We start from the raw sequence: 108,826 nt of genomic DNA on the forward strand, positions 1-108,826 counted from the left end.
TTCTCACGGCACATGTTTGTAAAGAGCACAAAAAAGAGCTTGTTTTGGCAGTATTGCACCACCAGAAGAAATGAAAACCCTGTATCACTAAATAATGACTAAAATGCTGGGGTCTAAGGGTTACTTTCCTTTATTGTTTTTTACAGTGAAGTGATTCGTACTCCCTTTATAGAATCATTGAATGTTTCAACACTGACATAGCATGATCGCAAAGGATGTGATTTATTTAGCCAGGAACTTCTCTCATTAGAGCAGTGTAGTACCGACTAAATATCCAAGACCACATTTTGTGTAAGATCTTTACCAAACATAGTAGTCAAACTGTCCTATTACATGAGCATACTGTTAATATTAAACTTGCATTTGATTGGAAAATGATTTAGTCAACTGATGTAATATCAACGAGAAGTGCACAATCGTAAAATCTGCATTTATGTTCTCAACTTGTCATTTATGAGTTTTGAATCTTGACTGACAAAAATATCAAGCTCCTTACAACATGGTGATGTGTGGTTTGTTTGGACTTTAGCCTATAAATGATGGTTGGGACATTGGCAGATGAACACTTGAAGGCGCATTTCAAAAATATTCATTTTCTTTAGAGGTACAGCGTGGAAACAGTCTCTTTGGTCCACCGAGTCTATGCCCACCAATGATCACCCCGTTCACTAACGCTATCCTACACACGAGGGACAATATTTGTTTACAACCTACCAAAGTCAATTAACCTACAAACCTATATGTCTTTGGGGCATGGTAGAAACCAGAGCACTGGGAGAAACCCTACGCAGATACAGGGAGAACAAACAACCTCCATCTAGACAGCACCCATAATCAGGATTGATCCTGGGTCTCTGGCGCTGTATGGCAGCAACTCTGCCACTGCGCCACCCTTTCACATCCACTTAATTTCTGCATTTCACATCTGAAAATCTGCTGACCAATAGTTGAGATTTCCCTTGAGGAGGTAGTGGTGATGAGCTGCCTTCTTAAGACATGACAAACTATGCAGGTGATGGTAAGCCCATAGTGCAGCAAGATAACAAGTGCCCACATTTTAATCAAGGGGGATAATGAAGGAACAATATACATTTCCAAGATGGTGTATGATTTGGAGGGGCTTTAGAATGGTGTGTTCCCTTGCATCAGTAATCTTTGCCCTTCTATGTCATAGTTTGGAAAGTGCTGTCAAAGATACCATGGTGTGATTCCACGTGCATTTTGCAGATGCCATACATTCTAGTCACTATGTGGGTAGAGGTCTGGTGGTTAATAATCTGTGTGGTATATTGGGTGGTAGTTATGTGAACTGCTTTATCATGGATAGCGCGGTTTGTGTGATTTTGGAGCGTATTCATCCACGTAAATTGTAAATTTCCACGAGAAGCCTTACATATACCTCATACACAGTAGAAAGTTGCATGTGGTCCCTGGACTCAGCTATTTACAGTTTGCTCAGGTGTTTCTTGAACTCACATGGAGTGAATTAAATTGCTGCAGTCTAGTTTCTGCAAAAGTAGAGATTTAGATTTAGTTTCAATTTAAAGAAACCGTGCAGAAACATGCCCTTTGGTCCCCGAGTCCACGCCGACCAGCGATCTCTACACACTAACATTATCCTACACACAATAGGGACAATTTACAATTTACCAAGCCAATTAACCTACAAACCTGTACATCTTTGGAGTGTGGAAGGAAACCGAAGCACACAGAGAAAACCCACGTACATGGTCATGGGGAGAACGTGCAAACTTCGTACAGACGGCACACGTTCAAACCCGGATCTCTGATGCTGTAAGGCAGCAACTCTTCCATTGTGCCACCATGCCACCCTCATTCACTCAGCACTTCTGGCTAAATTCACCTGGTGGGTCCTGCTATCAGTGAGAAAATTGATATTCATTGAGCTTCCATCTCTGTTATTTAATTGCCAACCATCATTCACAAGTGAATGTGCAGAAACACTGAGCCATGTGTTGATTGGTTCTTTGTCGGTCTACACAGCTGTGTCAGCATGCATCTTGCCGTTGTATTGAACAGTACTTGGATATCACCTCACTTCTCCACTCACCTTGTGCTGCGCTTGACATGCTAACTCTTCTTCAACCAAGGTTGGTATCCTGGCTTGATAGTAAAAAGTCACATGTAGAATATGTAGGGCATGAGGTTACAAATCCTGCAGTTGGTAGATCTATTCTGAACATTTCTAGCTCAATACAATGTTCATTGCAACTGGCATTTAAGAGGCTTTTGGATGGGCACATGAATGAGTGAATGAATTATACATGTACAGTATATGCAGGGAATGGAGGAATAAATAGATACATATATACATAGACAATAGGTGCAGGAGTAGGCCATTTGGCCCTTTGAGCCAGTGCCACCATTCAATGTGATCATGGCTGATCATCCACAATCAGTACCCCATTCCTGCCTTCTCCCCATATCCCTTGATTCCGCAAGCCCTAAGAGCTCTATCTAACTCTCCTTTGAATGCATCCAGTGAATCGGCCTCCACTGCCTTCTGAAACAGAGAATTCCACAAATTCACAACTCTCTGTGTGAAAATGTGTTTCCTCATCTCAATCCTAAATGGCCTACCCCTTATTCTTACACTGTGACCCCTGATTCTGGACTCCCCCAACATCAGGGAAATGTTTCCTGCATCCAGCGTGTCCAATCCCTTCATAATTATATATGTTTCTATAAGATACCCTCTCATCCTTCTAAATTCCAGTGAATACAAGCTCAGTCGTTCCATTCTTTCATCATATGACAGTCCTGCCATCCCAGGAATTACCCTCGTGAACTTATGCTACACTCCCTCAATAGCAAATGTCCTTCCTCAAATTAGGAGACCAAAACTGCACACAATACTCCAGGTGTGGTCTCACTAGGGCCCTGTACAACTGCAGAATGACCTCTTTGCTCCTATACTCAACTCCTCTTGTTATGAAGGCCAACATGCCATTAGTTTTCTTCACTGCCTGCTGTACCTGTATGCTTACTGCCTGCTGTACCTGTATGCTTACTGCCTGCTGTACCTGTATGCTTACTGCCTGCTGTACCTGTATGCTTACTAGGACACCCAGGTTTCGTTGTACGTCCCCTTTTCCTAACCTGACACCATTCAGATAATCATAATAATAATAATAATAATAGAATATCAGTCTGAAGGATCTCGACCCGAAATGTCGCCCATTCCTTTTTTCCAGATATGCTGCCTCACCCGCTGAGCTACTCCAGCATTTTGTGTCTACCAGTCAGATAATAATCTGCCTTCCCGTTCTTGCCTCCGAAGTGGATAACCTCACATTTATCCACATTATACTGCATCTGTCATGCTTCTGCCCACTCACCCAACCTGTCCAAGTCACTCTGCATCCTCATGGCATCCTCTTCACAATTCACACTGCCACCCAGCTTTGTGTCATCTGCAAATTTGCCAATGTTACTTTTAATTCCTTCATCTAAATGACTAATGTATATTCTAAATAGCTGCTATCCCAGCACCGAGCCTTGCGGTACCCTACTAGTCACTGCCTGCCATTCTGACAGGGACCCGCTAGTCCCTACTCTTTGTTTCCTGTCTGCCAAACAATTTTCTATCCATCAATACCCTACCCCCAATACCATGTGCTCTAATTTTGCCCATAATCTGCTGTTTGGGACCTTATCAAAGGCTTTTTGAAAGTCCAGATACATTACATCCACTGGCTCCCCCTTGTCCATTTTACTTGTTACATCCTCAACAAAATTCCAGAAGATTAGTCAAGCATGATTGCCCCTTCGTAAATCCATGCTGACTTGGACCGATCCTGTTACTGCTATCCAAATGCACTGCTATTACATCTTTGATAATCAACTCCAGCATCTTCCCCACCACTGATGTCAGGCTAACTGGTCTATAATTCCCTGCTTTCTCTCTCCCTCCTTTCTTGAAAAGTGGGATAACATTAGCTACCCTCCAATCCACAGGAACTGCTCCAGAACTTATACAACATTGGAAAATGATCACCAATGCATCCACAATTTCTCAAGCCACCTCCTTGAGTATCCTGGGATGCAGACCATCAGGCCCTGGGGATTTATCAGTCTTCAGTCCCATCAGTCCACCCAACACCATTTCCTTACTAATGTGAATTTCCTTCCATTCCACTGTCACCCTAGGTCCTCTGGCCACTAGTACATCTGGGAGATTGTTTGTGTCTTCCTTAGTGAAGATGGAACCAAACTTCCTGGTCAACTCGTCTGCCATTTCCTTGTTCCCCATTCACCTGTTTCTGTCTTCAAGGGACCCACATTTGTCTTAACTAATTTTTTCCTCTTCACATACCTAAAGAAGCTTTTACTATCCTCCTTTATATTCTTGGCCAGCTTACCTTCATAACTCATCTTTTCTATATATATATAGGCAGAGGAGATGATGGCATCATGAGGAGATCACGGCAACATGTTCGGCACGGATATTGTGAGCCAAAGGGCCTGTTGTTGTGCTATACTGTTCAAAGTCCTATGTGAGCATGTTGGTGTCCTGGCCCCATAGCAGAAGCATCCACGTCACGGGGCTGGAACTAGAAGTATCCTGAGCTAATTCTGCTACCACCATGATCTATTGCAACAAGTGATGACTCCCACTGATTGTCGCCGGAAGCTTGTGTCCTTTTCAGGACGGATGATGACAGCGATGTCAACATTTGAAACGTGGAATATGGACATGAAAGATGAAGATGATGGTGCCCTCAACCTGAAGTGAGTTTCTGTCTAAAATGAAGTGTGGCAGCCACACAAATTAATGCTATCACAGAGTTATGTACACATCTGCAACAGACTGGTTGGAAGATCAAGGTCCGGTATGTTTCTCCTTCTTGGAGTTATATCCTTCATTGTTTAACCATTTAATTTACAGGCAATGCGACTGATCCAGAGTTGGAGATAGATATTGAAGTCTATGTCCTTACTACTCACAATGTAGAAGTACTGGTACATGAACAATGTGAGGATAAAGCTCATCAGCTTGTCAAGATGTCAGACTCCATGAGACCTGGAGTCAATGTAGAATACTCTCAGGGTCTCTTTTTCCCATCATTTTATTTAGTTTGACTTGTCACTGGGGTAGGATGCACTTAGAATTGCACTGGGGGTGTCAGGGACATTAACTAAAAGGTTTTATTCGATTAGTATGACTATGTCAATCATTATTTCATTTGTCTATGAGAGTTGTAGTTTAGACAAATGTCAAGATTTTGTTTTCAGTGTTTTCAGGGCGGGAGATTTAAAAGCTAATCAGGGACAGCCTGAAACACTTAACTTCAAGGTCGGCAGAGGAGCAGCAGTTCGCGGAGCGAGAGCGGGGATTGGCTGGGACATCTAAATTAGTTGGTAGACAAAAGTGCTGGAGAAACTCAGCGGGTGCAGCAGCATCTATGGAGCGAAGGAAATAGGCAACTTTTCGGAAAGCCTTTCTTCTCCCCGCCTGTGCAATGTGGGAAATCAGGGAAGCTTCTTTCCAGTGTCCCTGATGACTATGTGTGCGGAAAATGTGTCCAGCTGCAGCTCCTTCAAGCCGCATGGCGGCGCTGCAGCTTTGCATGGATACACTTTGGAGCATCAGCGATGCTGAGGGTGTCGTGCATAGCAAGTTAAGTCCATTGGTCACAACGCAGATTGCTCAGGCAGAGAGGGAATAGGTGGCCACCAGTCTGTCCAAGAGAAGGCAGGTAGTGCAGGAGTCCCATGCGACAATCTCCCCCCAAAACAGATATACCCTTTTGGATACTGTTGGGGGAGATGGCTTATCAGGGGGCGGAAGCAGCAGCCAAGTTCATGGCACCATGGAGGGCTCTGCTGCACTGGTGAGCAGAAAAATAGTGGGAAAGCTGTAGTGATAGGGGATTCCATTGTAAAGGGAATTGAGAGGCGTTTCTGCGATCGCAGAAAGAGACTCAAGATTGGTATGTTGTCTCCCTGGTGCAAGGGTCAAGGATGCCTCTGTGCGGCTGCAGGGCATTCTGGAGGGGGAGCCAGTTGTTGTGTGGTTGGCTGTTGTGGTAGTTGTTGTGGTGCACGTAGGTACCAACGACATAGGTAGAAAATGGGATGAGGTCCTACAAAGCGAATATAGGGAGTTAGATGGCAAATTAAAAAGTAGGACCTCAAAGGTAATAATCTTTGGATTACTACCAGTGCCACGCGCTAGTAAGAGTAGAAATGACAGGATATTTTCAATGGATACGTGGCTTGAGAGATGGTGCAAGGGGGAGGGGTTCATATTCTTGGGGCATTGGAACTGGTTCTGGGAGAGGTGGGACCAGTAACCAGAAGGTCTTCCCCTGGACTGGACTGGAACCGATGTCCGCGGGGGAATGTTTGTTAGTACTGTTGGGAAGAATTTAAACTAACATGGCAGGGAGTGGGAACCAATACAGGGAGACAGAGAGCTGTAAAATGAGGGCAAAAGCAAAAGGGAGAGAAGTAAATGTGGAAGGCAGAGAGATCAGTGGCAACAATCAAAAAGGCCCAAATTACAACATTCTATAAGGGCTCAGAATGTTAAAACAAACCTGAAAGCTTTGTGCCTTAATGCAAGGAGCTTTCGTAATAAGGTGGATGAATTGAATACGCAGTTAGTAGTTAAGGGATATGTTATAGTTGGGATTACGGAGACATGGCCCAGGGGGGGAGCTAAACATGCAATATTCAGGAAGAATAGATAGAAAGGAAGAGGTGGTGGGTGGCATTTCAAGTTCAAGTTCAAGTGAGTTTATTGTCATGTGTCCCTGTATAGGACAATGAAACTCTTGCTTTGCTTAAGCACACAGAAAATAGTAGGCATTTACTACAAAACAGATAAATGTGTCCATATACCATGAAGTGGCGGCGCTGTTAACAGCTGCGGCTCGCCTGCAGTCCGTCTGTCTTTACTTTTTTCTGTTGTTTTTTTTGTCTTGTTTTGGTTAAGTTTTAGTTTGTTGGGTTGTGTTAGAGGGGGGGGGTGGGGGGGAAACATGTTATCTGTCTCTTCCTTCGGGGGAATGCGACTTTTTCGTGTCGTATCCCCCCTTCTCTGCCTCCGTCTGCGCTGAGGCCTATTGGCGGAGCTGGCGGCCTCCAGCCTGCGACTGACCCCGAGGCTCCGGAGGCAGAGTCAGCCAGGACTTACCATCGCGAGGCTGGCCGTCTTCGGGGCTGAGGCAGCGGTGGCCCGACTTGTTGGTGCGGCGTTCTGGCTTTCGGCGGTGGCCTGGAGCTGATGTGGCGGGGCTCGGAGCTGAGACTGCAGGACCCGGAGCTGGGGCATCGGCCCGGAGCGGAGACTGCGGGACCCGGAGCTGGGGCGGCTGCCCGGAGCTGGTGCGGCGGCTCGGAGCGGAGACTGCGGGACCCAGAGCTGGGGCGGAGGCCCGGAGCGGAGACTGCGGGACCCGGAGCTGGGGCGGCTGCCCGGAGCTGGGGCGGCGGCTCGGAGCGGAGACTGCGGGACCCGGAGCTGGGGCGGCTGCCCGGAGCTGATGCTGTGGCGGGCCGTCTCGGAGCGGAGACGGCGTTCCGGCTTTCGGCGGCGGCGACATCACCACGGAGGTCCGCTGGACTGGAGGGCGGCATCTCCGTCTTGGATCGATCGCCTCAGCGCAGAGGGAGAACAAGGAGGGAAGAGACGGAGACTAAGACTTTGCCTCCATCACAGTGAGGATGTGCTTGGTGAACTCACTGTGGTGGATGTTTAATTTGTGTTTATTGTATGTTTTGTCTTTATTGGTTCTGTGTATGACTGCAGGCAACATAATTTCGTTCAGACCGAAAGGTCTGAATGACAATAAATGAATCTAATTCTAAATATATACACACATGAATAAATAACATTTTTGGTTAAAGAGGAGATTAATGCAATGGTAAGAAGAGACATTAGCTTAGATGCTGTAGAATTTGTATCGGTAGAACTGCGAAATAGCCAACGGCAGAAAACGCTTGTTGGAGTGGTATACAGACCAACAAACAGCAGTAGTGAGGTTGGGGATAGCATCAAACAGGAAATTGGGGATGCGTGTAGCAAAAGTACAGCAGTTATCATGCGACTTTAATCTACATATAGATCGGGGTAACCAAATTGATAACAACACTGAGGAGGAGAATTTCCTGGAGTGCATACGGGATGGTTATCTAAGCCAATATGTAGAGGAACGAACTAGAGAGCAGGCCATCCTAGACTGGGTATTATGTAATGTGGAAGGATTAGTTAAGGGGCTGTCCCACTTGGGCGACCTAATTGGCGAGTTTAGAAGAGTTTGAAAAAATGACATGTTGAAGACCTCCTTTGACTATGCAGAAGACCTCCTTCGACCTCCTTCTACTATATTGAAGACCAGCTTCGACTAGCTACGACTAACTTCGAGAAAATTGGACACCGAATAGTGTAGAGTGAAGACGACCTCCTTCGATCTCCTTCGACCTCCCTTTGACTATGAAGAAGATTATCTATGACTACCTTCGACTGACTACCCTCGATTACCTACGACTAACATGCTGACCTACTATGACCTACTATGACTAAACCTACGAGTAAAAAAAGTATCTATTTTTTCCATGGCATTTTTAACATATTGAAAAAAACGCCGCGACCTCTGACCTTGTGTCGACCATGCTGTGAGTATGAGTCGAGGGCAAACTCGCCAGAACTCGCGGATTAGGTCGCCCAAGTGGAACAGGCCCATTAGCAATCTTGTTGTGCAAAGCCCCTTGGACAACAGTGTAGAATTCTGCATTAAGATGGAGAGTGACACGGTTAATTCAGAGACTACGGTGCTGAACTTAAAGAAAAGTAACTTTGATGGCATGACGGGAATTGACTAGGATAGAGACTGGCAAATGATACTTGAAGGGTTGATGTTGGATATGCAATGGCAAAGATTTAAAGATCACATGGATGAATTACAACAATTGTTCATCCCTGTCTGACGTAAAAATAAAACAGGGAAGGTGGCTCTACCCTGGGTAACGACGGAAATTAGAAATAGTGTTAAAACCAAGGAAGAGGCAAAACAATTGACCAGAGGAAATAGCTTTCCGGAGGACTGGGAGAAATTTAGAATCCAACAGAGGAGGACCAAGGCTTTAATTAAGAGGGGAAAATAGAGTATGAAACAAAGCTTGTGGGGAATATAAAAACGGACTTTAAATGTTTCTATCGATCTGTGAAGAGGAACAGATTAGTAAAGACAAATGTAGGTAGGTCCCTTACATTCAGAAACCGGTGAATTTATAATGGAGAAACAAGGAAATGGCAGACCAGTACTTTGGTTCTGTCTTCACCAAGGAAGACACAAATAATTTCCCAGAAATACGAGGGAATGAAGATCTAGTGGGAGATCCCTAGGGCCTGATGGTCGGCATCCCAGAGTACTCAAGGAGGTGGTCCTAGAAATCGTGGATGCATAGATGACCGTTTTCCAATGTTCTATAGACTCTGGATTAGTTCCTGTGGACTGGTGGGTAGCAAATGTAACCCCACTTTTTAAGAAAGGAGGGAGAGAGAAAACAGAGAATTATAGACCAGTTATCCTGACATCGGTAGTGGGGAAGATGCTTGAGTCGATTATTAAAGATGTAATAGCAGCGCATTTGGAAAGCAATGACAGGATCAGTCAAAGTCAGCATGGATTCAAGAAGGGGAATTCCTGCTTGACTAATCTTCTGGAATTTTTTGAGTATGCAACAAGTAGAATGGATAAGGGAGAGTAGTGGATGTGGTGTATCTGGAATTTCAAAAAGCCTTTGACAAGATCCCATGCAAGAGATTAGTGTGTAAAATTAGAGCACATGGTATTGTACCATGTGTGTTGATATGGATAGAGAACTGTTTGGCGGACAGGAAACAAAGAGTAGGAATTGCTGTGAGGCTCAGTGCTGGAATTTACAATATATATTAACAATTTAGACAAAGGAATTAAATGTAACATCTCCAAGTTTGCGTATAACACAAAGCTGGGTGGCAGTGTGAGTTGCGTGGAGGATGCTATGAGGATGATGGGTGACTTGGATAGGTTGGGTGAGTGGGCAGATACATGGCAGATGCAGTATAATGTGAATAAATGTGACGTTATTTACTTTGCTGGCAAGAACAGGAAGGCAAGAATTATCAAGTAATTTTATTGTTTGCAGTGTAACATTGCAAAGGCATCTGATGAATTAAGGTTGGGTGAAATATCAGAGGTGCATACCATTAAAATGCCAGTTGCTTTCAGCAACTAATCTGGGCAAGGTGGAGGGTGGGAGTGGGGATGGGTGGTGAAATATCTTGAGAAGAAGATTTCAAGAAAGGATCTCCAAAATACTTAAGAAATTGTAATGAAGGTATGGACAGAGAAGCAGTCTACTGGATGCTAGTTCAGTCCCATAGAGTCATAGAATCATATAGCATGGTAGCAAGCCTTTCGGCCCAACTTGCCCATGCCAATCAAGATGCCAAGATGACTAGTGTAGATATCTATACAAATCCTACCTGTCCGTGTTTGGCACATATCCCTCTAAACCTTTCCTATCCATGTACCATGTCCATGGGCGGCATGGCTGCATAGCGGTCGAGTTGCTGCCTTACAGTGCCAGAGACCTGGTTTGTTCCTGACTATGGGGAGACTCTGTACGGACTTTGTAGGTTCTCCCCGTAACCTGCGCGGGTTTTCCCCAGGATCCCTGCCCATATGTCTTTTAAATATTGCTGTAGTTCTTGCCTAAACTACCTCCTCTGTCAGCTCATTGAATATACCCACCACCCTCTATTTTTCCACCAATGGAGTGTAATGCAGGAGAGACATTGGCGCAAGATCACACGCTTGGGAATGTTGACTGCTGCAAATTGTAGATTAGAATGAGGAGCGTTAAATGCCAATGTAACAATCGCATTAAACATTCATTGAAAAATTAGCCTGCTGCTGACAGGATGGCTAATGAGCACTCATGGCATTGTTTCCACAATGAATATAATATTTGAATCCTCTAATGTAAAATTAAACAGCATTAAATCAAATGACGTGGGTTTACTGTCAATTTTATGACCTGTAGCTTCTGGCTTATGACCCATAGCTTCAACAGCTGAAAGAGGAGGAAGGTCATGCAGCCACATTCCTCTCAGTATATTATTGACATAAATGTAAAGATTATTTCAGATTCTATTTTGACATTACAGTAAAGCTCAATATTCTGGCTGCCTTGGGACTTTGGTGATGTCGTATTAGCAGATTTTCTAGACTATCACATGTTTTTCCTAATTAATGCCAAAAGCATTTCAGTTCTCCATTTTTTAACTGTGGGGTGATAGATGTGCCTAAATTACTAAGTGCATGAAAAAGACTCTGTGATCGTTTCGCTGAAAAGGCTCGACGATCATTTTACTGAAAAGGCTCCGCGATCATTTCGTTGAACACCTCGGTCCGCCTAAACCTACCTGATCTCCTGGTTGCTCAACACTTTAACTCCCCCCCCATTCCCACACTGACCTTTCTGTCCTGGGCCTCCTCCATTGTCAGAGGAGGCCCAGGAAAATTTCCAGCGTAAATTGGAGGAACAGCACCTCATATTTTGCTTGGGTAGCTTACACCCCAGCGGTATGAACATTGACCTCTAACTTCAAGTAGCCCTTGCTATCCCACTCTCTCTCCATCCCCTCCCCCTTCCCAGTTCTGTGACCCGTCTTCCCATCTCTGACTACATTTTATCTCTGTACTCCTCCCCCCCGACATCAGTCTGAAGAAGGGTCTCAACCCGATATGTCACCCATTCCTTCTCTCCAGAGATGCTGCCTGTCCCACTGAGTTACTCCAGCATTTTGTGTCTATCAGGCCTAAATTACTACTGTCTTGACATCCAGCATCATGAAATGCTTTGAGAGGCAAGTTAAGGAATACATTACATCCAGTCTACCAAGCAGCCTTGACCCACGATGGTTCGCCTACTGCCATAACAGGTCCATGGACGATGCCATCTACACTCATCCCTGCAACACCAAGATAAGAGAGACACCGACACCGGACTCCTATTCGTAAATGACAGCTCTGCCTTTGACACCATTATTCTAACTGAGCTCATCACCAAACTCATGAAGTCAGCACTCATCTCTGCAACTGGATCCTCAAATTCCTGACCAACAGACCCTAATCAGTGAGGATAGGGGACAAATCATCCTCTACGATAATCCTCAATACTGGCACTTCACAAGGATACATGCGTTCTCAGCCCCTTTCTTTACTCCTCGTACTCCCATGTACAAATCTAATTCAATTAAAAAAATTCACAGAAGACACCACCATTGTGGAAACGAGGCCGCAACGACAATAAACTGAAAGAGCCCAAAGACGAAACGCCTATTAACCGAAAGGATGGGACACTTAACTGCAAACTAACCGAAAGGGCGGGACGCAAACATCACAAGGAACCAAAAAGCTGCATCGCCTAAAAGCAAACTTACTGAATGGCCGCTCTGTCGAAACACCACCTACCCAAAAGGCGGCGTCGCCTACAGGCCAAAGGACCGACTGCCGCTCAACAGAAACGTCCAATAACGGACATGACGTTGCCGGTGGACGGGACTTGTCAGCGATTGGTCCAGACCCCCGCGTCCATCACATCACTGTGAAGGCATGAACATTGTCCCAAACCTCCGCTCCACCCGACCCGCAGCCCGCGGAGGGTGGCCGTGGGAGAGTGGCGGCTGTCCCGAGTGATGCGCACCTTCGGCCGCTTTCAACTTGGTGCTTGGGTTCAGATTGCCCAGTCACCTATGGCTTGTGTGGGAAAATGATCCCCACGCTCCCATCTCCCCCCTTCTCTCTCCCCTCTTCTCTCTTTCCCCCTCTCACTCCCTTCTCTCTCTCCCTTCTCTCCCCTCTTCTCTCTCTCCTCTCTCTCCACATTTCTCCCTCTTCTCCTCTCTCTTCCCCTCTTTGCTTCGGCCTCTTGTCTGTCGACGCCACGTCCGCACACGCTTGACACCATTACTAAACAAGAACCTATCAATCTCCACCTTAAAAATATCCATGGATGGTCTCCACAGCCTTTAGTGGCAATGAATTCCACAATTTCACCACGTTCTGACTAAAGAAATTCCTTATCATCTCCTTTAGAAACATAGAAAATAGGTGCAGGAGGAGGCCATTCGGCCCTTCAAGCCAGCATCGCCATTCATTGTGATCATGGCTGATCGTCCCCTGTCAATAACCCGTGCCTGCCTTCTCCCCATGTCCCTTGACTCCACTAACCCCTAGAGCTCTATCTAACTCTCTCTTAAACTCTCTTTCTCCAGGTACGTCTTTTTATTCTGAGGTTATGGCCTCTGATCCTAGAATCTCCCGCCCCCAATGTGACCACTTCAGAATTGAATAAATCTTCTGAAACAGGCTTAACAATCTGATTGTTGACTAAAACATACGCACAGTATTTGCTTTTCTAACCAGCCAATCTACTCATAGTTAGTTCATTACCAGGATCTGACTGGTATCAAATAACCTCGCATCAGGAAAAGGGTTTCAGGTTGGGACCTGTCTGAAGAAGGGTCCCGACCTGAAATATCATCTATACTTTGCTGCCAGACTCACTGATTATTCACTGATGACTCACTGTGTATCTTTTTGTAAACTAGCAACTGCAGTTCCTTGTTTGGACATGAGGGAATGGGATATGCTGGATGGGCAGGTAGCAGGAAACTTCCCAGTGCCATCTGCTGGTAAGTTTGACTAATTAAAATAAATATACCAGACTCCAATTTCATTTCAGGAGAAAGTTTATGTCAAACTATGCCTAAATTGCCCAAATTAAAGTGACCGAATAGAAAAGAAAGTGCTCGCTCCACATCTGGCAAAGAAAAATGTGACCACTTCAGATTTTGTTTTGAGATACAACATGGAAACAGGGCGTTTATTCCCTCTGAAACTGCACCAACCAGCCGTCCCCGTACACTAGCACTATCCAAACACACATTAGGGTCAATTAATGATTTTTACCGAATCGAATCCTGCAAACTTGTATGTCTTTGGAGGGTGAGAGGAAACTGGAGCACCCGGAGAATATCCATGCGGTCACGGGAAGAACGTACAAACTCCTTGCATACAGCACATGTAGTCAGGAACAAACCTGTGACCCAGGCACTGTAAGGCAGCAACTCTACCGCTGTGCCACCATGCCACCCTCTTCTTGTACAGTGTTGTGGAAATCATTAATGATGAGTGTAAGTTCATGTAAAAGTTCGTAAAATATAAATCACAATACACAACAGTTAAATCTGACTAATCTTTTATTGTTTATTGCATCCTAAAATTATAAAGAAAAATGTAAGCTCCAATGAAAATAAATTTAAGATGCACATTTAATGTTGCAAGCAAAGACTTAGAAAATTGTCAGAAGTGTAAAGATCCCGAAGAGTAAGGCACAAGGATAAGCGACAAGAAGCTGTTGTCCTTCCATTGCCAAAGTAGAAGTGAACATTTTTGAGGCTGACAGACTGCACCATCCAATGACAATCAAAGCGAGCAGAACTCCAAACACTCCCCTAGGATTGACAAAACAAAATACATTATCCTGGCAAAGATTACCAGCAATGAAATGTCAGACACAAAGTGCGGTGTAACTCAGTGGGTCAGGCAAGTACCCGCCGAGTTATTCCAGCACTTTGTGTCTACCTTTGGTATAAACCAGCATCTGAAATTCTTTGTTTCTACAATGCAATGTCAGATATTTAAAAAAATATTTGTGATTTCCTTGAAGTTTATCTACAGTTCATCTGAAAGGGATTTGCAGACTAGTATCAAAATTATATGGGAGGGATGACCAAGATAGTGAGTCTTGTTTTTAGTCTTTAGTCTATAGTGTAGAGATTAGAAAATAAGTTAACTCAATAGGAGTGTTTTGTCAATTGATAACACTTGATTAGGAGTTTCATCTTGAAACTGAAGAGATGTTAACATCTATCACAATAGATAGAAACAACAATTTCCTTGTTATACATTTCTGAACACCTCTATTAAAATTATATATATTAGCATTAATATAGCAAGATGACAGAGAATGATTTGGAGGCAGATGACTTATTCAAATCATTGAAGCTTATTCATCGTTATCCTCAAATAACATAGTTATGGGCCTGTCCCACTTAGGCTACTGTTTAGGCGACTGCAGAAGACTTTGCAGCTGCCACATAGAAACATAGAAACATAGAAAATAGGTGCAGGAGTAGGTCATTCGGCCCTTCGAGCCTGCATTGCCATTCAATATGATCATGTCTGATCATCCAACTCAGTATCCTGTACCTGCCTTCTCTCCATACCCCCTGATCCCTTTAGCCACAAGGGCCACATCTAACTCCCTCTTAAATATGGCCAATGAACTGGCCTCAACTACATTCTGTGGCAGAGAATTCCAGAAGGTAGTTGAGGCTAGTTAATTGGCTATATTTAAGAGGTAGTTAGATGTGGCCCTTGTGGCTAAAGGGATGTTCATGGGTGGATGCCGGGGAGTCGCCTTCATGGTCGTGAGGAGTTCCCACATTTTGGGAACTAGTCGCGGCCTCATTATGGTTGCCAAGAATTTTCCAACATGTTGAAAAATTAGCGGCGACTAGAATGAAGTCGCCATGGAGAGTAGCGAGAATTCCCGAGCCGTAGGTGGGTCGCAAGTGGGTTGCTAGGAGGTTGAAGCTTCTCGTAGGTTGGAGCCGGTGCTGACAGGTGAATTTCATTGGCTCATTGGGGGGAAAAAAGGTAAGTAGTAGATTTCAGAACCAAGGAACCGACCGGTAACGTTAAAATGTCCGCTGAACTTCACAGCCGTGTATCTCTGGCTTCTTAACAGTTGTCTCCGCTCCTTCTCCCCCACTCTCCCCCATCTTTTAAAGGACTTAAACTGTAGTGGCCTTTTGGCCTGTTTTGCATGTCATTGATGATGGCATGTGCCTTTAAATTTTGGACTGCCCGTTATATTGTGGGTGGGATTTATGACGTGTTTTTGGGTGTGTTTGGAGCTGAGATGCTGGCGCAGAAGTTTAGTTTTTAGATTAGTTTGGAGAGACGATGGGGAAGGTTAACCCTTCTACCATGCGGGATCGTGCGGCTCATGCGGGCCACATGCGGGCCACATGCGGGATCATGCGGGATCATGCAGGATCATGCTGGGCCACATGCGGGATCATGCAGGATCATGCGGGCCACATGCGGGATCATGCAGGATCATGCGGGCCACATGCGGGATCATGCGGGATCATGCAGGATCATGCAGGATCATGCGGGCCACATGCGGGATCATGCAGGATCATGCAGGATCATGCGGGCCACATGCGGGATCATGCAGGATCATGCGGGATCATGCGGGCCACATGCGGGATCATGCAGGATCATGCGGGCCACATGCGGGATCATGCGGGATCATGCGACTCATGCAGGATCATGCGGGATCATGCGGGCCACATGCAGGATCATGCGGGCCACATGCGGGATCATACGGATCATGCGGGCCACATGCGGGATCATGCGGCTCATGCGGGCCACATGCGGGATCATGCCAGAAGAAAGTGGTTCAAGGAGGAACTGAAGATAAAGTTCTCGGCCAGATAGAGGCCTTGAGGTCTATTGACAGCATCGAGACTTATCTGAAGACGTATCACTGGATTTGTGAGTACAAATCGATTATTACTCTTTGAATTTGAAATTACAGCTTTATTTTAAAAGACTTCTGTAACAGAGCCACCAGAAGGTGTTTTCTCCAGCTTGTCTGGGGAAAGCAGACCGACCATGGATTGTTTTGAATCGCTTGTGATAAGCACATTCCATTTGAATTAGAATCATCTTTTTGCGCCTGGAGTTAGAGAGATGTTTTCTACATTATCAGTATGTTTGGTTTTGAAAAAAAATGTTAACAAAACAGAGCCACAGCTACTAGCAGAGACTTTTGTTCGATTAATTTAAAGACTTGGCAATCTGCCAACTCTTTAAAATCATGGAATCAGAAGAAGAAGAAGAAAGAGCTACGCCAGATGAACCATGTGGTGGCGAAGAAAGACCCGGACAACTTAAAGAGACCCAAAGAAAGGATAACTCGATATGGGAAGAAGTTAACGAATCCATTGATAGCTACTGAGAACTCATGTATCGAGAAGAAACAGGTAATGCACATACTGCCTGCTTGAGATAAACCGAGAGAGAGAGAAACAAATTGTGGATACAGGTTAACAGATTAATTAATACACAGAAAAAATGAATGGAATCAGAACAGAACGAGATCAAGGTGATATCTAATATGAGCCACCTATGGAACCTCTGCCAGGAGGTTGGCAAGAAACAAGATCTACTGCTGTGTTCACAGCCGTTTCGGGAAGAAGCCAGAAGACACACCCAGTGGTGAGAAGACAAGTGGAAGATATTTAATGGTTTCATGGATAAGGCAGAGATGTGGTTATCTGAAATTATATCACAACTTACGAGCTTAGTAGCTGGAAGTGCGAAGCAACAAGGTGCCAGAATGGAAGATGAAAATTCAAGCAGTGAAGAGTCTGACAGTTCAGATGATGAGTCTCTTGCGAAAGTCAAAGCATAACAAGGTTTGTACAGTGCTGTACCACCTCCCAAAGTTCAGAATGGAAAAGCAGGCGTGACCGAGAAGAAACTAGCTGCAGGTGTGAGTAAAATGGAAATCAGTGACTTGTCAGATGACAACTCAGACAGTAGTGATGAAGAGGCAACCCTAAAACCTGCCACAACAATTGCACAGAGGAAAGCTGACCCCACGCTGGCCAAGGCAGCTGCTGCCACTCAGAAGCCTGCGGCCAAGAAGGACAGTGCCAGCTCGGACAGCGAGTCCGATTCTGAAAGTACCGAAGAATCTTCAAGCGATGAAGAGCTCAGTTGAAGACCCCCGTAGCCCAAATACGAATGGAAAAGGCCAAGCCTTCATTACTGCCTGCAAAGTCTGTGGCCAAAAAAGGTGACAGCAGCAGCAGCAGAGGCTGCAGTAACAGCTCAGATAGTTCAGGATATAAATCTGGTTCTTCAGCCAGTTCAGTTTCGAGAGCTTCTGCTCGATTGGGAGTTAAAGCTGAGCTAGCTGCGCTCTCAATAGAAGCGAATGCATGAAGAAGAAACATGAGATCGAGCGGGATCAATAAGCCATGAGGCGACATCAGGAAGAGATGATGCGACAGATGACACAAAGGCAACAAGAGATGATGCGACAAGAAGATGAGATGAGGTGACAAAAGGAACAACTGGAATTAGATACAAAGATGGTGGTGGTCAAACCAAAGAAGGAGATACTGGAATGTGAGGGGTCAAGACATAGCTCAAGATCGTCGAGGACGATGAGCTCTGGACCAAGAAGAAAAACTGTTCGAGGTGAATCAGCAGTTGGATCAATTCTACAATCGAGGTCCACCAGATTTCTAGGCTTGGAAAACCCATTGGAACAAAGGAAGATGGGTGAAATTTCATCTCAGCTAATGAGTGCTAGATTGAAACAAACCAGTATTGGAGCGTCTATCGATGCTCGAGACAAACCAATAGCTGACCACGCTTTTTCGAGGCCTGGTGCACAGGCTTGAGCAAGTAAGTTTGAATCACAAAGGCCTGTTTATGAACAGGTGGAGCCAAAACAGAGTTATCAGGATTGATTATTGGCACTGTTGAATAGGCAATCTGAACTCAACGAGATCATAGCTCGACAAAATACCTCTCTCATTCTACCACCAGTAGAAATTCCTACGTATGGTGGAGATCCTTTGCAGTATGAAACTTTCGTAAAGGCATTAGAAGAAATATTAGAAACAAATGTTAAGAATGAGAAGGAGCGCTTACGATTTCTAGCGAAGTACACGTGGAAGTGTGAAGGTACTTGTTAAAAGTTGTCAGAAGGAGCCAGGCGACCAGGGCTATAAAAAGGCGAGAAGATTACTTGAGGAACATTTTGATGATGAACAGAGGATTGCGAACGCATACATGGAGAAGGCCCATGCTTGGAAAGGAATCAAACCGGTAGATGGGGAGGCATTGAGTGATTATGCAATATTTCTGAGAGATTGTTGCAGCTCGATGAGAAATCTAGGCCACATAGAATAAATTAATCTTGTGAGTAACACTTGAATTATCTTGAGCAAGTCGCCCAGAAGACTGAGAGAAAAGTGGAGAGATGAAGCAGGCAAAATTAGAGATGAATGGAGACAAGTAGCCAGGCTACCAGACCTGGTGGAATTCTTGGACAGGGAAGTACGGTACATGTTAGAGCCACACTACGGGAATATTGAAGATTACAAACCGATGGCAACGAACAAAGGTTCTACTTTTTCCAAAACTGAAGAAAGTTCTGAATCTAAGAAGTAATTTTGCTATCACGACCGTACCTGTGGGAAAGACAGATGGAAGAAAAAGAAATGTGTCTACCAGCAAGCAAATAGCATTTTGTTTATTATGCGATGAAGTTGGTCACACCATAAGATGGTGTCGAAGATTCAAGATGAATGAATATGAAGACAAGATGGATTTCTTGAAAGAGAAGGGAATCTTTGGATGTTTGAAAAAGGGACATATGGTGAGAGACTGTAAGAGTCCTATAATTTGTTATAAGTGCAATCAATATCATCCTGAAGCACTTCACACTGAAGAAGAGCAACCAGAGCATTGGGAAGAAGAAGAAGAACTGGAACAAATGGATGATGAGTTACCAGAGCAAATAGAAGAAGATGAACCGGAGCAAATAGAACAGGGCGAGAAGCCAACTACTAGAAATGCTATCACCTCGCCTCTAGTAACTGCTCATATTGGGGCCGGGGTAGAAGCTTGTAATTTTTCCATCTTACCAGTACAGGTAAGGAACAGCAAGACAAATACAGCGTTGCAAACATATGCTTTCCTGGATCACGGTAGTTCGACTACCTTTTGCACAGAAAGCCTGACAAGAAGGCTGAATATCAGAGGAGAAGAGACTAAGATTCGATTACGTACCATTACTAATGATAATGAGAGCATGAGTCATTGCATTACGAGTATGGAGATATCCAGTTTGGATGAAGATAATTTCATATCGATATCTGAAGTGTTTACGCATGGAACTATGCCTGTTGGTCATCAAAATATACCAAGACATGAAGACGTAAACCAATGGTCTTACCTGAAGGATGTCAAGATATCTGAAATAAATTCTAGTGTTGATCTACATATCGGAATGAATGTTTTGAAGGCTTTGGAACCTATACAGATTGTTAGGAGCCAAGGCGATGGACCGTATGCTACGAAAACCCGACTTGGATGGATTATCTATGGCTCCTTGAAAAGGAACCACAAAATCGGAAATCAGAAGAACTGTCCTGCCATTGCTGTTAATCAAATGTCTACGGATGAATTAGAAAAGCCGGTGATGAAGCCATACAATCATGACTCTAATTAAAGTACCAGCAAGGAATCTGAAGAGATGTCGAAAGAAGAGTTCAAGTTCATGGATGTTATGAGCTACTCAGTGAAAACTGATGAACACTGCTGTGGGGACTTATCTTTCAAACAAGAAAGTGTGAATGTGCCGAATAATCGTTGTATGGCAGAGCAACGCACCCAGAATTTGAAACCCAAGTGTGGCGAGAATAGTAAATTTCATGAATTCAGAATCTCTTTGAAGAATAATTTCTACAAGGAAGATTGCTTAAAATCTATGTCTACTGAGCAGGAAGCAATTCTACCAGTAGAACATCTGACTTCTCTTTGCAATAATGGTGAATTTATACTTTCGAAGTGGAACAGCAACAATTGTGAAAGCATTCCACTAGATGACAGAGCCAAAGAAACCAGAGAGTTGGATTTGGACAAAGACGATCTACCAATGGAAAGAGCATTGGGAGTGACTATTGTGGTACAACTGAAATATGTTGACACAGAAGAAAATTCTGCGAATGAAGTTTCCAGAGAACTGACAGTGAACCGTTTCTTAAGCGAGAAGAAATGGATCAATGAACTAAAATCTCTCTGCAAGCCAGACAGAGAATGGCCAAAGCTTGAGCTGGGAATTGAAATTTCTGCTAATGACATTAAATCAAACTTAACGGTGAACTTTATTGTTAAAGATCCTGTTATTCTTTTGAAGGATTTTCATACTTCAACATTACTGTTACCACACATCCATGAGTTGATCGGACATGGAGGAAGACGTTTCATGCTATCAAAGCTTTGGACTATTATCTTTTGGATTATATACTGGGTATCATGCCTGATTTTAACTGTTGTACTGTTGTAATAAGATTAATAAGCAAGTTGTGCTTGCTTCTAGAAGGGGAAAGTGAAGATGGAAGAGTCGATGATGAATTTGGATTGCAGATATGTAGTGCATGCTATTTTTTCCTCGTTAGTATAGTGATTAGTATCCCTGCCTGTCACGCGGTAAACCGGGGTTCAATTTCCCGATTTTATTCCCTGACCTTTTGCTTTTGATATATATTAAGCCTTTATGGCCACTTTTTTAATGTTTATTAGTAATTGCCTCGTAATATACTCGGAACAATTAGGGGCGGGTATGTAGTGGCCATTTGGCCTGTTTTGCATGTCATTGATGATGGCATGTGTCTTTAAATTTTAGACTGCCCGTTATATTGTGGGTGGGATTTATGACGTGTTTTTGACCATGTTTGGAGCTTAGATGCTTGCGCAGTAGTTTAGTTTTTAGATTAGTTTGAAGAGACGATGGGGAAGGTTAACCCTTCTACCATGCGGATCATGCGGCTCATGCGGGATCATGCGGATCATGCGGGATCACGCGGATCATGCGGGCCACATGCGGGATCATGCGGGATCATGCGGGCCACATGCGGGATCATGCGGGATCATGCGGGCCACATGCAGGATCACGCGGGATCATGCGGCTCAAGCGGGATCATGCGGGATCATGCGGGATCATGCGGGATCATGCGGATCATGCGGGATCATGCGGATCATGCGGGATCATGCGGGCCACATGCCAGATCTTGCCAGTGTTACGGAGACACGAGGAGTTTTCTAATGTCTAAAGTAATGTTGGAGTTCGAAGAAAATTGTAGTAATGAGTCGGAAGAAATTTGGATGTATCTCACTGTTTTCTATCACCAATAAAGCATTTATTCATTAAAAGACTATTTTGAAGCCATATCTGTGAAGAAGCTCTAGAAGGTGTCTGTGAGTGAGCTCGCATGCGTTTGGAAGACACTCCCTTCAACCATTCTCATCCAAATAGCAGCTAGGGTGCTAATTACCTGAAAGATATGAAAATCTGCTGCTACATAAACTACACTGTGCTTTAGCCGTCTTAATTACAGCGCCAACCTTCCTGTTCATCGCAGTGTGTGTCTGTATCACCTTGGCTTTGCACCGTGGGAATTTTTTAGACAGCGCTCCCCCGCTTGCCCTGGCCCCCGTCTTTACGATGTGTGTGTGTGTATTCCACTCTGACAGTCGCCGTCCCAGTTCCCGGTGTTTCAGGCGACTGCCAGCAACCTGACAGTCGCCGGCCGTCCGCTGAAAAATCGCCTAAGTGGGACAGGCCCATTACTTGTTTTATTTTATGACTTTAAAAAAATATCATCATTACCCTGGTTATTAATTTCCCAAAAGGAGTATGTTGCCAACTTTTATTCTGTGCACGTTTTCACCCAGAGGGTTGAGAATCTGTGGAATTCTCTGCGACAGAAGGCAGTTGTGGCTAATTCACTGGATGTTTTCAAGAGAGAGTTCGATTTAGTTCTTAGGGCTAGCGGAATCTAGGGATATGGGGAGAAAGCAGGAACGGGGTACTGATTTTGGATGATCAGCCTTGATCATATTGAATGGCGGTGTTGGTTCGAAGGGTCGAATGACCTACTCCTGCATCTATTTTCTATGTTTCTATGCAAATATCGAAGGAGAGTTGGCATTGTGATAATTTTTTGCAGAAGTGTAACATTTTTCTTCTCTGGCTTCACACTCTTCATACCTACACCCTCCTATTTCACTGGGGACTTTTTGCATTCAGCAGTGAGCGGAGGCATTTGTTTATTGTTTCAATCAAACGCCTTGAGATGAATAGAAAGTGCGCCGATCCATTGCATTAACCCATCACTCCAAAATAATGCAGTTTTCAGGCCTTACCTGCGTCATATAGTATATTAGTAAAACATATTGCTGTCATCCAGCTCCTTCCTGCAGGGGTCACTGATCTTACATGTAAAATTACTTGAGTAATCATTAATAATTACATGACCTATGGATAATAGAAAAGGAACTAAGAAAATATCCACGGATGGAAATCCATTAGCCAAGAGAGGTGACAGCAAATATGTCATGTTTGGTTAGTGCTGTTGTGTAGGGTGACTGTGCAAATGCAGATAATGAAACAGAATCAATCTAATCACAAATATAATTTTCTGGTCATGTTTTTGGAATTAGACCTTCAGTCATGGCTGAATGTGCTCGAATGATGCCAGAAAATGAGGTTAACATGCCTTAAATTATATTAATTTTTTTTTATTTATCTTGAAGCTTGTCAAACAGAGGGAGACTAAAATTTTAATATCAGGTTTCTTGAATTATTTTGTTCTAATATTTCATTGTGGTGCTAGGTGGCACTACTTTATGCAAATAGTGATTTGGCACTGGTACCTACTCATAATTCTGCACGTGAGCTTAAATAAATGTCCTGAGCATCTTTAAAATATATATTTTTAAATAAGCACTTAAAATCAGCACTTTTTATGCCTTTCAGATATCCCAGAGAGCTTTACCTTGTTATAAAGTGGGCATCGTTTCACTATAAGGCTTCACAAACAAGGATTTTGTAACAACCTAGTTATCTGTTTCAGGGAACGGGGATTCCCCTCCGCCACCATAGATGAGGCTCGCACCAGGGTCTCATCCATACCCCGCAACACTGCTCTCTCTCCCCATCCCCGCACTCGCAATAAGGGCAGAGTCCCCCTAGTCCTCACCATTCACCCCACCAGCCGGCAAATACAACAAATAATCCTCCGCCATTTCCGCCACCTCCAACGTGTCCCCACCACTCGCCACATCTTCCCATCTCCCCCTATGTCTGCCTTCCGCAAAGACCGCTCCCTCCGCAACTCCCTTGTCAATTCTTCCCTTCCCTCCCGTACCACCCCCTCCCCAGGCACTTTCTGTTGCAACCGCAAGAAATGCAACACCTGTCCCTTCACCTCCCCCCTCGACTCCATTCAAGGACCCAAGCAGTCGTTCCAGGTGCGACAAAGGTTCACCTGTATCTCCTCCAACCTCATCTACTGCATCCGCTGCTCTAGATGTCAGCTGATTTACATCGGGGAGACTAAGCGGAGGTTGGGCGATCGGTTCGCCGAACACCTCCGCTCAGTCCGCAATAACCTACCTGAACTCCCGGTGGCTCAGCACTTCAACTCCCCCTCCCATTCCCAATCCGACCTCTCTGTCCTGGGTCTCCTCCATTGCCAGAGTGAGCAACACTGGAAATTGGAGGAACAGCACCTCATATCCCGCCTGGGTTGCTTGCATCCGGATGGCATGAACGTTGAATTCTCCCAGTTTTGCTAGCCCTTGCTGTCTCCTCCCCTTCCTTAACCCTCGAGCTGTCTCCTCCCATCCCCCCGCCCTCGGGCTCCTCCTCCTCCCTTTTTCCTTCCTTCTCCCCCCCCCACCCCCCCATCAGTCTGAAGAAGGATTTTGGCCCGAAACGTCGCTTATTTCCTTCGCTCCATAGATGCTGCTGCACCCGCTGAGTTTCTCCACCATTTTTGTGTACCTTCGATCTTCCAGCATCTGCAGTTCCTTCTTGAACACAACTATCTGTTTTTATGGTTCATGCAAGAAGATTTAAAGAGGATAAAATACATCAAGGAGACTATACAAATGTACGTTGAATTCAATTACAATTACAAGCTACACATATCACTGCTTTAACTGTAAAGACGGTTCAGACCTTGGACGAACAAAAAGGGAGGCACTAACAAGACAGGCAATTTGTTCCTCCTGCATTTGCAAATGAAAGTGTCATTGGAATGGGACAAACTGGATGTTCAGTATAGAATTGTTCCTTCAGAATGTTGAAAGGGACGGGGAAAGAGGGATGTTTTGGGTGGTGGTACAACATTGCAAGTATCAGAAATGATAAACAGTGATTCATTGAATAAACAAGCTGATGATGTGGAAGGAAAGAACAAGGGTAATCATATGGTACACAAAAAAGCTGGAGAAACTCAGTGGGTGCAGCAGCATCTATGGAGCGAAGGAAATAGGCAAAGTTTTGGGCTGAAACCCTTCTTCAGACTGATGGGGGGTGGGGGGTGCGGGGAGAATAAAGGAAAAAGGAGGAGGAGCCCGAAGGCTGGGGGATGGGAGGAGACAGCAGGAGGGCTGATGAAGGGAAGGAGACAGCAAGGACTAACAAAATTGGGAGAATTCAATGCTCATGCCCCCAGGATGCAGACTCCCCAAGCGGAATATGAGGTGCTGTTCCTCCAATTTCCGGTGTTGCTCGCTCTGGCCATGGAGGAGACCCAGGACAGAGAGGTCGGATACGGAGTGGGAGGGGGAGTAATCATATATTTCTTCTTGTAAACTGTTAATTTCCTCCATGCTTTCTGCAATTTACTAGGACATACTTGAAACTGATCAGCATTGAAACTGATCTTCATTGGCAGTCCTAGGCCACGAATTTGACCACTTCAGCAGATAAACTGGAAAGCTTTCTGAGATTCATTAGATTAGTCACACTGAGCCTAGGTTTCAGAAAGTAGCAGCAAGTATTGACTGCTATCCATTAAAGTTACTATGGAGAATTCTGAATATTTTGGCAAATGTTTTTCAAGTATTGACAGGGATAAATCGGAATACACTTTCATCTCTGAGATTGTAAGTACATACAGTAAGTAGAAGCAGTAGGCCATATCAAGCGTGGTAAGTGTGCTCTACCACTCAATATACTGTAGAAGTCTGAAAACTAAAAACTGTAACATCTAGATTCAGCAACAACTTCTTCCCAACAGTAGCCTGGACATAGGGTGCAAGTTGAATCAGGAGTTAAAATTGGCATGTCAGAAATGTAATGCTACGGTTGTTGTGGGAGATTTCAACATGCAGGTACATTGGGAAAATCAGGTTGGTACTGGACCCCAAGAAAGGGGCTTCATGATGGATTCTTAGAACAGCTTGTATTGGAGCCTACCAAGAAGAAGGCAATTCTGGATTTAGTGTTGTGTAATGAACCGGATTTGATAAAGGACCTCGAGGTTAATGAGCCATTAGTGGTAGTGACCGTAACATGGTCGGGTTTAATCTACAATTGGAGAGGGAGAAGGGTAGATCGGAGGTGTCAGTGTTGCAGTTGAATAAAGGGAACTATGGGGTCATGAGGGAGGAGCTGGCCAAAGTTGACTGGAAAGATACACTAGCAGGGATGACAGTGGAACAAAAATAGCAGGTATTTCTAGGAATAATACAGAAGGTGCAGGATCAGTTCATTCCTAGGAGGAAGAAAGATTCCAAGGGGAGAAAGGGGTGACCATGGCTGACAAGGGACGTCAGGGACAGTATAAAAATTAAAGCGAAGAAGTACAATGCAGCAAAGATGAGCGGGAAGCAAGAGGATTGGGTAATGTTTAAAGAACAACAGAAGATAACCAAAAAGACAATATGGGGAGAAAAGATGAGGTACGAAGGTAAGCTAACCAAGAATATAAAGCAGGATAGTAAAAGCTTCTTTAGGTATGTGAAAAGGAAAAAATTCAGAAAGACCAAAGTTGGACCCTTGAAGACTGAAAAAGATGAATTTATTATGGGGAACAAGGAAATGGCAGATGAGTTGAACAGGTACTTTGGATCCGTCTTCACTAAGGAGGACACAAACAATCTTCCTGATATAGTAGTGGCCAGAGGATCTGGGGTGACGGAGTAACTGAAGGAAATCCACATTAGGCAGGAAATGATGTTGGATAGACTGATGGGACTGAAGACTGAGAAATCCCCAGGGCCTGATGGTCTGCATCCCAGCGTACTTAAGGAAATGGCTCCAGAAATCGTGGACGCATTGGTGATAATTTTCCAATGTTCTATAGATTCAGGATCAGTTCCTGTGGATTGGAGGGTAACTAATGTTATCCCACTTTTTTAGAAAGGCGGGAGAGAGAAAGCAGGGAATTATAGACCAGTTAGCCTGACATCAGTGGTGGGGAAGATGCTGGAGTCAATCATAAAAGATGAAATAGAGGCACATTTGGATAGCAATAACAGGATCGGTCCGAGTCAGCATGGATTTATGAAGGGGAAATCAGCTTGACTAATCTTTTGGAATTTTTTGAGGATGTAACTAGGAAAATGGACATGGGAGAGCCAGTGGATGTAGTGTACTTGGACTTTCAGAAAGCATTTGATAAGGTCCCACATAGGAGATTAGTAGGCAAAATTAGGGCACATGGTATTGGGGATAGAGTGCTGACATGTATAGAAAATTGATTGCCAGATAGGAAACAAAGAGTAGGGATTAACGTGTCCCTTTCAGAATGGCAGGCAGTGACTTGTGGGGTACCGCAAGGCTCGATGTAAGGACTGCAGTTATTTACACTATACATCAATGATTTAGATGAAGGGATTCAAAGTAACATTAGCAAATTTGCAGATGACACAAAGCTGGGTGGCAGTGTGAACTGTGAGGAGGATGCTATGAGAATGCAGGGTGAATTGGACGGTGGATGAGTGGGCAGATACAGTACATGACAGATACAGTTTAATGTGGATAAATGTGAGGTTATCCACTTTGGTAGCAAAAACAGGATGGAAGATTATTACCTAAATAGTGTCAAGTTGGGAAAAGGGGAAGTACAACGGGATCTGGGGGTCCTTGTTCATCTGTCAATGAAAGTAAGCATGCAGGTACAGAAGGCAGTGAAGAGAGTGAATGGCATGTTGGCCTTCATTTGAAGAGGAGTATAGTAGTAACGAGGTCCTTCTGCAGTTGTACAGAGCCCTATTGAGACCACACCTGGAGTATTGGGTGCAGTTTAATTTAGAATGTGGGAACTCCTCGCAACCATGAAGGAGACTCACCAGAGACCACCAGCGAACATGTGGCGAGCACAGAGTCTCCTGAATTCTCGTAAAAAGTTGCCTAAGTGGGACAGGCCCTTTATCTTTATTGGATGAGGCATTGAATACAAAAGCAAGGTGATAATGTTGGAACACTTAAGGACGGCACAGTGATGCAGCGATCGAGTTGCTGCCATACAGCGCCAAAGACGCGATTTTATCCTGACTGCGGGTGCTGTCTTTACAGAGATTGTACATTCTTCCTGTGACCACGTGGGTTTTCTCCAGGTACCCTGGTTTCCTCCCATATTCCAAAGATGTGTAGGTTTGTAGGTTAATTGGCTTCGGTAAAATTGCCCGTAGTCTAGGAGAGAACGATTGTGAACAGATCGGTGTGGACTCGGTGGCCGAAGGGTCGGTTTCCATTTGTTGGCAGTTTGGCAGAGTTTCCATGCTCTATCTCTAAACTAGTTAGGCTATTCCAGAGTACTGAGTATGTGTCAGGTCAGAGTGCTACATGAGATAGCAACTGAGAAAGTGCAGATGAGATTTACTGGAATGTTGCAAGGATGGGAGAATTACAGTTATGGATAGATTGTATAAGCTGACATTATTTTCTTTGGCTTAAATAAAATTGGGGGTAGATTTGTTTAGGTTGTCACAAAATCATGAGAGGTTAAGGAAGAGTAAACGGAAAGGGCTTAACTCCCTGCTGAGAACCCACGACTAAGGGGCATAAACTTGATGTCATAGGTAGGTAGAAGGCAAGCTGAAGAGTTGATAACAAAGGAATCATTTCATCAAGTGAGTAGTGGGCAAAAAGACTATGAAACCAGAACGTCACCACATTTTTAAGGGCCTCTATGGATACTTCAGGAACTGTACCTTGCAAGACCAAAAGTAGAGAAGTTGAATTATGTCCATCCATTCCCACAACAGACACGATGAACCAAATGGTCTTCTTCTACACTATGTATTTTAGCAATTATCTGAGATTTTGTGTTAATTTGGAGAATTGAACATTTTTTAAATTATTTTCCTCAAAGTGCCGAGAAAACATACTTGAGTATTATTTTGATTAAGAACGCTAAATGCCCCTGTCCCACTTAGGAAACCTGAACGGAAACCTCTGGTTACCTTGAGCCCCAACCAAGGTTTCCATGAGTCGCCAGAGGTTTTGGTCACTTGCCTGGAAAGCCTCGACCGAAGCGTGAGTTGCATCTACTGATCAAAGATCCTACAGGATCTTTGCTACTGACCACACACACACACACACAGACACAGACACAGACACAGACACAGACACAGACACAGACACAGACAGACACAGACACAGACACAGACACAGACACAGACACACACACACACACACACACACACACACACACACACACAGACACACACACACACACCGCGAAGGTGGGGGCCAGGGACAGCTGAGGAGCGCTGTCTGCGCGATGAAGAGGAAGGTAAACGCCTGCCACAGAACACGGTAAGTCCTTTAGAGAGCGCGGGAGGGAGGAGAGAAGGGGAGAGAGAAGGGGGGAGAGAAGGGGGGAGAGAAGGAGGGAGAGAAGGGGGGAGAAGGAGTTGAGACAGTTTTAAGAAGTTTAATAAAGTTAGTGGGCATTTTACCTTCCAGTGGATCTTCTAGGTCCTGAAAACCAAAGATCCTATAGGATCTTTGCTGAAAACTCCAATGAGCCAATCAAAATGGCCGATCAGCGAAGGAGATTGCCTTCGACTGCCTGTAAGTAAATAGCAACCCCACTCCACTGGCTTCAACCAAATGGCAACCTATTTTTAGTCGAGGCCGGTTTTGTTTTTTTTTAAATAATCGCAGGAACATAGAAGAAGCCTCAACTATGCGGAAACCACTTTCCACCATTAGGGAGAGAGACCAAAACCTCCGGGAACCTCACAGAAACCTTGGGTGGGGCGCAAGGTCTCCAGAGGTTTCCTTTCAGGTTTCCTAAGTGGGACAGAGGCATTAGTCTTTAGGCACACAAGGTAATTGGAGAATATGGGTGAGTGGGCAAGAAATTGACCCTGAGGCACAAGATCAAACGAGATATTATTCGAGGAGTCAACTCGTGTTTTTTTGTCATATGTACCTGAATGGAACAACAACGTTCTTACTTGCAACAGCAGCACAACAGGTTTGTAAGCACAGTACGCAATAGCTAATATAATAAACAGCAAACAAAAAGTTCAAAAATCTTTACTGCAGCCCAGAAAGTTCGTAGTTTGAAGTTTAGTTGGAGTTTATTGTGTTCAATAGACTGATGGTTGTTAGACAATAGACAATAAGTGCAGGCGTAGCCCATTCGGCCCTTCGAGCCAGCATCGCCATTCAATGTGATCATGGCTGATCAACCCCAATCAGTATCCCGTTCCTGCCTTCTCCCCATATCTCCTGACTCCGCTATCTTCAAGAGCCCTATTTAGCTCTCTCTTGAAAGTATCCAGAGAACCAGCCTCCATCGCCCTCTGAGGCAGAGAATTCCACAGACTCACAATTCTCTGTGTGAAAAAGTGTTTCCACATCTCCGTTCTAAATGGCTTACCCCTTATTCTTAAACTGTGGCCCCTGGTTCTGGACTCCCCCAAAATCAGGTACATGTTTCCTACCTCTAGCGTGTCCAAACCCTTAATAATCTTATATATCTCTCTCATCCTTCTAAATTCCAGAGTATACAAGCCCAGCCGCTCCATTCTCTCAGCATATGACAGTCCCGCCATCCTGGGAATTAACCTTGTAAACCTACGCTGCACTCCCTCAATAGCAAGAATGTCCTTCCACAAACTAAACTAAACGACCAAACCCTAATCCCAGGACAATGTACCTTTGTTCGTATTTTCCAGCCAGAGAAAACAGTCTCTTATCTTCCACCCTGCCAATTCCTTCATAAGATCTTGTGTGTTAAATGTGACCACTTCTTATTCTTCCAAACCATTGTGTATCAGGTACTTTACTTATTCTACCTTCATCACATAATACTCTTATTTCCCAAATCAGATTAAAAAATCTATATTGCATTGTGATTCCGAGACAGTATTTTCGCAGTATCTCTCTCTCATCCTGGAAAACAGCCAGCAATTTGAACCAACAAAGTGCTTTCTTACACAAATGAATTTATGGGAGACATACTGTACATCAATTATCTGCTGTATGGCTCATACACATAGTCACGCTGGCAGCTTCTCTAACAGGCTGATAGATGTGGTGCAAGCTTCTTTCTAAATATTGTTGCGAAAATTATTCTTTGATACAAATTTAAAGATATTTTAACCATGTGGCCTCACGGTGAAGATTTTCACTCGTTTGGAAAGATCTGGAGTATATGATGGTTAGGCTGTAACATTTCCAAGTCATTACTGGATTGAAGCTATTCCTCGTGTATGCATGGGAAGTAACTTGAATAATGAAATATGTTAAAGCTGGAATGTAAAAATAAGCTTTGCAGGAAAAGCCTGCCAGACCTTGCACAGTAATGGCATAATTGAACATCCGAGAAGCCTGGGGAATTATACACAGTTCATCGTCATGTCCTAGGACGGGGGTGGGGGGGGTTCTTTAGCCACTGTAGTTCAGTCACTGGAAACCTGACATCAAGCTAATTCCATTGTTAAAATTGTCTAAACTTTCCTTGATTCCCTCTCTCCCCCACCCCCCTCGACACCTCCAAGTGAATAGTATGGATTCTACACCCCCCCATCTCCCCACAAGTAAATGGTGTATATTCACTGAGGTGATGTCCACATTGGAAATTTACAGCTACATAGAGATAATGTATATATTGCGGTGGTCTCCGCTGAAGTACACAAGGCTGAAGGAAGATATTACTGCCTTACGTTTTTTTCAAATGGATCAGGATAAATTGCAGCATATCTTATATCTTCTGGTAGGAGCACAGAAATGAGGAGTCATTGATTTAAAATTGGAACAGGGAGAATGACAAGAAAAATTATGAGAAATTACTTTCCAGCTAACTGGTCGTTGGGAGCATTGAAAACGTTACCACAGAGAAAACTGAAAAATACAAGACATAGAGATGGTCAGTAAGATTGGTTGTGGGTTACTCCAGCACACCGTGGGCCGAATGGTCTCATGTGATGCTAGTATATGCTTCTGTGGTTCCTCAAAATCACTAAATGTACTGGTATTAAACCAAGAGAGCTCTATTATTTTCATTTGCACACCTCAGTATGCGGACAAAAGAAGAGACAAATTAAATACCAAAGGACACAAAGTGCTGCAGTAACTCAGCAGGTCAAGGAGCATCTATGGAGAGCATGGATAGGTGGCGTTTCTGGTTGGGACCCTTCTTCAGACTGAGTTCCCCTCCCCCACCCCACGACAATGTCTGAAGGTTCCCGACCCGAAAGTTCACCTATCCATGTTCTCCAGAGATGCTGCCTGACCCACTGAGGTATTCCAGCATTTAGTGTCCATTTGTGTAAGCCAGCATCTGCAGTTCCATGTTTCTACAATGTAAGTGCAAGTTCTTTTCTGCTTCATTAGACTTCAAAAGACTGCCACATTTTACTGCTATTCTCTGAGTAATGAGCTATGTAATTAGCATGACGGTGCACTAAAGACCACAAGATAGTTTCAAAGTAGAATACTTAATTCTTCTTTAGCACCTACAGGGAGCAATGCTCATATCACTTTCAAACATGCAGCAACAAATCTCATTCATTTTTTCTCACATTTTTTTCTCAGCACATTGGCTCATTGATGGACTTATCTTATGTTTTGTTAGGTTATGTTTAGAGAAATAAATAATTCTATAGCATTCAGAGAAGTGCCATTACATGATGTTTTCAAGAGAGAGTTAGATTTAGCTCTTAGGGCTAAGGGAATCAAGGGATATGGAGAAAAAGCCGGAATGAGGTACGGATTTTGGATGATCAGCCATGATCATATTGAATGGCGATGCTGGCTCGATGGGCCAAATGGCCTACTCCTGCACCTATTTTCTATGTTTCTAACAAGATTAGCTTAATTTATACTATGAAGGAAACCTGGCCGAGACTTTGTCGGAAAACTTGGTTTCTCACCCTGCTATCTTGATGATAAATATACAAAAAAAAAGTAATAAAATAAAACGGAATGTATTCAGTAGGAGTTCTCTTGACGATTGAACACAGTATGCAACACATTCCACTGTGAGAAGCAATCAAGTATTTTCAGATCCATTACCTGAAGTACAAAATAGGCCAACTCTACAACAGACCAGGGCAAGTTTAATTTTCAATAGCACAGACTATACAAACTATATTATGTATGCGGGAAGGGAGATATCTGACCGCTTTATCTTGACTCCGATGTAAACTGCTTACTCTCTTATGTAAACCAGCAAAGGTGTCAAAAGTCCTGAATAGTTTTCAACACTTGAAGCAGCATTCATTTTTAACAGAAACATTGTGCAAAATGATGAGTAATGGGATCCCAGGCTGCAACCTTCATTGTTAAGTTAATTTGATATCAAAAAAAACATTTGTAATAACGTTGGGAGTAGATCATACAGTCCCTCAAGATCAAGACCAAATTATGCAAATTGTAAGGCCCACCTTAGTTAAGTGACAAACAGTTTTCATGTGTAGGAAGGAACTGCAGATGCTGTTTTATACCAAAGGTAGACACAAAATGCCAGAATAACTCAGCAGGTCAGGCAGCATCTCTGGAGAAAGGGAATATGTGACATTTCAGGATGGAACCCTTCTTCGGACTAATAACATTCATGCCAAACAAAGAAAACTTTTCATTCACTGCCCTCCCAAACAGATTCTCTTAATTCTGACCAAGATCCAAAGACATAATACACTCTAAGTATGTTCTGATATTCACACATTCCCTTTTTAATCTATAAAAGGGAAACCTTGAAAAGTACAACTGAATTTCTTTCAAGGTTTCAAAGTCAATTTATCATCACATGTACCAATTAAGGCACAGTGAAATTCAGATTATCATTAAGCTATACTCTAAAAAGCAACAAGACACACAACTACACAAAAGTTAACATAAACATCCACCACAGCGGATTCCCTACGTTCCTTACTGTGATGGAAGGCAATAAAATCCAATCTCCTTCCTCTTTATTCCGCCGTCAGGGCAGTCGAACCATCCGCAGTCGGGGCAATCAAAACTCCCGCGTCGGGGCGATCGAAACTTGCGTGCCCGAGCAGTCGAAACTCCTGCAGGCTTGGAGTCCCCGATGTCGGTCTCTACCAGAGACCGCGGGCTGCACGATCTTAAAGTCTCACAGGCTCCCACGGTTGGGGCCCCATAGATGACCCCCGACAGGGATCGCGAACTCCGTGATGGTAAGTCCGCAGGCTCCCACGGTGGAGCTCCCGGTCGATCTCCAGCAAAGGCCGCCAACTCCACGATGTTAGGCTGCAGTGCGGACGGAGATACGATATGGAAAAGAATCATATCTCCGTCGAGGTAAGTGATTCGAAGATGTTTCTCCCAACTCCCCCCCACACCTCCCCCACAGAGCAAGTTAAAGAACACTAAAACATACATTTAACACATACAAAAAAGACACAAAGAAGGAAGGGACAGACAGACTGTTGGCGAGGCATCCATTGCTGGCGCCACCCGGTGGATTTGTGTCACCTGCATTGAATATTTTCTATTCAGTCCGAAGAGGGATCTCAACCCGAAACGTCGCCCATTCCTTCTCTCCAGAGATGCTGCCTGTCGCACTGAGTTATTCCAGCTTATTGTGTCCATCTTTTGCATATTTTCTACCTTTCCTTTACGCAATAAGTTTACAAGTTGCACAGAACAGTTAGAAGCACCACCTAGGGCCACTGCAGGATAATGTCACCACCATGGCTTTTGATTTCTAGATCAATAACATTTTATAACAGCTTTACCTTAATTAGTCTCAGATATATATCCACAACTTCTACCTTGACATACTTACTGGAGTGAAAAGAGAACGGCAATGCCAGCGAGAATGACCATTGGCAGGAGACAGTATCCCAGGACGCTGGCCACGCAGCCAATCGAGACCTCTGTGCAACTCATCAGGTTCAGCAGTGTGTATATTGCCAGACACCCAAAGACACTGATTCCATAAACATAGCCAAATTGTACCTTACCGGCCTGCAATAGAGAGTAGAAATACAGTATTCATCAAGCTAACCTGAGGTCTACTTTTGTTGACCTATCGAACTAAAGGATGTTAATTTGAATTGAATTGTGACAAACAGAAAATACGTTAAAAACGGCACAAAGGGATTGCATAGCCCAGGAAGTTAGAAACTTACTCTTGTGTATCCAGGTCAAATTGATGCTATAAACTCTCTTGTATTCGTCCAACAAACTAAGCAAATGAATAGAACAGTTACAGATGAACCAGTATAAGAACACAAAACTGGGTACTTGTCTGGTCCCAAATAATAAATGAAATAAGAGATTTCCTAGATTGATAATAGGAGTAATTTAAACAGTTATCTCCAATCCAAAGAAACGGAAGCTGAGAATTTGATCTCTTTTGTTCTGTTCCCAATTTTATTTTCCTTTCATCTGCTTTTTGCCGAAGGAAGAGAATTAGAAATGCTCTATTTGTTACAGAGCACAGACTCTTTCAACTCTATGTGACTGTCGTGCAGGAGCTATTCAATTTATTCCACTCCCCTGCTACTTCCTCATTGCCTTGAAATTGATTTATAATTTCAACTTTGTGTGCAATTCTTTAAAGTTACCGATTAATCTGTTTCTACAACTTTTTCAGATAATGCATTCCTCATCACAACAATTATAGTGGAACAGTGAACAGCGAATGCTAACTGACCTGAACAATGGTAAATAAATCACCAAAAGCCGCACATCGATGACTATCGTAGTCGTCGGCAGAAGATCTAGTCTCATCTGTGTGGATATATCTTTTCTAATCCCATCACACTGTTCTGTAATCTTTATGATCTATCAAATCAGTCATTTCTTTTCCATGGACAAATCCCCCATCTTGTTCCATTTTCCTGGTAGCTTAATGGTACAGGAATCAATTTCATTAACATGTTTAGAAATCTTCATGTTAGTCTGAGGATAACCTAACTAAGCTGTCAATCGGGTTTAACATTACCAACACCTTTTAATTCTACACAATGTTTATTTGCAATGTTTCTGCCTCAACTATCTTCTCCAGCAGCTCATTTCATATATCACCACCCTTTGTGTAGAAAAAGTTGCCCCTCAGATTCCTATTAAATCTTTCCCCCCTCACCTTAAACTCATGTCCAGTACAACTTCCAAATAAGCTCTGAACTACATAGACTTGGGTGCTGGAGTAACTCAGTGGGACAGGCAGCATTTCTGGAGAGAAGGAATGGGTGACGTTTCGGGTCGAGATCCTTCTTCAGTGATCAGAATGTTATTGTTCTGTCTTGTACATATGACAATAACACACTCTGGGTAAACAACTGTGCATCCACCTTGTCTATTCCCCTCATGATCTTATACACATCTATAATATCACCTCTCATCCTTCTGTGCTCCAATGAATACAGTCCTAGCCTGCCCAACCTCTCCTTCCATCTCAGGCTCTCAAGTACTGGCAGCATCCTCGTAAATCTTCTCTGCACCCTTTCCAGCTTAACAACATTATTCCTATAGCAATGAGAACAAAAGGGCACACAATTCCAACTGTGACCTCACCAGCACCATGTACAGCTGTACATAACATCTCAATTTATACTCAATAAGCTAACTGATGAAGGCCAATGTGCCGAAAGACTTCTTGACCACCTTATCTATCTATGATGCCACTTTCAAGCAACTATGTGCCTGCACTCCTAGATCGTTCTACACTACAACACTCCTGGAAGCCCTGCCATTTACTGTGATGGTGAGACTTCCCAATATGCAACACCTCACATTTATCTCCATTAAACACCATTAATCTTTCCTCTGCCCACTTGTCCAACTGATAAAGATCCTCCTGTAATATTTGGTAACCATCTTCGCTATCTACAATACTACCATGTCAGCTGCAACATTACTAATCATACTCTGTGCGTTCTCATCCAAATCGTTGATATGAGTCATGAACGGCAATGGTCCTATTAGGGGTACACCATTTGTCACAAGCCTCCAATCAAAACAACAACCATAGAAACATAGAAACATAGAAATTAGGCGCAGGAGTAGGCCATTCGGCCCTTCGAGCCTGCACCGCCATTCAATATGATCATGGCTGATCATCCAACTCAGTATCCCGTACCTGCCTTCTCTCCATACCCTCTGATCCCCTTAGCCACAAGGGCCACATCTAACTCCCTCTTAAATATAGCCAATGAACTGGCCTCGACTACCCTCTGTGGCAGGGAGTTCCATAGATTCACCACTCTCTGTGTGAAAAAAGTTCTTCTCATCTCGGTTTTAAAGGATTTCCCCCTTATCCTTAAGCTGTGACCCCTTGTCCTGGACTTCCCCAACATCGGGAGCAATCTTCCTGCATCTAGCCTGTCCAACCCCTTAAGACCATCTACTAGGGCATCGGAAATGTCCTCGTTCTTCAGGAAATGGGGATTCCCCTCCGCCACCATAGATGAGGCTCACACCAGGGTCTCATCCATACCCCGCAACACTGCTCTCTCTCCCCATCCCCGCACTCACAACAAGGGCAGAGTCCCCCAAGTCCTCACCTTCCACCCCACCAGCCGGCAAATACAACAAATAATCCTCCGCCATTTCCGCCACCTCCAACGTGACCCCACCACTCGCCACATCTTCCCATCTCCCCCTATGTCTGCCTTCCGCAAAGACCGCTCCCTCCGCAACTCCCTTGTCAATTCTTCCCTTCCCTCCCGTACCACCCCCTCCCCGGGCACTTTCTGTTGCAACCGCAAGAAATGCATCACCTGTCCCTTCACCTCCCCCCTCGACTCCATTCAAGGACCCAAGCAGTCGTTCCAGGTGCGACAAAGGTTCACCTGTATCTCCTCCAACCTCATCTACTGCATCCGCTGCTCTAGATGTCAGCTGATTTACATCGGGGAGACTACGCGGAGGTTGGGCGATCGTTTCGCCGAACACCTCCGCTCAGTCCGCAATAACCTACCTGACCTCCCGGTGGCTCAGCACTTCAACTCCCCCTCCCATTCCCAATCCGACCTCTCTGTCCTGGGTCTCCTCCATTGCCAGAGTGAGCAACACTGGAAATTGGAGGAACAGCACCTCATATTCCGCCTGGGTTGCTTGCGTCCGGATGGCATGAACATTGAATTCTCCCAGTTTTGCTAGCCCTTGCTGTCTCCTCCCCTTCCTTAACCCTCGAGCTGTCTCCTCCCATCTCCCCGCCCTCGGGCTCCTCCTCCTCCCTTTTTCCTTCCTTCTCCCCCCCACCCCCCCATCAGTCTGAAGAAGGATTTCGGCCCGAAATGTCGCTTATTTCCTTTGCTCCATAGATGCTGCTGCACCCGCTGAGTTTCTCCAGCATTTTTGTGTACCACTATCACTATGCTTCCTTTCAAGGAATCAATTGTCTATCCATTCAGCTAGCTCACCCTGAAAGGAAGTACAAATCTGTTGCTTCAAATTTCCTTTGAACTCCTGAAAAACAATCTTCACAAATACCATCAAGCAGTAAAATCTGTAGGAACAAAATACTTTTCCGCCCTTGTTTCCAAAAACGCTCATAACTCCAAGGTTCTTTTTAGTACCATCACCTCTATCATATGTCCTGCCCCCAGCACCAGCTTAACTGGGTCCCCTGCTAAGTGCGAGGAATTTACTATATTTTTCACCAGCAAAGTTAAGAACATCAGAACGAATATTCCCCTCCCATCTGTGACCTGGCTGTCTCATTGGTCTGTTCTTCAAAATTACACTGTTTCCAACCCGTTACTCTACCCTCCCTTGTAAAACTGGTCACCACCATGAAACCTACTACCTGCCCCCTCGACGTTGTCCCCTCTGCCCTTCTGAAGGATGTCATTACAACAGCTGGTCCCAGCATCCTCGCCATCTTCAACAGTTCTCTGGCCACTGGCACTGTTCCTACCTGCGTCAAGCATGCGGTGGTCCAGCCCCTCCTGAAAAAGCCTAACCTCGACCCCACCTTGCCAAGCAACTACAGACCTATTTCAAAACTGCCTTTCCTTTCAAAAGCCCTTGAAAAGGTAATTTTAAGTCAACTTATGCCTTACATTCACCAAAATACTATCTTGGAAACTTTCCAATCAGGTTTCAGGGCCCACCACAGCACAGAGTCTGCCTTGTTGAAGGTACATAATGACCTACTGCTCACCGTTGACTCCGGTGACTGTGCAATCCTGCCCCTTCTTGACCTCAGTGCAACATTTGTTACAGTCGACCACAACATCCTAATTGACCATCTCCGGTATGGGGTTGGTATTGATGGCACTGCCCTGAGCTGGTTCATCTCCAACCTCAAAGGTAGGAGTTTCTCTACTAACATAGGCAATTCTTTCTCCTCCCCAGCTAGCCTCTGCTGTGGGATTCCACAAGGTTCCATCCTTGGCCCCATTCTCATCTCCCTGTATATGCTCCCCTTTAGGCCAAGTCATTCAAAGGCACAGCATTTCCTTCCATTGCTATACAGATGATACACAACTCTATCTCCCCCTGAAGCCCAAAAACCAATCAAATGTATTTAACCTTATCCACTGCCTCGAGGATATAAAGTGTTGGATGGCCCAGAACTTCCTCCAACTAAATGAGGGTAAGTCTGAGGTCATCCTTCTCGGCCCCTCGGACTCAATCAAAATAATAGCAGGCAGCCTTGGAAGCCTTACCCCATTTCTCAAACCTCACATCAAAAACCTTGGCGTGATATTTGACTCAGCATTGAAATTTGACAAATAAGTCAATGCCGTGGTAAAAGCTAGCTTCTTTCAGCTTTGGACGTTAGCTAAAATGAAACAATTCCTCCACTTTGATGACCTCGAAAAGATCATCCACACATTTATCTCCTACCGCCTCGATTTCTGAAACTCCCTTTACACTGGCATCAGCCAATCTTCCCTGTCCCGCCTGCAACTGGTCCAAAACGCCGCAGCGAGATTCCTGACGGGCACCCGAAAAAGGGACCACATCACCCCGATCCTGGCCTCTCTCCACTGGCTCCCTGTGCGGTTCCGAATAAATTTCAAGATCCTTCTTTATGTTTACAAAGCCCTAAACGGGCTTGCACCCACCTACATTAAAAGTCTGCTTACCCACCACACCACCTCCAGGTCCCTCAGATCGGCCGACTTGGGGTTACTGAACATCCCGTGGTCTAGGCATAAGCTCAGGGGCGACTGCGCCTTTGCGGTTGCAGCTCTTAGACTGTGGAACAGCATCCCCTTTCCCATCAGAACTGCCCCCTCCATTGACTCTTTTAAGTGGAGACTTAAAACTCATCTTTACTCTCAAGCCTTTGTTGACGTCCTCTGAGGGAGGGTTATATGTATGTATTTATGTATGTACTTAATCTATGAATCAATGTTGTATAACATTAGTACCTCCACCAATGTAAAGCACTTTGGTCAACAAGAGTTGTTTTTTAAATGTGCTATAGAAATAAAAGTGACTTGACTTGACTTGATTTGAGAGCTATCTCCTGTCCCCTTTTTGCCCTACTGATTTATTTCTTTTGTGTGATCCTCAGTTCCTGAAACAAGGTTTCAAGGTCAGTTTAGTGTTCTGAGGGATAAGATATACATGCATTTAGATAGGTGGATTAAAGCCCTGTCCCACAGTACGAGTTCATTCCAAGAGCTCTCCCGAGTTTAAAAAAAATCTAACTTGTGGTAAGCATGGAGAATGAACGTAGCGGGTACGTCGGAGCTCGGGGACATCCCTTAGCGGCTCGTAACGCTAACGGCAGGTACTCGGGAAGACTCGCTAACTGCAGGTAAGCACGGGAAGATGCGTGAAGATTTTTCAACATGTTGAAAAATGTCCACGAGAGCCCAGAGTACCGACGAGTGGCCATTACCGTAAATCTCCGAGTTCGAATTAGGGCAAACTCTGGAGTGTTCTTGGAACAAACTCGTACTGTGGGACAGGGCTTTTAGGGACATTTTTTATGTGGGAGTTCTCCAGGGATACACTTGATCCTAGGTACACAAAAAAGTTGGAGAAACTCAGCGGGTGCAGCAGCATCAGACTGAAGAAGGGTTTCGGCCCGAAACGTTGCCTATTTCCTTCGCTCCATAGATGCTGCTGCACCCGCTGAGTTTCTCCAGCTTTTTTGTGTACCTTCGATTTTCCAGCATCTGCAGTTCCTTCTTAAACACGTCTTATACACTTGATCCTGGCTATCTCTAGCTGTATCATGCCTCCTTCTTATTCTTGACCAGAGCCTCAATTTCTCTTGTCACCTGCCTTATCCTTCACTCTAACTGAACTCTTGTCACCACACTTTTAAAAGCATCCCACTTTCCGGATGTTCCTATTCCTGCAAAAAACCTGCTCTAATCAACTTCAGCGAGTTCCTGTCTAATACCATCAAAGTTGGTCTTACCCCAATTTAGAATTTTAACTCGCAGGCCCGCCCTGTCTTTATCCATAACTATGGATAATTATATTTAAAATATTATAAGATTAATATACACACACTGTCAAAGTAATTATTTCAATTTGCACTCAAGTCCACAGGCAAATCATAAACATAATCTTTCAATACAAACACTGAAAATAAAATCAGTGCTAATTTCATGCATGCTTCTACTGGAATATAGCCTTGCCCACCTACTTAATATTTCAGGAATTGCCTTTGCTTTGCTGACAATTTTATATCGATCAATTATACTCAATAGAAAGTTGTGAGCACACGAGTCAGCATGGATTTACAAAGGGGAAATCATGTTTGACTAGTCTTCTGGAATTTTTTGAGGATGTAACTAGGAAAATGGACAAGGGAGAGCCAGTGTACCTGGACTTTCAGAAAACTTTTGATTAGGTCCCACATAGGAGATTAGTGGGCAGAATTAGGGCACATGGTATGAGGGTAGAGTGCTGACATGGATAGAGAAGTGGTTGGCAGACAGGAAACAAAGAGTAGGTATTAACGAGTCCCTTTCAGAATGGCAGGCAGTGACTAGTGGGGTACCGCAAGGCTCGGTGCTGGGACCACAGCTATTTACAATATACATCAATGATTTAGATGAAGAATTTAAAAGTAACATTAGCAAATTTGCAGATGACATAAAGTTGGGTGGCAGTGTGAACTGTGAGAAGGATGCTATGAAGATGCAGGGTGACCTGGACAGGATGGGTGCATGGCAGATGCAGTTTAATGTGGATAAATGTGACGTTATCCACTTTGGTGGCAAAAAGAGGAAGGAAGATTATTATCTGAATGGTGTCATGTTAGGAAAAGGGGAAGTACAACGGGATCTGGGGGTCCTTGTTCATCAGTCAATGAAAGTAAGCATGCAGGTACAGCAGGCAGTGAAGAAAGCTAATGGCATGTTGGCCTTCATAACTGGAGGAGTTGAGTATAGGAACAAAGAGGTCCTTCTGCAGTTGTACAGGGCCCTAGTGAGACAACACCTGGAGTATTGTGTGCAATTTTGGTCTCCAAATTTGAGGAAGGAAATTCTTGCAATTGAGGGATTGCAGCATAGGTTCACAAAGGTCAATTCCCGGGATGGCGGGACTGTCATATGTTGATAGAATGGAGCGGCTGAGTTTGTATACTCTGGAACTTAGAAGGATGAGAGGAGATCTTATTGAAACATATAAGATTATTAAGGGATTGGACATGCTAGAGGCAGGAAACATGTTCCCGATGTTGGGAGAATCCAGAACCAGGGGCCACAGTTTAAGAATAAGGGGTAGGCCATTTAGAACAGAGATGATGAAAAACCTATTCACCCAGAAAGGTGTGAATCTGTGGAATTCTCTGCATCAGAAGGCATGGAGGCCAATTATCTGGATGCTTTCAAGAAAGAGTTAAAGCCCTGTCCCACGGTACGAGTTCATTCAAGTGCTCTCATGAGTTTAAAAATCAAACAAACTCGTGGTAAGCACGTAGAATGAACGTAGCGGTTACGTTGGAGGTCGGGGACATCTCTTAGCGGCTCATAACGTCAATGGCAGGTACCCGGGAAATGCGGTAAACTCGGGAAGACTCGTGAAGATTTTTCAACATGTTGCAAAATGTCCACGAGAGTCCCGAGTACTTACGAGCGGCCATTACCGTAAATCTCCGAGTTCGAATAAGAGCAAACTCAGGAGAACTCTTGAATGAACTCGTACAGTGGAACAGGGTTTTTAGATAGAGGTCTTAAAGATAGCAGAGTCAGGGGATATGGTGAGAAGGCAGGAACGGGGTACTGAATGTGAATGATCAGCCATGAATGGCTGGAAGGGCCGAAAGGTCCACTCCTGAACCTATTGTCTATTGACCCTCACAATTTTATGATAAGTACTTGCAATGTTGCTTCTATTTATTGCTTATGGTAAATGCTCCCTTTGTCCTCTATTTAACTATTCCTAAGCCTGATCTCATATAATTTGAAGATAGACACAAAATGCTGGATTAACTCAGCAGGGTGGGCAGCACAGCTGGAGAGAATGGATGGGTGACGTTTTGGGTCGAGGCCCTTCTTCAGACTCATATAATTTGACATTATGCAAGGCATTAGTGTGGAAAAGTTGTTGCATCTCATATGTCGAACACAATTATTGACAAACACATTTTGAAGATGTGGTTTCATCAGAATATACATAAATATAATAAAATTGCTTTTTTTCACAATGTGTATCAGCAGATTAACTAGCATCTTATTAAAATACAAATACCTTTTTCTATGCCCTCTTTTAAAAAGGCAAAGCAAATCAGGTCAAAACTTGTTTTACGCAATTTATGTTAAAAAATTTGCTTGTTATTGTGAATAACATTGGCATCGGTCAATTATCTTTTCTGAGAGAAACAGCCTCAGGCATACGGTGACATTCCTGCAAAAATAAAATTATTTCTTCTGATTTTCACGGTGTGGTAAATGAAATACATAATATACAAGAAAAATATTTGAAAGGAAGGAAATGCCTGAGGTAAATTAAATATTTCCATGTTATATCCTTTATGCTGTCATTTTAACATACCAGCAACAATGTGGCTCCAAATGTCAAACAGAAGACTATTGGTCCTGCCAGATCAGTCTCATTCATAATGCTGCCATCTGCTGGTTTCATCGGATTCAGAACTGTTAACGTTTTTTGCCAGAAGTGATCAAAATTGATCCCAATCTCTGTGAATAGGATAAAAGTGTGATTTAGGATTCACAAAAATAGTTTGATTCTCTGTTTCTCACTTATCCTCCTTTGTTGAAGACTCTGCCTATTGGAAATATCTCAACATCTACCTTATATGCCCAACCTCAACCCCTTAGGATCGCGTGTAATGGAACCAAATCTGTGCAGTGTTCCTAGTATGGCCAAGCTTTGGTAATAGCTATTGTCAGCTGTGGTAAAGCTGTAGCATTACTTCCCTTTCTAAACTTCAGCCCCCTTGCAATAACAGCCAATATGCCATTTGCTTTCCTAACAGGTCACTAAACGTTTTGTGTTTCCTGCACAAGAATACACAGATCTACCCGCGCTTCATCAAGTTATCAATGTGCTGAAGGAGGCTCTATGTTCAAAATGTTAAGCTGTGAAGGTTATGTGAAGTGACCTGATATGTCAGTCAATTATGCCGCGGTCACTGTAAAAATCACCGTGGGACAGGCCCTTTAGTATTTAGCTTCTGAGGCAAAAGCCTAAGAAGGAGGATGCAGATCAATCACTATTGCTGATTTGATCCATGTCTGGTTTTACTATTGCCAACCCGATCCATAATCCATGCCGGGCTTCCACTATGCTGTCCTGATGGTGTGCGATAAACTAAGACCTCAGTTTAATCTAAGATGCTGTACCTTGCAGATACCTTGCAGATGCCAATGCCATGGTCTCTGTACTGGATTGGATTGGATTCAATTTTATTGTCATTGCACTTTTCAGTGCAATGAAATGGTTTAGCCTGCAGTCATAACATAGAATAAATAACAAACAAACACTCAAAGTTTAAAGTCCCAAAGTCATTGTCTCTTCCCTCCTTGCTCTCCCTCTGTGCTGAGGCAATCCAGGCCTCCAATGTTGTGACCCCGCCGGGTGATGGTGAGCAACTCCCGCGGCTGAATCCGAGCTCCGCAAACTGGCCGGTTCAAACTCTGCGGCCCGGGGCTGTCGAAGCTGCCAAAGCTGCCACCCTCCAGTCCAGCGGACGCAGCTGTAGTTGCGGGAGCTCCAGAAAAACAGGTCATCAACCTGTGACCTGCGAGCTCCCGACGATGTCGTCTACTGGCCCGCGGCCGAGCCTCCGAGGCTCCAAAGTCGGGTCGGAAGTTGGGTCGCACCGCAACCACAGCCCCAAAGTCGGCTAGACTCGCGTATGTATTCTTAATAAATTACCTTTTATGAAGTTAGCCGACTTAGTTTTACTTATACTTCTTACATAGAGGGTCTGAGCTATAGGGAGAGGTTAAGCAGGCTGGGACTATTCCCTAGAGTGCAGGAGGATGAGGAATGATCTTATAGAGGTGTATAAAATCATGAGAGGAATAGATCAGGTAGTTGCACAGAGTCTCTTACCCAGAGTAAGTGAATCAAGGACCAGATTTAGGTTTAAGGTGAAGGGGAAAATATTTAATAGGTATCTGAGGGGTAAAACCTTCACACAACGAGTGGTGGGTGTATGGAACAAGCTGCCAAAGGAGGTAGTTGAGGTAAGGACTATCCCAACGTTTAAGAAGCAGTTAGACAGGTACATGGGATATGGGCCAAATGCAGGCAGGTGGGACAAGTGTAGCTGGGACATGTTGGCTAGTGTGGGAAAGTTGGGCCAAAGGGTCTGTTTCCACACTGTATCACTCTATGACTTTAAAACAGGTGTTTCATATATATGTAATAAAATGGAATCTTTTGTTTTATCTCAAGAGTATGCTTTATTAAATTTCTCTTCATTTTGTGTTCTCAGCATAAATGCTTGTCTTATTTAATGAAAATAATATTTACTGACCCAGACATTTAATTATTTGGGAAATGCTGCACATTTTTCCAGTTGGCAAATTTCTGCCATGTTGCACTAAATGGAATTGGATAATTTGATTTGTTTTGGTGATTCCTCAAGGGATGAATCTTGGTCAAGAAACAGAGAGATTTCTGGTCAGCTTTAAACAGTCGAACAACCTGTCACATCTGTTTAACAGTTCACCTGACTCTTAGGACCCCTATCAATATATCACTCCCAGCTTAGAAACATAGAAACATAGAAACATAGAAATTAGGTGCAGGAGTAGGCCATTCGGCCCTTCGAGCCTGCACCGCCATTCAATATGATCATGGCTGATCATCCAACTCAGTATCCCGTACCTGCCTTCTCTCCATACCCTCTGATCCCCTTAGCCACAAGGGCCACATCTAACTCCCTCTTAAATATAGCCAATGAACTGGCCTCGACTACCCTCTGTGGCAGAGAGTTCCAGAGATTCACCACTCTCTGTGTGAAAAAAGTTCTTCTCATCTCGGTTTTAAAGGATTTCCCCCTTATCCTTAAGCTGTGACCCCTTGTCCTGGACTTCCCCAACATCGGGAGCAATCTTCCTGCATCTAGCCTGTCCAACCCCTTAAGAATTTTATAAGTTTCTATAAGATCCCCTCTCAATCTCCTAAATTCTAGAGAGTGTAAACCAAGTCTATCCAGTCTTTCTTCATAAGACAGTCCTGACATCCCAGGAATCAGTCTGGTGAACCTTCTCTGCACTTAGATTATTCATTACGGTTTTGGTGTTGGATTAAATGCTATAAACCCAGCCAAGCAATGTCGTCTCTCACAGTATGTGAGTCTATTACACCAAGGTTTCAAAATAAAGTTTAAAATACCATGGTAATCAGATACATTTCAATTAATAGTTCCTCAGCTTTAATTATGTAATATTCATGTAGAATTTACAACATATATTTTCAAACCACGTTAATCTATCGTTGTCTGACATGACATGTTGTTCTCAATTTTCAGAATGTGCCATATCTGTCTCCAAGTTTATGGATCCTTGAGGAAATGTCTCACCTAATAGTATATGTGTTGATGTGTTTTAATCTCATTCTGAATTAAAATAGAGCAGCCATTGGTGATTTGTCTATTTGTAACCAGGCATGTTATAGTGGTGAGTGAAGCAGTGCAATATCCTCAATCACAAAGTTTTTAAGAAACATGTATTTCAAAGTACAGGGAACCCTCTGTCAGAGATAAAAAGATAAATCATAATGGAGCTACCACCCATATCAATATTTAATTGGAGCCCTGAGTGGTGACTTTAAATTTATGATGCATTTTTTTCCAGTATGTTCTTGGTGAAATCAGTCATGATATAGGGACCATGGCTATGCCAGGTCCATGATTTAATTTAAAATATATGTGAGCGCTCCTTGTAGGTAAGGTTATCATTCATGAAAGGTTGTTCAGATCAACTATTCTATTCATGAAAAGCAGTTTGATCTATAATAGTAAGATTAAACGCGAACTTACCAGTTTGAAGTTTTATGAGGAGTTACAATGAGGGACTACATGAAGAAGACCCCGTCCAGCCGCACACGCGTCAATCTTCAAAGCAGCGGTGTGAAATCACAGATAATAGTGACTGAAGTATAATAGTAAGATAAGTGAGGACTAGAACTTCCAGATTACCTTTATGAGGGGTGGGAGCGGAGGGCACGTAGTCCCTCATCGTAACTCCTCATAAAATAAAGATCAAACTTCAAACTGGTAAGTTCTCGTTTAATCTTACTATTTTACTTCGGAGTCACGTAAGTGACTACATGAAGATTTCAAAGCTATGTGATTTCATGCCGTAGATTCAAATCCAGGCGTCTCACTGCATTGATTGACTCTGAATGAATAAAGTAATCAGCAATGCATAACCATAACATTGATGCAATCGGTTAATGGTTTATTTATCACAACAATAGTAACCCCTCTATCCCAGGGGGAAACTTAACACTGAATTCAAAACAGCACCACCAAATACCCCAGGTTCTGCAATCTCCTTATGGTAATACTTGTGAAACATCCGTTCACTTGCCCATCCTGCTGCCGCGAGGATATGGTCTATTGTGACGTCCAAATTCTTGGCTGCCGATGTTGATGCCGCCCGGGTGGTATGAGATTTAAATTTGTCAGTATCAATATCTGCATCAACCAGCACCTGCTTCAGCCACCTTGAGATAGTCTGCACCAACACTTTCTTATGCGTTTTTTTATGGCTGATAAAGAATGCTGATTCTGCACCTCTTAAGGTTCTGGTGGTTTCAATGTAACATCGTAAATGTGACACTACACATAGGCATGGATCCGTATGCTGAAATTTGTCACGATTCAACATCCATTCTGTATTGTCATTGAATTTACGTGACCTGATGTCTGCAATTATGTTGAATCCACCTGGTAGGTAGATGGCCGAAAGCCAAATGTTTCTGGTAATACACCAGCTCCAGATCATGTTTGCCAATCTATCACAAGATTCTGACTTGATTCCACCCATATGATTAACATACGCTACTGCCGTAGTGTTGTCAATCTGTACCTGAACATGCAAGTTTTGCATATTAGAGCAATAAGCTTTAAGCCCATAAAATGTTCCTAAAAGCTCTAGGTAATTGATCCCTTGTACATGGAGCAAAGGTTCTTCCTCCACATTCCATCTACCTCCACAGCTGGAAATAGTATTAGTAGTGCCCCAACCTAGAGGACTTACATCAGTCTATAGAATAGTGGAAGGTGTTTCAACCAGAATTTCCCTGGAAGCATTTGAGACACTCCTGATCCACCATTGTATTTCAGTAATAGCTGCAACTGGCAATTGCATGGGCCTGTCAAAATGCCCTGAATGTATCCTCAATGCCTGTACCTTTGCTCGCTGTAATTGCTGATAATGCAGTGGTCCAAACTGCAAAGCTGGAAATGAAGCGATTAGTTTGCTAAGCAAGCTTGCCACCTGCCTAATTGAGGGTTGATGCTGTGTAATGAGCTTGATACCACCTTCAATTAACTGCAGCCTTTTATCCTTGGGCAGAGTCACTATCATGTGCTCTGAATTAATAGTGAAACCCAAGTAATCAATTACTGTGCTTGGTGACAATTTGAACTTATCTGGAAGGATAATAAACCCCAGCCTCTCGAATGTGAGCTTGACTATTGACACCGATGCTTGACTATTGACACCGCCGAGTGTCCCCCACATTCAAAATATCATCCAAATAGGCCATTACCAAATGGCCCTGAGCTCTTAGTAGTGCTAAGACTGGCTTTAACAATTTGGTAAATAGTCTAGGAGCTGAGGTTAAATCATAGGCAATGCTTTAAATTGCCATTATTGACTCATCCAGCTAAATTTTAAATATCTCTGACCATTACCATGCACAGCCACAGAGTAATATGCACCTTGAAGATCTATGCTAACCATGTAGCATTTTCTTGAAATTAGCTGTATAGCATTGGCAAATGTCTCCATTTTAAAATGTTTATACTGTATAAAGGGGTTAAGACTCGTCAGATCGAGAATAATTCTACACCCACCATCTTTTTTTGCTCTAGAAAAAATACTTGACACAAATTGGTGGTGTTGGTGAACTGACATCTCAATGACCCCTTTTTTACACAATATTTCAAGTACTGCCTGAATCTCAATATTCTCTTCTTTTGAGAAAATACGTGTCCGGCTTGAAACATGTTGAGTAGGGGGATCCAAATATGGGTAGAATTCAATTCTAAACCCCATAATACTGCACAGTATAAATGCATCAGATGTTATTTCTTACCATTCTTTTAGGAAGAATTGTAATCTTCCCCCAACTTGTAAGTCTCTTTCAGGACCAGACCCACCTACCTCGGGGTTTGCTGGTGACAATTGTTGTCCCCTGCTCTTAGTGGGAACACTGTAACCTCCACGTGCCCCAGGAGCAGTGCGCCAATAACGCGTATATGGGAAGGGCCGACTTGTTCCTTCACCGGCCCCAGTCACCGCACGTCAGTAGGGAAACTGCCTTCGAACTGATTTGCCAAGCACCGGTGGTTTCATCATCCCCACGGTTTTTGCTTCTTCATTCAGGTCTTTTACCCTTTTGGCTAGATCCTCTCCAAAAAGCAGATTAGGTAATTGAATATTAGTTGGTTTACAGAGCCCCGCAAATTTAGGATGTATGTTAGGCCTTATAGCACTTTTACGAATACGGTTTATTTCAAAGTGTGCACTGCACATGAGTGCTAAGGCATCCTGTTGTGATACAGACACGTGTTCTTCATCCAAGCCTCTGGCGAAAGCCGTAATGCCTGACCCCAGCAACTTCAACACCCGCTGTAATTTCATTTCTTGTGCACGTACTGCAATGCCCAAATTGCCCCATATTACATTATTCACTGCTGGGACTGCTAGCAGTGCGCAATTCTGCGGGGTTTCATATTTTTTGACAATCTCATCCATAGTCAGTTCCTGGAGCTGATGGGAGAGCAAGTAGTTTATTGTCATTGCTAATTCGTCTCCCAATGGTTCCCCTTTCAGTCTGGGGACGGCAAATTTTTGGGCCAGACCTGGTATTTTAGGCTCTGTTATTGGGCTTTGGTCCTCATATGATTCGTCATCCGAATCTTGCTGCCCCGTAAAATAATCCTCCTCATGATGGAGGCGATCTGGTATCCCTGCTTCAGGTGCTTCCAGCGCTGGCTCTCCCGTAGGCCCACGCATAGCAAACCCTTTTACCGGTGCTCTCCGCGTGGGCTCTCCCGTAGGCCCGTGCTTAGGCAGCCCTCTTTCAGGTGATGCTGGCACTGGCTCTCCTGTAGACCAACGCATAAACTGTCTTTCCTCAGATATTGCTGGCACTGGCTCTCCTGTAGGCCAACGCATAAACTGTCTTTCCTCAGATATTGCTGGCACTGGCTCTCCTGTAGGCCAATGCTGAGCCGGACCTTTTCCAGGCACTCCCTGCACTGGCTCTCCCATAGGCCAACGCGGGCTGTACTCCTCCTGGAGTGGGTCCTGATAAATCATTTTCCCCATGAGGAATTCTAGATTTGCGACCCGAGTAGACATAATCTCTGTCTGAGAAGGGGAAAACTCCGGGTCTGACTCCTCAGAGTCTACTGGCCGAACAGACTTTTCTTGGCCTTGCGCCCTAATGGCGCAGCAACGGTACTTTGTATGACCGCTTCTGTAGTCGACTCCTCAAGCGGGTGCCCGCTACTCGCAGACCCGCGGTCTTCTCGAGTTTTACCTGCGGTACGCCTCCTCTTTCCTTTACGCACTTTCTCCATTCTAACGTATAGCACACAGCAGTCTCTTGGAAGAAAGCGACCTGAAAGCGAAAGTGAAACCACTTCAGGCTTTTTAAACTTACCGCTTGGACAACCGGTCGCTGCGCTATGCGTCTGATGATATGACGCGTGTGGGGCTGGACGGGGTCTTCTTCACGTAGTCACTCACGTGACTCCGAAGTAAAATGTCCATTCCTTTAGCAGTAAAGGGGTATATCATGGATATGATTTATGTTTCAAAAGGACAGAACAGGTACAATAAAAAGGCAATAATTATATTTGAACAGTACCACCTGCAGCATCTATACATAACTAAAACGCTGATCTTGTTATCTTCCGGTTTGGCGGTCATTATATTTTTTTGCGCAAGAACGGTTTACGATAGGGCTACAATTTGTTGCCAGTTCACTCAGGGTTCTCCAATGCTGTGATTGCACCAAGTTTAATTCCAATAGGTTGAATGTCGTAAAAGTTTGCAAGGTTTAAAAATCTTTAAAACCGCGCGATCGCAGATCGATCTCTTCTCCTGCCTTCCAGCGTCTTGCGGATTAGTCTCTTCCCCTGTCACTCCCCGGGTCAGTCTGCCCCTTCCTGCTCCATTGCGCCGTTAGTGGAGCTGAGGATGGCCCGCGGAGGTTTCCAACCGGACTTTCGGGGGGACCAGAAGCAGCCCTGCCCCAAGCAGCAGCCCTGCCCCAAGCAGCAGCCCAGCATCGAAGACCCGACCCAGCCCAGCCCAGAGTGGGCGATCCAGCCCAGCCCAGCCCAGAATCGGAGATATCGCCGATGTTGCCAAACGGAAAGCAGAAACTCTGATCCCGGCAGAGGAAAACGGCCAGCGACCAGCGCCCGCTGTGAGTTCCCATCGCACCGTCAATTCCAGCCACTACCCCTCTGGTCCCCCTCGCTGGCTCCTCCCCCCTCCCCCATAATTCCCCCCTCTTTTCTCCCATCTTTTCTCCGAGGTCACTTGGCCCACACAACCCACCCCTCCTCCACACACCTAGCTCCCCACACACACCCCCACCACACACACAGCCATCCACAAACCCCGCCACCGACACCCCCTCTCACCCACAAACCCTCCTCTCCCACAACCCCTCCTCTCCCACAACACCCCATCCCCACAACCCCCCCTCCCCCACATCCCACTAACCTCCACAAACCCCCCACAAGCCACCCGCCCCCACAACCCCCCCCTCACACACACCCACCCACACAGACCCAACCACATACATCCTCCCAGACACACCCCCCCCCCGCCCACACACACCCCCCTCCCACACACACACCCCACACATCCCTCCTTCCCCTCCCACAACTCTTCCGCCCATACACACCTCCCCCTACCACACACACCCCCACCCCCCCTCCCCCCACACCGCCCTCTCACCCCCGTCCACACACACCCCACCTCCCCTCACTCCCACCCCACACCCCCCCACCACACACCCCACTTCCCTCCTCCCCACCCACACATGAAGAGGAGGGGGAGGGAGTGCTGGGGATGAGGGGAAATGAGCCGTGCTTGCGCAGTTAGAGGCTATAGGTGAGTGGTGGAATATTGCGTTGGGGGAACGGGTCCCAATTAGTCTAGCATCTATATTATTAAAAGTCTGATCTTGACCACTTCCTGTTGTTCTGTATATTGATTTTAGAAAAAACGCTGCCACTTACGGCTGTGATTTTTGGCCATCTTGCTCGGAGTCCCGGAGGGAGACAAGAGGATTTTTCCCATCGATGAAAAATAAAAGTTATTAGTGTTTAAAAAATGTTGAGATTCTAACTCCTGAAGGCCACGCCCCTTCCAGAGGGACTATAAAACCCAGAAGTGTTGAGTGCCTCAGTCAGTCTCTGCAAGATGGGGGAGCGAGAGGGTCACATCTCTGAGCTGTGAATAACTCTGAACACATGTCTACTAAACTGTGAGTGGTTTTATTGACCTGTCAGTGCCCTTAATGTGGTTTGAAAATATAGTTTGGAAATGCTAAAGCTGTGTTGCCTTTGGTTTGGAAATGCTAAAGCTGTGTTGCCTTTGGTTTGGAAATGCTAAAGCTGTGTTGCCTTTGGTTTGGAAATGCTAAAGCTGTGTTGCCTTTGGTTTGGAAATGCTAAAGCTGCCTAATTAAAGTTACCTTGCATAATTAAAGTTGCCTTGCCTTCTATATATAATTAAAAGTCTCATCTTGACCACTTCCTGTTTGCGTTTTATATTGATTTTAGAAAGAAAACGCTACCACGTACGGCTGTGATTTTTGGCCATCTTACTCAGAGGCCCCCTTCGCTCATCAGGTGCCAAGGATTATTCCCATCGATGAAAAATAAAAGTTATTAGTGTTTAAAAAATGTTGAGAATCTCTCTCCTGTCAATCATGCCAAGAAGGCCACGCACCTTCTGTTGGGAGGGGGGAGGGACTATAAAACCCAGAAGTGTGGGCGTGGCTCAGTCTCTGCAAGATGGAGAGGTCACGACTCGCTGTCTTTAGTGGCCTTGCTCCCTGCTTGAAATGGTATGAAACTGCATTTGAATTTGGTGGCCTAGCACCCTGCTTGAAGTGGTAAGAAACTGCACTTGAATTTGGTGGCCTCGCACCCTCAAGAAATAGCCGTCAACTGCCAGCTGACCAGCCGTGTGTGAGTGAGCTGCCAGCACAACCGGCTTGAGTGACTGAGCCGCCAGCCCTTCCCCCCACCCCCCCCCCCCCCCCGGCAACCAATATTGGAATTGGTGGAGCGGTGGAATATTTAATTAGGGGACCAGCCCTCCCGTGTGATGCTGGGACCCAACGGGTCCCACTTAGTCTAGTATATAATATACCTGTGAGGCTTGTAAAGTAATTTGCTTGTGCCATCCCTTGAAAATTGATCTGATTGAACATTGAGGACTGTAGAATTAGGCACACTTAATCAGGTGCAAATGTAAACTAGATTGCTTTATTTTTCACTCTACTCCTTCATGGCCTGGGTCAGGTTATTGCTCTTGTGTACATAAAATGAAAAAAAATACACAAAATGACTCCAAATGGGTCCTTTTCAGAATGACAGGCAGTGACTAGTGGGGTGCCGCAAGGCTCGGTGTTGGGACCCCAGTTATTTACAATATATATTAACGATTTAGACGAGGGAATTAACTGTGGCATCTCCAGATTTGCGGATGACTCAAAGCTCGGTGGCAGTATGAGCTGCGATGAGGATGCTATGAGGCTGCAGGGTGACTCGGATAGGTTGGATGAGTGGGCAGATGCATGGCAGATGCAGTATAATGTGGACAAATGTGAGGTTATCCACTTTGATGGGAAGAACATGAAGGCAGATTATTATCTGAATGGTGTCAGATTAGGAAAAGTGGAGGTGCAACGAGACCTGGGTGTGCTTGTACATCAGTAACTGAAAGTAAGCATGCAGGTACAGCAGGCAGTGAAGAAGGCTAATGGCATGTTGGCCTTCCTTGCGAGAGGATTTGAGTTTAGGAGCAAGGAGGCCCTACTGCAGTTGTACAGGGCCCTGATGAGACCGCACCTGGAGTATTGTGTGCAATTTTGGTCTCCTAATTTGAGGAAGGATATTATTGCTATTGAGGGGGTGCAGCGTACGTTCACCAGGGTAATTTACGGGATGGCGGGACTGACATATGAGAAAGAATGGGTCGACTGGGCTTGTATTCCCACGAATTTAGAAGGATGAGAGGCAATCTTATAGAAACATATAAAATTCTTAAAGAATTGGTTAGACTAGATGCAGGAAAAATGTTCCCGATGTTGGGGGAGTCCAGAAACAGCAGCCAGAGTTTAAGAATAAGGGATTGGGATTGAGATTGACACTGAGACAGTTGTATCGGGCTTTGGTAAAACCACATCTGGAGTATTGTGTTCAGTTTTGGTCTCCTAATTTGGGGAAGGACATCCTTGTGATTGAAGCAGTGCAGCGTAGGTTCACGAGATTGATCCCTGGGATGTCGGGACTGTCATATGAGGAAAGATTGAAAAGACTAGGCTTGTATTCACTGGAGTTTAGAAGGATGTGGGGGGATCTTATAGAAACATGTAAAATTATTAAAGGACTGAACAAGCTAGATGCAGAAAAAATGTTCCCAATGTTGGGCGAGTCCAGAACCGGGGCCACAGTCTTGGAATAAAGGAGAGGCCATTTAAGACTGTGGTGAGAAATAACTTTTTCACCCAGAGAGTTGTGAATTTATGGAATTCCCTGCCACAGAGGGCAGTGGAGGCCAAATCACTGGATGGATTTAAGAGAGAGTTGGAAAGAGTTCTAGGGGCTAGTGGTATCAAGGGATATGGGAAGAAGGCAGGCACGGGTTATTGATTTGGGACGATCAGCCATGATCACGATGAAGGGCCGAATGGCCTCCTCATACACATATTTTCTATGTTTCTATAAGGAAAAAGTTCTTCACCCAGAGAGTTGTGAATCTGTGGAATTATCTGCCACAGAAGGCAATGGAGGCCAATTCATTGGATGTTTTCAAGAGAGTTAGATTTAGCTCTTAGGGCTAAAGGAATCAAGGGAAATGGGGAAAAAGCAGGAACGGGGTACTGATTTTAAATGATCAGCCATGATCATATTGAATGGTGATGCTGAAGCGAAGGGCAGAATGGCCTATTCCTGCACCTATTTTCCTATGTTTCTATTTTCCTATTCGTCTCCTCCAGAGTCTGAAGAAGGGCCTCGATTCAAAATGTCGCCTATCCATGTTCTCCAGAGATGATGGTTGACCTGCTGAGTTACTCCAGCACTTTGTGTTCTTTCCTGCTCTGGTATAATCTAGAATATTTAGACTTTGATGATCCTTAATGATTAACACCATGAAAACTAAGACTGTGCAATTTAGCAGAGGTTAAGACAAGGAGGGTGCCTGGTCATCAAACTTCTGAAATTCATTTAGGAGAGGAAGAACTATATCAAGTCTCTATCACACCAATAATTCTGGTGGAGAGCTGTTTACTGACTTTCACCAAGGCCATTGCACAGCTAAGGGAGGAATGCTAATTTCTAATTTGACCATAATTCCTTTGATCAATGTGTGGAGTTGGTGGAGATGGAGACAACACAACGTGTGAAATCTGTAACCGTGTGTGTGGAAATACACCAGCAACCTTGCATCACTTGTACAGAGTGCGGTGAACCAATTCCAAATGCAAAAATCTTGCAGAATTACCTTCTAAAAGTGGTGGCTCATCATCAGTGCCTCCATATATGGTGGATGTTGGGCCGAATGGAGTGTAGACCTCAGATGGTTGTAAGAAATGTCCTGCATAGAGTTCTGAAGTCTGTGTCGTTGCTGAAGGAACAAATACTTTGGGCTCAAACCCACTGTAAGAAAAACATGAGAGAAGCAGTCTATTTAATAACACAACTTCAAACGCTTGAAATAATTTATGTGGAAGGTAAATAGTTTTAAAAGGAGATAACAATTTTTATTTTTTATTTTTTATTTTTTTAATATTTTTATTAGCAATTGCACAAGGATAAAACATTCGGCATCTAAAATTATACAATTATTGTACAGTTTCATTTTTAACCTTATAACCTGAAAATGAGAGAAAAGAAAAGAAAGAGAACAAGAGAGGGAAAAAGTGAAAAGTGAAAAGACAGCTCGAAAAAGCACAAAGAAAAGACCCCTAGACTACCAAGTTAGTGTGGCCGAAAAGTGAGTAGAGATAAAAGAGAAAAAAATGATAAAAGGAAAGTGGAGATATACCTGGAGAAATTCAGCAGATGCAGCAGCATCTATGGATGTTATCCATATCTTCACAGTAGGGACTGATGTTTCCAAAATTTAAGTATTAGTTTTTTCGCCGTTATCAGGCCTTAGTTAAGGAAACGTCTTTGAAATAATGTTAGTTCAGAACAGGTTTCTGACGTACCTAATGTGATCTATTCTATGTCGGGGCCCAATTTTATTTTAAGTATTTTAGAAAAAATATCAAAAATGCCCCTCCAGAAATTGTGTAACTTTATACAGAAGGCAAAGGAGCGGGTTATGGTTGCTTCTTGAAGGAGACACTTATCACAAATAGGGGAGACATTTGGGAAGATCTTATTCAGTTTAGACTTTGAGTAATAAAGTCTATGCAGTATTTTAAATTGTATTAGTGAAGGCTTTCCTCCCAACTATCTTTTAAAATTGTTAGGCCCAGTTCATCTTCTCAAGCTCGCCTAATTATTTCCGACGATGGAGTTTGTATATTTCAAAGGGTATTATAAAGGTATGATATTAACTTATTTGAATCAGACTTTCTATTCATGCATTCATCTAGTATGTCTGGAACCATATATTGACAGTCTTGTGTGAGTGATTTCACATAGTCTCGTATTTGAAGGTATCTAAAATATTGGCTACCTTTCAAATGATATTTCGATAGTAATTCTTGAAATGAGAGGAGAGTCCCCATCTCATAAAGGTCTCCCAGCTTTTTAATTCCTAAGCGTTCCCATTGTATAAACGCCATATCTAAAGTAGACGGTTTAAACAAGGGATTATTGGTGATTGGTAAGAGAAGAGATAAATTTCTCAATTTAAGCGTTGACTTCACCTGTTTCCAGATTTGTAAGGTGCTATGGATTATCGGATGTTTCTCATATGCTGATTTCTTCAGATTTATTGGACAGAGCTATATTAAAAGGCAAACAATCTTCGCTCTCCAGTATTAGCCAGTTTACCTGTTGGCATGTATCATCCATCCAATAGATTCAATTTTTAATAACCGTTGCCCAATAATAGTAAAACAAATTAGGGAGAGCCAGTCCGCCGATTTCTTTAGGTTTACATAAATGTCGTTTATGAATTCTGTGAGTTTTGTAATCCCAAATAAAGTTTGTGATCACAGAATCGAGTTTTTTTTTTATTTTAGGGAGAAAAATCGGCATTGATTGAAATAGGTACAGGATTTGTGGAAGGAAGATCATCTTTATGGCATTTATCTATATTACTAAAAGAAAGATCTTGACTGCTTTTGACACTGCGATGTGATTTCCGTGAGAACGCCACCACTTACGGCAGTCATCTTTGGCCACCTTGCTCAGAGCCCCCCTCCGCCAGACTGGACTGGAGGATTTTTCCCATCGATGAAAAATCAGAGAGATATTAATGTTTTAAAAAATGTTGCCATTCTCTCTGCTGCCCCTGCTGGTGGGAGGGGGAGGGACTATATAACCCGGAAGTGGTGTGCCTCACTCAGTCTCTGCAAGATGGAGGAAGCGAGAGGATCACGTCTATCTGAGCTCTGAATACCACTGAACACATGTCTACTCAACTGTGAATGCCCTTAATGTGGTTTGGAAATGAAAATATGGTTGCTTTGAAATGCTGCACTGCAACAAAAAAAATGGCTGTTGTTGGTGATGGTAACTTCTTTGAAAGGCTGCACTGCAAAAAAAAATGGCTGTTGTTGGTGGTGGTAACTGCTTTGAAAGGCTGCGCTGCAAAAAAACAAATGGCTGTTGTTGATGGTGGTAACTGCTTTGAAAGGCTGCACCACAAAGAAATGGCTGTTGTTGGTGGTGGTAACTGCTTTGAAAGGCTGTGCAAAAAAAAAATGGCTGTTGTTGGTGGTGGTAACTGCTTTTAAATGGCTGCACTGCAAAAAAAAAAGGCTGTTGTTGGTGGTGGTAACTGCTTCGAAAGGCTGCACTGCAAAAAAAAATGGCTGTTGTTGTTGGTGGTAACTGCTTTGAAAGGCTGCACTGCAAAAAAAATGGTTGTTGTTGGTGGTGGTAACTGCTTTGAAAGGCTGCACGGCAAAAAATTTGGCTGATGTTGGTGGAAACTTGATAACTTCCTGTTTGCACTGAATATTGATTTTAGATAAAACGCTACCACTTACGGCTATGATTTTTGGCCATCTTACTCAGTTCCTCGACACTCATCAGGTACAGAGGATTCTTCCCATCAATGAAAAATAAAAATGTTATTAGTGTTTAAAAGAATATTGAGAATCTCTCTCCTGTCAATCATGCCATGAAGGCCACGCCCCTTCCAGTTGGAGGGGGAGAGATTATAAAACCTGTAACTGTGGGTGTGGCTGCTCAGTCTCTGCAAGATTGGGGGGAGAGGAATCTGAGTTGTGAATCAACTGAACACACAGGTGGAACATTGCGTTGGGGGACCATCCCTCCCGTGTGGACATGGGACCCAACGGGTCCCACTTAGTCTAGTTCTACCTATGAGGGAGTTCGGAAGTGTTTTCCAAAATTGAATCAGGGCATTTAGTTTGGTAATTAATGGTGGAAAATTTGCTTGAAATAAAGAAGGGTATTTTCTAGTTACGTAAACTCCAAGATATTTAAATGTTTCCGTAGCAATTCTAAAAGGAAATTTTAGAAGGTGTGTCGGGTCTTGAGGTTTTATTGACATATTTTCACTTTTGTTCCAGTTTATTCTACACCCTGAAAAGGAACCAAATTCTTCTATAAGATTTAGTGTGTTTGAAATACTAACTTGGGAGTTGGTAATATATAATAGTACGTCATCTGCATACAGCGATATCTTATTATAAGAATATTTAGTATTATAGCCATGAATGTTCGGATGTATTCTTATGCATGTGATAATGCACACCCTTGTCTATTGCCCCTGGATAATTGAAATTTAGGTGAAAGTGTTTGATTAGTCAGTATTCTGGCAGTCGGCTTGTTATATAACAACTTTATCAATGAAAGAAATAACAAATTAAGATGCAACCAATTGGTGAATTGCCAGGATGATGCTTTGGAAAACTGGATAGAAAATATAAGCCTGCAATGTGAGAAATTAACTTTCTGTATTGAATTGAATTGATAGAATTGATAGAATTTATTGCCACACAACCAGGGTCGGTGGAATTTTGGGTTGTCAGCAGCGGTACAATAATAAAGAACACACAACCACAATAAAAATGTAACACAAACATCCACCACAGCATTCATCACTGTGGTGGAAGGCACAGAACTTGGCCAGACCTCCTCCATTTTCCCCCGTGGTCGGGACCTCCACCCTCCGCAGCCGTTGCTGCGGGCGTCCAGATGGTAAGGGACAAAGTCAAAGGCAAGGTAAGTCCAGGATCGGCTCTTCCCCACCGGAGACCGCGGCTTCAGGCTGGTGTAGGCCGCAGGCCGGCGATCGAGGATTTAAAGTCCCCGCAGCCAGAAGCACCGCAGACCGCAGGGCCGGTGGTCGAAGCTCCCCTCCAGGGGTGATGGTAAGTCCATGCCGGACCCGCGGTAGAAGTTGGCCACGGGCCGGCAGTGGTGGCTTCTTCTTCCCTCGGGTCCCCCATGAGGGATCCCGGGCTGTAGACGCCGCGCCAGCTGGAGCTGTGCAGACCGCGGCTTCAGGCTGCCAGCGAAACGGAGCGCTTCCCTCCAGCGAGCCCCAGCGAGGGCTCACCCGCTCCACGCCGAGAGTCCACGCTGCGCCCGCCGCTGAAGCCCCGGGCGCGTCTCCGGGAAAGGCCGCGCCGATCCTTGCTGTTAGGCCACGGGGGAGGCGACCTGGAAAAAGTCGCCTCTCCGTGGAGGAGGCGGCCGAAACGGTTTCCCCCTTACCCCCCCACACCACCCCCCACACAAAACACACCGAGAAACATCAAAAACACACTTTAAAACATGCTAAAACAAATAAAAGAAGTTGAAAAAGCTAACGCGCTGCTGACAGGCTGCTGCCACTGCAGCGCCCCCTACATACACTCCTGTAGGAGCGTGACTGACATTGTGGTATACTGTAAAGGTTTGATGGGTTGTAAAGGTCTCTTTATCCTGCTAAATAAAAATATGAAAAACCTAGAAATGCTGGAAGAACTTAGCACAACATTGAGGATCAGTAGAGAGAGGACAACAACTCAACAGCTGTGAAATAAGCTCCTGCAGTCCCATTGTACTAACTATGATTATTAATTGGGCCATTCTTAGACTTTCCGTGGAGCTGCATACTTTGAGACAATGAGGAAAAATGGTATGGGCTGATCAACATGGTGTGAGGCTGGGTCTCTATTCCATGTAGTGCAGGAGGATGAGGAGTATTCTTATTGAGGTGTACAAAATCATGAGAGGAATGATCTTCTTAGATCTAATTCTATCCACAATTTCCTGTGTCAGCCATTGTTGGGCCACTCTTGCTTTTTGTACTTTTGAACCACTGATCTTAATCCCATCACAGGTACAATTAAGCCATAAAAATACAGACTGCATCTTACTATATTGTGTTTAAGAAAGAACTGCAGATGCCAGTAAAATCAAATGTAGACACAAAATGCTGGAGAAACTCAGCGGGTGAATATTGTGCATTGAGTATTGTTTTCTGCCACTTTTTAAACCCTTTGCTCAACATTCTGTTCTGTTCAGTCCAATAGACAGCCGAGCCCACAAAGCGGGAAGTCACATAGGTTTATGTGTATTATTGTCTTGTGTACTGAGGCACAGTGAAACGTTTTGTTTTGCATTCTATCCAATCAAATTAGATAATACTATACATAAATACAATTAAGTCATACTGCAGTACATATATAAAGCAAAGGGGAAATACAGAGTACAGAATATAGTTCTCAGCCTTTTAACACAACGATTCCTGGTGGCAATAGCGGAAAGGTCGGTGCGGCGGTCAATGAGGGCGGCGACCGATGGACAAAGACGGACCACGTGGAGTGAGGACGCCACTGCCGGGCTCATTAAAGACCATTGTAAAGTTACACGTGTGTAATGACTTAATTACACAAACCAAGCTGTAATGCATCCTGACATTATGCTTTCTATGGTGCATCTGTAGGTTTGTAAGAGTAATTGGAGACATGTCAAAATTCCGCAGTCTCTGATGGAAGCAGAGGCATTAATGTGCCTTCTCGGCTGTCACATCAATGTGGTTGGCCAATGACACATTGGAGATAGTATTAATCTGAAGCAACTTGAAGCTCTCGACCATTTCCACTCATTAACGCAGATTGGGGCATGTAGTCCACCATATTTCCTGAAGTCAATAACTAAAACTCCTTCATTTTGCTGACATTGAGGAATAAGATTTTGTGCTGACATCATGCCACACTAAGTTATCTATCTCCTTCCTATACCCGGTCTCATCATTGTTTGTGATGGGGCCCACTACAATTTATTCATCTGCAAATTTGTAGATGGAGTTAGAGCCAAATTTGGTTGTGGACATTAGTGTATAGAGAATATAGTATGGTACTGAGAACGCATCCTTGCGGGGCACCAGTATTGAGAATTATTCTAGAGGAGGTGTTGTTACCTATCCTCATTGATGATGGTGTATTATCGATACATAATCAACAAAGTGTGAAGATTTCTTTCCGGCTGATTCACAAATTGCATTTCACTTTTGCAATGTAGATGGATTAAACAACCTCATAATATTGCAAAGCATTGATGAGTTTAACAGAAGATCTACCATAAGAAAATAAGTTCTTCTCAGTGATGACATGGCTGATTGCATTCTTTACACAAGAGGAAATATAACACGATTTAATTATTCCTGGGTGAAAAAAAACTGAAAACTCAGCTGGAATTTACTGTTCATGAATTATTCAAAGATTGATTTTTGAATGCTTCAAAGCAAACTTTGGCACTAATTTTATTGGCTTAATAACCAAGAAATTATTAGGTGTCAGCTGCCTAGTCAATAGCTGTGTCACGTATATTACCATTCAGCAGTATTTCCCAAGTACAATTGCCATCCACAGAAAACCAGCATGGCAGTTTTTGTACTGCATTGCAGGTTTCTAATCAAGGTGAGTAAAGTTCACCAATCCATAAAAAATAAATCAAGGCTCTGGTGTTAATCTCATAAAACTGAAAATGGTGGGGTTATCTTAATATTGCATTATAATTTGGGTTACACCATGTGGAGTGCCTGCACACATTTGCAGAGGCACAAGGGAGTAGAAAATAGAAGCCTGAATGTGAACTGACTCCTTGAAGGGTCTTGACCCGAAACATCACTCATTCCTTCTCTCCAGAAATGCTGCCTGTCCCGCTGAGTTACTCCAGCTTTTCGTGTCTATCTTTGTTTTAAACCAGCATCTGCAGTTCCATCTTACACAGGATATAGGTCAGCCACAGAAATGGATGGAGAAATGGCAGATGGAGTTTAATCTGAAGTGAGAGGTGAGGGGAAATATATATAATTAAAGGCAAGACTCTTAAAATCTTAAAAGACAGAGGGTGGTGAGCGCCTGGAACATGCAGCCAGAATAGGTGATGGGCAGATAGGATAGTGGCATTTAAGAGACTGTTAGATAGGCATATGGATATGCAGAAAATGTAGGGATATGCATTGTGTACAAGCAGATATGGGTTTGGCACAGACATGGGCCAAAGAGCCTGTTTCTGTGTTGTACTGATCCATGTTCTAATTTCACCACAGTATCCCATACTCAGTTTGTGACCAAAAACAAACATTGCCACTATTTTTTCCACTTAAATTAGTGGGCAGACTAGAACCATGAAGTTACGTTAGTCTGTATAAATTAGCTTACCCACTTGATGCAGGGTTACTGTTGCTTCCATGGTCATTGGACGTGTCCTCTTGGTCGTTAATGTCATAATTTGATTGATAAAAGTCTGGATTAAATTGCTCAAAGGCTGACATTCTGAAAAAAATGATGGAAAATAATGATAATATAATTAATCTCCCGTGGCAAAATCAAGAATCAACTGCAAATTCTCTTGATCAGATAAAATACCAAATTCTTGGTGGATGTAGCATCTTCAATGCTTGATATGTAAAATGCTGTTACCGCCTTCGATACATTCCTAAAACCTTTAAAGCCATCTTCCATCAGCATGACTTCATAGAATGTGAACTGAAACAACCTTATGCACTAAAAGTATTGGGTAGTAATTTACAGGACTAATGATCTACCCTTATCATCTTAATCTACACCCCATTAATGTTTGATGTTTGGGGTTGGTGCATCTAATATCTGATAGGCGCTAAAACAGGGTTGCACTAGTATGCACTATTCTTATAGACAAGCGATTAGTAGGCCCCCCTCGGTCATGACTGACCATGAGTGATGCATTCTAGTTTGCAGGTGATGTGTGGTCGAATGAAGCCTGGGCGATGTCATATGGAGGACAGGCTGTTGCCATGCAGCACGTCCCCCCTCTCCATGTCGCTGATCGATTCAAAGGAACAGCAGGGCCGTTACAGTTTGGCACCAGCGCCGTTGCAGGAGCTGCCAGAGCGAGGTTGTAGACAACGACAAACTACCTTAGGGGCTCCAACTCCAGATTTTCTTGTGGTTTACTCCAGGAGCCTTTTCCATGAATGGATATGGCCACAAGGCAGTGGAGGTTTTAAATCAGAGTTTTCTCTCTCCTAGATGGACTGCCTTCCCAGGCTGATGAGCCCCATCTGCCCGAGACTCATGGGGGCGAGAGCGTCTACCTTCCCGTGCAGGTCTATAGCACCTGCCCAAGCTATTAAGATAGGATATAATCCTATTTCTGATAGAGACTGGGAAAATAGGGCCCTAGGGTGTAGGAGGGCGAATTTGTCCAATACTATACTTATGCTGTTCAATTTCACTTCAATCACAAACTGTGATCAATGGTAAAAACAAAAAAAGACACCATCTGTAGAAAGAGAAAATATACACGTTAGCAATCTGTAATCCCCTCTTAGATAGATAAATTGGATGTTGTTGATTGAGGCATTCATCTGGTGGACAAAATGGAAATGGGCAGCACAGTTGCGTAGCTGGTCGAGCTGCTGCCTCACACCCGGTTCGATCCTAACCTTGGGTGCTGTCTGTGTGGAGTTTGCACATTCTCCCTGTGAGCAAGTGGGTTACCACTGGATACTGTAGTTCTCTCTCACATCCCAAAGATGTGTGGGTTTGTAGGTTAATTGTTCTCTGTAAATTGCTCCTATTGTGGATGCAAGAGTGGGACAACATAAACTAATGTGAACGGGTTAGTGTGGACTCAGCAGGCCGAAGTGCCTGTTTCCATGTTGTATCTCTAAACTAAACTAAATAGGTTCATATTTGTAAGTCTCCTTCAAGTTGCCCTTTCACATTCTAAATTCCTATGAATACAGCACTGCACAATATAAGCAATGATTGTCCAATAAATCATATCTGATTTCTTGGAAATTATTCATAATAATACTAAAAAAAATCAGGCTACAAACTTTCATAACCTATAATGTCATATTTTAGAACCTACTTGCTCAATGACTTTAACATGGGTTTTTTTGCAAGAAATTACATTTCTCTCACTTACATTCTTTTATCTGGACTATTCTACCCATAAATTTATGAAGCGAAAATAAAACATTTGGAAATACGAGAGAAACACAGACAACACGATGAATGTTGCAGATGATCAGAATGTTGCCTCAAGTCTGTTTCGTAATTCACTGATCATGACTAAATAAAATAAGTTACAGCACACAATAAAGCCATTCAGCCAGTCCATCCCTTATGGGCTCTTTGGCAAGAGCAATCCCGCTAACGACACCTTCCTGCCCTCTCCCCATAGTCCTGAAACATCTTTCATTTTGATAATTATCAAACTCCCTTCTGAATACTGAATCCATTTTAAAGTGTTCAGTAGGTTCCAGCTGAACTGTGTAAGCAAAATACTTGTCATTTTTTTTTAACCTCCATTCTATCTTTCCTAGTCATTGATACTCTGCCAATGAGGATCATTTCCTGTTAAATTATCTACCCTTCATAATTTCAACTGCCTCTATCAGATCTCCTCGCAACCTCTTATGTCCAATAACAAATCCATTTTTTCCAATTTAATTATGACCCCTCATCCCAGAAACATTTGGTAAATATTTTCTGTGATCATTATTGTGTGCTTGCCTTGTCCCATAGCCCTTACTACCTTAGTTAACAACACTTTATCAACCTCTGATTTAAAATTCACAATTAACCAGATATCAAAGACTTCTACCCCTATTTCTGTGCAGGAATACACCGTGATAGGATTCATCCTAATCTTTAGACTATGCCCCTAGTTCTACACTCTCCAAACCATGCCAATCATTTCCCGTTATCTACCTTATCGGTTCTTGTTAATATTTTGTACACTTTGATCAGATCAGCCTTTAACCTCCTAAACCCTTGTGAATACAACTCTAGTGTGTGTAATTGCTAAGTGCTATTTAACCTTTGAATTCCAACTATCACTCACTCCAAGGCTAATATATCCTAATTGCTCTCAGTACTGCACCTTATATCTTGCTTGGTTGCATTGTAGCCCTGTAGATAAAGGGCAGGAGTCCACTGGCCTTTTTGAAGACGTTTTACATTTGACCATAGTTTTAATGACCATGTGCATGCATGATCATTAAAACATACTCACATGCTTCTTTGATCCTGTTCTATTTCTGGACAAACTCAACCAAACAAATTCCAACAATATCCCAACAACAGATGTTCAGATGTTGAGAAGCTCACAAGTAGTTAAGCTACTGACCTACATGGTAAAATCATATGTCCAGCACTGCTGAGTGGCAAATATGGGCACATCTGTCACTCTGCTCCATCTTATATTTATGATATAGAAGGAGGCCATTCAGCCTTTGGGGTCCATACTAGCTCCCAGAAGAACAACCTTATCCCCCTCCCCCTCTCATTCTCAATGCCCCATAACATATTCTCCCTCACATATGGCCAATAATTACCCTTTGGGCCAGGATCAAATCCAGGTCCCCATATTCATCCCCCCCCCCCCCCCCGATGTCAGAGTCAAAGTCAAAACCCCCGGCTGGCGATGGCGATTGTCCCGCGGCCATTAAAGCCATGCCGGGTGATGCAAGGTCGCGCACCGGGTCTTGTTGTTGGAGCCCCCGGCGTGCGCTCGCAGAGACCCGCTGCCATTCCAAGCCGCGCGGGGCGGTGCTGTAAGGCCCCGCTCCAGGTGCTCTTCAACCCCGCAACTCGGGCGGGAGAAGTCGCTGTTGCGGAAGCCCGAAAAGCGGTCTCCCAGCAGGGGCCCGCGGGCTCCCGGTGCCGCCGTCCGCCAAACCCGCAGTTGCAGCCTCCAAAACTCCGGAGGTCGGGTGGCAGCAGCGCTCCACCACAGCTCCACCCACTCCGGACTCGGCCAGCCCCGTGACGGTGAGTAGTCGGCAGCTCCGCAGCTGGAACCCCAGGTCGTTCCTGTTGGAGGCCGCTCCACGTTGCAGCCCCAACGACAACGGAGACCCGACAAAGAAAGGTCGGGTCTCCCGTGCAGGGGAGAGATTTTAAAGTTACCCCCTCCCCCCCCCACACACACATACCCCAACAAAAAAAATAACAAAAACTACATAAAAACGAGACAAAAAAATAATAAAACACAGACGGACTGCAGAGGCCGCTGCTGACGAGAGTCGCGCCGCCCACCTGGAGCTGTCGGGCAACTGTCAGGCAATTGTTGCACCAATGTGCTGTGATGTGACATTTTCAGGATTGCGCAGCAGAATGCATTTGTGTTGAGCAGCAACACCAACATCTGATTTTTGGCCCTTTAGGTTAAGTAGGAAAAGATAAGTGAAGCAAGTTCATTGAATATATTTGTATTTGTTATTTTTGATTCAAAGCTTTTAATGATTTCTAAATGAATTTTTAATACAATTCAAAGATTTTATTCTTTACATTTTTAACGTTTCAGGAATTTTTATTTTATAATCATAAATTTTTTGACATTATTGCATTGCATAGATGCATTGCTGCCTTACAGCACCTGAGATCCAGGTTTGATCCTGACGACGGGTGCTGTCTGTACGGAGTTTGTACGTTCTCCCCGTGACCTGTGTGGAACAGGGTTGCAGGTTAATTGGCTTGGTAAAAATTTGTAAATTATCCCTAGTGTGTAGGATAGTTTTAATGGCAGGAATCGCTGGTCAAGCGCGGATTTGGTGGGCCGAAGGGCCTGTTTCCGCGCAGTATCTCTAATCTAAACTAAACATTGAAAAACTGTTGCTAAGCATCGCAGACCTTCATCCAAGAAAAAGCTCCATCCTTTGGCTGATGTCTGTCGATGTCCTCTGCAGACATTACTTCATCAGTATGGTGCCCGAGGTATACTTGGCTGCTGAGGGCCAATTCACACACTGCTGGATGTCCTTTGGGGGGAAGGGGATGGAGTCGGCTCACTTTGCATCAGCAAGTGGCAAGTCTGTGCAGCAGGCTGAATGCCGTTCGATTCATTCTGATCATTTTCCGGATCCCCTTTCTAATATTTTATGTTGTAAATCGACAAACAGGAATGTTCAATCAAAATTAATTATTTTTAAGTCAAGGAAATGTCAGCTCTGTTTGAACATTAGGTTCCTGCAATATTGTTAGCCAACTTCTTTACACTGCTGGAATGGAAGCTGTCTAGTTCTAGGGATCTGTTCCTATTTTGCGCCATTAGTTTCTTCATTACTGTCACTGTGCTCAGTTTTCCGGTTGGCGGCGCGACCGACGTTGCAACCTGTATGTCTTTTTTTATTTTTTTTGTCTAGTTAAATGTAGTTGTTGTGTTCTTTTAAACTGTTTTGGCTGTGTATATGTGGGGGGCGGGGGGGGGGGGGGGGGGACTTTTAAAATCTCTTCCCTGCACGGGAGATCCAACCTTTTTCCTGTCAGGTCTCCGTTGTCTTTGGGGCCTAGCACCGTGGAGCGGCCTCCAACCGGAACGACCTGGGGGCTCCAGTCGCGGAGCCTGCGGACTCACCATCGTTGGGCTAGCCGGCCTCGGAGCGTAGGGAGTGGTGGTGGCTCGCTGCTGCGGCCCGACTCCGGAGCTTGGAGGCTCCAGCCGCAGGCCCGGTGGACAGGAACATCGGGAGCTCGCGGTTCCAGGTGGGAGACCGCTTTTCGGAGCTCCTGCAACGCAACTTCTCCCGCCCATGTCGCGGGATTGGAACAACCCGGAACGGGGCCTTACATCGCCCGGCGCAGTTTTAACCATCGCGGGACATGCCAACGCCTGCTGGGGGCTCCCATATTGAGACATTAAGACCTGGAGCGGGGCCGTACATTGCCCTGCGCGGCCTTAACAGCCGTGGGACTTACCATCGCCTGCCTGGGGCTTTAGCATCGGGAGAAAAATGGAACACAGGGGAGAGAAAATACTTCGCCTTCCATCACAGTGAGGAGGAGATTCACTGTGATGGATGTTTGTGTGAATTGAATTGTTTGTGTGTCGTAGAAATTTGTTTCTGTATGTATGGCTGTAGAAACAGAGTTTCATTTGAGGTTCAGATGACAATGAATAAATATTGTATTGTATTGTTAAACTAGGTGAGATGATATTTGAAATAGTTCTTGTTTTAAAATGAAGTTTATCTTTGTCAACATCTGACAATTTCAGTTGTGGGGAAACAGATTTACACATAGAATAGTAACTCCTCTTTCTGCCAACAAAACCAGCATTGACCATAAGCCAAATCAGTGCAAGAACACGACTTTGAAGATACATCATGTAAACAAGTACTTAGAAAAAGTATTCTATCACTAGACTTGAGACATGTGTCAACTGCTTCACAAATAATAAAAATCTTGATGGCTAAACATCTCTTAAAAACTGCTCTCCAGCCACTAATGCATCTCCTACTTTTAAGCTTTAAATCTTCACAAATACTGTGTTGTAGTAAAATTCAGAAGCAGGCATTTGACAACCAACTTGCTCTGTTTAAATAGAGACTGGTAGTAACTTTGATATTTTCTATTAATAATAACCTTGCCCACTTTAGCTGTTAATGTTAGATTAGCAACTAAATAACACAACTTTATTTCCAAAGTTAGTTGTGAAATTGTTAATTCTACAAACCTTAAGCAAAAGGTTACACCAAATCAGGAATGAATCCTTTTCTTGACGGTATGAAGGAAGGTTAGTGAACCAACAGAGTTTAAACTCAGCGAATGATCGAGTGCAAACCAAACCTACAGGCTATATATAATGTTCTAATTTTAGACTGTAGACAAATGGGCATCCAAATTTAACACACTATGTTACTTGTAATTTAGTGCCATTACTATATAGATTTTTTTGTCTACATATGTTATGTCAGCCACTTGCTATTATTTTTTGTATGACTTATTATAGAGTTAACAAATTATCTTATTAAGTGGAAGAGCTGGCTTAAAGGGCCATGCAGTTTACTTCTGCTTAATTTGATGTAAATTGAAAAGAGTGAGGCAATACAAGGAAAATATGAGACAAAAGTACAAAAGAAATGACATCCAAAAAAAACAATGGATGTCTCAAGTTCCAAACATGTTGTTTTAATGAAATCGAGCAGGTGGATCATGTAGATTGACTACTTAAATAAAGGAATAAAAATTATTCACAATCCATATCAATGATTTGGATGAAGGGACCATGTAATATACATGAACAAGTTTGCAAATACCATTAACCCAAGTGGCAGTGTAGGTTGTAGGGAGTACACAGAAAGGTTTCAGGATACATGAGCTAATGTAAGTGAATGTCCGGAGACTTATCAGAAGGAATATAATGGAGATAGTTCAGCAGAACAGAATGGAATATATTATTTAATGGTGTGATTAAAAGGTGTTAGTGATCACTGTAAATTAATGTTCAGAAACAACAAGCAATTAGTAAAGCATATGGTATGTTGGCCTTTTTGGTAGGAGGATTTGATTACATGAGTAAAGATGTTGTACTGTAATTAATCAGGTCTTTGGTGAGACAACACCTTGAATATTGTGTACAGGTCTAGTCTCCATACTTATGATTATGATAAATAGAATGCAATAAAGGCTCATGAAATTGATTTCAGATAATTGCGCATTTTCACCTTTTTCAAGTTTTTTGTTTGCATTTCCACTGCTTTTTTCATTTGACCTCTCAAGGTCTATCCTAGATAGAATTTCACTATGTAATGTTTAATTGCATTTGTGATAATAAATATCCATTGGACCATTAAACCTATCAAAACCTTGGGCAAAAGCAAAGTGCTGGAGAAACTTGGCGGGCCAGGAATCATCTATGGAGGGAAATGGATAGTTGATGATTCAGGTTTGGACCCATCTTCAGTCTGAAATGTTGTCTGTCCATTTCCCTCCATAGATATTGCACAATCCGCTAAGTTCCTCCGGCACTTTGTTATTTGTACAAAGTTAAAGCATCTGCAGATTATTTTGTCTATAATTAATGTTGCCTACTGTTTTTTCCTGCAACTCCCGACCCCCTTTTTATTTATCTCCCGTTATTCCCAATTCTGACAAAAGGTAATTGACATGAAATGGTAACTCTGTTCAACTCTGAAGATCCTGCAAAACTTGGCAAGAAAATTCAGCATTTTCTGGTCTTTTTTCCAGATTGTCAACATCTGTTGTACTTTGCTTGTGCAGTTTCAGGGGGAAATTATATGGTAAAATTCCCTAGATAATTAAAATTTATCTTGGCAATCACTAAATTCAGTGAAGTGCAGATCCTTGCACAAAATGATATCCACTCGAAACAGAAGTCAGTCCAGCGTGTACTCGATGGAAATGTTCTTGTTCCAGAGTCTAAACAGCAGGTATGATGGCAAACACGCCTGATTTCATTGGAAGCACAGCGTACACACACTGCCCGGTTCAGTAAATGTACAGCACTCATGTGAGTGGAATACTCCAGCGCTTAGTTCTTCGCCCCAAATTCTTTAATATTTTTGCCTTGATCATGCAAGTCCTCCCAAGATTACTGCAGAGTTCCATTCAACAGATCTACTTGTAATCTGAATAATTTGTATTTAAGAAGGAACTGCAGATGCTGGAAAATCGAAGATACACAAAAGTGCTGGAGAAACTCAGCGGGTGCAGCAGCATCGATGGAGCGAAGGAAATAGGCAACGTTTCGTGCCGAAACCCTTCTTCAGAATAGTTTGTAAGTAGGTAATGTATCTGCCCAGCACCATATATTCAACTAAAACCACCGGCCAAGCAAGGTCAACATGTAATTCAAGAAACTGATCAAGAAGCAATGATATTGGCATGAACCGAGTTCCTACACGGCAGAGGATGCCTACAGCCCCACAGCAGCCGTCAAATGCATCCCAAAAGCTTGTTTGGATGTACAGGCCACACATAATTCAGGTGTTCGTAACCTATGGAGAACCCGTATCGTATGGTGTTTAAGAAGGAACTGCAGACGCTGGAAAATCGAAGGTACACAAAAATGCTGGAGAAACTCAGTGGGTGCAGCCGTATCGTATGGTTCTCTGTTCCTAGATTATTGTAGATCTCGAGATACAACAAATGATCTAAGAGTCTCACCACAAACCTTCATTCTCAAAGAGCTTTCAGCCTAAGGAAGAATTGCGGTCCGAACTGTCGCCTGTTCATGTCCTCCGGATATGCTGCCTGACCCACTGAGTTACTCCAATGTTGATACTCTCTTGAACCACAGAAGAGGTGCTGACCTCCCCTTTCTTCTTCCTGCCCCACCCCCACATCAGTCTGAAGGGTCTCGACCCGAAATGTTGCTTGTTTCCTTTGCTACATAGATGCTGCCTCACCCGCTGAGTTTCTCCAGCATTTTTGTCGATCCCCAACATCGAAGGTACCTATAAAAGGCCGTCTCATGCTGTCATTTCACTTCTGCCATCAGGAAGAATATAGGGAGGTTGCACGGCAGTCAGGTCACGACCCATGACCCGTACTGTTGCTCCGCTACACCAACTGGAGTACACGCGATGAACTGCAGGTAAGCACTGACCATTGTTTCCAGCGTCAATGGTCAATTTTTGCGCTGTAAATAATTATGGAAATCGGGATAAGCGTGAGAGACATTTAGCCTACTTCAGAATTCCATAAGTGAGGAGAAATTACGTTAGATAGAAGCGAGAGCTGAAGGGACAACAACAGCCAAAGTGCTTGGCGAACATTGGCCGTTTGCTCACTGCATTTCATCAACAGTAAGGCATTATTTGGGTTTTTTCTTGATTCCTTTGGCATCTAAAAAGTTTCAGAAGTGATAAATCTGGCTGGTATTGGCTGGTATGTCCTGCAAAATTACGTGCAAGATTTCCACAGATCTTAATGTCCAACTTGTTTCATTTTTATGCAGTTATACTTGCTAATAACTTTTGTTGTAAAATGTTGTGCTATTTGTTCGCTACTTTGCTTAATGGCGTTAAAGCCTTTTTATATTCTGGTACAAACGCGTTAAGGGTTCTGCAATTGAGATCTGAGATGACCGTTCCCGTTCAGACACCAGCATAAATTTCAGACCTCCAGTGTAAACTTTGGAAACTTTACCATTAACTTATAGGTCTACGACCTACCTTATCGAGATAGGAAACTCTATTTAAACCAAAAAAAATCAAAGACCCAATTTCCTGTGCCGTCTCAGAATTAGTGAGTTTGGGGATTTGACGATGAGTTGGCAAGTTGGCAAGTATTGTTCTGCACAATATAGAAGATAAAATGGGTAGGAAGCAAAAACAGGAAAGCAGACTATTATCTAAATGGTGGCCGACTAGGAAAAGGGGAGATGCAGCGAGACCTGGGTGTCATGGTACACCAGTCATTGAACGTGGGCATGCAGGTGCAGCAGGCAGTGAAGAAAGCGAATGGTATGTTAGCTTTCATAGCAAAAGGATTTGAGTATAGGAGCAGGGAGGTTCTACTGCAGTTGTACAGGGTCTTGGTGAGACCACACCTGGAGTATTGCGTACAGTTTTGGTCTCCAAATCTGAGGAAGGACATTATTGCCATAGAGGGAGTGCAGAGAAGGTTCACCAGACTGATCCCTGGGATGTCAGGACTGTCTTATGAAGAAAGACTGGATAGACTTGGTTTATACTCTCTAGAATTTAGGAGATTGAGAGGGGATCTTATAGAAACTTATAAAATTCTTAAGGGGTTGGACAGGCTAGATGCAGGAAGATTGCTCCCGATGTTGGGGAAGTCCAGGACAAGGGGTCACAGCTTAAGGATAAGGGGGAAATCCTTTAAAACCGAGATGAGAAGAACTTTTTTCACACAGAGAGTGGTGAATCTCTGGAACTCCCTGCCACAGAGGGTAGTCGAGGCCAGTTCATTGGCTATATTTAAGAGGGAGTTAGATGTGGCCCTTGTGGCTAAGGGGATCAGAGGGTATGGAGAGAAGGCAGGTACGGGATACTGAGTTGGATGATCAGCCATGATCATATTGAATGGCGGTGCAGGCTCGAAGGGCCGAATGGCCTACTCCTGCACCTAATTTCTATGTTTCTATGTTTCTATGAAGGAACTGCAGATGCCGGTTTACACCGAAGGTAGACACAAAATGCAGGAGTCACTCAGCGGGACAGGCAGCGGGACAGGACAGAAAATGAATAGGCGACGTTTCAGGTCGAGATCCTTCTTCAGACTGAGTGTCAGGGGAAAGGGAGACGCGAGGTATGAATAGGTACAAAGAACAAATGAATGAAAAGTATGAAAATAGCAAATCCAAGCCAGCAACGATGATCAGGGAAACGTGGAGCCCACAATGGTCCACTTTAGTCCTTTCATACGGTCTAAAATGTATTTACAATGCTGAACGTAAATTCAATAAGATGGACGCAAATGAGTCGCACCATCTGTAGACGAGTTTGGGACCAGACTAGATTATCTGAGAATTAGAAGGGTGGCGACACGGTTTCTCACAAACAGCAGCACAAACCTGTAATTCCCTCTACAAACATTCATAGTCGTTAGGCCAATGTGATCTGTCTAGACAGTGAGTGGTAGAATTGTGCTAGTCTGAAGAAGCGTCTCGACCCGAAACGTCACCAATCCTTCATCTCGTGATGCTGCCTGACCCGCTGCCTGAGTTACTCTAGCACGTTGTGTCTATAGTCGGTATAAACCAGCATCTGCTATCCCTTTCTACACAGTACACAGTTGGAATTCCCTCCGCAAACATTCATGGACGTTAGGGCAACTTATTCTATCTAGACAGGGAATGGTAGTATTGTGCTGGAAAGAGATACCAAGGGATACGGAGCTGTCGTGGTAAATGGTGGAAATCAGCCTTGATCTATTGGGATGGCGGGGCAGGGTTTGTGGCTGACCCATTAACGCCTTTGTCTTTTCGCAGCTTTACTGCATTGCCATTGAATGTGACTTTGCCTCCTTAACCTGGGAGAGAGCCAATGTCACATTGAAAGTCAACTTTAGCGAGAACCAATCTAGAGTTGGTTCAAGTGCTCTGGAAAGCGTTAACTGCTCGTTTTTTTGGCGAAGCTTGAAATTCTGGAAAGTCATTCATTACTTTAAAAGAACCAGTGGCTAGGCCAGCCGTTTACTGAAGTGTATTGGCTCCTAGTCTAACAATAAATATTCACCGCAGCGTGAAGAAGGCAAAGACATAAATGCATTTTATTACGATGACTCGAGTCAACATACAATAGACAATAGGTGCAGGAGTAAGCCATTCTGCCCCTTCGGGCCAGCTGTGATCATTCACTGTGATCATCCACATTCAGTACCCCGTTCCTGCCCTCTCCCCATATCCCCTGACTCCGCTATCTTTACGAGCTCCATTTAACTCTCTCTTGAAAGCAGATAGAGCTCTTAAAGATAGCGGAGTCAGAGGATATGGTGAGAAGGCAGGAACAGGGTACAACTCAGCGGGCAGGCAGCATCTCTGGACCGGTGGCGGGCTCCATGCACAGCTGTTTATCCTGACCCCCCCCCCCCCCAAGTTGATTGTCGCTCCCTTCAGTTTCCCAGGGGTTCGGGAGGGGACTGGAGTTGGGAGGGAAAGGTGGGGGAGGAGGGGGGTTGGGGTGACTTAGTACAGGGGACAAGCTTACTGACTGTGTGAGCACACACCAAGTTAAATTAATCTCCTTTGCCTACATGTCATCCGTATCCCTCCACGCCCTGCATATTCATGTCCTACCTAAAAAGCCTCTTAAATGCTGCTGTAATTTGATCTGTCTACAAAGCGTTGCTTATTAAAACACCTTAATTCAGGGTTGGCTCAAGAGTAACTCGGGAGACGAACTTGGAACATCGCAGAAATGACAAGTAAACGGCAAACTTGTCATATCCGTGGGAACTCGGTTAAACTCTAGATCATACACTTGGAATCTCGTACACAACCACGAGTCTTTCACTCGGGGTACCTCGTGGGTCAGCTTGCACCGTGAGACAGGGGGTTTAACTCAGCAGGACAGGCAGCGCAGCGACTCTGGAGAGAAGACCCTTCTTCTGACTGAACTGAACTCTCGTCGGTGAGAGTACTTGTGATTGTCTGCAGAAGGGTCTCGACCAGAAACGCAACCCTCTCCCCAGAGCCGCTGCCCGTCCCGCTGAGCCCCGCTGCCCGTCCCGCTGAGCCACCTTCAACTTCAGAGCCAAACAAAAATCACAGAGTGCTGGTGGAACTCAGCGGGCAAGGCGGCTGCCTCACCCGCTGAGTTTCTCCAGCATTTGTGTCTACCGCTAAACGTCAATGATTCCGGGAATGCTGAGGCGGCAGGGTGAGAGAGGGGGAGTGGGAGAGCTAGAGAGAGACAAGATGGGGAGAGGGAGGGAGGGAGGGAGGGAGAGAGCGAAAGACAGAGAGACACAACGTGGGTCGGTAGGTGAATGACTAACCTGCACACCAAGAAGAAGCCCCTTCTCGCGGTCCGGGGCCCTCACTCATGATGATGAGTTTAAAGAAATTCTCAATGTGTCATCAATGCATCGGTCTACGTTCCTCAGTAAATGTAATTGTGTTTTAAACACGTATTAATGACACCGCGTGAATTTTATTCAAAGGAACACGGTGTCATTAACACCAGTCTGAAGAAGGGTTTCGGCCCGAAACGTCGCCTATTTCCTTCGCTCCATAGATGCTGCTGCACCCGCTGAGTTTCCCCAGCAATTTTGTGTACCTACGGTGTCATTAATACTTGTTCAAAACACAATAACATTTATTGAGGAATGTGGATGGGATGCATTGATGACTTTGTATAACAACGTGTTAACTACTTGATGTTACGAAGTGCTAACAGTACTAGTTAACAAATCGTTTGTGTCTGATGGCCGTGCAGCGGTTGTTATACGTGTTCGTTTAAAAAAAATCCGGATTGCGAATTAAAAAAAAATTCTTTATTTAATAAAGAGAATTCGTATTTCCGTACGAAAAACGGAACATTAGTGCGGGGCCCCCCTTAGGCGCGGGGCCCAATTGGGAGCAATCGGTCAAATCGGCTTAAGGCCGGCGCTGGTGGGTAGGTACGCGTTTCGTGCATTAACCGGAAGCTGCGGTGTCCTCCAGATGGATTGAGCGGCCCCGTGCGTCAAGCCTTATGACCCAGTGACCTTACGTGCAACCCCCCTATACAAGAATCTGAAAACTGTAACACAGAGGTTGAGGAACAGCTTCTTCCCAAAACCGTCGGGCTATTGAACACTACCAACTCGAACTAAACTCTGAAATGCCTGAGTTTCATTAGGGAGTTTGTTTTTGTTTTGCACTACTTTGGGTCTTCTTATTTATTGAACTTCCTTTTTTGATGATTCATTATATTATCTGTTGAGTATTGTATTTGCAAGCCTGTCATGCTGCTGCTGCTGTTGGCTCCTCGAGTATCTCTGCTCCTGACCCAATGCTCAATGACCATCAGCAGCAAAGATCCTATAGCGGAGCCGCCTATACAATCTTGCATCAGCATCAGCAGCCAAGCCGGTTTCAAACCAAACATTCTAGAGCTTTGTTTCAAACCGCCCGCGTTGAGCGACCGGAGGTGACGTGACCCCGGGTCCGCGCTCCTCGTCGGCGGGAGGTCACGTGACTCGCGACGTCCCGTGATCCAGGTGCGGCCGCGGGTGGACGGAGTCAGACAGACGGACAGACAGACAGAGAGACAGACAGAGACAGACAGAGACAGACAGACAGGTGCGTCAGCGGGGGAGAGGGACACGCGCACACGCACACACGCACGCGCGCGCGCGGGAGAGAGGGGCCAGGGTTAGAGAAAGAAGGAAGGAGAAGCGGCGACACCATCACCACCAAATATTACAGAGGTGCTCCTCTAGTATCTTTGATCACCACCATGTTGGAGGGAGGGAGGGTGGGTGGTGGAGAGGGGAGAGGTGTGGAGGGGAAAGGGGCTGCGGGCTGTAAAAGTGGGAGCCGGGGGCTACAGTGGCTGATCAGGGGTGGGGAAAGGAGGGGGTGGAGGATGGATGGGAAGGGGGTGAGGGGAGGATGGCTGCGGGTGATGTTGTCAGCAGCTGGTGAATGAGACACGGGGGCCATGGGCTATTGTAATGGGGGAGGGAGGGGGCTGCTGTACTGGCCCAAGGTAGGGGAGTTTGTCGGGTCATTTCCACCCAGATTTGTCACCTTGCGTGGAACAAATTGCCATACTAGGGACAATGAGGTATTCCTGACCCCTTATACGCCCCCGCACCCACCCCAAAGAAAGGAGCAAACCTGGGGCTGCCTTTTGCTGTGGTCTGCTGTAATTGTGGCACTCGCAAAGTGTCCGAGACCGGTAAGTAATGTGTGTTGTGAGCAGGTTGCAGAGAAGATTCAGGGAGATGTAGAGTGGCAAGTGAGGGCATGGAAGATGCAATACAATGGGCAGGTTACTCCTGGCTAGGTTGTTAGAACCAGGGGCCACGGTCTCAACATAAAGAGTTAGTCATCCAGGTCTGAGATCTGAGAAATCTCTTCACCTAGAGGGTAGGGAATCTGAAAATTTCACTATTGAAGAGGGATATAGAATCTTGATTACTGACCATGTTGAAAACACATTTTTTGGATATTATCTATCACATTGGGGACCCTCGGACTATCTTTAATTGGATTCTACTGGACTATCTTACACTTTACGTTATTATGTAACTTTATCCTGTATCAGTACACTGGACAGCTCGATTGTAATTATGTATAGTCTTTCTGCTGACTGGATAGCACGCAACAAAGAGCTTTTCATTATACCTCATTACATGTGACAATAAACTAAACTAAAGGCATGGATTTGGTACCAGAAAGTGGCACTGAACTTAAAATAAACATCCTATCCTCCACATTCAAAGATTGGTGCTGAGATGGAAGAATAACCATGATTTTAATGAGGAGCAAAAGTGTTGTGGCCCTTGGAATGTTTCCTGTAGCTGTGGAACCTGAAAGTTTGGCCCAAAAAATCCCTCGGGGTTCTTGCACCTTGTTGCACTTGTTACAGTGTGAGTGTCAAGGATAAGGGTGTAACTTTTACAAAATCTAACCATCGAGTGCACATATTTGTATATTCAAGGGAAAGATCCTGGGGAAAGTGCACATTTATCCCTGAGGCTAGTTTCCAGAAAACAATTCACTGTTCAATCACTTTTTGGGAATGTATCTGTTCAGTGATATAGTTAACCACCCAAAATAACATGGGGATGTGGGTGTAATTTGTAATTTGATGTATTTGGTGCATTTAAAGAGTCTTGCCTGATATTTTACAGTTGTTACATAGTGAAGGATAGAGGAAGAAATAAAGCGTGGCAAAATTATATTCCCAGTTCCTCTACATCAAAGCTAAATCAATTATTTTGATCTTCCTAAATGCTTTACTCCATTTTTAAATAATATATTCAAGTGATTAGTTATAGATGTCAAAATGATGCCCCCAGGTGAAGTGCAAGATACTCGAGAGCTTTGGGATACAAGTAATTAAAATTCAGTTTCATAATTATTGCCACCAATAGGGATCAGCCCTAGTTTCTGCAAGCCCCTTGTGTAATATATAAACTTACTTCAATAAACTTCCACCTTTAATCACTTGTATTGTACCAAATAGTTACACGGAAAAAAGAATTTGGCCAGATTATATTGATGTTAATATGCTCTCATCAGCATCGTCATCATCGGCAGTCACTCGAAACGAGTATGACTGTCCTCTCCTCTCCATAGGGTCGTCTATTTGTGGGTCTTCAGATGTCTGCAGAGGCCGATCCGCGATCCACACACCTTGGTGCAACTGCCGGTGGTTGGTAGTTGTCGAGCCCCCTTCTCTCTCTCCTTACGGTGCTGTCGATTTGTCTCTACGACACGGCGTAGTTCCATTTTGTGACGTGCAGCTTCTTCCTGCACGGATTTCCTCCAGGAGTGCCTGTCCAGTGCAATGTGCTCCCAGTTGCTTGATGTGATGTGGAATTTCTTCAGACTGTTCTTGATGTTGTTCGTGAAGCGTTTCTTTGTCCCGCCGGGGGCTCGCCGACGTTCCTTCAATTGAGAGTACAGGATTTGTTTAGGGAGACGTGTTGGACATGCGGATGACATGGCCAGTCCATCGAAGTTGGTGCTGCATTATTGTGGTGGTGATGCTGGTCATGTTCCTCCAAAACGCTGATGTTGGTGCGCTTGTCCTACCAGCTGATCCTCAGAATCTTTCGTAAGGATCTTTGATGGTATTGTTCCAGGGCTCTCAGGTACCTGCTGTAGATGGTCCATGACTCGGCTCTGTACAACAGGGTGGGGAGGACAACGGCTCTGTAGACCAGCAGTTTTGTTTGATCCTTTAAGTCTCGGTCTCCAAAGACTCTTCCTGAATCTGGCGTAGGCTCCGCTGGCATAACTCAGGTGATGGTTGACCTCCCAGTCGATGTCAGCTTTTGAGGAAAGAATGCTGCCAAGGTTGGGGAAGTGGTCAACGTTTTCGAGAGTAGTGTCGGCCACTTTTATAGTGGGCTGGGTAGACGGCTGGTTGGGTGGAGGTTGATGTAGGACCTGAGTCTTCTTGATATTTAAGGCTAGGCCCATGGCTCTGTATGCCTTGGCAAAGGCATTCAGGATGCCCTGGAAGGTAGACAAAAATGCTGAAGAAACTCAGCGGGTGAGGCAGCATCTATGGAGCGAAGGAATAGGTGACGTTTCGGGTCGAGACCCTTCTTCAAACTGAAGAAGATAGAGTCTGAAGAAGGGTCTCGACCCGAAACATCACCTATTGAATCTGAAGAAGGGTCTTGACCTGAAACATCACCTATTGCTTCACTCCATAGATGCTGCCTCACCCGCTGAGTTTATCCAGCATTTTTGTCTACCTTCGATTTTTCCAGCATCTGCAGTTCTTTTTTAAACAGGACGCCCTGGATGTCTTTTGCAGAGTGTGCTGCAATGACGCAGTCATCCGTTAACTGAAGCTCCATGATGGCAGTGTTACTGACTTTGCTCTTGGCCTTCAACCTATTAATGTTGAAGAGTCCACCGTCAGTTCTGTAGAGGATTGGGATCCCCTGTGGCAGCTCTTCACCAATGAGGTTAAGTATGGCAGCAATGAATACGACAAACAGGGTGGGTGCGATGAAAAATTCCAGTCGATTAGTCAAGCATGATTTCCCTTTCATAAATCCATGTTGACTTAGACTAATCCTTTTACTGCTATCCAAATGCCCCATTATTACCTCTTTAATAATTGACTCCAGCATCTTTCCCACCACTGAAGTCAGACTAACTGGTCTGTAACTGCCCGTTTCCTCTCTCACTCCTTTCTTGAAAAGTGGGATAACATTAGCTATCCTCCAATCCACAGGAACTGATCCTGAATCTATTGAACATTGGAAAATGATCACCAATGTGTCCACTATTTCTAGAGCTACCTTCCTGAGGACCCTGGGATGCAGACCATCAGGCCCAGGGGATTTATCATCCTTCAGTCCCATTAGCCTACCCAATACTATTTCTCGCCTAATGAAAATTTCTTTCAGTTCCTCTACCCCCTTAGATCCTCTGTCCTCCAGTACATCTGGGAGATTGTTTGTGTCTTCCTTAGTGAAGACAGATCCGAAGTACCTATTCAACCATATGGTGCAGGAGCTCCGGTCCACCGTCCTTTAAGATCTCAGCTGGGATCCCATCTGGACCGGTGGCCTTATTGTTCTTAAGGTTCTTGATGGCATCTTGAACCTTTGTCATAGTGGGAGGTTCTTCCATGTCATCTCTGATTGGACTCTGGGGGATGTGGTGGGTAATGTCTGGTTCAGTTGTGCTGACACGGTTGAGGAGTTCCTGGAAGTGCTCTTTCCATCGGGCGTTAATGGACTGATTGTCCTTCAGCAGTTCTTGTCTGTCTTTTGAGCGCAGGGGGATTAAGTCATGTTAACTTGGACTATAGACGGCCTTAGTAGCGCTGAAGAAGCCTCTGGTGTCACCCGAGCCTGCCAGTCTCTGGATTTCCAGAGCCTTATAGAAACATAGAAACATAGAAATTAGGTGCAGGAGTAGGCCATTCGGCTCTTCGAGCCTGCACCGCCATTCAATATGATCATGGCTGATCATCTAACTCAGTATCCCGTACCTGCCTTCTCTCCATACCCTCTGATCCCCTTAGCCACAAGGGCCACATCTAACTCCCTCTTAAATATAGCCAATGAACTGGCCTCGACTACCCTCTGTGGCAGAGAGTTCCAGAGATTCACCACTCTGTGTGAAAAAAGTTCTTCTCATCTTGGTTTTAAAGGATTTCCCCCTTATCCTTAAGCTGTGACCCCTTGTCCTAGACTTCCCCAACATCGGAAGCAATCTTCCTGCATCTAGCCTGTCCAACCCCTTAAGAATTTTATAAGTTTCTATAAGAAGTTTCTATATTATCTGTTGACCAAGAGTTCTTAAGTTCCCTCTCCCAGCACTGGACATCTGCCTTGGCACTGGAGTGAGCCGCTCTTTTGGCATTGCAGGTTTCATCATTTTGCCAGGCACGAAAGGCTTTCCTTTTCTTGGAGATGAGCTGTTCTATCTCTGTGTCGTTCTCGTCAAACCAGTCCTGGTGTTTTCTGGACTTGCACCCAAGGATGTTTTTACAGGTATCAAGGATGGTGGATTTTTGCCGGCTCCAGTGCCCTTTAATATATTCAGGATATTCCTGTTGGAGGCTTTCCCTAAGAGAAGCCTGAAATCACTGCTGGGTGGCAGTTTTCTCCAGGCTTTCAAGGTTCAGCCTTGGCCGGAACTGCTTTGTTTGAATCCTCCTCTTCCTCTTGAGTTTGAAGGACTCATGGAGCGGATGAGGCGATGATCTGTCCAACAGTCATCTGCATCGATCATGGCCCTTGTGATGTTCACGTCACGGCGGTCCCTTTCTCGGACAATGACATAGTCAATGAGATGCCACTGTTTAGAGCGTGGCTGATCTCCAAGATGCCTTAAGTTTGTTTTTCTGGCGAAAGAGGGTGTTCGTGATGATGAGGTCGTGCTGAGCATTTTGCTGAGAAGCAGAGCTCCATTGGAGTTGATGTTCCCGATGCCTCCTATGGTACCGTTCCAGAGGTGTAGGTCCCGGCTGGCCCTGGCATTGAAGTCTCCTAGGAGAATAATCTTTTCCTCCCTGGGGATTGTAGACAGTGTCTCGTCCAAGCAGGCGTAGAAGGTCTCTTACTTCCTCTTCAGAGTCTAAAGTAGGGGCATAAGCTCTCACAACTGTTGCCATCTGGTTGTTGGCAAGCACCAGACAGATGGTCATGAGATGCTCACTGATTCCCACAGGAAGTTCAGAGAGGTGGCTGATGAGCTGGTTCCTGATAGCAAACCCAGCACCATGGATCCTGGGCTCATCAGCAGCTTTTTCTTTCCAGAAGAAAGTGTAGCCACCCTCCTCCTTCAGTTGTCCTTCGCCTGCCCGCCGGGTTTCAGATAGGGAAGCTATGTCAATCCGGCATCTTCTCAGTTCTCTTGCGATAATCGCAGTTCTCCTCTCTGTTTGCACTATCCATCAATGTGCGCACATTCCATGCTCCAAAGTTCATTTCAGGCTATTTCTAGGGCACCTTTTCTAGCCCATTCCCCAAGTGGGGTGAGCAGAGTGGATCCGAAAGAGGACTGCTCAGTCGTGGGTGCAGCTGCTGAAGGGATCTTCTGCCTCGTTCCAAGAGTCCAGCGACTGAATCTAGCACCCACCGCCTGATGTGCCAGCTCATGACTAGGGGCTTCCAGATCTCACAATCCTGCCCCCGTCGCCACTTGCTGATCGCCATAAGACTTAATCCAGGGTGTTAGGGTGGATTCCCTATATGGAGGACACCTGTGCGTGACTTTGTTTAATGTGGGGAGACTGGTGCACAGACAGCCACCACACGGTTCTTGATAGATCTGGGTCAGGATCCAGTGGCATGGAGTCCAAGACGACCAGAGACCCTTTTCTGCTGCAGCCTTCATCCGCTTTCCCAGCCGTTGTGATGCTCCACTAAAGTGTGCCATCATCCTGCGCCTGTTCCACCGTTGAGGTCTTGGTTGGATTGCTCTTTGTCAGAGACCTCCCCCTCGACCTTACCGCAATTGGTGGCCCTACAGGAGCATAGCTCCAGATGGCATCGCTCTCAGGATCTCAGAACCACACAAGCTTTTCCACCACGACAAGGTGACAATCCATGGAGATTGCTATATTGTATGATGCACCATAACTTTGAGTAAAGTTCCATTTTAAGAACATAGTATCTTAGTCCCGTTGATAAAGTACCATTCCTTGGAAGGGTCTCGACCTGAAACGTCGCCTATTCCTTCGCTCCAGATGCTGCCTCACCTGCAGAGTTTCTCCAGCATTTTTGTCTACCTTCGATTTTTCCAGCATCTGCAGTTCTTTCTTAAACATTCCTTGTAAATAGATGTTTTCTAGTACTGTACTCCCATGTGGCTGAAGCAATTTAACATCAAATGGAGGACAGTTTCTGCAAACTGGGCTAGTTAATGCAGTTGCTTTGTTATAGTCTGACCTGCTTTAGAATCAATAAACCTTGCCGTTTCCATTCATTAAACAAAGGATACCGATGCTGAGCCAGAACTATTCTAGCTTTTTGTTCATCAGAATTAGTTTCACATTGGAGTAACTTTCAACTGAAAAGCAGATAAATTACAGAGGATGTGAAAATGTTCAAAACACTCAGCAGGTCAGGCAGCATCTATGGAGAGAATTTCTCTCATCGCAAATGCTAATTGACCTTTTGAGTAGCTTGTGCTTTTTCTTTTGTAAGTTAAGATTGAACGTTTAGTCTATATGACAACCACAATTTCAATAACTGCCAAGGCATTTAAAAAAAAGTTATGAAATACCTTTAACTTTTGAAAATTCTTCCGGGTAAATGCAATACAGTTAGAATTGTTGCTCTTCCAGTTTTCGTCTTGGGCAGATTTCAAGGCCACTTGATTGGGCATGGAACTGAATATCTGACTATCGTCTCGCGATTGATTGTGTTTATTGACAATGAGAGACATCGTGTCTTAGATGTATCGCTAAGTTGCGTAACTTTGACAATTGTGTAATTTGTGGGCTTACACCCTTAAATTTAGATGAAGGGTTCAAAGTAACACTAGCAAATTTGCTGATGACACAAAGCTGGGTAGCTGTGTGAACTGTGAGGAGGATGCTATGAGAATGCAGGGTGACTTGGACAGGTTGGGTGAGTGGTCAGATGCATGGCAGATGCAGTTTAATGTGGACAAACGTTAGGTTATCCACTTTGGTAGCAGAAACAGGAAGGCAGATTATTATCAGAATGGTGTCAAGGTGGGAAAAGGGGAAGTACAATGGGATCTGGGAGTCCTTGTTCAACAGTCAATGAAAGTAAGCATGCAGGTACAGCAGGCAGTAAAGAAAGCGAATGGCATGTTGGCCTTCATAACAAGAGGAGTTGAGTATAGGAGCAAAGAGGTCATTCTGCAGTTGTACAGGGCCCTAGTGAGACCACACCTGGAGTATTGTGTGCAGTTTTGGTCCCCTAATTTGAGGAAGGACATTCTTGCTATTGAGGGAGTGCAGCGTAGGTTTACAAGGTCAATTCCTGGGATGGCGGGACTGTCATATGCTGAGAGAATGGAGCGGCTGGGCTTGTACACTTTGGAATTTAGAAAGATGAGAGGGGATCTTATTGAAACATATACAATTGTTAAGGGTTTGGATATGCTTGAGGTAGGAAACATGTTCCCGATGTTGGGGGAGTCCAGAACCAGGGGCCACAGTTTAAGAATATGGGGTAAGCCATTTAGAACGGAGATGCGGAAACACTCTTTCACACAGAGTGGTGAGTCTGTGGAATTCTCTGCCTCAGAGGACGGTGGAGGCCGGTTCTCTGGATACTTTCAAGAGAGAGCTAGATAGGGCTCTTAAAGATAGCGGAGTCAGGTGTTATGGGGAGAAGGCATGAAGGGGGTACTGATTGGGGATGATCACCCATGATCACATTGAATGGCGGTGCTGGCTCGAAGGGCCGAATGGCCTACTCCTGCACCTATTGTCTATTGTCTAAATTTGCACTTGGCTTGTCCAGATGAAAATAATGTAATTCTTAAGTAAAATTTCTGCATTTACACAACATTGAATGGTTAATTAAGAGTTAGAAGTTAGATCCAGAGTGTTAATTATTATTAATGTTAAGTATTTTTATGTAAACGTGATTATTTTGTTCGGGAACCTGATATGCATCTGAAAGCCACAGGTAGAAAATAAGTTTTTTTGCTATAGCTTTAAATTCTATTGGCAAAAGTAATTTTTCCCCTCATGCACTTTTTTCACCTCGGGTCATTAATGTGTAAATTGATACTTGAAATGCAATCTTATCTGCTGAAAAGGTTAGTTTTCATATTGACCTAAGATTGAATTTATTTTGAGATTGAACTAAGATTGACAATCTTTCCCTGCAGTGATTTTTTTTCATAACAATGCGGTTGGTTATTCTTGACAACTATGACAAGGCCAGTGAATGGGCAGCAAGTTACATCTGCAATTCCATTGTTCGATTCAAGCCAGGCCCAGATCGATACTTTACGCTGGGTTTGCCCACAGGTATGTATTTCTTTTGCAACAACCTGAAATTATTTTATAGTTAACTGATAGTTTATGATGAAGTATTAGGACCCAAGTAGTAACTGCTTCCCTTTCTACAAATGCTACCTGATGTGCTGAGTGCTTCTGGCATTTTTTTATAATTACATTCATCTTATCTGAGTTCCTCTTCAACCATTTTGGCTCCTATCAGCTGCTGCCTCAAGATTTATCCACTGTCTCAAGACTTAATTTATCTGCATGTGCTAACTTGTAGTCACTCTTTGTTTCTCCTTTAGGCTGTTGATTAACCCTTAGGTTGTTGATTAAGCCTGCAAGGTCACAAATAGTCTGTTGCAGTTTCAGATAGTTCTTGTCAGAGGGTTGTAGCCAATAGGAAGGTTATAGTCCTACAAGCATGGAATTTAATGGGATAAAGACCAACTAGAAGGATATGATTGGACTAAAGAAGGTAGTGTGGAAATTGACAATGTAATGAGATCTAGGGAATTTTAATTAGGAATATTGCTTTTCTTAGAAAAGGGATAGTTGAATGGTGATTTACTTAAGGTGCACAAAGTTGAATTGATGAATATGAAAGACCTATCTGGCTTAATGAAATCAAAAACCAGGGAGCACAGATTTGAGCTATTTTGCAGAGGAAGTAAAGTGGATTGGCAAAATAGTTACTCTGGGTGTAAGAGCATTCAACTTGTAAAAATAGTAGCACCACAAATCTTAATTGCGTTCAAGGTACTTGAAGTATTACAGTTTACAAACAAGTGTATTTCTCTTGATCATTCTTTTTCACAAGCATCGATGCATTGGTCCAAATGACTAAACCCGTGTCATAAATTTCTGAAGTAGAATTCTATAATTAGCTAATAGTACAGAAATTAATCATGATATCTAGCAGTGGGCAATGCTGTTCGAATTCTAAAATATGTTTGAACATTGTTTATCTTCATTTTGATATTGTACTTTGTTTCTAAGCTACTATCTACATTTATAATTGCAAGTGGTAATTAGTTGGCAGTCACACAAATAGACAACATGAACCAAGTGTCTGATATAGAACCTGTGTTTACCATTTAAGAAGGCAACAATGTTCACAGGAATTCAGGTTTTGATTATTCCTGCACCCTCCAGGTAGAGATAAAAGCCAGCTGTGCGTGTTTGCCTAGTTTTCACTTGAATTATGTGAATTAAATAGTTTTTTCTCTCCTAAGTTGCACTTAGAATTGAATGCACATGCAGTTTATGTTTGTTTAGAGGTACAGTGTGGAAACAGGCCCAATGGCCCAGCAAGTCTACACTGACCAGCAATCCCCGCACATTAATACTATCCTACACACACTAGGGACAATTTACACTTATACCAAGCCAATTAACCTTCAAACCTGAACGTCTTTGGCATATGGGAGGAAACCGAAGGTCTCGGAGAAAACCCACGCGGTCACAGGGAGAACGTACAAGCTCTGTGCAGACAACACCAGTAGTCGGGATCGAACCCGGGTTTCAAGCACTGCAAGCGCTGTAAGGTAGCAACTCTACCGCTGTGCTGCCCGATATTTATATCCCCTATATTCTCTATTTAATTGTAAAGTTGCTATAATAAACCTTTTGGCTATTAGTAATGCATAACAAATGCTAACATGAAGTTTAAATGTAAATTAGGCATTTAATTATACTTCCAGGGAGCACACCTTCTGGATGTTATGGAAAGCTGATTGAATATTATAAAAAAGGCTATCTCTCGTTTAAATATGTGAAGACATTTAACATGGATGAATATGTTGGTGAGTTGCTTAGATTTAAATTCAACAATGTGAAATGAGTTTGTCAGTATTTCAGCAGTCAAATATTGAGTTTGAAACTGATTTTTTTTTTGTTTGTTTTGTATGTAACATGTACACACAATCAAACCACAATAGAAAGATTGTACAGGAAAACATTAGTCTGAATTTCAATATTCAGCAATTGTTCCAAATTTCATACTACTTCACTGGTCTTCAATGAATGCAGATGCATCATTGTCCACTCTCTCCACTATTGTACATGGACCCAAAAAGACAAGGATTACTGGTCTTAATGACTACAGGCCTGTCACACTGACGTCTGTAGTCATGCAGACCCTTGAAAGACTTGTGCTGGCCCAGCTGAAAAATACCACAAACCCCCTGCCGGACCCTCTGCAGTTTGCATACCGATCCAATAGATTGTCAACCTCGGCCTGCACTTTATCCTCCAGCACCTAGACCGCCAGGGGACCTATGCAAGGATTTTGTTTGTGGATTTTAGCTCTGCATTCAACACCATTGTGCCAGAGCTACTACACTCCAAACTCTCCCAGTTGACGGTGCCTGAACCCCTCTGTCAGTGGATCACCAACTTCCTGACAGACAGGAAGCAGCATGTGAGGCTGGGAAAGCACGTCTTGGACCCGCAGACCCTCAGCATAGGAGCACCGCAAGGCTGCGTACTCTCCCCTCTCCTTTACTCTCTCTATGCCAACTACTGCATCTCCACAGACTCCTCTGACAAGCTCCTCAAGTTTGCGGACGACACAACCCTTCTTAAAACCTGATTGGACTGATCCATGATGGGGAGGAATCAACCTTCAGACAGGAAGTGAAACAGCTGGCCTTCGTAATAACCTGGAGCTCAATGCTTAAGACAGTGGAATTAATAGTAGACTAGAAGAGCTCCCCCCTCCCCCCCCTCCCCCCCCCCCCCCCGCCCACTCACCATCAACAACACCACAGTCACATCTGTGGAGTCCTTTAAGTTCCTTGGAACCATCATCTCCAAGGACCTTAAATGGGGGGCTACCATTGACTCCAGCAGAGGATGTACTTCCAGCGGCAGCTGAGGAAACACAATCTGCCACAGGCAATGATGGTTCAGTTCTATACGGCCATCATAGAGTCTGTCCTCAACTGCTCCATCATGGTCTGGTTTGGCTCAACCACCAAGCACGACATCCGGAGGCTGCAGCATATCGTTCGATCAGCTGAGAAGGTTGTTGACAAAACAACCTTCCCCTTCCATTGACGAACTGTACACTACAAGGGCCAGGAAGCGAGCGGGTAAGATCATCTCTCTCCCCTCTCACCCTGGCCACAAGCTCTTTGAAGCACTTCCCTCTGGATGGCAACTCCGATAGAAAAATAACTTAACATTCTGTATTTCAAATTTCCTGTGTTTGGAAATACTATTTATAGACTGACACTTTTAGCTTCAGCATAAATTTTCAATCTTGGCATTTTTGGATTAGTGGCTGAAGCCCTTGAACAGATAAAAGTAATATTTAATAGATGATGAAAAGCTTGAATAATGTAGCTGGCCTGGAATAAAGTGAGGATTGTTCTGGGGGTTGGGGGGAGGCAGTGGAACTGGACATGAATGTAAATAGTTACCCTTTCCTCTATGAAATTTGACATTTGTCTGAAATTGTCTATAATTGATCTTTGCCTCATCTCTTCTGATGTTTGTAATCTCTCTCCTACCAATGTTTATTGTTGCACAATGGCTTTGGTTTGAAACAAATTCTGGTTAATGCTTTTGAACTTTTCAACTGAATGGGGCCAGTATGAGATTAAAATAAGATTCAGATTAGATTAGTTTATGTTCATATATGCAGTGTGCAATGAAGCTCCAATTAAACAGGATACATACAACAATGGTGAACAGGAGCAAATATAAAGAGTGCAAAGTAGCATAATGATGCAAGATTGTAGTGTAATCTAAAGTAGTGCAAGTGAATATAAACGTACAATATATGAATAATAGGGGGTGTGAATGAGGTGGTTGATTTAGGCGTTTGATAGCAGTGGGAAAGAAGCTATTCTTCAGTGACATCTGGGGTTTCTCAGAAGGTAAAAGAAAAAGGGAATGACTGGTGGCAGCAAGCATTTGACAAGGTTCTGCATTGTGGGCTGCTCTGGAAGGTTAATATTTAATATTTAATCTCATGGGATCCAAGGAGAGAGCTGGATGGATAGAAAATTGGCTTCATGGAAGGAAGTAGAGGGTGATGGTGGAAGTTTGTGTCTTGAACTGGAGGCCTGTAGCTAGTGGTGTGCCTCAGGGTTCGGTGCTGGGCTCGTTACTGTTTGTCATCTACATCAATGATTTGAATGAGAATATATACGGCAATTTTGCAGATGATACCAAAGTGGGTGGTTTTGCAGATAGTGAAGATGCTTGTGAAAAATCGCAGCAAGATCTTGATCGATTGGCCAGGTGGGCTGAGGAATGGTTGATGGGATTTAATACAGAGAAATGTGAGGGGGTGCATTTTGGGAAGTCTAACACGGGCATGACCTACACATTGAATGGTAGGGTTCTGGGGAGTGTTGTAGAGCAGAGGGATGGTTCCTTAAAGATGGAGTCGCAGGTAGATCGGGTGGTCAATAAGGCGTTTGGCACATTGGCCTTCATCAGTCAGAGTATTGAGTTTAGAAGTTGGGAGGTTATGTTGCAGTTGGTGAGGCCACATTTAGAGTATTGTGTTCAGTTCTGTTACAGGAAAGATGTTGGCAAGCTGGACAGGGTACAGTGAAGATTAACAAATATGTTGCCAGGACAAGAGGGTCTGAGCTATAGGGAGAGGTTGAGCAGGCTATGACTATTCCTTGGAGTGCAAGAGGATGAGGGGTGAGCTTATTGAGATGTATAAAATCATGAGAGGAATAGATCGGGTATCTGCACAGTCTCTTGCCCAGAGTTGGTGAATCGAGGACATAGGTTTAAGGTGAAGGGGAAAAGATTTACTAGGAATCTGAGGAGTAACTTTTTCACACAAAGGGTGGTGGGTGTATGAGACAAGCCACCAGAGGAGGTAATTGAGGCAGGGACTATCCCAACAGTCGGTGGGGGCGCTGCGAGACGGCTGCTCTGCCAGCAGCGTGTTAGTCATTTCTACTTTTTAGTTTTTCTAGTATGTCCAAATGTGTGGTTTAATGTCTCTCGGTGTGTCTTGTGTCGGGGGTGGTGAGGGGGGGGGGAATGGGGAAACCGCTTTCGGTCGCCTCCTCCATGTCGTCTCCCTCGCGGCCTTACAACTAGGATTGGTGCGGCCTTTCCCGGAGTCTGGCCCGGAGCTTAGGCAGCGGGCGCAGACTGAACTTTTCATCGCGGAGTGGGCAAGCCCATGCCGGGGGATCGCCAGAATGGAGTGCTCCGATCGCAGGCTCGCCGACTGTTACATCCTGAAGCCTAGGTCTGCAGAGCCTGGGATCCCTCGTTGGGACAACGGAGGAGAAGAGCTGCGACCGCCGGCCCGCGCCCTACAACATCTTGAAGCCGCGGTCTGTGGTGCTTCTAGCCACGGCGGGGACTTAGATCTTTGACTGCCGGCCTACGGCCTACATCATCTTGAAGCCCGCAGCGGCGATTGCGGAGGTTTATGGTCCCGACCATGGGGAAAAATGGAGGAGGACTGACTGAACTTTGTGCCATCCACCACAGTGATGAATGCTGTGGTGGATGCTTTTATATAATATATTTTTATTGTGTATTGTGTGTTCTTTTTTTATTGTACCGCTGCTGGCAAGTTCATTTCACTGCACTTCATTGTGTATGTGACGAATAAATCTGTCTATTGACTATTGAACATTTAAGAAACAGTTAAGACTGGTACATGGATAGGACAGGTTTGGAGGGATATGGACCAAATGCAGGCAGGTGGAACTAGTGTATCTGGGACATGATGGCCGGTTTGGGCAAGTTGGGCCAACGTGCCTATTTCCACACTATCACTCTATGACTTTATGGCAGACATCCTTGATAATGTAACCCACCATGAAGATGAACTAGATGCAAGGAATTGATAATGGACAGGTGTGTTCACCACTCTCTGCAGGCTTAGGCAGTCAGGCAGAGCAGTTTCTACCCCTGGTTCAGATGTATCCTATCAGAATACTTTCTATAGTGTATCTATAGTAGTTTGACAACATTCTTGTGCATATACCAGATCTTCTCAAAAGCCTGAAATGTGCTTTCTTGATCACTGCGTCAATGTGAAGGACTAGAATTGATTGCTGTTAATAAGAATGCCATGCAACACAGCTGTTAACCATCTTTACAGCAGGCACAAACCTCATCACAACTCCATTGATGAGTACAGGGCTGCGTTTATTTCCAAACTTCCTTAGGTCAACAGCTAACTCTTTTGTCTTGCCTTTGTGAAGGGCTAGGTTGTTTTCTTGATACCATGACACAAGGTTCTCGATCTCTTTCCTGTCCTGTCTTGTTGTTGATCCAGCTTATAAGTAGTGTTATTGGTGAACTGAAAGATTGAGTGAGCTTGTACTTGGCCACACACATGGGTGTACGTAGTTGAGCATAGGGACGAGCACACAACCCTGAGGAGTACCAGTGTTGAAGGTTAGCATTGAGGAAGCTTTATTATAACTAATTCTAACCAACTGAGGTCTGCCTGTCAGGAAATCCAAAAGCCAGAGTTGCAGGTAAAGGCTCCAGCGTTTAAATATCTTCTGTATATTAAAGCTTTAATTCAGTTCCATCAGTTCTGTTAGTTACGGGAAAAGGGGAAATTATTTTGGGGATCATCTGTGTTTGAATTTCAGTTTTTATAAAACTGACCTACAAAGTAGTAGTTGGAGCTTGAATTCCACTCGAACAAATAACATTCTTTCCAATATTGTCTATTTTAGCATCAGCTCAGTATGGTATATTCTGAAGTGATAGGCTAATGTATAGTAACAAATGGTGCTGAAGAAAGCTTTAGTGACTGCAAGCTTCAGCGCTGTACCTTTGTTATTTATTTTCAACAGTTTGCCTGCAGTCATTCAGAATTTAACATTGTGATTCTTTTTAGGTTTAAAATCTCTTTTTATCTTGCTGTTTAGCACTTCCAAGAGATCATCCAGAAAGTTACCATTCGTATATGTGGAATACCTTTTTTAAACACATTGACATAGATCCAAATAATGCTCATATTCTTGATGGTAATGCACCAGATCTGCAGGCAGAGTGTGATGTATTTGAGAAGAAGATTGCTGATGCTGGAGGGATTCAGCTCTTTGTCGGAGGTACATTTTGTGTTCTTTTAAAGTGTAATCATTCTATATGTATGCCACAAAATGTACAAATTAAATTAAAAACATGATACTGAGAAATAAGGTGCCCAATGCTTTTAAATTGTACTCTAAGGCAGTCAAACCTTTTGGACGCAAGAATGTTGATGCTTTATTCTATAACTAAACTGTAATGCAATGCAATGTCCATTTCATTGCGCTGCAACATTGTTCAAATGTTGTTCTGACGCCATTATGTAAATCTTACCTTTTTTTGGGAAATGTGCAATTTACTAAGTTGGCCCTTTTTTGTTATTTTTACATTTGAGTAGGAATTTAAATGTACTTTACTTGGGAAATGGCTCCATGAATTAGTGATTATATACAAAACACCTCCTCTTTTGTGCCTCAATTGGAAAACCTACTAATTGAAAATTTGCTGGTAGACAAAAATGCTGGAAAAAACGCAGCGGATGAGGCAGCATCTATGGAGCGAAGGAATAGGCGACGTTACGGGTCGAGACCCTTCTTCAGAATTGGAAATTTGCTAATGATTTTCAAATTATCATCCAGTAACATTTAGATAAGAGAGAAAACTGGTGTTATGTTTCAAATGATCAAATTTGAACATTTTTTATGGTGAATGGTGAATTGATATTTTCAGTAATTTGTAAAATTAGGCAGCCCAGATTAAACACAGTTTTCCACTTTTTAGTTGGACACTCCTTTAGTTGTATATTTATTAATGCCCATTTTAATTTTAGCATCAGTTTAAACATTATTAAAGTTTCATCTTGCAGGCAGAAATGTTGTTATCTAAAGTAGTACATTTTCACCAAGTATTTGTGTGCCAGAATATATCAACCCAAATTGTCTCTCCACGTAGGGTATAAAGTTTAAAGGCATTTTTCCTTATATATGTTATAGTTCTGAATGGTAATTAGCTAAAAGTCTACATTTTGTTTAATTATTAAGAATCTTATTAATGCATGGAAGGTTTATAGCTTTATTTTAGCCAAACATTTTAAAATACATGTGTATGTTGTTTTGCTATTCAGGCTGTTTGTAAAATATGTTTACATTTTCTTACTAGGCATTGGTCCTGATGGACATATCGCTTTCAATGAACCTGGATCCAGCTTAGTGTCAAGAACAAGGGTGAAAACATTAGCAAAAGAAACCATTCTTGCTAATGCCCGATTCTTTGATGGCGATCTGAAAAAAGTGCCGAACATGGCATTAACTGTTGGTGTTGGAACAGTGATGGATGCTAAAGAGGTAATATTTACAAATCTGAAAACAATACAGATTTGGAATTGCAGGACATTTGCTTCTTAAGGTGTACTCATTATAGACCAAACATTTAATTGTTTAGTTTTAGTGGAGATATAGTTGTTTGTCATATTCTGAGGAATAATACATGATATAAAGAGGCTAGAACATGAAATATTGTATTTAAAAAAAATATATATTTTTGAAGTTTGTTACTCCCAGACTATTTTGTATGCAAAGTCAAGAAAATGGATAGTCTGGTAAGTCTCTGAGGTACTGCAAAGTTTACACTCAACCGAGTGGTTCATTCTGTTCCTTCCTGTTAATTTCCCTGAAGGCAGTTTGGAATGGAATACTTTATTGTCACATGTGACAAGGCACAGTGAAATTATTTGCCTGCATACCCATTGCATACAAATAGGGATACGTAATATGTTTGGAATTTACTGTACACCAGCAATACATCAATATGGTCTGATTCAAAAACATCTTTGAGCAGTTTAAATGGGGAGTTCCTAGAATAGGATACTGTATACTTTATAAGCCAAGGGTTTTAATGTTTTAGGGATCCGCCTGTAGTCTGTGCTCAATTTGGTGAAAGAATATCATGCATTAATTTTATTAATACAAGCTTCTACATGCCTATGCTTATATTTTGGGGCAGTCCAATATAGGTACGATGCAAACCTCATGAAATAAAATGTGAATAGATTTTCTGGGCTATTATCACAAATACAAGTTCTGAATTCTTGAAGAGAAACGGGAGGCTTTTGATGTTTCAGACGTGATGGGGAGAAAAGAGGTGGAGGAGATGTGATACTCATTAGGGAGACTGACGCAGCGGCACTCAGGAAGTACTGGAGGGTTCGTCAACTGAGGCGTTATGGATAGAGCTTGAAAATAAGAAAACGCAAGCACTCTAATGAGATTGTACTGTAGGACCCCAATAGCAAGCAGGAGTCAGAGGAACAGATATGTAGACGGATTACTGAAGATACCAGGACAACGGAGTTGTCTTAGTGGGTGGCTTTAACTTCCCAATATTGACTGGGATTTAGTTTTTAGAGATGCAGCTAGGAAACAGCAGTGGTTGGTTAGATTTGGGAGCTCACAATTGAAGTAGAGTTTGTACAAATGGATTGGTAAAAATAGAACTTTAAATGTGTGACAAGAAGCATGGATGTAGAATTGACAGAAATGAAGATAAGATGGACAGGATGGGCAAATTGGGCCAGTTTTTTTAGGATGCCCATTGTTTTGCCCTGTTTTCCTACTGTGAGGCTTGAGCAATCTGCTGGTCAACTCAAACTAATATTTATCAGAGGGAAAAAATAGATTAAACTGGAGAAATGTTCCTAAAATTTGTGCTTCTTGAAGGTCTGGATTGGGGAGGAAAGTAATGTATGTACAGATGTGATTTGCATCCTATATTTTATGGTAACTAAAAGTTTTCCTTAAGCCACACTTCGATTCGTTCAATGGTATGAACGGTATAAGATATGCATATTCAGATATTTATTTTAAAAGTAGAATAATTTGAATTAAGTTGAAAAATTCAGTCCACGTTTAGTGTTCAAATGCTATATTCTGCTGTTAATACCAGTTTCTTGATAAAGATGTATAATTACAACTTAGGTTTGAAAATTAATTTTATAGGTAATGATTCTCATCACAGGAGCGCACAAAGCATTTGCATTGTACAAGGCCATAGAAGAGGGAGTCAATCATATGTGGACAGTTTCTGCATTCCAGCAACATCCACGTACAACCTTTGTTTGTGATGAAGATGCTACTTTGGAGCTTAAAGTTAAAACTGTGAAATATTTCCAAGGTAGGTAAAATGCTTAAAATATAGGATTAAAAAAATAACAGCAGGTTGTGATTGAGGCTGGGCATGGGGGAAGGGTTGCATTTTATTTTGGTATTGAGTTTTATATATTAGTGTCTTGTGGATGAGTGCTGAAGAAGCGAGTTAACTCCTTCATGGTGCTGTTGATAAAACATGAGCATGAGGCTTGACTGCTCAACTTATTCAGTGCAATGATTATTCCAAGTAAGCACCACTTTAATGTTTTTCAAATCTAGAAATATGTTGAACCTATTCATGTGACCATTTTTTTGAACAGGGAATTCATTGTGCTGTTCCTATGCAAACTTAAATGTATCATGTTTAAAATGGCCATTTAATTAAAATTGTTTTTTCTCTGTTCTAATATAAACCAAGCCTCAACATAGAATTGTTTTGCGTATTGTTTGCGTGATTTTGTTGAATCGTGTAAGTATTGATCAAAACAGCTGTCATAATCTACTCCATTATTGGAATGATTCTTCCTCAATATGATTGCATCCTGCTTTCACTAACTTAAAAGGTTTATTTGGTGCTGTGCCATGCAAATTGTTTGATTTGCCCTTTTTCCTGTCAATGGTAGTACTTTGTGTTACTAGTTATTTTTATAAGGTGACTTGTGCTTTAATGGAGGATTATGCATTTAATGTATCCTTGTGTGTTTTTGGAGTCCTGCCAACTAATGAAACATTTATTTCTTAGGTTTAATGCATGTGCACAATAAACTTGTGGAACCATTGCACAGTATGAAAAGTTACAGCGACTGAAGAAACTAAAATGAGAAAACTTCCCATCATGTTCAGCTGACCAGAACTTGAAAAGGGCATTGCTAAATTGAGTCCTATGCAACTTTTTTATTGACAAACTCATGTTAATTAAGCAAAATGATTGTGCTGGAGTAACTTTGAAATTCCTTTTGCATATTCAGTATTCTTTTACCTATTTTTTTTGTACTCTGATCAATAACCATGAATATTTAGTTGTTTATAACAAAGTCTTACAAAGAATGTAGAAGGGGAAAAATAAATGGATCATGGGAATCATCTGCAGGCAGTCTCCAGGTTCCTTCTTCTCTGAACCACTTTCCCCGTATAAGGAGATCCAGCACTCTTGCTTTCAGTTGCTTTCCAATCGTTTTGCAATGTTTTTGAGGGTGATTATACTAAACGTGTTGATGCATCTACCAATGACCTGGAGTATATATGGTGGGTGTTGCTTCCTGTTGCAATATTCATCTGCCTGCACTAGTTTGCATTTCTACAACTTTCCTATCTTGATTTTTTTTAATGTTTGGGAAAATTTACGCAAGTCGGATTTCCGTAAGTCAGGTAACCCAGGCAACCATTGTACTTGCGAGATAATGGCCATTCCAAAACATAATTTAAATAAACATTCCAAATTGGTGGTGATCTCTCTTACCTCAGCTTGTTTTCTCACATTCAGTAACTTGGGACACATACACATTGAAAGACCATTTTGCTGAAATATTTACTGGAGGTTTTGTTTATTCAAGGTTCCTTGGCATCTTTAGAAATATTCAGTTACTTGCATCTACTACATGAACTTTAGAAGTGATATTATCAAATTTATAACGCGCACCAATTGTTTTGTTTCACAATCTAAGCAACCCAAGGAACAAATGCAGTTTGTTTTTTGTTACTGCCTCCTTCACCTATTACAATGTGGCACACTGCAATTGTTGGAGTATATTGAAATTAATAATGACATGAAAAGTTACAAATTTAAGATTTAGCTAAGTGACTCAACATCTATTTTACAAGCCAGATGAAGAAACTTCAAACTGCAGATGCTGGTTTACAAAAAAGACAGTGCAGGAGTAAATCATCGGATCAGGCAACGGCTCTGGAGAACATGGATAGGTGATGTTTTGGATCGGTTTGTAGAAGGGTCCCAACTTGAAACATCCCTATCCATGTTCTCCAGCGATGCTGCCTGACCCCTTGAGTTACTCCAGCACTTTTTTTTAATTTTACAAGCCAAATGGAAACCATATAACGGTTAATTTCTGTTATAGATTTCCTGTTACACTTTTAATGCTTTATATTATTTCACTGCTCCATTTGTCTTGACATTGTAATAACCAATTGTTTGCTTTACTTTGTATTTGTAGTGCTAGAGTGCAATTAATGGACCATCTTATGTTATTGTAATAATCATGGGAATTAGTGGAAGAAAAATCATAAATGTGATTCTATTTCAATCGACTGGAAACATTTCAGAAAATGGCAATGGCATCAGAGTTATTACTAGCTTAAATGTTTACCTGCTAAAGTATTATGTTAACATGTATGGATCATTTCAGAAAACCTAATATAGGATATTTTCGCACACTTGAGCATTAAATTGAATTTGATAGATGCTTGATTCCCTAAAGATGCATAAATTGTACAGAATACAAATGTTTGCTGCACTAAATACTGCTTCATGTTATTGTGGATCTGAATGGTAAACTTTTTGTATTAGCACCTTTCCTGGATGACAAACTTGTGCATTAATATGCAGCATCTTATCTTTATGCCTTAATCTAAATTACCTTAACTGATTTATGTATACTCAATAAAGGCGTTTTAATAACATTTGTATTGTTATTGTACAAATTTCAATTCTTGAGAGAAAAAGACTTGAGAAAGTGAATGGCATGTCATGAAGACAGTCTGCATTACAGTTGAAGTGCTAGATATTCTAAAAAATATGAAGTTGGAGTAACTCAGCTGGTCTGACAGCATCTCTGGAGAAAAGGAATAGTTGACGTTTTGTGTCGAGACCCTTTTAAAACCCCTGACTAATGAAGAGAAGTGTGCCTAATGTTGCCTCACTGTGTACCTGTGTCAGCACTTTTAGGGAACAAGGTGCCTGTATTCATAGATCTCTGTTGTACAACCCTCTGACTCCTACCAAGCCAATTTGTATCCAATTGGTGAGCTCACCCTGCATACCATGCGATCTAATGTTCTGGAGGGGCCTACCTTGTCAAAGGCCTTGCTGAAGGTGATATAGAATCAGAATCAGATTTTATTCGCCATGTATGCTTTGCAATATATGAGGAATTTCATTGGCCAGGTCAGTCATACAATTAAAAGCAGCAGATTCAAAAACATATTTTAACATGAACATCCACCACAGTGACTCCTACACATTCCTCACTGTGATGGAAGGCGAAATAAAGTTCAAGTCTCTTCCTTCGTCCTTCCTTGGTCGGGCGCCTCGAGCCCTCCGTTGCCGGGACGGTCTTAACTCCCATAGCCGACGGTGTTCAGGCCCTCCGCGTCGAGGCGTTCAGCTCCTGCATTGGGGGGGGGATGTCAGCTCCCCCGCGCCAGGCGATCGAACTTCGCATCGGGGCTGGATGAACCTGAGGCGTTGGAGCTCCCGACTTGCCTCTCCCGAGACTGTGAGCCCTTGTTGGTAAGTCCGTGCCCCGCGGTGGGGCTCAAGACAGTCCGAGGCGGCTCCCAGCTCCAGCGTTTGTAGGCCGCAGAGCCCGGAGAATGTGATCCAAAAAATGATAACATCTCCGGGAAGGTAAGAGCTTGAAAATTTTTTCCCCCGATCCCCTCTTCCCGCCCCCCACATTAAACAAACTGAAGAACATAAAAACAAACTTTAAACAGACGCTAAAAATAACAAAAAGTTGAAAAAGGGAACAGACTGCCGGCAGGGCTGGCTATCTCCCCGGCACCCCTGGTGGTATAGACAATGTCTACCACCCTGCCCTGACCAAAAGTGCAGCTAATTAAGTGATTGAGCTTATTTCTTGGGATCCTGTTAACCTATTTATCCTATTCAGAAGTTTATGGCTGTTACTGCTTCTTTTGCCTGTTTTTTGTTGTTGTGTATACTGTCTGGAAAAATATCCTTCTGACCTTTGACAGATTTTGATACTTGCTAACACTAAACAATTCATGCTCAACTGGACTATCTGACCACAATGTATAACAATAATAGATTTGTAATGTTAGATTTCAGTGACTTGAATTTTAGGAGGAAAGACAAGATGAGAACGATTTTTTGATGTGTGTAGGAGAATAAAATCTGATCAAAATATATCTTTAGTAAGGAAGGTAAATGTGGACCTGGTTCTGAGGAATACAATAGAACAAATGGAGTGTAACAACAGAAATTGTTAGTTACAGTGACTTCAACATGATTTAGTTTGATAATGTCTGGTCTATCTATGAAAAGTAAATTGTTCTTTTGCACAAGCGATGGCCTCCCTAATTTGATAGAAGGTTGGAGGGGAAAAGGGGGTCCAAGATTGGTAGATTGAAAAACAAGGATGTAGGAGAATTGTATCTTTCATAACCTCAAATCATCCCGTACATGGCTGGAATATATTCTTCTAAAGTGCCATCTCTGTGGTGATGTAGTAAAAGTCAAAGAGCAATGAGATGAGGATTGGATCTTCTTTAAAGTTGAGTGAGGGGTACATTTGGGATACATTGGTAGTATTTCTGGTTCTCATTCATTTAAAACATTGTCTCATTTATGTGACTAAAATATAATTTTACATTGCTCTGGCCATTATCACAAGTATCTGAGATTTACAATGCAAATCTTATTTTCATAAATTTTAGGCGACTGATCCAGGAATATTTAACTGGCTGGAAATCACTGATTTTTTGCTTGGAAAGTTGGAATTTGAAAAATTTCCTCGCTAAAACAAATGTTTACCATTTTTTCACATTACATTCTTTGTGCTTTTTATATATGTATGACTGATTATGTAAAGTATAATTTTACCGGTTTGTATGCAAAACATCATTTCACCATATCATGGTACATGTGACAAAGTAACTATTAAACTATGATCATATCTTGACACTTCTGGATGTGAGTTGTGAAGAAATGTTTTTGTGCAGGTAGGCGAGAACCTTAAAAATAGTGGAACTAATGGGCCTGTCCCACTTAGCAATTTAATTCTGAATTTATTTATTTATTTATTTTTAGGAACTGCCGGCACCTGTCAGTCGTAGCAGATCGCCGAAGAAACGGCGACAACCTACGTCATCCTGGCGATAACCTACGACAGCACCTACATCAGGAGAAGTCAAGCTACGCTCGTAGGCGTCAAACCCACTGTCGCCGAAATATTTTCAACATGTTGAAAGTTAACCGGCGACCAGAAAGATGCTTTGACTTTTTGCACGACTGAAGAGACTACTCCCGGCGAACATGTGGTGACAAACTAGTTGCCTATAGTTGCCTAAAAAATTGCCTAAGTGGGACAGGCCTATAATGAACAAACCTATGAAATATGAACATGTAATTTCACAAACATAAAATTTATGATGTGGATTTTGAAATTAATCATTGTGGATATTTTTGAAACATTTAAATTGCTACAGTAAGTTCAGACTACAGTAAGGCTGATTGTGGAATTACAGGAAGGATGTGGGGGCTTTGGAGAGAGTGCAGAAGATGTTGCCTGGATTAGAGGTTGTTATCAGAGGTTGGACAAATTTGGATAGTTTTCTTTGGAGTATTGGAGGCTGTCCAGTGACCTCATAGAAGTTTGTAGATTTATGAGAGGCATAGGTTGATGGGGGTTTTTTTCTCCCAGAGTGGAAATGTAAAATTACGAGAGGACATTGCTTTAAGGTGTGATGAGCAAAATTCATAGATTTACAAAGCAAGATTTTTAACTGTTTTTGCCTAGAAATGATGGGGGCAGATAGGGTCACAAAATTGAAGAGACATTTAGACAGACATATGAAAAGTCAAGAAATGAAGGTAGATGTACTGACAGATGTGCTGTTTAAATTAGCATCATGGTTAGCAAATACATTGCAGGCTGAAGGATCTGTTCCTGTGCTGCACTGTGTTCAGTGTGCTTTACAAATCAAATCAACCTTTATTGTCATCTTGCAAAGCAACAATTGTACAGTGCAAAATGCTATTCCAGTATTTTAGAACAGCAATGATATGTGAGCAGCTAGATCCTTTAGTAAATGCTTTAGTTGACACTTTAACAATTCAAATAAAATGTCATTAATATGTGATATCAGCTAATACTGTTCTAATGCAAGTGAGTGATTTCCATTGGCTAATAATAGCAGCCATGTAAGTAATGAATTACCTTTTGCATTCACTTGTGATTAATGGATGGTCCTTCCCGAAATCTAAAAATCTTTACTGATGCCAAAATATGACAAATATTGCCTGCCTTCGGAGGAAACAGTTCATTGTACCAACTGCTAAAATTAATCACCTGAAAAACTCCAATCTAAAATTGCAGAGAGCACCTGCCCCATTAAAATCAATAGACACTTGACACAATGCACCCATCTTTGGATAGGGTAAGTTTTGGATGACTCCCAAGTGTTCTTTTATAATGACAATTTAATGATCTTTTCTGACAACAGTTATCACTGTAAATGCCTAACCAGTTTTGTGTAGACACCTGATCTTGTAGGGAACTGATCTTTGCTGATATTCTTTGCTTTCTCTTTGCCTTTATACATCCAATTTGTATCATTCACCAACCTTTCCTTGCATTTGTTATTTTTTTATTGCACTTAGTGCCAAGTCCTGGTTGTAAGTTAGAGTTCATGATGTTTATTGTGGATACAAAGATTATGGATCCAAAATATAATACAAAACCCAAATAACAAAACTTAGTATTTATGACATCAAAATCAATTTGTCTGTTTTTCAAAGTGCTGTAGGTATCCTACCAAGGAGCCAATTATATCAAGTTATCTGGGAAGCTTATGATCGCAGGTAAATGTCTTCAGTTTTACTTTAATAGTTTGACATTTTTTAGCTCTTTCTGTCTTACTGTTTTGTCTCACTTCATCCAAGCTGATAGCTGGTCCCTCCAAGCTATTTCTGTTCTCTTCTTGATTAGATTTGTTGCAAATGTAATTTTATTCCCTCCCCTTGTTTCAATGTTTTATTTTCAAGCCCTGCTCCCTTTCCTATTTTTCTTCCTTCATTTCTTGGTCACTAACATGATCTCATCCTCACTGATTATCAACAAAAGTGCACCTCAACGCTGCTGGCTTAGCCACCTGCTCTTCCCCCTTTGCTCCCAATGTGGCTAAACAGTGCCATCTAGAAATTTGCTAATGACACCACTGTTGTGGGCTGAATCCCGAATCGTGATGAATGAGTGTACAGGGGAGGGATAACACCTGGTTGAATGGTGCCACACAATATCTCTCAACATCAATAAAACCAAGGAACTCGTGTGTGGTTTAAACCGAAGATAGGCACAAAAAGCTGGAGTAACTCAGCGGGACAGGCAGCAGCTCTAGAGAGAAGTAATGGATGATGTTTTGGGTCATTCCTTCTCTCCAGAGATACTGCCAGTCCCACTGAGCTATTCCAGTTTATTGTGCCAAGGAACTAATCGTTGACTGCAGAAAGGTGAAGTCAGGAGACCACGTGCCAGTTTTCATTCGCGGGTTGGCGGTGGAGTTGGCAGCTTCAAAATCCGTGAGGCTAGTTTCTCGGGTGACCTCCCCTGGGCACAGCACATGGACATAATCACAAGAAGGTGCACCAGCGTCTTGGAAGTTTTTAAGGAGATTTGGCATTTCACCAAGTACTCTGACAAAATTCTACAAAAATATTGTATCATCACCGGTTGCATCATGGCCTAGAATGCAAGAGGCTGCAGAGAGTGGAGGACTCAGCCCAGGCCATCATGGGCAAAGCTCTTCCATCCATCAAAATCATCTACATGAGGGGGATGCCCCTATCAAGATCCCCACCATTTGGGTTATACCTTCTTGCTACTAATGTCGAGCAAGAGGTACAAAAGCCTGAAGTCCCACACCACCAGGCTCAAGAATAGTTACTTTCCTAGAACTATTAGGTTCTTAAACAGACCTGCACAGGCCTAATCCTACATTGGCAATACAACATTACAGGCTGCCTCTTGCATTACAGAGGACTAATTTATTGGTATTTCTGCAGATCTTTTTCTTTTGCTGCAGAACATGTGTAATTTTTGAATAATTGATGCATAATTTATTTTGTGTGTTGTCTGAGTCTATATGCCTGCGATGCTGCTGCAAATAAGATTTTCATTGTATCTGTACCTCACCAATGTGTATAACAATAAACTTGACTAGACTTTTCTCTGCTCTTATCCTGACATGTTCTTTCATTATTTTCTGTTTCTATAGGTTCCTTCAAGTTCCTTCTGTTCTTCCTGAAATTGTACCATTGCATTCAGACCACTGTAATCTCTTTCAATTCCTCTTGTTTCTTGCTTTCTACCTGAAACTTCAATGCTAGAAACCCACACCCATACTCCATTATATTGCTCCCCTTTCAATTGATCTCATAGAATTCTTAGCTGATCTTAATTGCGGAAAACATGTCTTCCTTTTAAAGTTAAAGACCATCCACTTCTTCCTCCATTCTCACCTAAATACACCTAAATGCTTTTTGCTGATGTGGACAAGGAATTTGCATTGCAACAATAAATATTTGCCAATAAGTTGTCATCTTCTGTCCACCCCTTAAAGCATTGTTACAACCCATCCAACTTGGATTGAATTATAATCCTAGATCCCTTAAAATAAAGGCTATCTTTACTACAGATTATTTTTGAGTCTTGCTTCATCCACAAAGGACACATATTTTGTCATGGGTGAGGCCAAGGGTTCTTCTCCTTTGTTAAATCGTTCAGCTTTGGGGGTATAAAGCCCTTTCTCAGGAAAGGCTGCTACATGGATGGGATTATTGAGGCTGATTGCTGGTTTGCGTTGCAGCTTGTGATGGTTGAACCTGTATTCCCGTGGTACTGTATGTTTTTAGCATGTCCTTGTGCTTGCAGTGTATCAGTGGATCCCTGTGGATGAGTTGAGGATAGAAGCTCATTTGGGAAGATGAAAACCTGCCATCCACACACAGTACACGGTCCATGCACACACAAAGCCTGGTGTAAGAGAATTCTTAATGTTGAAGCAGTCCTCAATCCTGTGGTTAAGACTTGCTTAATGGATCACTGTGGATGTTGTTTAGAGCCACACTGACGAATTTTGTATGGATGATACCAAACAATGATGCAATGTAATGTCATTATGAAGACCTGGTAGCCTACGTATACTAATGTGTTATGTGCACAGAAGTGGCAGCAACACTGGTGCCCCATTTTCTTCTGTTCAGACTTAAAAGTGGTCCTCAAAAACGCATCTTGTAACTATTGGGTGGCACAGTGGCGCAGTGGTAGAGTTGCTGCCATACAGTGCCAGAGACCTGTGTTCAATTCTGACTACGGATGCTGTCTGTAGGGAGTTTTGTTAATTCTCCCTGTGACCATGTGGGTTTCTCCGGTTTCCTCCCATACTCCAAAGGTGTACAGGTTTGTAGGTTAGTCAACCTTGGTAAAAATAGTAAAATTGTTCCTAGTGTGCAGGATAGTGTTGGTGTGTGGGGTGACTACTGGTCGGCACAGATTTGGTGGGCCGAAGGTCCTGTTTCCGCACTATTTCTCTAAAACTCACTGTAAAACATTACAGGCGGCAGACTGGAAAACAAGATTTAAGATCAAATTTGGTGGCTGATATTCACTGTCATCTGCTGAATCCTAAGTATTTGCTTATATTTGTCAATGGCTCACCATTTGACAATCAATCATTTAAAACTAACAAAAATCAATCTTTAATTTTTACCCTCATTGCATTAAAATGGAAGGAGTTAAGAAACGTGGGGATATATGTATATGCACACTAACAGTTTCAAATGCTTTAAGCAGATGAATGTTAACAATCCATCAATATGATCTAAAAGACTGACACATTTGTTAGAAAAAAAATCTCTAGTCATACTTTCATAAAATATTAACTAAGATATATTTGGCATACTTCCAAACTGTTCTATAAAATGTCATATTGGGTTTTTAAAGTACATTTCAATCAGAGAGTGCACCATACATAGTTCAACTTCTAAAATACAAATTAGTCAATTAGAAGTCAAAGCCTTAATATTAGATTTAGCATTTAACATTAATGGCAATGTTTGATTTACTACTAGCAGTTTATTTTTTCAATGAATTCACACAGTACATTGGTATCTGAGGACTTGCAGACTTTCTCTTTTCCTATTTAAATAACGAAAAGGCTAAAAGATGTCATCTATTGTGGGTACAATGGCATGCACTTTCATTAACCCTAGGGGTTAAGATAGTTGGCTTCCATTTGAATTCTGGCAATTGAGGCCAGTGTGGGAACCTCGGACCCTACCACATGGAGGTAAATCTGTAGGTAGCAGATGGGGAGCTTGCTGGTGGTGATGTGCATTAGAGGAGTGAGAAGATTGAAAAGATGGTGGTGGGAGAGTGTGGATAACACAGCCTTGCTTCACATAGGTGTGCACTGCAATTATGCTCATGGATACAAGTAATGAGGTGTTGTGTATCTCTTCTGCAGTTTGGATGATCTAAGCTTGTTCCTTTTGGAGAGACCCAAGGTGCCCAGTCATTTCCAGATATTCCTTATTTCTTAAGAGGTGGCGGGAAAGGAACTTTAATTGGATGGCAGGCACACAACATGTTTCAAGAACAAAATAATATTCTTGGATATTTTTCTTTACTCTTGGCAATCTGAGAATAGGGTGTTTGATGCAGGAAGGTACTGCATCTCATGCAGTTGCATGGGAAAGGGTCCTTCCATAATACATATTCATCACCCTGGCTATATCTTGTTGTTCATGTTGCATTCAGGAACGGCTATTCATAGTCATACAGCATGGAATCAGGCACTTTGACTCAACTCATCCATGTCAGCCAAGATGCATCTCAACTAGTCCGATTAACCTGTGTTTGTTTTTTCTCAATCATGAGTCCAGTATCTGCAGTCTCTTGTGACTCCTGGGGGGAAAGACTATACAAAATGTATGTACAAGTAGTCTTTGAAAATCATCCGGAAACGGTCACAGAACCCATGGCCTAGGGGCCACTGATTTGTGCTCTTCTACCGTTTCTAAGACGTGGAATATCTGCAGCCGGCATCTCAAAGCACTGGAGAGCTAATGCTGAGCAGTTCCTGCAAAATCCTCCAAATTTATTAGCAGACCAAATGGACCAACATTAGTACTCTCTCCCAAGCCAACAACCGTAGCACCGAGGCCCTAAATCAGGGGTTGGCAACCTACAGCCCCCATGCCGAATGCGGCCCGTAACCTGAAATCATCCGGCCCGCAGGCGGTTTTTTTTCCCCCCCGTAGTTATCCAACCCGCAGACTTCCGTCATCTCCGGTACCTCCCGGGCCCGAGGCCGCGACGCCCAGGCGCGGTGATGCATGGAGGCCAGTGCTGGCGGCCGCAATGGTGGAGCTGTCGAGCAGCGCCGAACTCTGGCTGTACCGCATCCTGCGCAGAGCCGCAAGAACAGCTGCGCACCTTCTGTGTCTAGGCTTCACTGTTGGGATCGGGGTTGTTAATAGGCCAGGGACGAGTGAGTGTGAGCATTTAAACCACTGCCTTCAGGACAGCCAAGGCAATGGTCCGAAGGTAAGTCATGTTCATGAATGCCCGTAACCAAAGCCCGTAACTAGGGTCCAGTGCTCCGGGTGGCGTCCTCGAAGGGGCGGGATCTATGTGTACACGTGATTTGATGCCTGCCATCCGGGGCGGGATCCATGTGTACACATGATAGATGTGGCCCGTCATCCGCTCAGACATGCGTCCTGGC

The 108,826-nt window shown here is 43.4% G+C and overlaps 2 protein-coding genes across 7 annotated transcripts; one reads left to right on the forward strand and one right to left on the reverse strand.

Moving 5' to 3' along the window:
• Positions 1-14,263: 14,263 nt before the first annotated feature.
• On the reverse strand, positions 14,264-70,225 carry yipf7 (Yip1 domain family member 7). The gene is made up of 6 exons (XM_033027949.1): positions 70,118-70,225; positions 63,832-63,945; positions 56,526-56,680; positions 44,107-44,252; positions 34,967-35,148; positions 14,264-14,536 (listed from the first exon to the last, which is right to left on the reverse strand). Exons 2-6 carry the CDS (start codon positions 63,942-63,944, stop codon positions 14,374-14,376), a joined length of 759 nt encoding a protein of 252 aa, XP_032883840.1. The 5' UTR covers position 63,945; positions 70,118-70,225; the 3' UTR covers positions 14,264-14,373.
• A 7,801-nt stretch (positions 70,226-78,026) lies between these two features.
• gnpda2 (glucosamine-6-phosphate deaminase 2) lies at positions 78,027-99,757 on the forward strand. Of its 6 annotated transcripts, XR_004413229.1 has the most exons (8): positions 78,030-78,114; positions 86,876-87,020; positions 88,697-88,798; positions 93,875-94,057; positions 95,136-95,320; positions 96,971-97,145; positions 97,863-98,268; positions 98,432-99,757. XR_004413229.1 is itself a non-coding variant. In XM_033027979.1 (7 exons), the coding sequence occupies exons 2-7, from the start codon at positions 86,897-86,899 to the stop codon at positions 97,925-97,927; spliced, it is 834 nt and encodes a 277-aa protein (XP_032883870.1). In that variant the 5' UTR covers positions 78,027-78,106; positions 86,876-86,896; the 3' UTR covers positions 97,928-99,757. The 6 variants fall into 6 exon arrangements, 5 of the variants coding, with proteins under 5 accessions (XP_032883870.1, XP_032883879.1, XP_032883859.1 ...); XM_033027979.1 differs by having other exon boundaries at positions 78,027-78,106; positions 97,863-99,757; XM_033027988.1 differs by having other exon boundaries at positions 78,032-78,157; positions 86,879-87,020; positions 97,863-99,757.
• Positions 99,758-108,826: the final 9,069 nt, after the last annotated feature.

Source organism: Amblyraja radiata, chromosome 1 (assembly GCF_010909765.2).
Source record: "Amblyraja radiata isolate CabotCenter1 chromosome 1, sAmbRad1.1.pri, whole genome shotgun sequence".
NCBI lineage: Eukaryota > Metazoa > Chordata > Chondrichthyes > Rajiformes > Rajidae > Amblyraja > Amblyraja radiata.

Bases quoted from the DNA above. Each gene is read 5' to 3' on its own strand.
- gnpda2 (XM_033027979.1), top strand. From the start codon at position 86,897: ATGCGGTTGGTTATTCTTGACAACTATGACAAGGCCAGTGAATGGGCA. The intron at 88,799-93,874 runs GTGAGTTGCTTA...CTTGCTGTTTAG, and splicing joins TAACATGGATGAATATGTTG to CACTTCCAAGAGATCATCCA. The intron at 94,058-95,135 runs GTACATTTTGTG...TTTTCTTACTAG, and splicing joins GATTCAGCTCTTTGTCGGAG to GCATTGGTCCTGATGGACAT.
- yipf7 (XM_033027949.1), bottom strand. From the start codon at position 63,944: ATGTCAGCCTTTGAGCAATTTAATCCAGACTTTTATCAATCAAATTAT. The intron at 56,681-63,831 runs GTAAGCTAATTT...TTTTTCTTACAG, and splicing joins AGTAACCCTGCATCAAGTGG to TGGGTTTGAGCCCAAAGTAT. The intron at 35,149-44,106 runs GTATGTTAAAAT...TCTCTATTGCAG, and splicing joins TTGGAGCCACATTGTTGCTG to GCCGGTAAGGTACAATTTGG.